The sequence below is a fragment of the Equus quagga genome, chromosome 2 (assembly GCF_021613505.1).
Source record: "Equus quagga isolate Etosha38 chromosome 2, UCLA_HA_Equagga_1.0, whole genome shotgun sequence".
NCBI lineage: Eukaryota > Metazoa > Chordata > Mammalia > Perissodactyla > Equidae > Equus > Equus quagga.
In genome coordinates this window covers 46,515,803-46,643,053 of record NC_060268.1, presented here as the reverse complement: position 1 = coordinate 46,643,053, position 127,251 = coordinate 46,515,803, and the positions used below count along the sequence as shown (strand labels likewise).

Sequence of the window (127,251 nt, the reverse complement as noted above, 5' to 3'; positions counted from 1 at the left end):
TCAGGGAAAGAAGAGAGAATCACAGATCATACCCTGGGCATATTTTTTAAGAAAATTGGAGTGAGCAATAATTGTCAACCTATTTCCATAATTGCTCCCTTAATTAACACCTTCATGGAGTCAGGCCCAAACTGTTCATTTTCACCTGAATGACTTTTGGTGACAAGAGATGGGAACAAACTCCATTTCAGAATTAATTTTCTTTTATGGCACACTTCCAGACATGTCATTGAGCATTGAGTGTTATAAAATAACATTTTTTGTTACTCTTAAAGTGTCAGTATAAATTTATTTGTACATAAATGTGCTGGGTCTAGTATTTTAGGACACCACCAAATCATTTACAAAGATGGACATCATTAACTAGAGGAAAAAAAGAGGTTCTAAAGATGCTGCTCCTTGCATTCCCTATTTTTAGGCATCCTTTGTTTTTCCACTGGTGACAATACACATAATATCTCCTCCTCCACCAAAAAAAGTTTACTTTAGCCACCCATAAAACAATTTCATAGTCTATCCTAATATTTGTGGATTAAATGTGATACTTGACCTCATTTTGTTCTGTCTCATTTTTTTCTTACCATTATACTCATATATTTACATGGAAACTTCTAAAATTGGCCAGAACTCTCTTGGAGCAGATAAATTATGAGAACTCATGAAATAACATACTCATAGATATTTATGATGTTGTAACTTTCTAAAGCACTATGAAGTCAACTCTTCATATGAAGATAATATTGCTAGTGCTGGTATTTATGCCGAGTCATAAATGAACAGGTTCAATGCCTATTTTGGGTAATGGCTGCTTTTAGGACTTTGGAAGAATCCCTCACTATAGTTACTTTGTTTGACATTACTCCTTCCTCTGGGGAATTTCTGGATGGCTGTTTAAGAGGAGGCTGATCCTGGAGGGAGACAGCCAGGGCTACATATAAGGGAGTTCGATCATTGTCACCTGCCTTGGTAAAGAATGGTTTATGTTAATCTCAGGTTATACTGTGTCCTATTTGGGGCTGCCTTCAACTTCTGTACACTGCTCGTGGGAATGTAAAATGGTGCAGCCACTGGGGGAGAAACAGTGCGGCAGTTCCTCAAAAAATGCATCATAGAGTTACCATATGACCCAGAAATTCCACTCCTAGATATATACGCAGGAGAATTGAAAACATATATTCATGTAAAAACTTGAACACAAATTTTCATGGTAGCATTATTCATAATAGCCGAAAAGTGGAAACAATCCAAATGTCCATCAACTTGAGTGGAAAAACAACATGTGGTATATGCATACAATGGAATACTACCTGGTCATAAAAAGGAATGAAATATTGTTAAATGCTACAACATGGATGAACCTTGAATACAGTAAGCTAAGTGAAAGATGCCAGACACCAAAGGCCACATATGGTATGATTCCATTTTTACAAAATGTCCAGAATAGGCAAATCCATAGAGACAGAAAGAATATTAGTGGTTGCCAGAGGCTGGGGAGATGGAGAAATTGGGACTAACTGCCAATAGGCACAGGGTTTCTTTTTGGGTTGATGGAAATTAGATAGTGGTGATGCTAGGACAACACAGTTAATATACTAACAACCACTGAATTATACACTTTAAAATGATGGATTTTATGTTATGCAAATTATCTCAATTAAAAAATGCTAAAATTTAAAAAATGTATTATGGTCTTCAGAGAATAATAACAATTTCAAACTTACTAACTACAAAATGCAACTTTCAAGAAGATTGTAGGCAATTTTAAGAAAAAAATAAGATATATCTTTTAATACATTCTTCAGAAAAACACCTGTGATATGTTTTGGGGACAGAAACAACTAAGAAATGTGAATATGGGGCCAGCCCCGTAGCCAAGTGGTTAAGTTAGCGTGCTCTGGCTTTGGCGGCCCAGGGTTTCACTGGTTTGGATCCTGGGTGCAGACGTGGCACCACTCATCAGGCCACACTGAGGTGGCATCCCACATGCCACAACTAGAAGCAGCCACAACTAAAATATAGAACTATGTACTGGGGGGACTTGGGGAGAAAAAAAGCAGAAAAAAAAAAAAAAAAACGATTGGCAACAGTTGTTAGCTCAGGTGCCAATCTTTTAAAAAAAAATGTTAATATGTTCCAAGAAAAATAATTCTGCTTATGTTATTTTTTAAACAATCAGATGGTCAATATAAAGACGTTAACTTTTGCTTTCATGTACACAGATTCGTGTTACTTTTTTCCAAAAATTTGTTGGAAATAGCTTTCTATTTTATTAATCCACCACTATAATAAACCAATTTATTGATCAAAAAATATTTCAAAAATTATATAACTTAAATTGTATTTAAAGCCCTCATTCATTTTCAAAAGTGTGTTACTTTCCACCATAAATTACATTGTCACCCTACTTAGAAAGAAACAGTCCAGAGCACCAGGTAATAGCTCCTTTGTACCCTCAGGAACCAAGACACTACACACCCTGAGGAGAAGGTCCCCTTCGAACACCTCATGGGGCTCCTGCCGTTACCTTCTCCCCACCCCCACCACACTCTGCCATCCAGATATTTTCCCCCACACTAGGAACTCCCCACTGGCAAGGACCCTGTCTCATTCCCCAGGACCTAGCACTGTGACTGACCTATAAAAGGTGCTCAAATGCTGAAAGGAAGGAAATAAGGGAAGGAGGAGGGAAGATTACCCCTACTTGTCACTCTGTGCTCTATTCCTGCAGCCCCAGTCCTTGGGGGGTCGTGTCCCCTCTGTTCTCTAGTGTGGGATCCAGAGAGAACGATGGAAAGCCTGGCGAGACAACTGGCGCTTGCCCCCTCTCCTCTCTGGACTTCTGGGACTGGCAGCCGCACCCCCCCTAGACCAGACAGTGAAGCCTCACATCCAGCCGCACACAGCCGGCCCTGAACTCCAGTCCTGCCACCCTGGGCTTGCTCCCAGCACTATGGACAGGAGCCGCTGCTCTGATGACTCTACACTGGGCCCTGTTGGGAGCAGTCAGGCCACAGTGGCTGAAAAACTTTATATTCGGAGGTCTCAAGTTGATGTGGCTGAAATAATTCATTAATTTTAAAAAGATATTTAACATACATAAATAAAACAGTTAACAATTTCAAACATGTTTATTTCATTAAATAATTATATATGTACATGTGTATCTGTGTATGAATGCTGGATTGATCTGCTTATCACTCTTTTTTGGTGATGATTGTTCTGAAAACAAAACAAAACACTAGTGAATAATCAATCTTCAATGATTAACTTGTTGAAAATAGTTCTCCTCTGACTTCACAATTACCTGCTTCAATTAAATAAAATCATCACAGCATTATTTAATTTCCTGACCCAACTGCAAAATTAATCTAAAATAAAAACAAATTACTGTAATTTCTCAATCTTCTTTTTTTTGAGGAAGGTTAGCCCTGAGCTAACTGCCACCAATCCTCCTCTTTTTGCTGAGGAAGACTGGCCCTGAGCTAACATTTGTGCCCATCTTCTTCTGCTTTATATGTGGGACACCTACCACAGCATGGCTTGCCGAGCGGTGCCGTGTCCACACCGGGATCCGAACTAGTGAACCCCGGGCTGCCAAAGCGGAACATGCACGCTTAACCGCTGTGCCACCAGGCCGGCCCCTCAATCTTCTTTAGACTAGCTGGCCTTTCGGCATTCAGAATGGCTTCAAATCTGGAAGTAACCAAGAAAAGAAAAAGCAAAATGTCTCTCTCTCCAGCAGAAAAAGAAGCACCCTCCTGGTGACAGGCTTGTCAATGTGCTTGCAGAAGTTACGGCACCCTCTAATTGGCAGAACTCCCAAAGGGCCAGCTGCTCCTCACCAAAGCCAAGAGGTGTGGAAGGAAAAAAAACGGAAAAAGGAAAGAAGAAAACAGGCAGAGGATAGTCAAGGTCGATCATAAAATCCCGGTCTAAGTCCTAACTCTACTGCTAGATATCTGTGTGACTTTAGGCAAGCCACTTAAGTTCTCTGAGCCTCAGTTTCCTCATCAAGAAAACAGGAAAAAAAAGTCTGTGTTTTGGGGTTTGGGGAGATTAAGCACATGATAGTGTTTCAAAGAGCTTCTGACCTAGTAGCACTCAATGAATGTTTCCTTTTTGTTGTGACAACAAATTACTTTTCCTTGGAGGCCTTTTGGATTCAATTAGGGATAGAGAGTTATTACAGATAGTAGATAAACTAAATGGAGAGGTACAGCTGAGAGGCACTTGCAGTCTACTCGTTGGGAATCCCCTAACGTGAAGGAGGTTGATATTTTAAACCAACTATGTACTCCTTAAGGCAGAGAAGACAAGGTTTCACTTTGAGTGCCAGCTCACACTAACTAGTAGCGGATGCCTGAAGCACTATGGTGAGAAGGATTCTGCAGCTGAGTCTTGACTCCAGAAGCAGGAGGGATACGACAGATTGCAACGTCTGCCCTGATCTCAGAAGAGGAAGTGATGGCACGGGCCATTCCTGATCTTCCATGCACAAAGGACACACCTGTGATGACTTTGGTAGCCAACTTCATAAGAGAAACTCAGACAAATAATAGTACTTCTTAAACCAAGAAATAATTCCGTTCAGAATCACTTCATTAAAAAAAAAATTATCTAACCAAAAATGCCAATACTGATAAGATCCATGGCATTCCAGGGACAACTCTTCAGGGATATCCTACTTTACTGACTTAGGCTCTTGAAACTAGAGGAAGAGACTGGGAAGGGAGACTCTGTTGGACAGCCCAGGAGCTGACACCATTGTCAGCATTCCTAAGTTTCCTGTCCATGGAAAGAAACAACAACCCTCTCCCATGCTCCCCTGCCCAAAACTTTACTATAATGCACAGACAAATCAGTAGTTCACAGTATTGTCCCACAATGAACACTGCCAAATACCACTCCCAATGCTGGGGAGAGCTCAGCTTGGACTGGCCTACCACAGAGTTCTCAGGCTGGGGCTGCTCCAGCAAAGGCCTCTGCTTGTGCCCTCCAGGCTTGTCGGCAGGGTCTGTTGATCAGAGTTTTCAGAGGCTTCATTCTGATGGGAAGATTTAGTAAGTCCTCATCTACTCCACTCTGCTTTCTTAATCAACACTTTGCTGCCACAATAAGGGACTCTTCCTTTTGATGCCAGTTGCATTCGCTAATTGTAGGCACATCATCTTTAATACCCTGGCCAAACCTAACACATACAGAGGAGGGTTCTGTGTCTATGCAGAGTGACACATGCCTCCTCCTTCCAAATTCGATACTGAATTTGATCAAGTGCCTCAGGAATTCCTAGAATAGGGTAGGAAGGTGTCCTTCATGAAATTAAAACCTGGTTAGGACACTAGTTTCCAGGGCACAAGATAAGGAGGAAAAATTCTAAGAGTTCAGGGAGGCCAAGGTGGCTAGAATTTGGGATGGAAATAGTTTATGTTTCTACCAGCCAGTGTGCCCTCATGATACAGAGGTAGAATCCTCAGAAGGGTGTTGCCTTAGTGGGGATAAATTAACTCTAGACCCGACACTGCTCTGGACTCAGCCTAATAAAGCTTAAAGGCAGGTCTTGAAAGGATCAAACTGATTCCAAGCAACTTAACTGGGCACCAGAACAAAGTCCAACACTATGTAAAAAAATACAGTAAAATCCAGCACCCAACAAGGTAAAATTCACAATGTCTGGCATCTAGTAAAAAATTATCAAGCATGAAAAAAGGCAGGAAAATAGGACCATTAACCAGGAGAAAGTGCAATCAATAGAAATAGACACACAGGGCCAACCCACCCCATGGCCGAGTGGTTAAGTTCACGTGCTCCACTTTGGCGGCCCAGGGTTTCGCCAGTTCGGATCCTGGGCAAGGACGCGGCACCGCTTGTCAGGCCAGGCTGAGGTAGCGTCCCACATAGCACAACAAGAAGGACCTACAACTAGGTACTGCGGGGCTTTGGGGAGAAGAAAATGAAGGAAAAAAAAAAGATTTGTAACAGATGTTATCTCAGGTGCCAATCTTTGGGCGGGGGGTGGGGGGAGAAAGAAATAGACACAGGCCCCATAGTGTAATGGTTAGCACTCTGAACCGACACAGAAATGACAGAGGTGCCACAATTATCCAACAAAGACATTACAACAGCTATGAAAAATACACTCCATATGTTTAAGAAAGTAGAAGAAAACATGAGAATGATGAAGAGAGAAACTTAAGGTATAAAAAGGACCCAAATGGAACTTCTAGGGATGAAAAGTATTATATCTGAACTAAGAAACACATTACTAGCAGTTTAGACAAAGATAAGTTAGATACAGAAAGGAAACAAAAAACAAGAACAGATATCAGATTCTTTCAGAAGTGGAAGGAAATTCTTCCTTATAAGAAGATATAATTCTCTCTGAATTGCCATTAAACTTTAAGGATAAGGGACTTAGTGTTAGGATTAGCAGCCAAGAAGGGATAGAATAATCACTGATTGTTTTTTCTAGATGTGATCTTTATAGGACTATAAATTGAGATCTTGGTTGAATGTTAGATTCAAAACAGCACTGTCCAATAGAAATATAATGCAGTCACATATGTAAGTTTAAATTTTCTAGCAGCCATATTAAAAATAAAAACTAGTGAAATTAGTTTTATTAATATATTTTATTTCATCTCATATATCCAAAATAATCATTAATATAAAAATATTAATATTTGACACTTTTTGTACTAAATCTTTGAAATCCAATGTTTACTTTATACTTAGAACACATCTCAATTCTGACTAGCCACAATGCAAGTGCTCACTTACCACATGTGGCTAGTGGCTAACATAGTGGGTCTGAGCAGGTGCATCAGTCAGGGTAATGCTAGGTGTTGTAATAAACCCAAAAATCTCAGTGGCTTAACACAATCCAAGACATTTTTAATTCAGGTCACAATCCAGGGACTCTGATAGGGAAAAGAACGCTGCTTCATTCAGGGACTCGAGCCTTCTTCCAGTCAGTAGCTCCACTGTCTCCTTTCTGGAGACTTTTCACTGGAGTCTCTTCAGCCAGCCACCTGATGAGCAAGGAGCAAGGGCGTGCCCCCGAAGGAGCAGCAGCTACTGGTGCATTCTCTCCACGTGACAAATCATAATTAAACAAGAGTCAAGCCAAACCACACACACATTTAAGACCTCTGCTCATATTACATTTGCTAACATTCCATTGGCCATACCAACAAGAACAGAAGGAGAAAGGAAAAGGGGAATGAATGTGCTGAACAAAGAAGTATCAGATCTTGTGGATGGTTCAATTTGAAAACTCTTTGGAAAAAGGAGAAATTACAGCTGAGTAACTGATGTGTTTCTTTCTGCACAGGTAGTGGTAGTTTTGCTGACCCCATATTCTCCAAGGAAGATAAAATATAGATTAATAATAAGCAATAACATGGGCTGAAAACAATCATCATTATAGGAAATGGCTCAAATTTCATCACTAGGTGCCTCTCAATGATTAGAAAAGCCTTTTTTTCCCAACTGTAAAATAAAACATAGATACAGAAAACCAACTATAGCAATGGATGACAATAAATTATTAATAAGAGGGAAACTGTTGTAATAGCACTCAGGTCAGGAAATACTTTGCCTGCCAGCCACCCAAAAAGGCCCTCAGTATGCCCAATTCTAATCACAATCTCCTCCCTGGCCCAAAAAGTAACACTATCCTGGCATTTATTACAATCATTTCCTTGCATTTCTTTTAGTTTTAGTTTTAATACCCACTGTGCATCCCTAGACAACATAGTTTAGTCTTGCCCATTTTTTTCCCAGTTATTTTATTGAGGTCATAATGGTTCGTAACATTGCGTAATTTCAGGAGCACTTTATTATTTATCAGTTTCTGTATAGATTGCTTCGCGCTCACCATCAATAGTCTAATTTTTATCCGTCACCATACATATGTGCCCCTTTACCCCTTTCGACCACTCCCTCAACCTCCTTCCCCTCTGGTAAACACTGATCTGTTCTCTTTATCCATGTGTTTGTTTCTCTTCCACATATGAGTGAAATCATATGGTGTTTGTCTTTCTCTGCCTGGCTTACTTTGCTTAACATCATACCCTTGAGGTCCATCCATGTTGTTGCAAATGGGACTATTTTGTTTTTTTTTATGGCTGAGTAGTATTCCATTGTGTATGTGTGTATATATATATATATATATATATACACACACACACACACCACATCTTCTTTATCCATTCACCAGTTGAAGGGCACTTGGGTTGCTTCCATATCTTGGCTATTGTGAACAATGCTCCAAAAAACATAGGGGTGCATAAATCTCTTCAAATTGTTGATTTCAAGTTCTTGGGATAGACAGCCAGTGAGATAGCTGGATCGTATGGTATTTCTATTTAATTTTTTGAGAAATCTCCATACCGTTTTCCATAATGACTGCACCAGTTTGTATTCCCACCAGCAGTAAATGAGGGTTCCCTTTTCTCCACAATGTCTCCAACGTTTGTTATTTTTTTGTCTTGGTAATTATAGCCATTCTGACAGGTGTAAGGTGATATCTCATTGTAGTTTTCATTTCCATTTCCCTAATAATTAGTGATGTTGAACATCTTTTAATGTGCCTGTTGGCCATCTGCATATCTTCTTTGGAAAAATGCTCATATCCTCAGCCCATTTTTTGATCCAGTTGTTTGTTTTGTTTCTGTTGAGTTGTATGAGTTCTTTATATATTTTGGAAATTAACCCCTTGTCGGATATATGATTGCAAATATTTTCTTCCAGTTGGTGGGTTGTCTTTTCATGTTGTTAGTCTTGCCCCTTTTTAAGAAACCTCATATGTCCTTTTTAATCTGAAGATTTCCCTTTATCCTTTTCTTTTTCTTATCTGTTGAAGAACCCAGGACATTCGGCCTCTAGGCTTTTCCACAGTATGAATTTTGCTGATTCCAACTTGTAGTGCAGTTTAACTTTTTTCTCTGACCTTTGTATTTTGAGTTGCAAGTTGGCAACTCAATCCAGAGACTTGAACAAACTCAAGATTATTTTATCACTTTGGTTAAAACCATAGGTGATTTGTATTCTTTCATAAAGAGGCAAAAACATCTGGTTGCCTTTGTGATATTAGTAGTACATGGTATTCAATGCCTAGATCCATTAATTCATTGAAGATTGCAAAGTATAGATATTCTATCATGTGTTTTTTCACTTATTAGCAGGAATACTCTAGTAAGAGATGCCTCTCTTCATCTATTCTTTTGCTCTCTAGTGGTTTAATCCCTTTATTTGCTAGTTTTCAAGAAAATGAATTTACTCCCTATAATCCTCCAAAGGTAAACATTAAGAACTGAAGGATTTAATCATATTTGGATTTCAATGCATACCTATACTGAAGCTCAAATTATCTTATTTTTGGCCAGTGGGAGCCTCTTCAAGTTAGCCACTGTGTTCTTTGTTAGGACTAATTGTCTTTAAAGATTCTTTGCTACCTGGTATAAAAGACATTCCAGGTTCATCTTGTATAATTTCTGCACCAGACCCAGAATCAACTATTTCTCCAAGAAGGCTTAGTTTCTTTCAGTGGGAAATTGTGTTATAGTATTTCAGGACCATAATCTGAGCAGAGGGGGTATGTGTCTGTGTGTATGTCCTTAATACAAAATGAGAACTACAAGTTTACTCACCCGCTTCTATTTTATATCTGTATTTGCTTTCTTCCACTCTGAGAATCCTGGTCTCAAGGATACAGATTATTATAAAACTGAAATATCCCATAATTACTCATTTTTTTATCCCACATTACATACAGTCTCAGATACCACTAATGATATCATTACTAAAAATATTTTTAAATTTTGCATATGCATTATCCATTTCCCTTTTTTTCAGTTGTACTATATCCACACTGTCAGTGCATACGGCCATTACATACTTTACTTCCTCTGTTGTAATCCTTATTTATTCCTAGCTCTACAAATAACCATACATTTAATGCTTATAACCAGTCCTTATGAATCTCATTCTCTAGGAAATTCCTCAGAAGGGCCCATAGCAACAATATTCCCTGACTACTCATATGTTGATAGCAGTTTGTGCTCTTCATACTTGAAGATCACTTTTACTGAGCATAAAATCTTTGGTCCACACCTTCTTTCCTTGAGTATCTCAAATATATTATTCTATTTTCTTCTGGCATAAAGCATATGTCAAAAAGTCTGATAATAATCTAAATTCTTTTCCTTGTAAGTCACTTGGTCTTTTTTCTTAGATGGCCACGGGATTTTTTCTGTTTTTAGAATGGTTTAGTAATCTACTAGAATGTTTTGTCTTGGTGTTTGTCAACTCATATCCCCAGGTACACAGTGTACTCCTAGTTTCAAATCATTTTTAAAAATTGCACTTTCAGGAATGTTTCCTTGAATTGTCATGTTTGGTATTTGTTTTGGTCCTGTGCTTTACTTTCTTCTTTAGGAACTCTTACAACCCGTATGTTGGACCTTCTTTCCCTATCTTCAATATATGGCACTTTCTCTTCAATATTTACCACCATTTCCTTTCTTTATTCTTAAAATATCCTCATTTTCACCCTCTGTTTAAGGCATTATTTTTGTGTTTATTCACACTTGTGTCTTCTGTTTAGTCTTCAGTTCTGAAACTTTTTAAAAATTTGTTTCTTCCCTAAGTTTTGTCACTTCATTTCTGAGTTTATATAGCTCTAATTTATGTTGTTCTTTTGCATCCTGAATTATTTCTTTAATTTCATTTAGCCTGTTTTGAAACAGCAGGTTAATAGTTTTGATCTATTTTGTAAGCATGTTATACTAGTGTGCTTTTATTTTCTGTACTATTCCACTCCTTAATCTCTCTCCCACTCTGTCTCCCTCATAATCAGTTTATATGGGATTTGATCATGGTATTTTTCTGTTGCTTATATTTCTATAAAATTAGTTCTCCTAAGTATTTAGGAAGCATGGTTCAGAATAGCTTTTCTAACTTCACAAAGTTCTCTTTTTTCTGTTTTTTTATAACTTAAAAAATGTCAGTTTGCTTTCTGATGTTTTCTGACTTTGCTAAACTTCCCCACTTTTATCTGCACCCTCTCTTTCCTTTGTCTTTATTGTCCCCTCTTGGTTTTCTTTTTTTCTTCTCATAATGATGTTAAGAAAATGATAGATCATGATCACATGAATCACCATGTGCATTACCTCATTTCACAATAATCCCATAAAGTAGATATTATTATTATCCCCATTATACAGATGAGAAACTGGGGCACAGAGCAGTTAAGAAATTTGTCCAAAGGCACAAATTAGTCATTAGTGGAGTCAGGAATCAAAATTTGACAGTCTTGACATCAGAGCCTTTGTATCCTGCTCAATTTTGATACATCTCCAAGCAGTGTGTTGTTGCCCTATTTTGGAAGGGAGCTATGACCAGTCAGTTTCAAGAGTTCATAGGGGTTAGACTGCTTCAGATCTGAATGTGCCTTGCACTCACTCCCTGTGAATTGTGCAAAACCCCTTCCAGTTTCACATGCTAATCTCCAACTGATCTTCTGTGCTTTCCAGAGATCTGCTGGCTATTTTGGAGTTGTCCTGTTCTCAGGTCTATTAAGACAACTTTTGCCTCCCTTTGCCTCCTCCTGTAGAGATGCAAATATTCACACATTTTGGCTGCAGTACCTTGTCCCCACCTGCTTGTATTTTGGGGCTCGTGGGTTACCTTGTCACTTAGTTTTGCTGGAAAAATTGTATGTGGGTTTTTCGTTTTGCTATCTAGTTTTCCTGCTCATTTTTGTGTGGCGATTCATGGAAATTCAAACACTAAGTTGCTACTGCCACCATCTCCCTAGGACCTACAACATTTTAGTCACACAAGATTCTTCCCCTGTACCTACCCAATCTTCCCAAATAACACCATTATTTACTTCCCAAACACTCAATACCTAATTCCTTTTAATCAACCTCAATTGCAGGAAGGAGTATGGGGAAAAAACAATCACAAGCAATCTCACTGAGGAAGAGTAGGGTGATACATCATCTAAAACAGTGGTTCTCAAACTTGGCTGCACATTGTAATTACCTGTGCTGTTACTGAAGCCTGGGCCCCCCTCTCAGAGATTCTGATTTAACAGTCTAGGATTTTAAAAAGGTCCCCAATCTAATGGACAGTGTGGTGATTATTGCTAGTAATACTGTATTATATACTTGAAATTTGCTAAAATTTTAAGTGTTCTCACTATACACATAAAAACTATGTGATGATCATCTCAATAGATGCAGAGAAAGCATTTGACGACATCCAACAGCCATTTATGATAAAAACTCTGAACAAAATGGGGATAGAAGGAAATTACCTCAACATAATAAAGGCCATATATGACAAACCCACAGCCAACATCATATTCAATGGGCAAAAATTGAGCACCATCTCCCTGAGAACAGGAATGAGACAAGGATGCCCCCTATCACCACTCTTATTCAACATAGTACTGGAGGTTTTAGCCAGAGCAATTAAGCAAGAGAAAGGAATAAAAGGAATCCAAGTAGGGAGTGAAGAAGTGAAACTCTTGCTGTGTGCAGACGACATGATCTTATACATAGAAAATCTCAAAAAAACCATCGGAAAAGTAACTATGTGAGGTGATGGATGTGTTAACTAACGTGATTGTGATAATCGTTTCACAATGTATATTAAATCATGTTGCACACCTTTAAAAAACCACATTGTACAACCTAAACATATGCAAATTTTGTCAATTCATGCAATTTTTTCCACACCACCAAGCAATTCTGCAATTCTCAGCAGAGACACACTGCGTATCCTACAAATTAACTCAATTCTGACACTATCTACCTGAAGATAGCATCAGATAATACAAGTCAAAGGCTCAGTCCCTCAAGACTGCTCCCACTTCAGATGCCAATTGCAAGTCTAGGCTGTCTCAACAAGTGGCTATAAACTGGAGGTCCCCACGACCCCCTTTCTCAGGCTCCATTAATTTGCTGGAGTATCTCACAGAACTCATAGAAACATTTACTTACATTTACCAGTTTATTATAAAGGACACAGATGAACAACCAGGTGAAGAGGTACATAAGGTGAGAAATGGAAGGGTCTTGAGCACAGGATCTTCTATCCCCATGGAACAGGGATGCTTTACCCTCCCAGTATGCGGATGCATTCACCAACACAGAAGTTCATCAAATCTTGTTGTTCAAGAGTTTTTATAGAGCTTAATTTCCAGCTCCCAAACCTTCCCCTTCCCTGAGGTTGGTCGGTGGGGCTGAAGGTTCCAACTCTCTGATTACTTGGTCTTTCTGGTGACCAGTCCCATTCTGAGGCTAGGCATAAGGAGCCCTACTCTAAGTCACCTCATTAGCATAAACTCAAGTGTGCTCAAAAAGGCTCCTTATGAGTTACAAAAGAAACTCCTATTACTTCTGTAGATGAAGAATAGTGCAATATCTGGGTTCAAATCATTTCTTCTTTCCCATAGCTCACAATAACTCTTCTACTTCATCATCTAATACTCAGTCAAGTAAGATGAAGAAATAAATTCTTATACCTTGATATCTATCATCAATGGGCACCAGCTTGTTCCAGCCACTAGTTTTGCCCTTACCATCATTAAATGATGTAATAGCAATTCAGAGCAAATGCCTCTGCCTACGAATACATATGCGTTGCCCTTGTTTCTACTTGTCACATAATATAAGGGGTGGAGGAGCTCTGCAATTAAACAGATGTCTAATTACTTTTCTCTCACTGAAATATAAACAATCTCTGGGCTCTAATCTTTATCCAGTTGGCATATGTCCTGCCAGATCCCATTAGGGAAAAACTTCCTGAGGTCAGCCATTTAGTCACACTGGCAATTTAATGTTTTGGGGAAGGAAAAGTACTCATCCACTTAGGAAAACAGTTTAAAATAACTAAAGGAAATTGATTCCTTCCCTTGGAAAGAAGCCCACAACCTAGCTGCAACCACTCACAAGGACTCTCTATTTTTTCAGCATTATAGGTGCTCCAGGAAACTCACAGTGTTTGACATCGTCTGTACTTTCCACACACCCAGCCCATCTTCTCTGTATCCAGGCCACAATCTCTGAGCTCTCACGGTTCTCTGAGACTCATTTTTGGGGATCCTCCTATCTTGGATCCATGCACCTACCATAAAGTTTCCCATGTGATGCAAATGAAACACATTTCCTTTTAAGCAACTCCTTTTCCTGCTGCTTCATCCCAGAAGGCCTGCTCTTTCCCAACTTTCCTGATGCTATTGACCTTATTAACGTTAATATAGTTGTCTCTCCCATGAGCATAGCGCTCACTTTCTAAAGAAATAGCTGAAGCTAATTTAACTGGTAAATCTGCCTTATCATATTCATTAGCACCCTGTCTCTAACCTTACTGATCAAATGTCTACTGCTTGCTGTCCTAGAACAAGTCCTTCTAGACCAGTGAAACTTTACGGACATCTGCCATAAAACAGAAAAGTCCCCGTCCCTCAAATCATAATTTCTATCTGTAATCACACTGCATTTGCAGAGAAATCTCTTAAATAGCAATGGCAAGTCCTCAGAGGACTTAGCCTCCAGGCTGGTCAGGGTCTCATCAAGTAGTCATATTTCCTATCTTCCACCTGGTACAAACTGGCACAAGCTATTTTCACCAAAACCCTTTTCCACTGACTTCTATTTATAAACTAGATAAGATCACTTTTCTTTACTTCTGAGAGAGCCACAGGATTACCAAAATCAATCCCTAGATATTACTTGATCTCAGATTACTTATTTTGAGGGGACAAGTCTCTTTAGTCATTCATTCAATAAACTGAGTGCCTATTATGCACCAGGCAAAAGGGACATAAAAATATGCACATGGTTCCTTACTATAAAAAAGCCTCTCAGTATGCACACACATAAACAAGTAACTTTCATACAGTCATTAACCCTGGCCAGTCATTAATCTGGCTGCAGGGCACCTCTCTCTTCAAGTGCCACCTTCTTTTCAATTACTGCAGTGAGTGTGGTGCATTTAAACCTCCTTTACATTCAGCGCCCCAAAGATGGGGCTTCAAGTCTCAGTACTTTTTTCCTGCTATACATTATAGCCAACAAGAAAAAATCAGTGAAATTTAAATGCCATTTCTGATCTAGCTTTGTGTTTAGGATGCACAATGCAGAGAGAGCCAGGAGACTCAGTCTTCGGTCACTAAGTCTCCATCTGACTTACTGTGTCTCTTGCATCTTGAGGCAGCAGTAAGGAAAGGGCATTACAGAAACAGAACACTCTGCTTTGAATGCTCTGGTCAGGCTAAGATGAAAGGGGGGGATATGGACAGGCACTTAGCAATCCATGCTCTAAAGTCCACACATTTCTCTCTGAACATCATATGGAACCAGAGTATCTTTACTTTTAACCAATTAGACCAGTTCTTTAGGGCTACAATAAGTAAATTACTCTTTTCATCCCATTCCAATTGCTTCTGTTCTTTTTAGCTATTGCCTATCAAATTACTGAATAGTATTACTTATTATTCAACTATTTAGATAATAAAGAATATATAGACCAAAGAACAGTATAGGTCACTTTGCATTTATTATATGTTTAACTGAGTTTTTTCAAATTACAGAATTCAACTCCAAAATAAGGTAATTAATGGCTAAGTTATTATTCGCTTGCATTTTTTCCTCCTAAAATTTTAACACAGCAAAACACCTTAAAGATATGTGAATAGGTTGAGTGCACTTTCAGTGGCTCACAATCATGAGACAAAGACCACATTTATCCATGAAAAATAGGACAAATAGCTCAATATTTTAAAATATTACTGACATGAAATAAAACAAAGGAAAAAATAAAATACTGCATTTTCACCACCAGTGTTTTGGTAGATGGTAGTAGAATATTGTTTAAAACAATGTTCCTCTGCAGAGCATATGCCGTGCTTGGCATGCTTTGCACATAAGCACCCGATAACTGCTCTGCTTCCATCTGCGGTTTTTCAGAAGGACCCTTCCTCAGAGCCCACCTTCCCCTGAGCCTGATCTGCCTGGCTCCACCGGCACTATCTGGTGGGAGCCTGATCCTTCTTCCTCCACCTGCGCTGCAGGCTTTTCCTGTCTGCCCTTACTTTCCCCTAGATTCACACTTGCTGCCACCTGCATTCCCAGCAAAGATGCCTGACGCGGAACTCATGTAGCTGAGTATCCCCCCACATAGCTCTTACTCCAGATGTTGTCCCTTCACTTGACTAAATTATGACTGTAAAGTAAAGAGACGATCTACCCACCAAAATCATTCTCTCTACTTTATAGTCACATCTCCTACAATGCAAAAAAGGTTGATGATGCCCGATTTAGAACTTAAAACATTGAAATTAGTTTAGGCAGAATAGATAATGCTCTGAAGTACTTTAAAATCTACTCTTTCTTATTATTGTTTGTTTTTAAAACCAGAAAAATATAAAAATTGTAAACATTCTACTAAACATTTCAGTAGAAACCCTGTTACCCTAGTTTTTATTTAAAGGGTTCAGAAAGAACAAAAGTGACACCATGTCCCCTTTGGCAGACCCAAAATCATGCTTCCAGCCCTAATCTACCATTGCATGTCTCCGGCATCGACAGCTCTGTAGGCCAAGCATGTCTCTCGTGACAACTGCTGCTATCACTCATGAACCCCACTCATGAACACCCTTGTAGCAACACAGCACAGCAGCTCATTGTAATCTCTTCCAGACAGCTGTCCATGTACTTGTTGAGCACCTTACATCTACTGCTCCACACCAGACCCAGCCTCGGTGACCATGCAAACATGTGGAAGTAAGAACACAAAAAATTGGAGCACCTCCTTTGTTACATGCTGCATTCCTCTGCAAAGTGAGAGGGCACTTCCTAGCTCTTTGTCAGAGTAACAGCAGAATCAGGTGGAGTGGGGGGGTGCTGCTGACAGAGGTAAGAACAAAGAGGATGCTGATGAGTTTAGCCACTAGTGTCCACCACACGCCCAGAGACAGTACATTCCCTTCACCACGACACTGCTGGGAGCCTAAGGATGAATCTGATCTTCTATTCAAAAGGAGAAACTACACAGGAAATTCCAGTCACTTTTCATTGCTCTTGTAGCAAGGTTATACTGTATTTTTAAAAGCATAAAATTACCAAGGTCCAACATTTTTTGAAATGAATAACTTAAAAAATAATTTTAAAAAATACTCCTTTTGTTTTCAGGGAGGAATATGCTAGACATAAATGCCTAATGAAATCTATCAGCTCCCGGGAATCCCCTTAAGCATCTTTATCAGCTATGATGCATGAGATAACTTAAAACCAAAATTCCACACCTTGGTGATAAACAGTACCAATTAATCAGAGTATTAACTGCAATGACTTAAAACTATATTACCTGAATAGTCTCCATGGTGAAGACCAGAAAAAGTGAAATAATAAATATTTTCCACAGCACCACAACGTTTTATAAAATACTATTTCAGTTTTTAACATTAATGTACAATCTCAAGATTCTGGTCCATTATTCATATTAGGCTTCACCTCTTCTTCTACTGATAACAGTTCTGACAGAGGCCATACAGGCACAACTATAACATGAAAATGATATATTTTACTGAAGAACCTGTACAGTATACTTATGTTTCAGCTGTATCCATTGACTACAAGTGGATTCAAAGGCCAGGAAAGACAGTTTTGCCATTTATACTCTAATCACAAATTTTAATTTGGCAAAAGGACTTCAGTGGTAACTAAGATATTTGCCATAACTAAAAAGTCCTTATATTTGTTTGCTTTAGTATTGTGTGCTCTTGTGGGTTTTGTTTCTGTATGATAATATTTTGTAATTGGCTGTGAGTTTTTAAAATAAGTTTTTAAAATAAAATAAGTGATTCACTTTGAATTTTAAAAATAAATGCAAGTGGAAAACATACAAATTTTGTAGCCAGATTATCTGCAATTATGTGCAACGAGTTATCTATAATAAGAGCTGTGTCGCAGACTGGATCTCCCCAGTATCCAGCATGCTCCTGGATCTCCTGAACTGTTAGAGAGTGCTGTGCCGACTTAGTTCAACACTGATATAAAAAACATAATTGAAAGTAATGACTTCCCTACCAAAAAGCATACACTGCATTCCCAAGCCAGATATGAATTAGGTTTGGGATTATCAATTCCATGTCTCCCCTCCATTAACGCAGATTTGGCTTTACTACAAATCAGCTAGCACTAGAGTAAATTTGCTATAAAATTATTTATAACAAAATAAATATTTTCAGTCCCTCACGCTAAGTGATATATAAATCATTAGCAGTTTATAATATGAGCTTAGGTCACTTTTTGGAGACCCAAACAAACTGTACAATCCTGAGTAAAAGGTTAGGGATACAGTTTCTTGGGGATCCTTCTTGATCAAGAATCATGAAGAAAACACATAAAACCACAACTTGCAATAATCCCCATTTTCATTAGAAGTACCATGAGTTCTTTTTACTTTGGTAAATAAGTTTACCTATGTAAACCATTTATTTTGATGGAGTAAAACATAAACAGAACTTCTGCTAGGATCCCTCCATCACCTTTTGACACTGATACAGTAAAGAGTCAGGAAGAGAAGGGCAGGAGGATCTGAACCACAGGGCTAATACGTCACTGTGAACTCGGAAATGCAGCAAGCAGGGGATGGATGGGAGCAGCCGACAGGCCAATAGCCCTTCATTGCCTACAACAGAATAAAAATTAAAAATTCTTTAATACAAAAGGACTTCAATAGACATTTCTCCAAAGAAGATATACAAATGGCCAATAAGCACATGAAAAGACATTCAACATTACAGATCAGTAAGAAAATGCAAATCAAAACCACAATGAGATACTACTCCACACTCATTAGAATGGCAATTATCAAAATAAATAAATAAATGTGTTGGAGAGGATGTGGAGAAACTGGAAGCCTTGTGCATTTCTAGTAGGAATATAAATGGTGCACTTGCTGTGGAAAACGATACAATTTCTCCAAAAACTCAATACCATATGATCCAGCAATTCTGAGTATATAACCAAAAGAAGTGAAAGCAGGGTCTCCAACACAGCTATCTGTGTACCCATATTCAGAGCAGCATTATTCACAATAGCCAAAAGGTGGAAGCAAACCAAGTGTCCATCGACTGATGAATGGATAAACAAAATGTCGTATATTCATACAATAGAATAGTATTCTGGCTTAAAAATGAAGGAAATTTTGACACATGCTACAATATGGACGAACCTTGAAGACATTATGTTAAGTGAAATAAGCCAGTCAGAAAAGGATAAATATTATGATTCCTCTCACATGAGGTACCCAGAGTAGTCAAATCGGAGACAAAAAGTGGAATGGTGGTTGTCAGCGGCTGGAGAGGGAAAAGGAATGAGGAATTAGTGTTTAATGGGTGCAGTTTTAATTAGGGAAGAGAAAAAGTTCTGGAGATGATGATGGCGATGGTTGTACAACAACATGAACGTACTTAATGCCACTAACCTGTAAACTCAAAAATGGTTAAAATGGTAAATTTTGTTATATATATTTTACCACACACAAAAAAAATTCTTTAATAAAGTCTGAAAAACACACTCATCTGAAAGATACTCATAACAGGAAATGTAGCTCTAAGAAATCTGACACTTATAAGAGGTGATTTGTGTTCTGATTATGAGAAAGCCCCTATAAACACAGGATTGCCTTTTCACGATTCTACAAACCTATAATGTCAACGACATGAAGTCTTAGTTTCCGTTGCAGGGTCTTTAGGACAGAAGGCAAACTGGCTTGAGATTCTGACATCTTTACATTTTGCTTCACATCATTTGCAAAGGATAACCAGAGTTTGCCAAAGTCTTCAGTCGAGATTTTTAATGGTCTGAAAAATAATATTTAAAATTAGATTTATGTCCAAGAGAATGAAATGATTCTAAACCAACAAATCCATTTCAAATAACTCATGGGAATAAAACAATCATTGTATACCTGGGTGCCATAAAATTTATATTTTTAAACCAAATATGATTAGAAGGCTTACCATCATCCTCCAACCTGATGAAAATACTGAATAAGGAGATGTTATTAAAGTGCAAATGTCATTTCGATAAATCACTCAGTTCTGAGTATGAGTCATTTCACTAAAATTTTACCAAGTAACTTCAAGAATCATTCAAATATAATATAAAACTTTTCTTCCATGTATACTTTGGATTTGGGATAATGAGACATTCTATTAAAGTCATAAACAAGGATGAATACAAAGACCAGCACTTTAAGTAAATTAGAGCAAGAGAATGGACTTTAACAGATGTATTTTTTTTCTTTTTTGTACTGCCTTTATCATGTATAGAGATCAATAATTTGGGGGGTTTTTTTTGTTTTTTTTTTTTTTGCTGAGGAAGATTAGCCTTGAGCTAATATCTGGTGCCAATCTTCCTCTTCTTTTACTTGAGGAAGATTAGCCTTGAGCTAACATCTGTGCCAATCTTCCTCTATTGTGTGTGTGGGTCACCACCATAGCATGGCTGACAAGTGGTGTAGGTCCAAGATCTGAATCTGCAAACCTGGGCCACTGAAGCAGAGCATGCTTAACCTAACAACTAGGCCAGGGGCTGGCCCCTCAATATTGTTTTAAACTATTTTATTGAGGTCATACTGGCTTATAACATTGTGTAAATTTCAGGTGTACATTATTATATATCAGTTTCTGTATAGACCTCATTGTGCTCACCATCAGTAGTCTAGTTTTTTATCCATCAAACAAATGTACTTTAAAAGTGATTCATGAGACAAGATCAAATAGTTAACAATGGGTATCTCAGGGTGGGATTACAGAGAACTTTTATATTCTACTTATATTTTTCTATAGTTGAATTTTTATAAGTATGTATTAATTTTATAATTAGGAAAAAAGATTTTTTTAAAGATACAGAAGATTTTATTAATATGCACAGAACTCGTTTTGCTATATATATTGTACTTCTTCAGGTAACTAATGCTCACCATGGAATATACCTTCACAGTCACAGAATGCAAGTTTTCTGAAGGCTGGATTCTACCTAATACAGTACCATGGTCATTAATATTCTTTGACAGATTGATAGACAAGTTGTTACTAAAAGACTTGAAAGAGGAGCAAAAATTATAGCACTATAACACAACTGGATGTGTGGAGGTTAAAAAAATTTTACAGATATTCAGTGGTATTCTGCATTCTTGGTTCAGGTAGCCTTCATTTTAAAAAATGTTTGAATACAGTACAAAATATTCATAAAACTAAAGGAGAGCAGAAGAGTTAGGTTGTTCTCAATTATTCTGGTAATACTGCACAGGGCCTAGTATACTGCTAAATACGTACTATAAAAGTTTAATAACTGTTGAATAATTTTCTTACAGCTCTCTAAAGCTTAATAAACAGATTTTATGAAAGAATTAATCAAATAAGTGAAATACAAACTTGAAAAGCTTTAAAAAAAAATCATGCAGAATCTTCTAAGTTATTTCAGTTTAAATATTACTTTAATATTACTTTCTCTCAGACGTTTTCCAAGATCACTAACCAACCCCAACCTAAATTGGATGCCATATCGTAATTGCTCATTGTCCCATTTACTTTCTCTGCATGACACAATTACATATGCACTTATATGAGTGTTCAATGTCTCCTCCCTTGACTGGACACTCCCTAAAGGTAGGGACTGTGTCTAGTTTTGAACTGTTAAACTCTCTAGCACCTAGCATAGTGCTTCTGCCCAGAGAAAAGGCCTAATAAATATTTGCTGAATGAATGAATAACCTGAATTAACATTCCAGAAAATACTTACCTAATGAAATCTAACAATGATAAGTTCACTGAAAATTCGAGCTGAAGAGAATGAGCATCCATCATTTGATAATTTATGAAACCAGAAAGACTTCCTTCTGTGAAAGGTTTTTCCATCTGCACACTATATTGAAAGTTTTTGGTGGTGTTTTCTGCCTCTGTTACAGGCAAGCAGCATCCAGGGTGCTCAGTAATCTGTAAATAAAAGTAATAAAAGTACTGAAGAAGAGATCAATACACACTATAATATGAATACCAATTTTCTATTTAATTGAAGTGGTACAAAAGCATACTATTGTGAGATGTGGTTAGTAACGAAGCACATTATGAAGATGAAAACTACTTCACCTGAGAAAAATTCACTAGCACAGATAACTAAGAAATAAGTACACAAGTCAAAATTATGTAACAAATGGCATTACAATGAAAACTTCTGTATAATTTAACAACAATGACAAAAAAGATTATTAAACTCTAGTCTGTGGCTCTCAATCCTGGCCAGCACCAGATTTTGAAAGCTAGGAGAGTTAAAAATAAATAAACACAGGTGTCTTCCCTTCTCATTCTCCTCCCTTACTCAAGCTCTGGTGGGAGAGCTCAACAACTGGACTGGTTTGGTTTTGCTTTGTTTTGTTAAGTTCCACAGGTGATTCTACTGCACATCTAGAGTCAGGAACTTCAGTCCTGGCTAAGCCCTGGTAACATCCCATTCAAGACATTCCAGCTCACAGAGGAAATTGGGTCAGTTTTGTGGACTACTGATCTACTACTCAAATCTCATTATAACCTCACCAAGGACATCCACACAATATCGCAGTTAGCATATTTCCTGAAATCATAATGGCAGTCTCTTGAAGCTAGAGAAGAAACAGAATTGATGCCTGGGCACTCAGTATAGTGCAGAGGCACACACTATTAATATCCTCATTTTAAATGTGAGGAAACTGAGGCACAAGGCAGTTACATAACTCGACCCTGTAACACAGGTCAAAAGCAGCAGAAGCAAGATTCAAAGGCAAGCAGTCCAAGTGAAGAGCCTGCATTCCTAACTACTGTGCTCTGTCAACACTCACTTTACATTTATGGGCTTCCCCACCACAATCTTTACTATGTTTCCTCATCTCTTGAATAATTCGTCCCTACTCAAAATAACGAAAAATCTGTCACACCTCTTACTTTTTTTGCTAAAGAGGAAAGAAGGAAATGGAAGAAATTTATAAACACTCAGAAGAGCCAACGGTAGAAACACTAAGTATGCACTGACCATTTAAGGCAAAAATAATGAAGCACTTATTGTCTTACCTTGAAATTTTCTGCAGGAACAATTTCTAAGTTAGCACTTTTCAATTCCGAACCACTCTTATTAAAAACTGACCAGACCATCAATAAACAGTCATCTTTCCAAACTTTGTAAGAAGACACTGATAAGGTTTCATTACTACAGACCTCCATAAGATCTGAATGCATGTATTCAGGAGTTCCTTCCAACAAAGAAGAAACTAAAGAGGTTTCGTTGGCAGCCGAGGCTGCAGTGGATGGAGGGGGGTGAAAAACTTCCATGCTGTTATCAGCAAACAAAGACAGTGTACGTGGTCTGCAATCTGAGAGCTTCTCAACCAAGGGCAGTTCTGTGAGTGACTCAGAATCCAAAAGTTCCGAACTGAGAGAAAATTTCTTTAATTCTTTGTCTCCTCTATCCTGCAAATTATCCAAATAATCTTCATAAGTCACATTTGGCGAGGAACTAAAGGAAGAACAGGTCATATTAGGAGCACTGGTTGTTTCTCCACTTTTGATTTCCTTGACTTTCGATTTTCTTCTGAACTTGTGAGAAGCAGTATCTGCTTTTCCTAGCTGCAAAAATAAAACATAATAATATAAAAAGAAACCATTCTATTAGTCATGAGTTTTAAACATTTTTCTATAATTTCAAATGAGCAATTTACTAACTTGCTAAGCTTCTATCTATAAAGCATAGATTAACAAAGAATCAGAGATGAATAAAATGTTAAGCCCTAAAATTTCTGACAGCTACATAACTTTGAACTATTAGCTAAATCTTATTTCTCATTAAAAAGACATAAAATCAGAAAAAGAAATAAGGTCAAAAAGTCAACTGTGAACAATTCTAAAAACTTGTTAGATTTCAGAACACTAGAGTACAAATTAAAAACAGTGAGGAACCTAGCCATTTTTTTGAGTTTCCAGAGTCGTCTTGTAGAAGCTAAGATACCCTCAAATGCAGGGATGGCTCAAATTCTGGTTCAGTAGTTTATAAAATGATTTCATGGCCTGTGAGTCAATAAACAGGGAAGAAAACTGATTTTACCTCAAGAATCAACTGGCAGAGGCTGACTGGAACACACAGCAGGAAAGAATTCTGTGACTAGTGATGTCTGCTACAGCCTCAGGAGGGTGAACGGCAAACTTGCCATCCTTGAGCTCCCCTTCTGAGGAAGGGTCTACGAATCTCTGTAAGAAGAGCGATGGGTCTAGTGTCCCCTCGCCTCACAAAGTTCTGTCTAGATCAGGACAGCACACTGGCATTATTACTCTAAACCCATGTCTCCGTCCTCCTGGGGGCTTCAACACTGTGTGGCCACACATTGCATGATTCTAGTTATCCAGAATTCTAGTTCTCTCTTCAAACCTTGTCGTTCTCTCAAGTTCCAACATCTCTTCCAACTCTCAGCAGACATTTGCCTCCTACCTTTCACTTCAGAAGTCATCAAACAAGAACCAAAATTCTATTAACACAAAAATGGAAACAAGCGAAGGAGGTGGGAAAAGTGGGTGAAAGACTTCCATTTCCAGTACCATTTGGACTCAAATTAGATGTATATTAGACGGCTTGATATTGTTCCTCAGGTCACTGATGCTCTGGGTTTTTTCATTTGCTTGTTTTTTTGTTTTGTCTTTTCTTTCTTTCTGTGTTTCATTTTGGATAGTTTCTATTATTTTGTCTTCAAGTTTAATGATCTTTTCCCCTGTACTGTCTAATCTGCTGTTAATCAGAAGCTACACAAGCCAGAAAACACAGGACTGACATCTTTGTTAAATTACTTAAGGAAAAGAAACAGTTAACCTAGAATTCACTACCCAGAGAAAATGTCTTTTAAAACTGAAGGTGAAATAAAAGACAAAGGCGGGGGAAAAAAAATTTGACCCTTACAGTGAACTATGTAAACAAATTAACTCATAATGGACCACAGACCTAAAAATAAAAGCTAGTTAAAATGAAATACATCAATATAGCCTTGATCTATGTAACTGAGAACCTTAAACATTAGAAAAATCTGAAGGGAAAAGGATTGCTAGAGAAAGACATGGAGCATATCCAGTCAGTGCCCACGCTGTGTGCTCTGCCCTAGGGACAGACAAAAAATCAAGGTTGAGGGGTGAGACGATACTTGCCAATTTTATGTAAGCATTTGCTTCCCCTCCTTTCTGCATGATGCCATCTGAGTTACAACACAGTTCCTCACAGAATTCAGGGTCCCATAAAACAGGGAAATACACTCCTTTTTTTTTTTTTAAACTATTCTAATGATAGCTGAGGGGAAAAGAAAAGCATAAGGGCTAACTCAAAAGGATTCAGCATAACTTAAATAGAAAAACACCTTAATTACATTTCTGATTTCAAGCCCACCACAAAAGAGTCTGATGATTCATGTGTCACCCTGTGTTCTCCTGAGAAAGACTCTAACTGAAAGCTATGCACTTTGTTGAGAAGGCAGGAATCTTCCACACCAGCAATGAGGTTCACAATCAGGGCTTCATTAGCCTGGGTGCGCTCTGACTGCTGAGAACTTGCACCAGCAGTGCCAGAGCACCCACTGGTACCTTCACCACAGCCGGCTGGTAACAACTCAAAGACCCAAGATCAGTCACTTTGCTGCTGAAGTGCAAATGCTGACGAGACAGCATTGAGATACGTTACTTATAATACTTTTAGGCTGAATTTGTTTTTTCTTAGGAGGGAATATCAAGTCTGACAGAAATGGGGTCTGGAAAACAGAGAGATACAGGCAGAGTATAGCCTAGAGTCTGGCCTAGTGTTGACAGGGATGGAGGGAAAATTCCACCAGTGGGGAGAAAAAGGATGCAAGAACTGGGATGAAGTAAAACTGAAGAAAATGTAGTTCTAATCACAATTTTGCACTAGTTAAGTTCATCAGCCCACCAAACGGCAAATTACATGGAATTCTCAGATGCTCAAAAACAGCACCTGCCCTTCACTCCAACTTTTCATTCTTTTACTATGAGAACATTATATCAGAGTAAAAAGTTTTGAAAATCATCATAATCATAATGCCTGAATCTAATTTTCATTTTTGTATAATTCCTTTCAGCTTCAACATACTTTTATCTTCTTAACAGTAATACAAAGGTATAAATAAAACTTTATATTCTGGTTTTTTTGCTTAATATATCATAAGTATTTTTTTAATTTACAATGCAGCATTTATCATTTTTAAAGGCTGAGTAATATTCTGAGCTAATATAACATGTACCCATTCCCCTACTGTTAAACATCTAAACTGATTCCTATTTTTCACTTTTAGAAATGCCATTTCGAGTGGCTGGCTCCATGGCCTAGTGGTTAAGTTCAGTATGTTCTGCTTCAATGGCCCAGGTCTGCGGGTTTGGATCCCAGGTGTGGACCTACACCACTTGTCAGCCATACTGTGGCAGAGACCCACAAACCAAGTAGAGGAAAACTGGCACAGATGTTAGCTCAGGGCTAATCTTCAACAACAACAACAAAGCCATTCTGAGAAGAACTTTTCCCATAGACATATCAATACTGTTGAACTATTATTATTGGCACCATTTCCATCAAGCCCCCATCCCACTGAGAACTGTCCTATCCACCCACAGGGGTGAGCATACCCATGGTCATATTTGGAACTTTATTTGGACCCTGACTCTGGCCCTAGCTGACTGCACTAAAGAGAACACCTGACTCGAGCTGCCATTAGATTTTCTCTTTCAGGAACATAAAAAATGTGTCGCTAGTGATTCTGGAGCTGGGGAAGCCATTTCCCACCATGTGTATAAATGACAGCCAAGAGCTTTTGTAGAGCCAATTTTTTTGTACAAAACAGGGGACATAGATTCTCAGAGGAATATAACTGACTACTTACCAAATTGATTGTACTTTCTGATCCTAACCCAACAAATAATGATGACGCCAGCAGCTGCTTTTCTTTCTCCTCTTTGGATTGGGTAAGGACTTGAGAATGATCCTTTTTTGTTATAGTCTGATCTACATTCTCCATTGTTATACTCTCTTGAGGTACAGGCGCAGCTTCAGTTTCATCACCAGTTTTGCTTTCCTTCTTGGGAAGGTAGCCCTCTTTCCCCCACAATTTCTTAATACCTTCCAGTTTCAAGCTATTTGTCCTAAGGAGATCAAAAATGAAATCTGGTCAATTTAAATAATTGCTAAATAGTTACTTTCTTGAGGCATTTTTAAAAACACATCTCTGCCATGGTTTTTCAGAAACAGCTTTCATATTACATCCCATATTCCAGAAGTAAAACCTAGGTCTCTAGATTTTATTTTAATTATAGCCAACCTCCCTCCACCCTCCAGCCAAAGGATTTAAAGCAACAAAACTCTAGACTTAGTTAAAAATTTCAGATCATTTAACTTTCACTTAGTTGCTTGAATAAGTTGTCCAAAAATAGAACTACTGTAAATCGGTTCCTTTCCCCCATTGATTTTTCAAAAATATCTTACCTTTAATTCTGAATGCGTTACAGATCAGAAATGACTCAAGTTTCTTAGCTATAATCACTCAACAAAGGAATTAACCCTACATATTCACTAAACCCTAAAAATTCACTAAATAAAATCCTGTTGAAAGCAAAAAACATCATTCAAATCCACTACTATGTGTAAACTTACCTTTAATCCACAAGATTTTCTTAATATCAACACTAGCTACATTTTCAACTATTATAAATGTAATTTTATAAAAATGAAATAAGGTTTGATCTATAAAAGAAAACAGTAAGATTTCTGGAAAAAGCATCAAGGTTAGGAGTTTTCTATACCTGAGTTGAAGAAGAGTTAAAGTAGTGATTAGAATTTGGACTCACCTACAATTATCCCAAAAGTTACAGCTGTGAATCTAGAGTGAATAATATAATCATAAGCGCTGGCTGAAACAGCCAAAGACTGCCTCTGTTGTTTACATATAAAAACTATGTGTCCTTGGCACTTGGCTCATTTAAGCATCTCTGTCATGGTCCAAAATAGCATTTTGAAAATTTATATTACAAGATAGGCAGATCATGAGATGAATCTAAAACAAAGACTCAGAAATATCTGTACTAATTATTATTCCCTTCTAATTTGCTGGAATCATGAACAATCTGATTTTCTGTACTCTGCCAGAAACAAAAACAGGTAGTTATACTTCATATTGAGTGAAGAACTGATACTATTAAGCACAAATGGGCTGAAAGAAAATCTGAATATTAATAAAGCACACCCTACAGGAAATTAGTCCATTCCTCCTCAATCTATTTTACTGAAGAATGTTTCTTTACAAATATCTTCCTTTCTCCCTGTCTTTCAGGTACCAAAAGAGTTTTCTAAAAGTTGTTAAAAAATAAAAACCATTAGTTATCTATCAAACCTCTTAGAAGAAAACTGATTGTCCTTGCATGAGCAGATGCGAAAGTAGTCATGGGAACCACTAAACTGAACACCAACATCTCTAGGCTGCTCAACAGCAGCAACTCAAAGGGATTCATGAATGCCCACAACAGGATTACAGTGCTTCTGTAACCCTGTTTACCAAAACAAATCCTTTAATTATTAAGGAAAAAAAAGAGCAGCTCCCCAAGTTCCACTAATAAATGATCCAACTATTAGTTTAACCAAAAAAAGGCAGGTACACTGGACACTAGAATGCTCCATCTAGATCCCCCTTCAATGAAGCACTTGTTGCCCAGCTGTTGGGAGTGCAGGCCCCTCTGGAATCGCCTCAGCCGCAGAGGGCCACCTCACCCGAGATCACACCCCTTCCCAGGGCAGCCCACATCCAGTGACTGATCCTGGCCACCCATTTTGGCCTAACTAAGGACAAATCTGAAGGGCCATTCTAGCTTCAGACCTCCCCGTAGGGTCGGGAGAAGCTGTCATTGGCACTGAATCACATCTCATCTTCTTCCTCTGCCCAAACCTGCTCCTTTCCCCTTCCTTCCACAGATGTTGATCCCAAGGGCACTCCTTTATATTCTGCATGCTAAATTCCACCACAGAATGAGCTTCCGAGGGAACCCAACCCACAACAACGGGCAAAATGAGAAAGGGGAGGAAAAATAAGCCTAAAAGGAGTCTTGACTTATTTTAAAGATTTTTCTGGCTCATTTCATCTTCATACATGCCTATTATCAACACAAATTTTCTCTGTCATGCATTACATATAGACAGTTTAAAAAGCAGGAAAATAAGAGAACAGCAAAAGGCCATTTCATACACAAAATACACTTCTTTATGATACAAAACATATTGTAAAAGAATTTTTTTAAACATGAGTCATCTTTGCCTGGATTTTGACAACAATAATAATATAATTCGTGGTTTTATATGGTATATTGTATTGTTTTTAATCAGACCATTCAAAGAAAGATGTAAATTCTGGCCAAGCAACCTTCAAAAGATTAGGGATAGACTTTAATTCAGCTCTAGGAATTCCCATTTGAGGAAGGGTACTGCCCCATAACAGGTCTTAAGGTAAGAAATTCTAAATTGGGCTTGCAACTACTTTATTCCCAGTTTGCCAGAGACTGCAGAAGAGCGACTGTCTCCTCTCTAAAGCTGATTACCTTGCTAACTACCACACGGGTTCCTAATCTGAAATAATGTATGAGCTGTGGTCCTCTTTGGAAAGAAATTTTAAATTCATCCTTCATGTTCCATTTCACCATAATACAGCATACGTATAATTCCTTAGCAGCTTTGCCAAATGTCATTTCTCTGAGGGTAAGACATGCATATGTACAGGATTTACAAGGCCCTGTCAAGTCCCCTAGATCCTAGCTCAATACCAAAAATGCAGATGCTGTCACCTATTGTGCAGGTAAAAGGGACTGTCTAAGCTTCCTTCCCGGGTTTGAAGGGTTCCTGTCTCTCCTTCCCTTGCCCCTCTGGTTCCATTTGGGGCACTTAATTGCAATCACATGCCCACATGCTCCCCATGCTTGGAATACCAAAATTAAATGTCTGGGAAAGAAAAGGGTGAAAGGGTATCAACAGAGCAGGAAAACAAAGGCTAAGAAAGAGAAGTTGAATTTATGCCATCTCATGCGACATATCTTACATTCCTCATAATCTATGTGTCATTCTTCTAATAAATGCTTCTTATAACTATCTCATCGGAAGACTGACAAATGCAAAGATGAACATAAAATAAGGAGACTGACTCCTTAATGAACACATGAGAACTCAAAATTCAAATGGCATCTTTCAAAGTTGTCACCTTTGAGATTTTATCACATTTATTCCAACCATGCTGCCACTTCTCAAAACATTTTTTAACTCTTTTAGAAAAAGCTCCTTCACAGACAAGAAAGCCATTTTCATTTTCTATGTCACATCAGTATACTATTGACCAAAGTTATCCAGACTGATCACTAATTTTATTTGGTAAACTCAGCTTTTGCATAATGATGATCATGATGGCAATGACAATTATTATTAACAATAGCAGCTACCATTTATCAATCACTTACTATGTACTGGGTTAGATGAGGCACTTTACATTCATCTCATTTTATTAACTTAATCATGCTTCTAAAAATTATTTATTTATATTTCCAAAATCAAAATCTAAAAAGGAAGAAGATTTGGCTCTATGTGAGACATTTAGACAAACATGTCACGAATTTTTAAGGTGGCTGGAAAGAGGCTCTGAAAGCATTTTGAGCAAATCACAGAGCCTCCCGAAGTGAAGTCAGTTTCCTTATTTTATGTTCATCTCTATATTTGTTAATCTTCCAATCAGATGGTTATAGTAAGTAGATTATGAAGAATGTAGAAAGATATGCTGAATACTCACCTGGTTATATAAGTTTTGATACAGTTTTGATTTCAAAAAATATATATATGTATATATGTGTATATGTGTATATATATTTATACACATATACATACAATATGTAGTAATAACACACATATCATTACCTTGTGTACATCCTATGCTGTCTTGGAAGTAAGCAAGCTCTCTTGAAGTATAAGGACAGACTATACAGTATCAACATCTTAAGAGCAATAAATAGAAACAACTGAAACAACAGCCCATGCAGAATTTAGCTTTCAGAAACCCTTCTATATTAAAAGACAGTTAAACACTCCCATGTTCTCAATTTTAATAGGAAAGGAACTTACTCTTTCAGCCCTGTCTCCGCACTATTCCCAGATATATCTGAACCAAGAGAAATGCCAGCCGGAGATTGTCGTCCAGTGAAGCCAGATGAAGAAAAGGAAAGTCCATATGGTTCAAAATTGAGAACTAGAATTTTAAAACAGTAACAGAGGTTCATATTTAAAACAAAGCAAAAATTATGGGGAAAAAAAGCAAAAATTATCAGTTACCATTCACTACTGAAATAAAATAATTGAAGACTAGAATGCAGTGACAACTTTTAAACTAGAAGGAACTCTGGAGATAATCTAATCAAATATTTATAATAATAATAATAATAATAATAATAAAGTAGCCATCATTTATTGAATGTCTACTACAGTCTTCATACTATTTGTTGATCAAAGACAAACAGTCCTTCATTTTTATCTTTTTACCTCCCTTAGAGAGAAAAAAGGATTCAATTACGAAAGACAGCTGATAAACCAGGTGTACTGAAAAGTCGCTGCTCTCATGCAAAATGTTTAATGAACTATGAATGAAGAGATGACTATGTTTTGTTTAATGAAAGGCTCTTCAGCACATTCCTATACCAAATGGATTGATGGAAGTCCTCAGTGTGAAATCTCCCTTACTGACAAAGAACAAGGTTTACTCAGGTTCAGATCCCTTTGAGTCTGTATACCCCAATGACCTCAACCAGAGCCATAAAAATTCATATCGTTACTGTGACAGAGCAGATGCCAATATACATTCTCCTCTTGTTTCTAGTAATAAAACCCTCCATTCATAGCTGGGTACATGCCACCAAGAAAAGAGATGACATTTCCAGACTCCTTTGCCCTGTGACTGAGGTCTGCCCAATGAAATTGTGCACACATTTTGTGCACAACCTCTGGGAGGAATCTTCCTGAAAGAAAAAACATCTTTCTTCTTTCCCTTCCTCTTTTATATTCATGAGGCCATCAGATCGTAGGCTGCCTACATCTGGATTTCTTTAATGGGACAGAGCAATAACCTTCTGCCTTGTATAAGGCCCCACTTTGTTTTCTAATACGCCATTTAACTAAACCTAATCTAACTGGCACATTTATCTTTTTGGACGGTCTGGATTATAATACAAAGGACCTTCTTAAATCATAAAAAGTATCTTCGAGGGGCCAGCCCCATGGCTGAGTGGTTAAAGTCCTGCACAGTCCACTTCAGTGGCCCGGGTTCACCAGTTCAGATCTCAGGCACAAACATACTCCACTCATCAGCCATGCTGTGGCAACATCCCACGTACAAAATAGAGGAAGACTGGCACAGATGTTAGCTCACGGTTAATCATCCTTAAGCAAAAAAAAAGAGGAAGACTGCTAACACATGTTAGCTCAGGGCAAATCTTTCTCACCAAAAAAATACGCTAGAAAATGTAAATGTGAACTTCTGTAATTATTGTCCTCATTTTACAAATGAGGAAACTGTGGCAGAGAGTTTGTCACGAACATACCCAAGATTACAAAGGTAGAAAATGATAGAGCCAGATAAAAAATTAGATACTCTGGTTCCAGAGCTGCACTCTCAACTATTATATTATACTATCTCCTCCCAAGGAAACAGCATCTAATCCTAAGAGTACTAAATAAATACTTGTTTGTTAGCTAAATGATTGATACAGAAGAGGAATCAATGTGAAGAAGAAATAACAATGGGCTAGTTAATAATCAGAAGAATTGAGTTCTTGATGCAGGCTGGAAGTCAACTAAGTGTATGAACTAGACCTTAATTTCTTTGTAAAGTGAAGAGTTCGGACTAGATCAGCAGTTTCCAAACGCTGATTTAAGAACCAGCATCAAGCTGACTTCATAGAATCTCCCATGGACCTTTTTATACATACAGCCAAACCTCCAGAGGTTCAGATACAGAATGTATACAAGTAGGGCTCAAAAATCTGTATCATTTTTAAAAACTCTCTTTGTGACTCTCATAATCATTTTTGGACCACTTGTCTAAATCTTTCTAAAGTCCTTTTCAGCCACAATATCCACTCATTTTAAGCTTTTCAATCATCTAGTTTAACCTTCTGTCCCACATTGGCCTCTTTCTAATAGCACCTGACAGTCAGTCATCCAGACTCTGCATTAACACTTCCAATAACAGTAAAATGTTTCCTATGCACAAGTAAAGACAGAAAGTTTAAACCAAAGAGTAACTAAAGATAAAGAGTTTAAGCAAACAGCAGAAAGAATTCAAAATTAGAGGTAGAGAGTTTGAAAGTAGAAAGAAAAAGACTAGACATGGAAGAGGACATATCTGGAGAATAGTCAGATAAAATCCAATCCTGAGACAAAAAAATTAAAAATTGTCATCAAAGGAAGGCCTGGAAAGGTTTGAGAATGAAGTTCAAACGACCTTATTTTCATTCTTTAGTGAAAATTTCCCAAGATCCTTACAGAGGTGAATGACTGGAAGGGCCAAAGATTTTTAGGAGGTAACTAGATGTGCAGGAGCTCGTGTGCACTTGGGGAGCTAGAGGAGAACAACGGTGCGCAGGAGTCAGGAGAAGGAAGAAGAGGGCTGAACGGCAACTTAAGGAACACAGGGAAGTTCACCAGAGGAAGAGTGAGGGCACAGGGCAATTCCTGCAGAAAAGCAAGCACGAGCTGGAGGCAGAGAAAGTCCTCGGGAGTCGCGAGTTACTGCAAGTAATCCAGGTGAGAGATAAGATATAAACCATCCTGCGCATCAGTGAGTAACTCAATATTTAACCTCCGTGACTTTATACGCACACTTCTTCTTTATCTTACCTTGTACCACAGTGCTTTTATACCTTCATCATTTGGCTATACTTCTCTGACCATCCCCAACTGTTATTTTTTTTTATTTTATTTTTTAAGAGACTAACAATCTCAACTTGACGTGGTTTTCTAAGAGCCATGGTTTTGTAAACAGGAGATTACACTGCTATTTCCCTTTACTATTTCCACTTTTATGTAACATTGGGGTTACAACATATTCAAATAATGTTTTAACAGAATAATCCAAACTCATGCCTAAATGCTTTTCTTGAATGGTAACTGGTAATAAAAGTTTGTTTCCCACTATCCTATTTTTGCCAATTTCTTTAAGTACCATTCATAAAAGTGACATTTAACTTGAATGATTTATAAAAAACTTAAATAAGATCAGTATCAGAATTGCTGATATTTGAAGGATTCCAGAATTAATAACTTTTTAGGCAGTAAATACCTATTTTTCCCCTACTCTTTATTTTCTAATAGCCACTCCAATTCTAAGATATATAATTTTATAACTTATTCCTCAAGTATTTATTAAGTACTTGCTATATCCTGTCTTGTAACTGATTTTCTTTTCCATGATATAACAGACAGTCTAAATTCATAAAATTTCAATTTACTTTAGAGAACTTTTGAAAAACAGATTTGGGAGGAGAGAGGAAGAGCCTAATTTGAGCGCTTAAGCTCATTTATAATGATGGTTCTATGGAAAAAAATGTACTTGGCAAAGGAATGGATTAGCTTGGGGAATTCCAGGGCTATCTATTATATTTGTGTCAGCCACTTAACTTATTTTAAGAAAGAAGACAAGCAGTGCCAGGAATTAGGTCTTGTCCTATTTCCCCTTCCCTACCCTACTCTTGAATAGCAACAATAGCATCTGATGGCCCCTAGACATTCGAAAATAAGGAAATATGGCAATTAGACCACATCTCCCACTCTGGAACTCCAGATTTTCACTCCACGCCGTGGATGTCATAAGGCCTCTATATGCACTATAGTCAGAGGTCAGGCAATCGTAATTCATAACTTTATTTTTTCCTCCACATATGCTATCAATATATGAGGCATTAATAGGAAGGAAATTGATTACCCTTCGAAAGAAAATTGAATTTTCTAGGCCATTAGGTATCACTATGCTAAATACTATGTCAAAAATCTTAAAAGAACAAATACTGCAAAAAAGATAACATCAAGCCTATTATTAGTGTTCATACCTTTAGGTCTCATTTTAGGATCAACCATTTAGTTGTATTCGTAGGCCTAGCACAGAGGCTGAAAAATAATACGTACTCAACAAAATCATTAAATGATGAATAGGGAAAAAAAGACCTTTCAACATTGAACTTTTCAGTATAAAATTCTGAAATCCTATATATATAACATTCAGTGGTCTCCCTTTATTCATACACATACTTTCCAGCCACCAGCCAAATATCTCAATGATTTTCTCTTTATCAAAATCATGACAGAAGTCTTTCACTGACAGGCTACATTTCTTAAATGTAAAGTTATTCTTTCCTTTCTTAGCTTTCCTAATTTCAGTGATCAGATATTTTGCTGGAGGAAGAAGTCTAAGATACTTAAGATATACAGGACTGCTCAGAATGAAAACGAAACCCACCAGTCCACAGTAACCACAGTTTCTTTCTGAAACTTATCCACTGATATGCTCACACTAGTATCTGTCAGCCTTCTAGCACAGTGACCAACATGATAATTCCACCTTCGAGTTCTTTCAAAATTCCAAGATGGCTGTCATATCTTAGGCACTTATGTATATGGAGCCTATGACTTTGGGAATACCTCTAGGCTAACTTTTTTTTTCTGGGTAGCCAAAGACCTAGTCAGGGTAAATAAGTTACAAGCACATTTAAAGAGGGATAATAAAAGTAAACATCCTCAGTTATTTACTTACATGATGATAATATCTATTGCATTAAAAAAAATGATGTCCCTACGATCTAGTTTATTATAAACCCATGAAACATTACCTTTTCCCTGAGAAAGCTTCTCCTCCTGCCGTTGGTGGTGAGGTTTGTAAGGTGCTGCGCCCTGACTGAGTTCTTCAGCCACAAAACCATCCAAAAAAGATAAAGAAGCATCTACCTGTATTAAAATGAAGCAAAAATTAGGAATTAAAAAAATTTACCTCAGGGGCTGGCCCGGTGGTGCAGCGGTTAAGTTCACACGTTCTGCTTCAGCGGCCCGGGGTTCGCCAGTTCAGATCCCGGGTGCGGACCTATGCATCACCTGTCAAGCCATGCTGTGGCAGTCATCCCACATATAAAGCAAAGGAAGATGGGCACGGATGTTAGCTCAGGACCAGTCTTCCTCAGCAAAAAGAGGAGGACTGGCAGCAGATGTTAGCTCAGGGCTAATCTTCCTCAAAAAAAAAAAAAAAATTTACCCTCAACAGTAGATGGTACCTTCACATAAGTAATTTAGGCCCATATATCCTAAAAATAATTTTTAACTGAAAAACAGAACTTCAATTCTAAAAAGCACTATCCAACTCTCTAGCTTTCTGAAACATCTATTATCAAATGAATCAGCTAAGAATCTAACAGTGTAAGTCATTTGCAGTTATTACTAATTTCATTGCATTCAGAACACGTTTTTGAGCATCCAATATGTTAGGACATCATGTTAGGTGCTTTGATTGAGTCTTCACACATTTGCACTCTCATAAAACTTGTAATCTACTAGAGGAGAAGACATACACTATAACTACAGTGTCTGTATTTGTTTCCTGCTGCTAGGGGCTAAAAACAAAGTGTTGACAAGGCTAGATCCTTCTGGAGGCTCCAGGGGAGACTAAGTTCCTCGTCTCTTCCAGCTTCTAGAGGCTGCCAGCATTCCTTGGCTTGTGGCCACATCACTCCAATCTCTGCTTCTCTTGTTACTCTGCCTTCTCTCTGACCTCTTGCCTCACTTTTATAAGGACACTTGTGATTATATCCTGCCTACTCAGATAATCCAGGATAATCTCCCCATCACAAAATCTTTAACTTAATCAAATCTACAAAGACCCTTTTACCAGGTAAGGTGACATACCTACAGGTTCCAGGGATTAAGATGTGGACGTCTTGAGGGGGCCATTATTCAGCTTCCCACAGTGCCTTTGATTTAACTATCCTATTCCCTTCCACCTGAAAATGCTTTTTCACAAATCTATGGAAAATTACTTAATTTCAGCAGGAATAGAAAGGTACAAGAGAAGGATTAAATGAAAAGAACTAAGAAATGAAGAGAGATTAAGAGAAAAGGAGAAAAGAAAAAAGGCACAGAGAGAGAAAAATAAGATATACACAAGAGGATACAGCAGTGATGACCTCAGAAACCACAGATTTGCTTCTCCTGATTTAGCCAAGTGTATGCAAACAGCTCAGATAATTTAGAACAGCAAGTAACTCAAATATTTAAGTCACATGTCACACTCTGAATTTGGAAAGGTTTAGTTTATTTTTTCTTTTTTTAATATTTACTGTCCAGTCCTTTTTTTATTTTTTAATTTTATTTATTTTAGTGAGGAAGATTGGCCCTGAGCTAACATCTGTGCCAACCTTCCTCTATTCTGTATGGGACACCGCCACAACATGACTTGATGAGTGGTGGGAAGGTCTGCACCTGGGATCTGAACCTGTGAGCCCCAGGCTGCCAAAGTGGAGCACGTGAACTTAAGCACTACGCCACCAGGCTGGCCCCTGGGAAGGCTGAGTTTCAACAAGATTCTTAAGGGATGAAGCTATGTCATCACTGTTATCTTTTATTGGAGGAAAGGGGAAGTGCAATTACTTCCTAATTTAATACTATATATAGCATATTTATTCATCATTTCAATGAATGTCTCTGAAATGCATACCAGATGTTAAAGCAAGACCTCTGCCCTTGAGGAGCTATTGAAAGAAGTAATGAACAAGGTTCAAAATGAATGCAAGCCACGAAAATCTCAATCAGAATTAGTGAGAACACTGCCTATCCTCTCCTCTTTCTCAACTATATGACATCTAATACATAAAAATTTGAACAAATCTGGTCTCCTTTTGGAAGTTTTCTGATTTACACCAATCTGAGGAAGAGACCGGTACAAAGTCAGAGGGTGTGTAGTAACTGAGCACTTCGGGTCAAAGGAGGTGGTGGCTGACAGCAGGTGGGAGAAGGAAAGCTGGGTGATCAGGTTCCAAATGGTAAAGAATTCAGATAGTAGACTGACAAAATAAAATGGAGAACTATTTTTTTACATTCTCACAGAAAACAGAGTAATAATAAAATGACATATTAGAGAAGTCCAAAGGAGATAAAACTAAAAAATTCTTGAATTATGATATATTAAAAGAGATTGTCACTGAATATAAATCCCTTCACTGCAGTTCTCCAGAAGAGAGACTCTTCTATTCCCGACTATCAGGAATTTAGGATCACTACTGAACGGAAGCTCTCAAATTCTGTCTCATGCTAATGTGAGGAAAACTCCAACCTTCATTTTAAGTGCTACAGAAGCTATATTTTGATATATTCCAGATACATCACAAAAATGCAAGAATTACTCTGTTTAAAAACAATGCACTTTTTAAAAAGATGGAATGCAGATGCCTTACCACCATGTCTTCACAACTCTTGTCAACTGGAAGCAAGCTCTTCATAAGTTCCACATTCTCATGCAAATGTTTTAATTCAAATGCATGTTGTCTCATACAAGTATCCAAAGATCCGGTAAATTCTTGGATTAACTTCTCAACTACGTTAGAAGAGTGTGCTTGCGCCGTCAACTTGGTCACAGCAGCAATTAACCAGGCCTTTGTTTCCGAAGAGACAGAGTCATTCATGAGTAACTTGTAGAGCTTGGTTATAACTTGCTCTGGTGTTTCCTTATCTAAGAGGTAGGAATACTCCCCTAACACCTATGAGCAAAATAAAGAGATGTTTACATACAAATATCAAGTTATATAGCAAACTACACTCAAAAACCTAAATAAAGTGCCTACTGCCAGACTGAATTTAATCCAGACTAAACATATTCTCACGGTGAAGAAATTTTTGGATAAAGACACAATTACACATTTCAGGCTCAAAATTATATCAAGAATTGGAAGTCAATACAAAAAGGTTTCCACATCTTTATCATTAACAATATATAAAGCAGCATACCCTTACAAGTTAGGTTTCTTCTCAACTTCCAGGTTTGGTTGTTGGTTTTTACAAGCACTTTCACATTGTTACTGTTTTCCAATAAGCATGTAAAAGAGTAGTTCTCACATGCTAATATGCATAAGAATCACCTGAGGTGTTTCATAAAAATACAGATTTCTAGGCTGTACCCCAGATATTCTGATTCAGTATGTCTGTGGTGGGGATCTAAGATACACGTTTTGAACAAGTGTCTGCTGATTCTGATCTAGATGATCCATAGAAGAGACAATGAGGAGCAGTGATCTGTTACATATCTTTTTTTTACATCTAACTTATCCAGGTGATATATAATCCTATTGGTCTAAGAATCATTAATAAACTGATAATTCATGGAGTGTGAGATCTTTCCTAAGTGGTATTTATGAAGCACTTTCATGTCTTTGGTGTAATGTTGGCACCAGCAAGAAAAAACAGAGGGAGGTGAGGTGATAGGCAAGGGTAGATTTATAGCTGGTAACAAGAGGAGGAAAAAGAAACAGGACTAAATAAGCTCAATCCTTAAATAGTAAGATAACGTTCTGAGTGGTTTAATAAAAGATAGAAGGTAGCTCTAGAAGAGCAGATAACCTAAATCCCAGTTCAAAATCAATGCACTTATGCTTCTAGGAAAATGGAGTAGATGTACTTTTCCCCTCCTCTTCCCGCTAAGTACAACTAAAAACCCTTGATGTTATGTACAAAACACACATAAAAAGACTGGACAAAATAAGGCAGATCGCTAAGGACTATGGGACCTAAGGAACAATACAGCGGGTTGGTTGTGTGTTGCCTCATATTCCCCAAACTGGGTACCGGAGAGCCAGAAAGCTGAAAACACCCTGAAACATGGGCACAGGCAAAAAGCCCTAAGAAAAGCCTGCCCTCTAATCAAAGAGCCAGGAAGACAGAAAACTTTTGGATAATAACCTTTTTACTCCAGCCAAGCACCACACAGAAAAAACTGCAGCCCCACCCACACCAGCAAAGGCGGAGTGGAGAGCCAAGCCTTTCACCCCTAGGAGGTGTCCCAACTCCCCCACAAGGGTGGTGGCAGAGAAGACTGAGTGGGGAGCCAAGACTTTCATTGCCACCAAGGTGTAGAGAGGCCCACTCCTCTGCAGCGTCCATGAAGATCACATAGGAAGGCTGCACTTCACCTCCACCCACGTATGAAGACGTACGCCTCCCACCTCTGCTGGGGTGATGTCAGGGGAAGCCCAGTGGAGAGTTAGGATTTTCACCACTGCTCAGCAATAATGAGGCCACATAGAGACCTCATCACCCTTGTCTCAACACCATCGCCAAAGTAATTTAACTCACTTTTATAAAACACATCACCCAAGAATTGCAGAATACCCACTCTTTTCAAGCACCCACAGAACATATAACGAGAAAGATCATATCTTAGGCAATAAAACAAACCTCAATAAATTTAAAAGAACTGAAATCATAGAGTATTTTCTCTGATGACAATGGAATCAAACTAGAAGTTGGTAACAGAGAAGAAAACAGGAAATTTTCAAACATTTAAACTTAACAACACTCTTCCACACAATCTTTCCAGAAAATAGAAGAGGAAAGAACACTCTCAACTCATTTTATGAAGCCAGTATTACCTTGATATCAAAACCAAACAGAGCAGAAAAAAATGAAAACTACAGACCAATATTCCTCATGAAGAGAGATGCAGGAATTCTTTTCTTGAGTGTGTGAGGAAGATTGGCACTCAGCTAATGTTGTATTTCTTAGGTGTAATAATAGTCTTATGGTCATCTAGAACAATGCCACTCTTAGGAGATCTACACTGAATTTTTTATGGGTGAAGTGTCATGATGTCTGCAATTGAACTTGAAATGGCCTAGCAAAACAAACTGTACATAGCTAGACCTAGATATAAACGTAGATGTGGTGAAGCAAAGGTGATCAAAAATACGAACTGGGAGTCTAGATGAAAAGTAGAGGCTTATCTATTACACTAGTCTTTCAACTTTTCTGTCGATGAGAAAAGAAAAATTCTTAAATAAAAGTCTAGGTAAAATTTAAGTTAACATGCTAACATTTGGCAAAACTAAACTATTAAAATGTGCATATCCTATGACTCAGCAGGTGCACTTCTCCAAACCGCCCCCTAAAGAAACACTCATCCAGGGGCCGGCCTGGTGGTGTGGTGGTTAAGTTCACGTGCTCCACTTCAGTGGCCCAGGATTTGGAGGTTCAGATCCCAGGCATGGACTTACACACCGCTCACCAAGCCATGCTGTGGCAGCATCCCACATACAAAATAGAGGAAGACTGGCACAGATGTTAGCTCAGGGCCAATCTTCCTGAACAACAAAAAAATTAATTAATTAAAAAAAGAAACACTCAGCCATAGGCACAAGAAAGAATACATAAAGGTAAGGTGACAGGATATATGCAATTATGTACGATTATATTACATAAAATTGTGAACTTCATCTTGCAAAGGGATAATCTCCCTTGCTGGCTTTGATGAGGCTAGCAGCCATGCTGGGAGACCCACAAGACAAGAAACTGAGGGCAGCTCCAGGAATTAAAGGCAGCCTATACTCGACAGTCTGAACCTCAAACCCTCAGTCCTATAGGTGCAAGAAACTCATTTTTTCAACAAGCACATGTGAGCTTGCAAGCAGATCCTCCACCAAACCTCAGATGACACCAAAGCCCCAACCGACACCTTGACTACAACCCAGAGAAACCCTAAGCAGAGAACCCAGTTAAGCTATGCCTGGACTCCTGACCCACAAAAACTGTGAGATAATAAATTTATGTTGTTTTATGCACTAAGTCTGTGGTAACATTATTATGCAGCAACAAAAAACTAATATAACACAGATACATGAGTATTCACATATTCAAATAAAGATTTACAGAGAAAACACAACAAATACATTGTAGACACAGACAGGTATCTACACAAATACCCACATTTAAAAGACTAGACAAGTGAGATGGCAGGGAGAATGAACAGACAAGTAGTTAAGTGACAGAAGGTGGCCACTGGGAAAGAAAATTGATGACTGAAGGAGTTAGCTGAGTAGAACCGAATGATTTCTGAAGGAAATATATTGTTAGTATTTGGTTTATAAAAAATAACATTATAAACATTTATAATTTAATGTACTTTGCTCACCCAACTCATAACCTGAAGAAATCTCTGTGGATAGAACACATTTTCCACATCTAGTAAAGTGAGATAAGACTGAACTGCATAAAGCCTTAATTGTTGATCTTCTGTTTCATCATCAAAACCTATAAAAAAAATTGGTATATCATTTTAATTTCCACTAGATTCTCTAAGGCCTCTGTAATAAAAACATCTAATTTTAAAATCTTTACAGAATGCAGCAGTTCACTAACCTTCAGCGAGCAGTCTCAGAAAGTTATTTGGAATATCAGGATGCATTACATCTCCTCCCACTGAAAACACAGCATTCATTGTCTGAATAAACCACGCATTATCAGGAGCATATGTGTCCACAGTGTTAAGAACAAGTACACTTCTAAATGTCACTTACTAAAATTATCCTCTCTGTATCAACCTTTTAAAATATAAACCCCAATTCATCCTAGTTTGGCATTTTTACCTTTAACTTCTGCCAATAAACTTGTATACTCCAGTTTTATATAAAATAGGTGCTCAGTATAAGCTTATTTAATAAACTTAATAAACCGAGTTCATGTTGCTTTATCTAGCACTGTGCCTTGCAAATAATAGACATCCAATAAATAAATGTGAAAGAATTGAAAGAAATGTTCCAGTTAACTACAGACAAATAAATACAGTCATGCACCACATGACAATGTTTCAGTCAACGACAGACCACATATATGATGGTGGTTCCGTAAAATTAGTACCATATAGCCTAGATATGTCTTAGGTTATACCATCTACGTTTGTGTAAGTATACTCTATGATGTTCACACAACAACAAAAGCACCTAATCACACGTTTCTCAGAACGTATCACCATCATTAAGCAACACATGACTGTAATGGAAAATGATACACACTTCAGAGAGGCCAACTGTTGTGGTATGTCTACTTGAACAAGATGTTTAACCTCGTTTCTAATCTGTTCCTCTTCAGTTCTAAAATTCTATCATTTTGCTGGCCAGAGCTATAGCACTAGCTAGGACAAAACTATACTTGAGCAATTTCCAAGAAAATTTGATTAACATTAGTCATTCATTCTTTCTTAGATTTAAACAGACATCTTAAAAAGAATGGAATATCCTTGTGACCTGTAAAGTTCCTCTGATTTTTAAAAAACAAATGTGAAGAAAAGTAACATGTGAATCGAGGTCCCAACTACTTTATTGTGACAATTTCCAGTAAAACAATAGTGTAAAAGACAAATTTTGGCATCCTAAATCTCCACCAACACTCTACAAAACAACCAGAACTTTTACTCAGAAAAGACACTGAGTAGGGAGTAAAGTCAAAAACAAGGAGGGACTGAAAGAGGAATTAGGCAGAGGTTCCTGTATCTTCATGCTCATAATACTGACCAACCAAATGAACAGAATCAGGAAAAAGCCATCTCCTACAAAATCTAGACAAATTTCTTTTCTTGATAACAAGAGGCTTGAATATCAGAAATGGAAGTTATTGCCAGGTTTCTGAACTCAACTTGCAAGTGACCATGTCAATACCAATTATTTTAAAGTTGCTCTGTATATTTACAAATCATATATCCGACAAGGGGGTAATTTCCAAAATATACAAAGAACTCAAAATTCAACAACAAAAAACCAAACAACCCAATCAAAAAATGGACAGAGGATATGAACAGACATTTTTCCAAAGAAGAGATGCAGATGGCCAACAGATACATGAAAAGAGGTTCAACATCACTAATTATTAGGGAAATGTAAATCAAAACTACAATGATATATCACCTCACTCCTGTCAGAATGGCTATAATTAACAAGACAGGAAACAACAAGTGTTAGAGAGGATGTTGAGAGAAGGGAACCCTTGTACGCTGCTGTGGGAGTGCAAAGTGGTGCAGCCACTATGGGAAACAGTATGGAGTATACTCAGAAAATTAAGAATAGATCTACCATATGATCCAGCTATCCCACTGCTGGGTATTTATCCAAAGAACTTGAAAAAACAAAGGCATAAAGATACTTGCACCCCTATGTTCATTGCGGCATTACACACAATAGCCAAGACTTGGAAGCAACCTAGGTGCCCATCAAGGGACGAATGGATAAAGAAGATGTGGTATTTATACACGATGGACTACTACTCAGCCATAAGAAATGACGAAATCCAGCCATTTGTGACAACATGGATGGACTTTGAGGGTATTATGCTAAGTGAAATAAGTCAGAGGGAGACAGTCAAATATCGTAGGATCTCACTCATAAGTAGAAGATTAAAACAACAACAAATAAACACATAGCAATGGAGACTGGATTGGTGGTTACCATATGGGAAAGGGGGAGAGGGAGGGCAAAAGGGGTGATTAGGCTCGCATGTGAGGTGATGGACTACAATTAGTTTTTGGGTGGTGAGCATGATGTAACCTACAAAGAATTTGAAATATATTACAACGTACATCTGAAAGCTATATAATGTTATAATCCAATGCTACCGCAACAAAATAAAAAAAAAAGAAAAAGAAAAAAACCCATTATGATCTCAATAAAATAACTGAAAAATAAAATAAAATAAATAAAGTCACTATATAACTAAAGGTATTTTATGACTTATGGTCCAAAGGATATTTCTCAGCCAGCTCAGCTATTTTACCAACCAAATTGACAATAATATACTCTTCTTTGCTCTGATGTAAATATTCAAGCATTTTCTGGACAATCACTGTTATATTCTGTGCATTAGTAATTCTGTAAAGAAGTTCCAGAGTCTATTTAAGAAAGAGAAATAAAATTAGTATTATCAAACTATGCATGATAACACCAATAAATACAGTAACATATAGGTTTATAACAGTTGATTCTTCCACTTTTACCTAGATCTCCTGGGCAGTCAGTTAACAGGTGCTCAAGAAATGCACATTTTAACTGAAATAGAACTTAAGAAAGGTAAAACTATGGTCAAAAAATGAATTATGATAAATTCCACAGTCTAAAAGCCTTCTGTTCATACAGATAATTATGATCGGACATTTACACATGACAAGCTGTGTAAAGACTAAAAAGTTAAAAGGTTTATAATCTATTTTCTAAAAATATAACAGTTTCTTAAATCTACATTATTTATGCCTGTGTGCGTGTGCACGTGTGTGTATACACACATACAAACACGTATAAAAATCTAGTGTTGCGAACTGTATTTTCCACACTACCCAACAACAGAAAATAGCCCTTGAGTGGGTTTGTCAGCTAAGGGCCAATGGCCTCTAACGGATGGACAAACGTTAGTGGCTCAAATGCTTCAAAGCCTGGCAAGGCCTACGTTCAGAACCTCGGGTATCAAAGAAGAACCGTTTTACAGCTACTTTCTCAGTGCTGAGGAATATACAACTTGCTGCTTCGAGCAAGATGAAGGAAGACCAGTAGCAGAGTAAGCTCTCTTTTGGCTGGCTTTCTAAGGCCCCATATTAAGGTTCTAAAAATATCATAGTTCCCAGAAGTCAATATGAGACCAAGGACCCTACTAAGAAAGTATCATTTACTAGTGTTTTAGGATCAACAATACTAGCCATTAGTATTTCCATGTATCTTACTTGTCAAATTTGTTCAAAATACTTTTAGGGCTCTTTCTAATTTTTCAATCCTTACAGCCAGGACTATCCAAGTATAATGATAACAGATGTTGAAAGCTTTTTTTAAAAAACTGTGTCAGTTAATCCTTAACTCCATTTAAAATCTATAAATACTTAGGTCCCACCATCAACAGCTTTCAATTTATTTCAGCTTTCAATTTCAATTTCAGACATGCTCCCTGTAGACTAAACTATATGTTATATATTTTTAGATAATCTACATCAAACTTATTTCCTACTCTAAGACCATGAAATTCAGCGCTTCCAGGACTGAGTGGTGTCATAAATTACATCTTAAAATGGTACTAATGAGAAGACCTAGAAAGAGAATTCAGGTCTCCTAGTGATATAATTTTTGGACCAAAAAGATATAAATCAATCCACACAGGTAATTGGACCTAACTCCTCCAACTCACAATTTAAAAACATTCCTCTGAATACCAACACAAGTACTTTTTAGAAAAGTTCCTTAAACTTTTAGTGGAAAGAATAAAGAATAAAATGCACTCAAAAGTTAAAATACATACGTGTGTGCACATACACACACACACTGCCCACCACTTTAATCTCTCTCCATAACACCAATAGAAAGTTTAAAAATTGTAACACTTCACATACACTATTCAAAATATCAGTTTACCTCTCTTTTAATAATGGGATCAGGATGGTCTAAGCATTCAATTATCGTCATCTGGTGTTGAAGGGCCAGAGTGGGATCCTGTTGGATAACATAGGTAAGAGCCTTCAGTCCTAGAAACAAAAATTACATCACACAAAGTGACTTGAAGCAAACACCCATCAAACTTCAAAAGCACTCTTTGTAATTTCAGTCAAAAGAACCAAACATCTTACCTAAATATTTGAGATTTATTTTAGGTGATAGAACAAATTTTCCAATGCACTTGGCAGCCTTCTCAAGTAATTCTGATTTAGGATAAATAGAATAGACTGTATGCACACACTCAAACAGAATAGCTAGAGAGAGAAAACACAAAAATGTCAGGGATCACGTTAAGGCACAATGGAAGAACATATTTGTGTAGAACTCATAACAAAACAAACTAATTGGAAGGTCAGTTTTAGTCAAAAATCTTATTGATGTAAAATTTTCAAAGATAGGAACTTTACTATTTTCAGGCTTATACAGTTATTAAGATTACGTTACTACAGTATGTATTTCAATTTAAAGAGAATTATATATATTAATAGATAAGAATTCATTCTTGCAACAAGTATTTACTAAGCACCTCCTATGTGCCAGGCATAGTCCTACTAGGGTGGATACAGCAGTGACCAAAACAGACAAAAAGCCCTGCCCTCAAGGAGCTCAAATTCTAACGGACACGTAAGTAATATATTCACTGTTCCTATATAAACAGCTATTTCCAACACTCCTTGAATGCTTTAAAATAATTGATTCCCAGGCAGTTTCTACCACTTATCCACAGAAACTGAATATGTAGTTTATTTTGATGTGTTTAATTTCAATATAATCATTTTAGGATTCTTCAGCACTTATTTCATAGTAGGGCCACACTCAAAAATCTTCAAGTCACTTCTTTAAAATTAACCTCAAAGAATACAGAACCTATCGAACATCTTGATAGTGTTCAAATTTGATTTTCAAATATAGTCAAAGCTACGACAGATATCTATAATAGATGATCAAAGTGGATGATAAAATTTTTTCCAAACTCTTTTAAAGAGCATGAGTCAAGGAGGTGGAGTTTTGCCTTGGCAAAGAAGAATCCCTGAGGCACCATTCCGTCCCGTGTGTCCTGCAGAACCACAGTGTGAGAAGTGAGGTAGAGAATCAGCCGACCTAAAAACAGTTCTGCTACAAGCTGAAGCACATCACGCATCCACAGGAGAATCACTCCTCCTCTGTTTCCAAAAGCTTAAAACATAACAATCGGTCAATTTGTGTACAAGATAGATCCTGAACATTCAACTAGTTTTACACTGAGTAGTTGCCCATCAACTGATGCACACATAAATTTTGCGTAAAAAGCTTTATATAAATGCTTTCTATAGAAGGAGAGAGTGAGAGAAAAGAAATGAGAAATATAAATTTATCTTAAGAAGGGAACTGACTTCAATTAAAGGAAAACTTACAAAGTAAATTAATTGAACCTAAAAAGACAGTTTGTATATTCAAATATTGTGCTGCAAAATGCCTTTACTCTGTGCTACGAAAAAAGTTGACTTTATGACTTCATGAACTAAACAAAGAGAGCCTTGGTCAACTGACTATCAACTAAGGTAGGAGTGGGCAAACTAACCACTAAACCCAGCCCTCAGACTATTTTTGCATGCCCGTGAACTAAGAATGATTTTCACCTTTTTTTTGAGATATAATTGACATATTATATTAGTTTCAGGTATACAATTATATTTTTTAAGGGTTGTAAAAAAACAAAACAAAAATCAAAGGAGAATATATGACCGAAACCTATACGACCTACAACGCCTAAAGTATTTACTCTGGCCCCTTTTTCAGAAAAAGTCTGCTGTGGGGCCAGCCCCATGGCCGAGTGGTTAACTTCGCACGCTCTGCTTTGGCGGCCCAGGGTTTCACCGGTTCAGATCCTGGGCGCGGACATGGCACCGCTTGTCAGGCCCTGCTGCAGCGGCATCCCACATGCCACAACTAGAAGGACCCACAACTGAAAATACACAACTATGTACCAGGGGACTTTGGGAAAAAAGGGAAAAATAAAATCTTTAAAAAAAAAAAAAAGAAAGAAAAAGTCTGCCAAACCCTGACCTAACATGACAGTCCTAAGTAAGATTTAAAACGATGATGCTCCATTTTCTATCGTAACTGACATTTTCCTTCATGGATTCCTGCCAATCAGAACTCTCTTGCTATCAAATTGTTTTACTAGAAAAGCTTCTCATGACCCATCTAAAATCTAAACTTGTATATTTAGATGCTCATAAGATTTCTGGAAAACTAACATAGATAAAATTAATCGTTCAAAAATTGCACTTATTAGCTACTTATGTGTTGAAAATGAGTTTAATAGATTTTTAAACTATTTTCCTACCTAAAGCTAGGTCTCTTTATTTTCAAACTCAATAAAAATCTGAGTGTAAGTCCATAAATGAAAAAGCAGCCACTCCGCTGTGTCCTCTCTGCAGTGGTTAAAAGAAACATGCTTCTGAGGATTTCTAAATCTAAAAACACGACGTGGAGCTTTGTTTACTCCTCAGAGGAACCCAGGTCCTAACCAAAACACTATCAAATAAAAATTAACAAATTAAAAATTAACAACATTCTAACATTTGTGACATTGTAGTTTTATCATTTTGGGGGTTGAATTATGCACAAAATTTGAAGAAATTCTACTAATACCTTATCCTTCAGACTACACTTTACTTTCATTTTAAATAAGTTCTGTCTCCATCTACTGACACCACTCTGGCAAGGAGACAAGGGTACTGCCCAATGCGGGTGGAAGTCCAGGTTCTCCACTCTGCCTCCTTTGACACTTGGAGAGAAAGGGGATCCTGGTTCCTTCTGGGTGGGGGACTGGAGTATCTGTTGATACTACCCTGCCCAGAGAAGGAGGGGTACCTCATTACTGCTCCCTGTGTGGCCTCCACTGACACTGAGGGGGTGGCCTCAGTATCCCTGACCAGCGGTGAAAGCCCTGACTCTCCACTAGGTTTCCTCTACCACCACCCGAGCAAAGAGGGGAGGGGTACCTCATTACTCTCTGCTCCTGGCTAACGTGAAAGCCAGGCTTCCCACATCATCTCCACCAACAATGCAAGAACGGGGGCCCGCTCTAAGACCTGGAAGGGATGACATCTGCTTCCCTGCTGGGGTTTTCCACCACTAGCCCAGTGGAAGGATTGGTACCTCGTTACACCTGGTGAAGGTGAAAATGTTGGCTCCCCACTCAGCCTTTGCTACCGTGGGTGGGTCCCCAGTTTTTTGTGTGGTGCTTGGTTAGAATGGAATGGCTACTGTCTAAAAGTTTTCTACCTCACTAGTTTGGCCTTTTCTTCTTGGTCCTTTGGCTAGAGAGCAGACTTTTCTTGGCATTTTTATCCGCGCCTATTGATGTTTCCAGGTTGCTGGCTCTCCAGTACCCAGTCTGGGGTATATGAGGCAAAAAGAAAACCTAGAGTCCTCATCATGGTTTCCCTCCTTGAGTTCCAAGGTCCCTAACCAGTCTATCTCCATTTCTCCCCCTTTCAGAGTCTTACTTTGTTTTACATATAACCTCCAGGGTTTTTAGTTGTACTTACTGGGAAAACAGGAAAAAGTACTTCTATCTACTTTTGATGGTTCTGTCCTTTTTATATAACTCTCCCAGTTTACTAAGCAGTTTACTAAAAATGTCATTCTCATCTCATCAGTACCCTGTCCAAAAATCTTCCATACCTCCAGAATGATATATTATAAAGTCCAAACTCATTTGGCTGCCATGAGAGGACCTCCACAATATGACCTTTCCACCGCTCTCACTATGAATTGTCCATTCAGACTGGTGAGTCATTGTCCTCTGAAGTTGTTTTAAACACCCCCGCTTCTGCACCTTCTCTCATGTTCTCTCTGCCTAGAACCCCCTTCAACCTTCTTTCTGGCTATCTAAATCCTACTTACCTTTCAGGGTCCTATTATATCAATAAATCTTTGTGTGCACCCTCAGGCCCACAGTGATCTCTACACCACCTCTGGACTCCTGTAATATTTATTCCCTGTACTACCCCTCTGCATTCTGCCTTATACCGGTATGATGCTTTCATAAAGGAGTCATCTCTTCCATTACAAATTCCTTGAAGGTAAAGATCACATTTTATACTTCATATCCTCTACATCCCCTTATACAATGACTGGCACATAGCAGATACTCAATAAATGTCTCTGATGTGATTTATTTCTTGATTTGACACTAAGGTAAGTTATAATAATGGAACTTTCATAAAAATATGGTTTAGAAAGTATTAAGACTGAAACTCAATCAGATTAACTGATAAAAGTAAAATAACTTTCTCTTCCTTTAATTCAATTAAAACATATTACTCATTGATTAACCCAGTGCCAGATACTTGGATATTCTGACTAGTAAGACAGACACAGTCCCTGCCCTTATGAAGTTTATAATTTAAAATTCACATTCTTCAGCAATAAAATATTTATATTAGGATTACTAGAAAATACTCTACCATTGATAAAATCAATGTAAGCTATAAACTGTATCAATACAAATACGAGGAAAAAAGCAGAACAATAGAAAGATGAATAAAGGAAATAAAACAACAGAAACTATAAGGTTTCCGTGGCAAGGTGAAACACTAGACTGACAGCCTACAAAGAAACAAATTGTTGGTGTTCGTTCCAGCAATCTTAATAAAAGGGTATCCTAGCGGAGAACATTAAAAAATATTTCCTTGGGTATACAGTATTCTCCAAATCAAAAGGAATAGGTAACAGTGGTTATCTCCAGGAAGGGGAACTGGGAGGTTGGGTGATAAGGGTCAAAGGGACACTTACTGTTCACTGTATACCCTTTTGTACCTTTTGAATTTTGAACCATGTGCATATATTACCTATTCAAAAAAATAAAAAAAATTAAAGCTGAAATGTCAATCACAAAAAAAAATACTTTCTGCAAGGAAAAGAAAAGCAGATTCTTAACTGATTTTAAACAGAATTCCTTGAGAGCCTTTCAAACCCTTATCTGAGACACTGATTATACCTGAGGCAAAACTTTTTAACTTATAAAGATTCTGACACTTGTCTGGATCTTCTGACCCTCCTAGCAAGGCCATCTGCCTTAGTAAGGGTTCTCCTTATCTCTGGCCCCTTATTTTTCCCATTACATAGCAGGATCCCAGATAATATCCACTGTTCATTATACTACACACTCATAAGGGCAGGGCCTGTGTCTACCTTATTCTTCTGTCCATCTCCCACACTTAGCAGGGAGGAGTACACAAGTCAATCAACTCTTTCCTCAATCTGTACCTAGTTTACAAATCAAGTATCGTTTTGCAGGCATTCAGTAAATACTGGCTGAACAAATGCATAAACCACTCTTATTCCTTTAATTACCATTTATACATGCAAACATAAATCTATCCTTCAAAATTTACTATCTCAATTCACTACCATACACACGGTTTTTCCTGGACTAGTCTTAGGCATGCAATCTTTTCTCCTCATTCCTACTGCACCTTTGTCAAGCACTTTTATTACAGTTAAACTAGTGCAATTTCTGCCCTCTCATCTACCCCACACTTCTACAACTATTGTTCTTAAAGATCCACAGTTCAGCACTGTCGGAAAGAACAAGCAATGTTCTTCATCCCCTGCTTTATGGTATTTTACCAGATTAAGTAATGACTTCTTGTTTGAGTTCTATCACTCAATGCCTCTTCTTCTGCTCTTCTGCAATGCAAAATTCAAACTGTTTGCTTCTATCTTTTAAATGTCTCTAAATATCCCTATTTCTTCACTGAGCTTTCTCAGACTGATCACTAAAGAACTAACAGCTCCTCCCTCTGGCTATTCAGACTGAAGTTTTTTGGTTACTTTTCTCAGTTCTCCACCCTCTGCCTGCAACTTACTCTTATCTACCATCACAAAATTACTTTTTATATTACATAAATAGCTACTGTCTTTTCACAAATAGTATGTTATTATTCCACACCTATATATCCTTATCTATATCCTACTCATCCTTCCATTGTCTTCTTACATATCACTTTTTCAGAAGAACTTTCCTTGTTCTCCCCCACACCTAAGACTAGCTGCTATATTCTCCCACGGCACGCTGTACTCTTCCTCTATAACACTTACAGCACCTGTCCTTTTCCATCTATATAGACAGTGAGCTCAGTGATAATACTGTTTCATTCACTGCTGCATTCCAAGCATCTTGCACAGGGCCTGACAAAAACGAGAAATTTCAGAAATATCTCACGACTAGTTGACCAGATTGATTTATTTAAGAACTGTCTCTTAAATATGGAACAGATCTACCAGGTTACCTTCACAGTCAATTAGATGCTTGATGAACGTTTTCAATAAAGAAACAATTTCTCTTAAAAAATAAAGTCTTTAAAAAAAAGAGAGAGATTATAATAATGAACTTAGGTCAACATTCAAAACAATGCCATAATTTCAAATTATTTCTATTAGTTATTCAATGCTTCCACTGAAAAATAACCCAAAGAACCACCTTAAAAATTAACATATAAAGTCTTATTGAACTTTATAGTATTCTAACACAGATTTAGCTATAATACTGAAAAACATTGTTACTCATTAGAGTATTACCTACCATATGTGATATTGTGATTTAATTCAGCTCTTCGTAAGGATTCATCAAGAACATCATACATTAATTCACTTGTCCTGTTTAAAAGATATTTTATTTGCAGTAGAATTACAGTATTATAACCCAATAAAACATAGTTTTTCAAACTTCTCTCTCTTTAAACTGAGGATCTACAGAAAAGAAGTGAAAGAAATTCATTTTATAAAGTTATGGGAATTTCACTTCTTAAAGATTCCATTTACTCTTTTTTCCTGAGGTTAACTTCCTGCTTTATCAAAGTCGACTAGTCAATGAAGAGATATACACAAGTCAATCAACTCTTTCCTCAACCTGTACCTAGTTTACAAATCAGGTTTTTGTTTGGTTGAATACATTATCTTTTATAATAAAACATTCTATCTATTTTAAGTTACTATAGTAATACCTCACATATCCAGATTATTCCAGACAGTATATTATCTGTATTTTAATCACATAGTTTTAAAATATATTCAAATACTAGTCTTTGAGTAGCACTAGGTTCTTCAGAAAGAAAACTTTAACTTTCATCTATGTTAAAGACAAAGAAATTATATTTTGTGGAATTAACAGATTTGTACCGTTCCTATGTCTTTATGGTCACTGCTTAGTTACCGTAACCGGGTTGAGGCAGATACTGTAAGAAAATGCAGTGCTTTATAGAGCCCTAGGACTTTGCCTCCAAACCTAGAAAAGTCCTCTCCAAGAGGCCAATATGGAAACTAGGGCTTCTCGGCTGATATTTTTATATATTTTCAAAAAGCACTAATAGAAAAACTACCATCAACACCGAATACACAGTTGTTTTGTAGAGAAACCACACTATAAAACAAACAAAAGATCAAAACAATCTGGAGCTATACAAATTACATATCATATATGTTATATCTTTTTCAGAAAATTTCTTTATTCCAAACATAGAGCTATAAAATCCAATTTGAACTGCATGTACTTTTACTTTATCTTCACTGAAGTATAAATATCCAGTGAGAATCCAGAGCCATAGTCTAAAATCCCTCTTTACTGTGTAAGCATTTCTTACACAAACAATAACGAACACAAACATTACGAATCCTCCCACAAAAAATTTTGTGACACTACACCTGGATTACAGTCTGGCTTCTCAACTTTAAAAGCCAATGTCTGGCATAACAGTCATAATTAACCACATGAAATGTGTAAACATTTGCAGACGTGATCGAGTTAAATGTTAATAACCTAAAAAACAAAATGCTATAAAACACAAGAAAATATTCAAACAATAGTTATAAAAGACATAAATATAAGACTTTTCCAGTCCATTAATTCTTTCAATTAAATACATTAGAATCCTGTTACAAAATAACAAGATTTTTACTTGGCCACATTGAGCTAAATGTCTTAAGAAATATAAAATTTATGTTAACACCAAATCTCACTACAGTTGGGACAACAAAGGAGAAAACTTTCTAATATTCTACAACGTTATAAAAGAGTTCCACTCTTTATTCATTTAATTGAGCCTAATTTCTATTTGGCTGAGCTCTTTGAAGGTTAGCAAAGCACTCTCTTATTCATCTTTGCATGTATTCTCCAAATTCATCCATGAAGGAAAGAAGAAAGGAAGGTAATGGGTTAATGAATTTAGTAAACTCATTAAATTCCTCTGAAGTTACTTCCTGACAGTATATAATGGCATTAAATCTTTTTAGACCACTGAGGTTTGGATGCATTACCATAAAATTCATGGTTTTAAAATAGAATTCCAGTGAAGTCCAACTAGAGCTCCACACTGGGATAGGTTGGGTTATATAAAATAATTAGGACAAACATTTCTAATGGGTGTGTCTGCTCCATCACCTCCAGATTCTCATCCTAGGTTTCAATCAGGGTTTAGATTCATAAACACAGAAAAAGCAACAACAAGAATGATACAGCCCAGTTAGTGCTCACCAGGAGCTCAAAGGCAGATGGATGCTGACATAACACAAAAGGCATTACTAGGAACAACAGCCTAGAGGACACTCCCTTCATAAAGCTAGGCTAAAGAATCTGCATAAAAATGTACCCTGCTGCATAAAAGAGAACCATATCTCATAAAATAAGAACACTGATTAGCAAATATTTTCTTAAAACAGAAACACATCAGGGACTCAAGCATGGTCCTTGTCTCAAGGGAACTAAAATCTAGTTAGACTTGCTCTGAAATAGTTCAGAAAAAAATTTAAAAATAAAAATAATATGTGTGCACCCATGCACATACAGAGAGAGAAAGAACGATAAAGTAAATGCAAATAATTGAGGAATCTAGATAGAGGGTAGAAGAGAGCTCCTTGTACTATTCTTGGAACTTTTCTGTAAGTTTGAAAAACTATGGCAAAATAAAAAGTTACAAAAAATATATATAATTGGAAAGATGTCCATAAAAAGTTTAATATAAATTACTGGCTAAAAGAGTAATTTAGACAAAAGAATTAAGAAGGTGAAATGCTCATACCCAACTAGAGCAAGGGTCAGCAAACTCTAGTCCACAGGCCTAATCTGGCCAGATGTCTGTTTTTGCATGGCTGGAGGCTAAGAATGGTTTTTACATTTTTAAATAATTGGAAAAACAATCAAAATAATAATATTTCAGGTCACATAAAGATTATACGACATTTAAGTTTTAATGTCCATAAAAGGTTTTTTGGGAACACAAGGGTGCTCATTCATTTACATATTGTCTATGGCTGCTTTTCAGCTATACAAGAGCAGAGCTCAATGGCTGAAAAGGACAACCCATACCCCACAAAGCCTAAAATTTTATTATCTGGTCCTTTACAGAAAAAGTTTCCCAACTCCTAAACTCGAATGATTAAGAAAGCTTCAGGAAGACATGGAACTTCAGCCGTACCTTTCACTCTGAGTAGGATTTAAATAAAGAGCAAGCCAGGATTATCCCAGCAACCTGAACTTATATACTTCTTACAGCAGTTTGTTTATCACTGTTACGCCAATTAAGCACTGGGAGAATCTGGCTTATCATAAACCCTCTAAGTGACTAAAGCCTAAGGCTGTCAAACTTACTTACAATAGTTTACCTTTGATCGTCTTTTCCTAGAAGTCCTAGGATTCTCAAGAGCTGAATTTGTAACCACGGCGCTGGCACACTGTGGTAATTGAAATCTACTGGGAGCTTTCCGCCAACTACTTGCTTCAAAATTGTTACAAAACTCCCAGTCAAGTCTTTATAACCAGATGAATTCTCCTACATCCAAAAAAATGAAACAAAATAAAACAAAACAAAAAACTTTCTGTTAATAAAAGTCTTAACAAATGTAAAATTGAGCTGATTGAAATGCCATATAGACTCTAATTTGATACATGCTCACTTAGAAGTAAGAACTCCTCCGGCTACCAGATCCAAAGCTGAATCATCCTTCAAAAAGCTTCCAACGCTGCCTACTTGTCCCCACACACAGTTTAACCACATTGCAAAAGTTCTTATAATTGCATCTTAGATAGAACCTTTAATAGCTAACATCAGCAATTAAAGCAAAAAGTGAAAAGAACTAGCATGCTGAAAAAAGGGCAGTAACAATCTCTCCTTTTGATGAAACTCAAGGCCTGTTTGCAACCTCTGTACTTTGTCTGCAAGACTTCTCGTGTAAATGAGCTAAATGTGTTCTGGGTGGAAGAGCACAGCCAAGACTACTCAAACATTCAAACCCCCCAAAATCAGTGAGCCTGCTTATTAAAAATTAATCAACCCTACAGTATTTAAACATATTTTATGATTCTGAATGAGTGTGTCTTGATTATCTATCTAACTAATCTCTTAGATTGGGGAAATTAAATACACATTCCTCAAAACGAACATTAGATTCTTCATTGTAATTTTTATTACGTATCAAGGACAAATTTTTTGGAAGGGAACTAATAGCTCTTTCAAAGTTTAGTAAATGTTAGAGGAAAAGATTTAACATCAAATATCTATTTATAACATACCATTTTGGAACACAATGTGTAAAAGTGAAGACAACCTTCAGTTCTGTAATTTTAAATTGACTTCAATAGCATGTTCCATTTCATTACAAGGTACTCAGGAAAGCTCTCACAAATACATACTTTCAGAGACAAAGGCTTTCAGGCAATACACTGGGGCTGAATTCACATAAACCCATATCATCATTTAGAAAAATTTTTTTACCATACCATTCAACTCTCCTTCCTCATCTGACACAGTATCAATGTATGGAGTCAACACTGTAGTCTATACTTTGCACAACCTCCCCTGGCTCTCCTCATTTCTATAAGCTATTATATGCATCCCATGAAGTTGTATAAAAGAGAGTCATTGCTTAAAAAACCTCAACTCTGCAAATTTCAATTGCCTTCCATAACTACCATTTTCCATGCTTCTTTAGCAACATGAAAAAATTCTAGGCATTAAAAAAAAAGACTAGGGCCAGCCCCCGCGGCCTAGTGGTTAAGTTCAGGGCCCTCTGCTTTAGGGGCCCGGGTTCGGTTCCCGGATGCAGACCTACACCACTCGTCCGTCTGTCAGTGGCCGTGCTGTGGCAGTAGCTCACATACAAAAAAAAAGAGGAAGATTGGCAGCCGACATTAGCTCAGAGCGAATCTTCCTCAGCAAAAAAAAGAAAAAAAAAGAAATTCTGTAATGTGCCTATAACTCATGCTATCAAAACTTGCAAAAATTACTATTAAAAAGTCCATGATAGGGGCTGGCCCCATTGGCCGAGTGGTTAAGTTCCTGCGCTCTGCTTTGGGAGCCCAGGGTTTGGATCCTGGGTGCACACGTGGCACCGCTAGTTAGGCCATGTTGAGGCAGTGTCCCACATGCCACAACTAGAAGGACCCACAACTAAAATATACAACTATTTACTGGGGAGATTTGGGGAGAAAAAAAAGAAAAAAAAAGAAGACTGGTAACAGTTGTTAGCTCAGGTGCCAATCTTTAAAAATAAAATAAATTTTTTTAAAAAGTCAATGATAAAAATTTAAAATGTTAAGCATTTTACTGAAAAATCTAAATATTCTTTTAATTCCATAATTATATTTTTCTAATGGTAACTACTCAGTACCCGTGAAATTTCCAACTTACCTTAATCATCCTAAGGTATATGTGCAAGGAAGCAGCCATGACCCCAACATCTCTGTCACAAAGCGCTTTTCGAAACTTAATATGAATATGCTGCACTTGATTAGGAGCAATGAGATGGAATTTATATAATGCCAGAACAGCTTTTCTTCGTATAATCTCCCTAAGGATAAAAAATGATATCTAAACAAACCATCTGAATCATCGGGCATTTAGCTTGAAAAGATTATGGACTAGATGATTTCACAATATCAGCTATTACCTTAAACTAAAGAGCAAGAGGGAATTATACATTTATTATTATTAATTTCTTTATTCTAATCCACCAAACTATAAAAAGTGGTTATCTCTAAGACGCAAGACTTCAGGAGACTTTAGCTGCCCAGGTAGTTAAGAATTTTTTGGTAACAAGTATACATTACTTTTAAAACCAAAACAAACAAGAAAGATAAATAAATTCCTTAATTCCCTAATTCCATTTTTGAAGACCATTTCTCCAGAAATTGGTAAAAGAATCAACAGCAAGTTTAAACTAGTAAGAGGTAATTTCGGCTGATTAATATTAAACAGTCTCTTCATTAATATTAAAAGTCTCTCTAACATTCCAGCTTTTCATATATCTTTTCTTATATCATGGGTAATCATACTCCAAATACCTTAGGGGGGCAGGAAAGCATGGGAAGACTCACATTAAAAGATGTTACTCCTCTCTTTGCCCAGTTCATGTTTCAAAAACCTCATTACAACAAAGAGGAAAGTGTACCTAAGTCCTGCACTCCATTTGTAACAGATAATGTCTAGCACGCAAGATGCAAAAATAAAGAGTTGCTATCCTATGTTCGTAATGTAGTTTCCCAGGAAGTGTACTCCTTGTTATTCTCTCTCAAGCCTATTTCTTCACATCTCATATTTGCAGACTATGCTGGCAGCACTTACAACAGCAACAAATGTCACAAAATTGAAGTATTTGATTTTAGGATTCCTTAATATATACTTCTTTTACCTAAAATCACAGAATCTCAAAATTAAGATTATGCAATCAGTCCTTTGTGTTCCACTCAAGAATATCTTTTATAAGATTCCTAACAAATGGTCATTCAGCTTCTGCTAAATTCCATTAACGAGCAATTCACTATCTTCCTAAGCAAACTATGCCATGCTGGACAATTCACATAGAAAGAAAAGTAGATTAACCACAGATTTATTGTTAGTATTAATACTATGATGACTATAAACGAAATCCCAATGCACTTCTACTGAGTGTTAGCCAATATTAGCTCTAGGAGAGAGCACGTAAATGAGATGAGGAAAGAATAAAAACTCTGAACAGGCTCAGGAATCCCAAGACCTGGCCTGAAGTGGTAGTACTAACACAAGACATCAAGAGACCAGGATTGGGGCTCTAGATCTGGCACGATGAAATTCACCGAGGGATTCAAAAGTAAAGTCCAAGTCCTGTCTCACCCCTTCTTTGGGACATTGACTGGCCTACCTGCAGCTCAGTCCCATGTTCTTGAGCTCTTTACTCTACAGCATGGAATTAGATATGACCATAACTGCAGAAGTAGAGTTTCAAAAAGTCTAAACTAACAAGTAGAAGACAGGAGAGGCCAGGATTTTAAATTAGAGTAGATGGGAAGCAAGAAAGAAAAAACCAAAAGGGCAAATGGGAAGCACAGGGAAAAAATTCAGTTCTCAGAAGGATTTCATACAAACGGTCAGTAAGTATGATTACCACAAAATAGTGGTGCTGATGGAAAAGTTATATAGAAATATGCTCTGCTATGATCAGATTAACCTATAATTATCTAAGAAAAGTTAATATTTTATTTCCAGTAATTAACTGTCCATAGTCATCATTTGTTTTAAACAGATGTGATAGAAAACATTATAACAAGTCAGAAAAAACCTATGAAGTTATTCTATAATTCTTAGTAAAAGTTATCATTTTAGCTGGAAGATTAATAGTCCAAGATTTCTTAAAGAATAGAAACCATAAAACATTTTATAATCTTAGAACACTAAAAATACTGACTTAGAGAAGCATATGAAATAAGGAAATACTATATGAGTAACAAAAAAACTTCATCAAGAACGTATGTATAATTAAATACTGTAATCACAAAAGAAAATGGAAAATGATTGCAAACTTTTTCCTAGCTTTAAAGATTATAAAGTTAAGTGGCTTGGTCAAAAACAAAAGAATTCCAAGTGTGATGAAAAAGTAAGTCAAGCTGATAAGGAGTGTGTTAAATCTCACAAATAAGATTAGCAGAAAACTACAAGTTAAGGCTTATTTAGATAGATTCTGTTATAAAATAGAATTTGAGCACTGCAGTTTTGACCTAAAAGCATCCCCAGCACACTGAAGCTCTGCCTTCACAGCACTTGAACCATTTCCAAATGTTTTCCATTATTTCACTTTATCCTCAAAACAACCCTGTGAGAACTAAGGAGCTTCAACCAACCCCATATAGCCAAGGGAAAAACACAACCACTGCTGATTAGTGGCACCAGTGGGAGGAGAGCCAAGGATTCCTGACACCAAGCCTCTGTCTCAGTTTAACTTGAGAAAGCTGCGTAACATTTTTCTAAACCCACGTAAAAATAAAGGACAATGCTATCGGGGATTATGGCACTATATCTGGCAATCAAAGAATATCTTCTACCCTGGTTGCATTAAGTTAAAGTTACAACAGATTTTTGAGTATAAATGTTTTGTTTTGAAACATATAGTACAGACACCTATTCAAAAAGAATTTACTTACTTAGAATGTTGAAGCTTATCTTCTATTAATGGAAGAACAGCTGGAATCATTTCTCGAGGAAATATCTGGCTGACGATAGTAAGTGCCATACATACTTCTACCAGGTTAGTGCTCTGCAAGTCCTGACATAAGAAAAGAAAACCTTCAGTGCAAATTTTGAAACTTGGGATAGTGAGCTCAACATCCTTAAGTCATACATACTTACCAGTTTTTTACTAACTTTATAATTAATTCGTATAGTCAGGCTTACCTCTTATTTTATACGAATATGCCTGTTTCATTTGCCTTAATAGAGTCATTAGACAAATATAGCCAAAAAAGCAACTGATCCAAAAGGAGATTGTTTTTCTGTTCTAACACTGGTCAAAGTAGTCTCCTTTATTACAGCCTTTAAAACTTCTCTAAACTAATAAAACAATTTTATGAATTTTTTCTTGTTAATGATACAAGTGGAAGTTTAAAAGGAAGTAATTCTCGAATATATACAATAAAATGCATGCATTCATAGCGGCTCACATAAACACAAAGTTTATAAAGCATTCTAATAGAAGCTGAAAATATGTTTCTGAAAGTTTGGAAAAATTTAAGCTACTTGTAACTTTAATAAGGTATATGACTTAAAATTCAGTAAGTACTACACACACACACAGACTCACATATCAAAAGACTGACATAAGATAAACACGAAAAAGCTGAGCAATTCAACTATACTTCATTACCAATTTTGATTAAAAGTTTTACAGGAAAAAATACTGTGAGTGTGGACTAAATTGTATTTTTATTACCTGTACATTTCAGTAACTCAATTATACTCCACTCTCCTTTAAAATGACTTTTAGAATTTAAAAGACTTCAATTATTCAATTTATGTCTATACCCCTTTAGAATAGACCCCAAAGAAAAAGACAACAGCCTGGAAAGTGTACCTGACTAGGAGTCTGGAGATCTCAGTTATAATTCCAACTCTGCTTTTTTAAATCAAACAGTGATAACAGCAGCAGCAACAACTACTACTTTACACAGTGTTTCATTTAAACCTCACAACTTGGTTAAGTTCTCTTCTTATCCTCACTTTACAGATGGAGAAACTGATCTAAAAGACCATTCTAAGCCCATTCTGTAAGCCTACCTTCTTCCAAAAATGTCTAATTCAATAGGATTAAGGAGAAATGTCAGATGCTTGCAGGAATAATTTAAGACTTCATATTAACCAACACACAATACAGTACCTTTACAACTGTATTCACCAGGAGAAGCAACAGCTCATGATTTTCATGGAGAAATAAAGAAACAGCCAAATAACCTATAAAATTGGAGGGAAAAACTCTTATTATTACCTGCCAAAAATTAACTTTTCCTGAGAAGTTAAACAAAGCAATAACATATTCCAAAATTCAAGGGTCAAAAATACCAGTTACAGGTAAATATAAAAACAAATTGCAAAACAGGAGGTTCAAAAACTTCAGTAAGTAAGATTCCAGGTCATCTTCCTCCTGAAATCTTTCAGAATTATGTATTTCCCAGGACATACCTGAAATGGAAAAGAAGCTATGTGTACCAGCTTAAAAGTTCTGTAAATGACATTAGGAATATATGCCTTCTATCTCCTGTGCAAATCTCTACACAATCAATCAAAACATTTTCTATCTTGTAGCTAAACATATAATTACTCAAAAACTAATAGCTACTACAGTTAACAGTGAGTTACTGGCTATTTGTATTACTGAATGCACTACCTAATACCAACCCATATAATGTAAATCATATATTCAGCCATAAATAATACCTTATTTTCTCTATTTGAAGACGTACTATTGAATGAATAGTTACTGAAGAAAGAAACACTGTCTACCATATCAAATGTACTCACTGACCTTAAGCATTTTTATTTCAGTAATATTAAAACACAAAAAAGTACATCTTAGAAGTGAGAAAATACCTTAATACTGTGACAAATGCCATGTGCAAGGAATTTAGAAGCTCCATTTCATTTTCCTGTCACCCTTCATATTGATAACATTTGTTAGACAGTTAGGATGGGTCAAGTACGTTACAAGCCTCACCTTGTTTAATCCTCACAACCCTATGAGGTAGGTATTATTATCATTCCCAATATAATAATGAGGCTCCCAAAAGGGTAACTGCCCAAAGTCTATAGCTATTACATGGTGGAGCCAGGACTCAAACCCAGTCAGCAGTTAGCTTGTTCCTAACCCCCATGCTGTAACGTCTCTCCACACAGTCTACTTTGAGGCTCTATTCCCTGACTCCCATGCTCATTGTTCTTCATTCTCCTCAATTCTTTCAGCCTTTTTATTAGGGATTCTAATGTTCACTATCCCCATCATTACCCAGCATCCATACTGTCTGTGTCTTTTGGGAAACAGGGGAAAACTGTTAGAAACTTCCTATTCTCACAACCAAGAAGTAGCAGCGTGACCCACTGCAACATCTTCACTGAAGGTCAGAGGAGCAGAGCTATTACTCCCACAATTGTGAGAGAGAAAAAAGAACTAACCGGAGCCAAGAAACAGATGAGAAAAACTCTAGAGAGCATTTAAAGCAGAGATTAGGTCTTCTCAGAATGCTGAAAACTCATTTGCTCAGCTAAGGTATCACCCACAACCAAGTCACAAATATCAAGGTACAAGATCAACAAACTAATCCAAGACCATCTCAATGAAACCTTAATCTATCTGTTACAGAGACTATGCTGTTTTGACAATCAGGAAACAGAAAAAGATATTCTGTGACTCAAAAGATGAAAAAGGTTTCAGGAAAACAAAGAATAACAACTATGATTATCGAGTATATTTGATATGACTAAGAGTGAAGTATAGAATGAGAACACAGGCTTTGACTCATAGAAACTTGGCTTCATATTCTGGCTCCACCACTTATTAGCTCTGTGACCCTGGACAAGTTACTTGACCTTTCTAAACCTCAGCTTTCTCCTCTGTAAAATGAAATACTATCTCACAAGATAAAGCACCTAACATAATGCCTGAATTAATGGGTACTGAAATTTATTTATTCAACAATATTCACATAAAAAATAAGAAGATATTCTCCATCAGAGAAAGCACCAAAGCTAGCCTTAGAAATCTCAGGAGAGTGGATGAAGCAATAGTATCAGAGTAGAGACACATAAAAGGCTTAAATGCTGTCTCAAAAAACAACTTCCGCTCATTAGCACATATAAAGAATATCTGATAGCTGCAGATCTCTCTCTCTCTAGTTGGCAATACAGTATTTTCCTAAGGAAGATGATAAATTTCAATAAAAATGACTTTGAGGTCTTCTTTAAGATAAGCCACCCTACCTACTAATAATACATGTACAAGGTTATTCATTGCAACATTATTTATAAGAGCAAAAAATGAAAAACAACCCAAATGCCATGGGGCCAGCTCCATGACGTAGTGATTAAGTTCAGCATGCTCCACTTCAGCAGCCTGGGTTCAGATCCCGGGCACGGACCTACACCACTCGTACGGAACCATACAGAAGCAGCGACCCACATACAAAATGGAGGAAGACTGGCACAGATGTTAGCTCAGGGTGAATCTTCCTCAGAAAGAGGAACCTGAGGGCCTCTAAGCCTGGTTTGACCTGGTTGAAAAGACTGGTACATCCATCCACCCAACAAAAACTTTGCAACTGGATAAAAGTATGAAGATGTCAAAACAAGGTGTAGAATAATCTATATAGCATGCTATTTTTTGTATAAGTGGGAATGTGTGAGTGTGTATCCATGCATTTGCTTGTGTTTTCAACAAGAAACAATGGAAAGAGTAACCAAAAACTAAGGAAAATAGTTCCTATGGGCGTAACAGACAAACTGGGTAGAGGGGCTAGGGACGAAAGTGAGACTACTCTGATTTCATCTTTGCTTAAGGCCCTAACTTTTGAACCAATAACACTTTACATATTTTAAAAATAAAACTACATTGAAAATGAAAAAAATTACAAGAAAGTCTAAGAAGCAGAATGTAGCAATAGTTGTACAAAATAACTACCCCACTAACCATCTAATATTTATTGAGTACCTATTGTTTCCAAAATTTCCAGCCTTTAGTGATCTTAGAATTGGTTCAGGAGCTAAGACATTAGCATATGCAAAGACAACACCATAAGATAACAGATGGGAGGAGCCACCCGAGTGATCACAGAAGAGTTAAAAGTTGATTTGGAATACGGAAAGGGAGAGACAGGATACCAGAGGATATTCTTCTTGGAGGAAAAAATACAACAAATCTACAAGATAGAAGAGTATTTTGGGTGGAGTGAGGTTTAACAAGTGGAATACTGTGTGCATACAGTCTCCGAATCTTTACCAAAGACATCCCCCACCCCACCACATCATCTGAAAGCACAGGTCAATATAACTTGTGACGAATGCTGGTCCTTGACAACATGACACTATCAACCCCTCTGAATAAAGAATATGTTCTACTCTATTATTCTAAAGAGCTTCCTCCTTGGAACTCTGATATAAAGCTGAACCTATATGAATAGAAATATTTAGGTCCTTGAAAGGATTCTTCCTAATAGCCCTAAAGCTTGATTACAGAGATAACATTTTTAAAAAGAAACCTCTAATCCTCATAGCTAACATTTGTGAAACTGACAACAGGAAATTTAAAATTATTTAAGTCAATTTCAGTTTTATTCTACTAAGAAACGTTTCCGATCATTAAACTGATGAGGTCAGACAGACTTATTAAAATCAGCTTTACTGAGGTATAATTTATATACAAGAAGATTCAACCATTTTAAGTGTATAGTTTAACAAGTTTTGACAACTATATACAGGCATCAAACCACCATCAAAAGATCAGGCGGTGATTTTTAATCTTCTTTATAACTCCAAGATGGTACGGATTAGGAAAATTGATTTCATTTACAGGCTTTGAGTTTTTGAAGTGTTATTTTTTAAAGCTTTGGAAATTACAAGGCAATATTCTAAAAACATACTAATTACCTGGCATCATTCATTCTAGATAGTAGCTGAAACTTTAAGAACAACTTTAAGTATAAAAGTCTTAAATACATACATACCTACTCTTTTTTCTAAAAGATTTCCTTGTTGTGCCAACTTGATTGCATGTATATAGCCAAAGGAAGCATCATATCCAAGCATTTCACAATATATAAGTCTCACCATACATTCCTTCATCATTTTCTGAAAAGCAAAATATCCAGTAACTGTATAGACAAACAGAATGTTCTGATTTTTTTTATTATGTTGTAATCATGTAACAGGGGAATCCTTTAATCCTGGCACTGAAGAGATAACATATATATTATAAATTAATCATCCAAAGTCAGACTTTATAAATAAAAGTTGCTCCCAAACTTAACTACCAACAATACTCATTTTAGTAAAATTATTTCAATATTTTTTTAGTGACAACACTATAAAATAAATCAACTGTAGCGGGTTTTTTTTTTTTTTTTTTTTTTTTTTGCTGAGGAAGATTCGCCCTGAGCTAACATCTTTGACAATCTTCCTCTATTTTGTAAGTGGGTCGCTGCCACAGCATGGCCACCAACAAGTGGTATAGGTTATAGGTCCGCAACTGGAACTGAACCCAAACCCAGGCCACTGAAGTGAAGCATGCTGAACTTAACCACCAGGCCACGGGGCCAGCCCCCAACTGTAGCTATTTCTAATTCTAGGTGCCCCTGTGTAAAATTTGGTTATAACATGAGACACATGCTCCTTATAAAAAATTTCACCTATAGTAATCTGATTGGCTTCTAGAATGCAGCACATCATTGTAATATACATTTGTCAAATGAAAACATCCATAAAATTCCCCACAGGTCCGTAGTAATTTCTATAACAAAAATATTTTTCACATTTAAAAACTAAATTGCACCTGGACTTTCTTCAGAATTATTATGTTCTATATAATATGCAAAAGTTTGCTTTATAGGAATTCTTTTCAACAATCCTCACAATTACATGAACTGAAGGGCACGACTTCATTAATGGTATAGCCATTTCAATATTTAACTTTTTAACTGGGTCTTTTAATATTTACAACACAAGCTAGTAAGTTGTTTTAGGAGATTCTATAAATTTGTTTTATTAGTATGATAATATTTGCATTCTCAATATTTACAGCAAATTTTCATCTGAAATTAAAAATATAAATAAAATGTGTTTCAAAATAAGAAAAGCTCACAGACTATATTAACATCTAAAAATTGGTTAGGGTTAGTACATTACAGGATTACTAAATCACAAAATGCTTAGAAAACAGCAAAATAAAATGTTTTAAAGTAAGGATAATAATGTTCAACATTTTATTCATATATATATTCCATTTATGTATATACACACATATATACGTGTGTGTGTGTGTGTGTGTGTGTAAACATGAAGAGTTTAAAAAGAAACCGTAAGATCGGGGCCGGCCCCGTGGCTGAGTGGTTAAGTTCTCGTGCTCTGCTTCAGCCGCCCAGGTTTTCGCCGGTTCCAGTCCTGGGCGCAGACATGGCACCGCTCATCAGGCCACGCTGAAGCGGCGTCCCACATGCCACAACTAGGAGGACCTACAACTAGAATATACAACTATGTACTGGGGGGCTTTGGGGAGAAAAAAGAAAAATAAAATCTTAAAAAAAAAAAAAAGAAACCATAAGAAAATCTTAGGGGAATAAAATTTAATTCAGGTCACTTGTGATTACAGTAACCATAGTTAATTCATTAGCACATTAATTAAGACTACTAAATACTGAGAAAACAAGCTTAAAAGATACTGGAAGTCCCTCTTCAAAGGTTTCTGCATCAATTAAAACAAAAGACTTCATTTAAGCCATTAATTATCAATTCTGGTTTTATAACATTTTATCTCAGCGTTTTTCAAAAGTCATTATGAACTTTAAGTAAAATTATATTGCATACACTATTATTCTCTTATTTTTGGAGAAGAAAGTGCCTTTCCCAAGCAGGAATTTGCTTTACAATATCTCTAACGAATGTCACCCAACCTCTCCATGACCACCTCGGGGACGGACTACTCTGTAAAGTATGCCCAGAGCTGGGTAGCCATAACTATTAGAAAATCTTCCTTCCCAACTCTGGCTCCCTAACTTCTACCTATTTATCTTAGCTCTGTCCACACCAGGTTTATGCCTGGTAGCAAGAAAAATTATATTTACTGATGCCAATTATAGAAAATGGAAAGTACAAAGACAGAAACCATTTCTGTTTAACATTTCTATCAAGTATAATGACGGACAGTGATTTTATAAATACACACACATACATATCTATACACACACACATATGTACATATATACACATGGATATATCAGGTTAACCATGTTTTGAGTTTCACTTGCCCACATATTACTAATGTCATAAAAGGAAATATACACATTTTCTCAGACTTTACAAGTTTATTCACATACATGATCATGTGCTCATGCAAAATCATCACCCCAATATTTTTATTAGAAATACATTCCCACAGTGACTTACACACAGAAGGCACTCACTAAATATTTGCTGAATAAATGTGGCTTGGGAAAACCTCATTATATGAAACCACAAGAAAATTAAAAAACAAAACAAAACAAAAGGAGGTCTTTAACTAGGCAGGGATGGTCTCAGAGCGGCCTGCATGTAGTGGCCGCTCATTAAATAGTTGCTGAATGAATGCAGTTTGAAAAATCAAATGATATGGAACCAAATTTTTTTAACACTGGATCTTGATTTAACTGTTGTGCAATATACTCCGTTTTACAGCAAGAAAATCATTTTCAAACCTGTCAGCCAACCTATAATAGTAAAACAAGAGATCTACAATATGTCAATTCTGGTCCAAAAACATTATTTTAAATGATATATTCTAACCTTTTCTCAGTGCACAACATTAAAACAAAAATATCAGCAGTGAAGTCCCGGGAGGATTGCCACATTTATGTAATTATCGTCACGTTGGCAGTGACATCAGTCGAGCAACTCTTACTCTGGTGCAGCCAGTCAATAACTAAAGGCTAAAGTTAATGTCTGACTTGCTACCATCCATAACGGATTTGACTACGATAAATCAGATTTTAGCAACTGATCAATTAGATGCCACTATCAAGTCCACAGTGGATCAGATTTCAAATTCAAACGTGCTGACACTGACTATGCAAGCTTACCAGTGTCGTAGTAGGAGCGGAAACAGTTGCTTTCAGATTACTCAATTCTTGCTGGATTAATTTCTCTTCCTCCTGAAAAAGTGAAAATATTTAAATGCATGAATAGCTATCTTTTTAAACTGTAGAATCATTTTCTAAAGGAAAAATATAATTTATAATACTTTCAATAAAAAAAGAAACCATATTCTAAAGGAGAGTTATAAAAATTATGTGCTTAAGATTTGCCTAAAGGCATTTCTCCAACCCTCAGAATCATTCCTGGAAAGAATAAATATTTCCAGGCTAACCCACCATTCCTCTTTTGTTCACTGTTACTGTCCCCTAAAGGACAGTTTAGCAGAAAATTTTTTTAAAAATTAATGGTAATGAGAAAGCAGAAAAGAAATTCTTCATGTACTAGCCCAGGATAATGTTCTCACACTTTCCCCTTAACAGTAAAACGTCTTCCAGGGCTGGCCCAGTGGTGCAGCAGTTAAGTTCACACGTTCCACTTCTCGGCAGCCCGGGGTTCACCGGTTCAGATCCCGGGTGCGGACATGGCACTGCTTGGCAAAAGCCATGCTATGGTAGGTGTCCCACGTATAAAGTAGAGGAAGATGGGTACGGATGTTAGCTCAGGGCCAGTCTTCCTCAGCAAAAAGAGGAGGACTGGCAGTAGTTAGCTCAGGACTAATCTTCCTCAAAAAAAAAAAAAAAAGTAAAATGTCTTCATGGAATAGAGAAAGCAGGCAGAGGTAAGAAGGCAGAAACAGAAATCCATCTTTTTCCCTTAAACCATATTCTTCCCTATCCTTTTCTTCTTTTTCCTCAAATCCTTTCCCTCACTTCCCATCTCTCTCTCACACACACAACAAATACACCAATCTGGTGTCTGCATTGTATTTCACCTCCTTAAGCACTTGAGAAATTGGCCCCATTTTTGGCTAATATAACGCTATCTTTAAATCATACACTGAATTAGCAGACGTCCATCAGGTGGCTAATCAAGAACTATTAGTGAAGTACTGCCACATTTAGACGCCTTATGTACAGTTTGAAACTGCAATTTAAGACCAAAAATAATTTTTTTAATTTCATTCAGTCACTCATAAAAATTAGCAAACGACAAAACATTAAGACAAACAATATTTAGGGGCAGCCCCATGGCTGAGTGGTTAAGTTCGCATGATTCACTTCGGCAGCCCAGGGTTTCACCGGTTCGGATCCTGGGCGCAGACATGACACTGCTCATCAGGTCACACTGAGGCGGCGTCCCACATGCCACAAGTAGAAGGACCCACAACTAAAAAATACACAACTGTGTACTGGGGGGCTTTGGGGAAAAGAAGGAGAAAGAAAAAAAATGATTGGCAACAGATGTTCACTCAGGTGCCAATCTTTAAAAAAAAGAAAAGACAAACAATATTTAGTCCACAAATAATGATTTCTGAACGTGAAGCAGACCCTCTGCAGTACAGCATCCTATTTCAGTTTTAAAAGCACATTTTAAACCCTCAGAGCACGCTGAAGAAAAACCCACTCCATCTTTTCTTCTCTCCTGGCAGTTAGATTTCATTGCATACTGCTTAGACTTGTTTTAAGCCCAACACGAATGATCAATTCCTTGGGAAAAGAAAATGTTTCATTCTATTTCCTCAGGGTGTAACACATAACCTCTTCCATAAATATCTTTTGAACAAATTATGACAAAACACACCATCTTTTTCTAAAATAGAAACTCCTTGAAGCTTTGAATCAGGTTCTTACACAACTCATGCAACTACCAAAAGTCTGTGGGAACTTAATAACTTCTATTTCAACTGCTCATTTTCGAAGCCCCTCTGAGACAGCGACTTACTCAGCAAATTTTACATTTTGGAAAAATTAATGCTTTTTCTTTGCCCAGCCCGTTGGTCTAACCTAAGAACCTCAAGCTCCCCAAACATATTGGTATGGCAGAGTCTGTTCCGGTGTGTGACCTCTAGAAGTTGAAAGAACTGGGGGAGAGAAAGAACTTGAGCAGGGAAAGAAACTTCGTAGAAGATGAAAAATGCTGACACGTTCACTTGGTGTTTTCACACGCTGGAAGTCTCATCTAATCGTCAAAACAACCTATGAAATATGTATTGGTACTCTTGCACTTCAACATTCAGGAAACACCTGGAGACTCAAAGATTAGAGATTTGCCCCTAGATGATAATGAGTCAGGTCAGGGTCAACTGTGGAAACCCGGCCTCCCAGTTGTCAGTCCGGGCAGGAAAGTGAAGCTTGCAAACAGACTCAAGGACAGACAGACACACACGCTGTCCCTGACCCCGCCGGAGGGCCCACCCCGGAGGCTGGCCGCCCGACCAGGGCCTCCCAGCGCGGGGGCCTCCCCCGGGCGCCCCCGACCTCCCAGCGCGGCGGGCACCTACGTGCTTGGAGGTGAGCGCGGTGATGCCGCGGACGAGGCTGCCCAGCCGCGAGGAGAAGGACGCCTTGGCGGCCGCCGGGGCGCCACCCGACTGGTTCTGCAGGAAGAGGCCCGGCAGCGCCGTCAGCGTCTTCTCCACTATGTCGCTCATCGCCGCCGCCGCCCGTTCTCCGGTCGCCGCCCGGCTTCATGCCCGGCCCCTGCCCAGCCGCCCGCCCGGCCTCCGTAGGCACTTCCTGTTTGTTTGAAGAAGAAATCTTTATTCGCGTCCCGCTGGACAAACACAGCGTCGTTCTCGAGAGAGGCCGCCGGAGGGCGCGAGAGTCCGCGGCAGAAAGGCAGCGCGCCAGGCCTGCTCGCAGAGGTTGGCCTCCTGTGGACCAATAGAAGGACCGACGCTCCCGTTTCGATGGCAACCCTGGGATCTCGGGCGTCTCGTGGTCCTCCTAAGGTAGCCGCTCGGGCCCGTCCTTCTTAGACTTCGTCCCCGAAGGTCTCCATTTCCCTGTAGCCGAGCAATCCGCCCGCCTCCTTCCACCGCACCCCGAGGGGTGGGGTCGACGCGGGGCCCTCGCCCTGGCGGTGCTGGGGACTCTGGTGGTGTTGATTCTGTCCTGCGGAGTCATCCAACCAGGTTCAGAGCCCGCCGCGTACGGGGGACTCGTGGCCACTGTCGCTTCCCATCCACTCCTGTCATCTTGGGATTTGGGGAGGCAGCCGGGAAAGAGAAGCGGTCGGGCGGGCAACCCCCTGCCCCCGGCCGACTCCTACTCAGCAGGTCGCAGTTTAAAGGTCACCTTCCTGGAGCGGACGTCCCTGGCCCGGCAGATAAGGATAGGTCTCCCTGGCCTACCCTCTCACTAGGCTCGCTTCTTTTCCATTTTAGAACTGATCGCAGTTGCTGCTACATAAATATTTATCTCCCTATGGAGACCCTTATTAACATTGCTATTACCCCAACTTCGACCTAGAACAGAATCTAGTACATACGGTGGTTCTCAAAATGTGGTCTGGTGACTTCCGAGGGTCCCGGACCCTTCCAGGGGATCCACAAAGTCAAAACTATATTCGTAACATTACTAACGTTGTTTGCTGTTTTTGCGCTCATCCTCTCGGGAGTGCACAGAGAAGTTTTCAACAGAATAGATGATTTACAATCGCCCTATTGGTTAGTGAAATGTATGCTTGGGTGCTGTTGTGTTTTCTAGAACTTTCTAAGGTTTAGAGTATAAATATACACGTTGTCAGAGATTCTCAGCTTGTCTTCCGTACTTCTAGTGTGTTCTTACAAGCTATCTTCACTTGTGCCTATTCTCTGTAACCTCATTAATTATACAATACACGTTTTTTTGAAATCCCTAAATTGTCCTTGGACCTATGCAGAAACATAAGAAAAAAGCTCACTTTGTTGACTTGTTTTGCAAGAATTTTTTAATTTATTGAAAACTGTTGTAAGTATTTAAATTTTATCTATAACTTTTATTCTTTTAAAATGTAATATTTTATTCTAAAAGAAAATTTTGTTGATATATTTTTTTTTTAATTTTTAGGATCTTTCATTGGCTCACAAAAGGAAGATTAGAAGACTTGCTTTCCTAACCCTCTCGTATCTAAAGATGCTGAAAAAGATGTTGAGGTCAATATCAGAGGCTTCTCTGACTCAGGTAAAGAGAAGAGTCTGGGTGAAACTGTAAACAAGAAAGGAAAGTATGGGCCTGACCCGGTGGCATAGTGGTTAAGTTCTTGAGCTCCAATTCATTGGCCTGGGTTGGTGGTTTCAGATCTGGGCTGGACCTACACACAGCTTATCAAGCTGTGCTGTGCCAGTGTCTCACATACAAAATAGAAGAAGATTGGCATGGATGTTAGCTCAGGGCCAATCTTCCTCACCAAAAAAAAAATGGAAATTATGCCCAAAACTTCATTTTTTCTTTGGGTTTAGAGATGTTAATAATTTAGCTTATTTTGTCTTAGTCAACAGAACATTTTCAGATACTATTTTGGTGCCAGTTAAGTTGAGGCATCATTTTGAGACCAATCATTCAGAGTTTAAAGGAAAGGAAATTAAATATTTTAAACATGATAAACGCTTTAAAAGCCAAAGCTTTTTTCTTACCACTTTTCAAACTAGAAATGAAAAACCCACTGAAGCATCTTACAGGTTAAGTTATTGTGTTGCACTGGCTGAAGAGAGCATATGATAGCTGAGAGACTAATAAAGCCTGTGCATTACTGTGCCTGCTAGATGAAAAATCAGTCAAAGAAATCATGGCAGTGCTGCTCTCCAAAGATGTAGTCACTCACCAAAATAGAAATTTAGCTGCAAACATAAGACTGAGTTGACGTCTCATCTGCAGAATTATACTGGCTTTAAGATGGACAAAAATTATGTAATTACAGATGTAGCTAGACTTGTTGCTTTGCTTGTATTGATCCAGTGTCAGTACCGACAAATACTTGAAGATCTTTTCTACAAATGCTTGGCAGTAAACACAAGTGGTGCTGAAATCAAGTGTTGAACAGTTTTTTTCATCTCGTAGTTTATCCTGGAACAACTGTGCTGATACCTGCGCTATGATATAAAAGCACTGCTGGCCAAAGCTGCTGGCATCTTGGTATAAATCAAGGCCGAGACTCCAGACTGTACTCTTCACCAACACACGCTCACATTTTAAAAAAGAGAAAAAAAGCCAGTTTCACCTAAGGATATCTTTAATGAAGCAGTAAGGATTCTTAATTTGATTAAATCACAACGCTTGTGAACATTTCCTGTAAATACTGTGTGTGGCTAAGCGGGAAGTACACATAAAGCAGGTCTGATGCGCAACCCAGGTTTCTCGTTTGTGCAATTGTTTGACTTGAAAGCTGAACCAGCCGCTTTTCTTCACGGAACACAATTTTCTATTGAAATAATGATTAACAAGCTGTGGTTTTCTTGAAAATGAACAATGAGTTTGTCACATCCAGGAAAATAACTGACAGTATTTGTTGCCAAGCTTTCAAAATTAAAATTTTGAAAAATGTGTATCTGCCACCAGGAATTTGATAATTTCCCAATATATAAGGACTGTTCTGATAAGATTGGTGGTGACATTAATGAATCTCCTATTTTTGTATTGTATAATTAAAGGTGTCAACATTTGGAAGATATATATAACTCAGAGAACCAATATTTTCCAAATGATCAATGCATGACGTTATAAAATTATGTACAGACTAAAGATCCATTTAAAGTGCATATAAACCAATGATTTTCTTTTTTCTTAAAGCCTGGCACCTGAGCTAACGAATGTTGCCCATCTCTTTTTTTGCTTTTTCTCCCCAAATCTCCCCCATACATAGTCGTATATTTTAGTTGTGGGTCCCACCAGTTGTGGCATGTGGGATGCCGCCTCAGCATGGCCTGATGAGCCATGCCATGTCCATGCCCAGGATCCGAACTGGCGAAACCCTGGTCCGCCGAAGTGGAGCGGGCGAACTTAACCACTTGGCCACGGGCCCGGCCCCTAGACCAATGATTTTAATGTAACCCGATAGAAAAAGTTCACTGTTTTCAAATTCCACCTTGCAACAAACCTTTAAGAAACTACTTCTTGTTGAGTTTTGATGTTGTATCAAAGAAGAATATCCAGTTATTTGAAAAGGCTATTAAAATACTCTCTTTTTTCCCCTGAATTATATATCTGTGTGAGACCAGGTTTTCTTCATAAACTTCAAACAAAATAACAACTCTGTGATAGGCTGATAATGGCTGCCGAGGATGTGTCCACATCCTAGTCCTTGGAATTTGTGAATGTTGCCTTGTGCGGTAAAACTTGTGCAGATGTGATTAAGTTAAGTATCTTGAGATAAAGAGATTATCCCAGATTATCCTGGTGGGCCCCAGATGCCATCACAAATGTCCTTCTAAGAGAGAGGCAGAAGGAGATTAACCACCGCAAAACAAAAGAAGAGAGGTTGAGGCAGAGATTGGAATGATGCACTCACAAAATTAAGGAATGCCAGGAGCCACCAGAAGCTGGAAGAGGCCGGAAATGAATTTTCCTCCGGAGCCTCCAGAGGGAGCACTTCCCTGCCCACACCTTGATTTCCACCCAGTGAAACTGTTGTTGAAGTTCTGGCCTCCACAACCCTACGGGAATACATTTCCGTTGTTTTAAGCCAAGTTTGTGGCAATTTTTTACAGCAGCCCCGGGAAACTAACACAAACCCCAAAGCAACAGATTAAATGCAGATCCAGACATGAGAATCCAGCTGTCTTATATTAAGCCTGACAGTGAAGAGATTTGCAAAACGGTAAAACAATGCCACTCCTCTCACTGATTTTTTTTGTTTTGAATATATAGCTGTTTTTCATTTTTCTTAATGTTGTTAACATATAATGGGTTTATTATTGCTATTTTAAAATGAATTAATAGCTTAAAATTTTCTCAGTTTTACTTTCTACTCAAGTAGATATTATAGATATAACCCATATAAACAAAAGCTTTTGGGGATCCTCAATTTTTAAGCATGTAAAGGAGTCCTGAGACCAAAACGTTTGAAAACTGCTTATCTGGTATGTAGTAGGTGCTCAATTATTTATTGAAGTAATTGTTATATTTATCATTCAGTCACATCAATCGATGTATGAGTATAAGCCAGTGAATAGCAAAAGAGTTTAGGGATAAGGTGAGAGGTTGCAAGGGAAGACAGAGAGTTCTTAGAAAAGAGAAACATTTGGAAAAAAGAATTATCTCCAACTGACCAGATGATGAAGAAGTTGCTGGAACAACTTCCAGAGCTTCCTACCCTGTGACCCAGGCACAAAGATCGTTGAATCCCCACCAATTCCTGCCATTCCTCCTCTGACTTCCACCTCAAAAAGCTAAAAATTGAGGGGCCATCCCCGTGGCCCAGTGGTTAAGTTCATGCTCTCCACCCCGGCGGCCCAGGGTTTCGCTGGTTTGGATCCTGGGCGCGGACATGGCACCGCTCATCAGGCCATGTTGAGGCAGCATCCCACATGCCACAACTAGAGGGACCCACAACTAAAATATACAACTATGTACTGGAGGGATTTGGGGAGAAAAAGCAGGGAAAAAAAAACAAAAACAAAAGCTAAAAATTGAAAACACAGCTAAGAAACTGATGTCAAAAGCCCAGAAGTGAAGGGTCTGGTAGGAAAAGCTACAGAATTCTTAGCTTCTTGTTAAGATTTCAAATTATAGGATGTGAGAACTGAAAGAAAATTTGGAGGTCATCCACACATCCAATCACCTAATTTTGTAGAAAAGGATACTGAAACTTAGACTGTGGAAGCCACTTGACCAAGGTCACACAACCTCAGGAGCAGAGGTGAAACTGGAGCCCTGAGTCTAGACTTCGAGCCTGGAATGTCTCCCCATGCCTTCATGGTGTTGCCAAGGAAGTGGTGCCTGTGGCTTCCCCGTTCTGAGACTCTGCTCCAAGTCCTGCCCTGCAATGAAGGAGATGTGGATGTTCTCCTTTAGGCCTATAATTTTAGACTGTCCATTTTTTCCATAAATATGGGCTCTTCTTTCTCCTTTTCTCATCTTCACCTCTGTCCCAGGTAATTTCACTCAGAATGACATACTGTCACAGGGATTGAAGCTATTAAATTAAACCCTCTGGAGCTGGATTTCCTCTGACTCTTCTTCTGGTCGGAGAGGAAGGTGGCTCTCATTGAGCTGAAAATAGGGCAGAGAAGTGACTCAGTACATTTTAAGAAGGTGCAGTGGTCCTAGGACAGCAGGGGGGCAAACTAGTTTATTCCCCACAGAATAGCAGCAGCCCCACCACAAACTTTCTAAGCAGAGCTGTCTCGCTAGGAAATGTATGTAGATGTGCGAAAGAGTAATAAATGTTTTTCTTCAGTGCATTTCTTCAGCTTTCTTTAAAAAAACTTTTATTTTGAATAGATGTTAAATTCGCTTTATTCAAAATTCAAAATGTACAAAAAGTTATACTGAGAAAGTCTTCCTCCCTTCCCCTCCCCCAGCCCCCCACTTCCCCTCCCTAGAAGCAACTGCTATGATGCGTTTCTTCAGAAATATTTTATACATAAACATTGGCTTTCACTTTGACAGCCTTAGATTCCACCCCCACTTCACAGAGAATTCAGCCCACTTCTTTTCAGGATATCTCTCTAGGGAATCATGTTTTCATGTAACATTTTTCTGAAAATTTCTGCCCTCAGTTGATGGGGCCAGGACGCACCACAGTGGTTTATGCTCACTGACTCCAAGGTTGCTGTGCTGTCCCAGGAATGTGCCTGGGAACCACCTGAAAGGGGATTTCCAGGACACACACATACACGTGGCCCCAGTTCTCACCCTCTATCCTCAGCCATATTCTCCCCTAGGCTCCGAGTCATCCATCCTGTTCCCAACCCCCTCAACTTCTAAGCTCCATTTAACTTTCTCCAGCCCCTTGCTCTTTGGGTCTAACATTTGGCAGTATTTTCCCTGCTTTTACCCCTAATAACGTGCTTAATCCACCCCCATTGCTCCATTTCCCCCTGCCGCCACCTTGCTTTAGTACCTCATCTCTGTCCTTATTACAAAAATTTTCTAATTAGTCACCCACCATCACCAATTTCTTCTCTTTTTGGCCAGCCATTCAGAGAGAGCTTTCTCTGTCAGAAGTCTGACCTTGTCATTCTCAGATCAAAATATCCCAATGGATAAAATGCAAACTCCTGTGGCCGAGTGGTCAAGTTCACACTGTCCACTTCGGCAGCCCAGGGTTCACTAGTTTGGATCCTGGGCGCGGACCTACACGCTGCTCATCAAGCCATGCTGTGGCAGCATCCCACATAGAAGAACTAGAAGGACTTACAACTAGGATATACAACTATGTGCTGGGGCTTTGCGGAGAGGAAAAAAAAAAGATGAAGGTTGGCAACAGATGTTGGCTCAGGGCCAATCTTCCTTACCCTCCCCCCCCCAAAAAAGCACATACTCCTTACCAGGGGATCGAGCCCTTAATAACTTTCGTATTGCCCACCTCTTTTCCTCTTTTCCTACTAGACTTGGGCTCACATTTTTTTTGTTTTAGCAATATTGAGCTACCAGTAGTCCCCTAAACTTGCCACACTTTTAACTCCTTGTGTTTTTGCACATGCTGATTGCCTGGAATATTCTCCCACTCTTACTTAACTGGAAAATTCCTATTCATCCTTTAAAACAGATCTCAGGCGTCACTTCCTCTGTGGAGCCTTCCCTGCCCCATGTTTGTACCTTATACCACCTCTACTAAAATTGAATTGAAATGATCTATTTGTATGTCTCTCTCCCATTAGAACTGAACGCTCAGGAGTAGAAGCATGTTTTTCCTATTCTCACTTCTAGCACAGAATCTCTAGTTGTTGTCATGGAAAGATATTCATGATACATTGATGTAAGTGAAGGAAACAATTATAAAGCATATGTATGTGTGGTCTGAGTCCATCTTTGACAAAGTGCCTATCAATTTCACATCTATCACAATTTATAAATATAAAATTATTTGCCTGATTTATTTAATGTCTTTTTCCCTCACTAGGCTGAGTGCTCCTTGAGGGCAAGATCAGGTGTTTCCCACCATTTGCCCAGTGCCTGGACATTTGCACAATGCCTGGCACTTAATAAGCTCTCATTTTACATTTCTTATATGAAGAGTGTGGTGGGAAGGAGGGGTGTGCATGGAAAAATATCCAGAAGCATAAATACCCAAATACTAAAGGTAGTTGCCTAGGATGGTGGAATTATGGCTACTTTGTATGTTTTTCTTTATACTTTTTGGTATTTACTGAATTTTTGGAAATGGTAATATGTTTTATAATCATAAGGAAAATTAAAACTATTTTAGGAAAGAAACCAGGAACTCAGAGGCCCATCCAGGCCCCAATTCTACCTTCTTTGTCAGAATAGATTTGCCTCAGGGGGCTGGTCTGGTGGTGCAGCGATTAAGTGCACACCTTCCACTTCTGTGGCCCAGGGTTCACCGGTTCGGATCCTGAGTGCAGACATGGCACCGCTTGGCAAGCCATGCTGTGGCAGGTGTCCCACACATAAAATAGAGGAGGATGGGCACCGATGTTAGCTCAGGGCCAGTCTTCCTCAGCAAAAAGAGGAGGATTGGCAGTAGTTAGCTCAGGGCTAATCTTCCTCAAAAAAAAATAAAAGAAGAATAGATTTGCCTCAGACATGGGACTTGTGGGACCTGAGAGTGTCAGGGATTAAAACACAACCAGTAGAAGAGTTACGAGAAGAAAGAGGTGCTAGGAGGGCACTCTTTATTTGTTCTCCAGTACTGGCAATAACCTGTAGGAATATAAAGAAGTACCCATTGATGACCATATCCACTATAACTGATCCCTATATTTGACCCAAAGTCTAAGCAGTTCATTTGTCCCAGCATTTAGCAAACTATGTTTCTTAAGTGTTAATAGATATTCACTGTAAAAGATATTCTATGCCTAAATTAATTGGAAAATGCTGCATATTTGTATTCTACTAACAACCTTGTTCTTAGGGATGTTCAGTGCATCTTGGCATATTCATGACCCTGTGAAGTTCTGTAATAAAGAACCGTATTTAATTTTAACTCAGCATTTCCCAAACATTCATAAAATATGAAACAAATTTTTTACCAAACAACAATCTAGTTTGTTTTCTATTGATAAACTACTTGTTTTCTATGGATAAAACATAATTTTATCTAATAAAAAAATTGGATTTCAGGACAGGACTTCTCACATAATGGAGAAAGGAGATCAGCAAATCCTGTCTATTGAAAACAGGTATAAAGCAAAATTATCAAAAACATTCATTTCAGTGCTCTAGAAATCAATCAAATGCACACAACAAGTTGAGAAGTGTCACTTCATGAAAAAGTAATACGCATCAGATAAGAATAGAGGAAGTCATGGCATTCCTCCCTGGGGCTGCTTGCCCATGCCCACCCCACTCCAAGTTTGGCTGGTGCTGTAATCTACTGGGGTAGAGCAAGTCATGATAACCAACAGCTTCACTGCTAGAGGGGACTCACTTGATTTGGAAACAAGTGTAAAAATCTAGTGTCATCTGCTAACCTGAGGTTGCAGTCCTGATTGAGATAAGCAGTGGATCAAGGACTAGCTAGCAAAGTAACAGAGAGGTCAGGAAATAGACAGCTGTAGATAGTGGCTCTCCATCCATCCCGGGCTGACCAGAGGCTACATGCACACAAAAGGGACACAACAGGGTCCATTGGAAAGTAAAAGGCAGACTTGAAAACTGCCTAAAATGTGAAAGTTCTCCCCAAACCACGTATATAGATAGCAGAAGATGGAAGTCTTACTGGTTCTGGGTATGTGAGCAGAACCTCTGAATAATCATTGGCTGACCACTAAGCTATCCAGACATGAGGGTGACCCCAGAAAGCCAGAGACATCAGTGAGCACACAATGTGAGAGAGACATATCCATGGATTTAGTCCAGGTGTTACTAAACAAACAAAAACCAGCAACAACAACTATCACTGGGGGCAAAAATCAGAAACCAGATTTGCTACAGAATTTTATCTAAAATATCCAGCTTTCAGCAACAAAATTATGAGAGTGTCAAAGAAGCAGGAAAGTATACTGACTTATACTCAGGAAAAAAAGCAGTTAAAAGAAACTCTTTTTTTTTTTTTTTTCCCCGCTTTATCCCCCCAAACCCCCCCCCCCCCCCCGCCCCCCGTACACAGTTGTATATCTTAGTTGCAGGTCCTTCTAGTTGTGGGATGTGGGATGCCACCTCAATGTGGCCTGACGAGCGGTGCCATGTCTGCGCCCAGGATCTGAACCCTGGGCCGCTGCAGTGGAGTGCGTGAACTTAACCACTCAGCCACGGAGCCGGCCCCAAAAAAAAAGAAACTCTTTCTGAGTGACGGCCCACATGTTGGATTTAGCAGACAAAGATTTCAAAGCAGTTATTATAAATATTTTCAAAATACTAAAGGAAATCATGTTTAAAGAATTAAAAGAATAAATGACAACAATGACTTAACAGGTAAATAATCTCAATAAAGATATACAATCTATAAAAAAAGAACCAAATGGAAATTCTCAAGTTGAAAAGTATAATAGTTGAAAATTCACTAGAGAAGTTCGACAGCAAATTTGAGATGGCAGAAGAAATAATCAGTGAACTTGAAGGTAGAGCAATAGAAATTATATAATCTTACAAGCAAAAAAGAATGAAGAAAAATAAACAGAGCCTCAGAGATCTGTGGGGTACCATCAATGGTATCTGTGGAATACCATTACATTACAACGTACATGTAATGGGAGTCCTAGAAAGAGAGGACAAAGAAAATGGAGTAGTAAGAATAATTAAAGAAATAATGGCTGAAAACTTCTCACATTTGATAAAACACACAAAGAGAAAAATATTCAAAACAGCAAGAGAAAAACAATTTATCAAGTAAAGGGGAAAACCAGTTTGATTAATAGTTGACTCTTACTAGAAACAATGGCAGCCAGAGGCAGTGGGGTAATATATTCAAAGAACTGAAAAATCAAGAATTGTATATCCAGCAAAACTGACCTGTGAAAATGAAAGTGAGGGACTTCATTTCCTTGTGAAGGCTCCTTTGTCAGATAAAACCTATACTAAGTAAATTTGTATTCTTTTCTATTAAAAAATGAAAGTGAAATAAAGACATTTCAAGATAATTAAATAATTTGTTGCTGGCAGACTTGCCTTAGAAGAAATGGTAAAGAAATTTCTTCATGCTAATAGGAAATGACACCAGATGGTAACTCAAACTTTATACAGAAATGAAGAGCACACAAAATGGCATTATATGGGTAAATATAAAAGACTAGAAATATGTATTTTCTCTTTCCTTCTAAGAACTCCTTTAAAAGACAAAAGATTGTGAGAGATAAGTCATAACACTGTATTGCTGAGTTTATAACACATATAGATGTAATATGTATGACAATAACACAAAGGAAGGAACAGTAAATGGAACTATATTGAGGCAAAATTTACATATTTTATTGGTATATTATTATTTCAGTTATTATTAATCTGAAATAGACTGCGATAAATTAAGGTGCATGTTGTAATTCCTAGAGTAACCGCTTAAGTATACAAAAAAATGTTTTTTAAACATGACAAAAAGCAGTAAAATAGGAACAGAGAAGCAGAAAAAACACGTGGCATATAGAGAACAAATAGCAAAATGACAGTCATGACTCCACCCATATTCATAATTATATTAAATCCAAATGAGCTATTTCACTTCATTCTGTTAGTGTGGTCTATTACATTGATTGATTTTTGTATCTTGAATCATCATTACATTCTAGAAATAAATCCCACTTGGTCATTGTGTATAATCCTTTTAATGTGCTGTTGAATTCTGTTTGCTAGTATTTTATTGAAGATTTTTGCATCAATGTTCATAAGGGATATTGGTCTGTAGTTTTCTTTTCTTGTCATATCCTTGACCTAGCTTCATAGAATGAGTTCAGAAGTGTTCCTTACTCTTCAGTTTTTTGGAAGAGTTTGAAGAGGATTGCTGTTCATTCTTCTTTAAATGTTTGGTAGATTCACCAGTGAAGCCGTCTGGACCTGGGCTTTTCTTTGTTGGGAGGTTTGTGATTACTGATTCAGTCTTCTTACTAATTATAAGTCTGTTCAGATTTACAATTTCTTCATGATTCGGTCTTGGTAGATTGTATGTTACTAGGAATTTATCTGTTTCTTCTGGGTTATCCAATTTGTTGGCATACAGTTGTTCATAGTATCCTCTTATAATCCTTGTTTCTGTGGCATCAGTAGTAATATCGTTTCTATCATTTCTGATTTTAGTTTTTTGGGTCTTCTCTCTTTTTTTCTTAGTCAGTCTAGCTAAGGGTTTGTTAATTTTGTTGATCATCTTGAAGAATAAAGTTTGGTTTGAATGATTTTTGTGTTGTTTTTCTATTCTCCATTGCATTTATCTCTGCTCAAATCTTTATCATTTCCTTGCTTCTGTTAGCTTTGGATTTAGTTTTCTCTTATTTTTCTAGTCCCTTGATCTGTACAGTTAGGTTATTTATTTGAAATCCTTTTTCTTTTTTAATGTATGTGTTTACAATTATAAATTTCCCTCTTGGCACTGTTTTGCTGCATCCAGTAAGTTTTGGTCTGTTGTGTTTTCATTTTCATTCATCTCAAGGTATTTTCAAATCTCCCTTGTGATTTCTCTTTGACCTCTTGGTTGTTTAAGAGTACGTTCTTTAATTCCAACACACTTCCAATTTTCTTCCTGTTATTGATTTCTTGTTTCATTCCATTGTGGTCAGAAAAGATACTTTGCATGTATGTATGATTTCAACCTTTTTAAATGTATTAAGATTTGTGTTGTGGCCTAACATATACTCTATCCCAGAGAATATTCTATCTGCACTTGAGAAAAATGTGTGTTCTGATGTTGTTGGATAGAGTGTTCCGTATCTGTCTTTTAGGTCTAATTGGTATATAGTGTTGTTCAAGGCCTCTATTTCATTATTAATCTTCTGTCTTATTTCCTATCCATTGTTGAAAGTGAATATTGAAGTCTCCAACCACTATTGTAGCCCTGTAATTCTCCCTTCAATTTTGTCAATTTTTGTCTGTTGATAGGTGGAAGATCTAAGTGAATGGATGGATATTCCATGTTCATGGATTGGAAAGAATCAATATTGTTAAGATTGCAATTCTCCCCAAATTGATCTGTAGATTCTGTGCAAAACTGCAGCAGCCTTTTTGGCACTAACAACCAATCTGATCCTAAATTTTATATAGAATATCCGAAATAATTTTGACAAAGAAGAACGAAGCTAGATGACTCATAATAGCCAATTTCAAAATTTACTATAAACCTACAGTAATCAGGATAGTGTGGTACTGGGGCCAGCCCCATGGCCAAGTGGTTAAGTTCATATGCTCCACTTCGACAGCCCAGGGTTCGGATCCTGGGCACAGACATGTCACTGCTCATTAGGCCATGTTGAGGCGGCATCCCCCATGCCACAACTAAAAGGACCCACAACTAAAATATACAACTATATACTGGGGGGATTTGGGGAGAAAAAAGCAAGGAAAAAAGAAGATTGGCAACAGTTGTTAGGTGCCAATCTTTAAAAAAAAAAGATAGTGTGGTATTGGTGTAAAGATAGGCATATGTAAAATCTTACATTTATGGTCAATTGATTTTCCATGAAGTAGCCAAGACAGTTCAATGGAGAAAGGACAGTCTTTTCAACAAATGATGCTGGCATAATTTGATATCGATATGCAAAAAAAGTTAACTGAGACCTTCACCTCACACCATACACAAAAATTAATTCAAAATGAATCTTGGGGGGCTGGCTCTGTGGCTGAATGGTTAAATTCCCACGCTCTACTTTGGCGGCCCAGAGTTTTGCTGGTTTGGATCCTGGGCACGGACGTGGCACCACTCATCAGACCATGCTGAGGCAGTGTCCCACATGCCACAACTAGAAGGACCCACAACTAAAACATACAACTATGTACTGGGGGGATTTGGGGAGAAAATGCACAGAAAAAAAAAAAAAAAGATGATTGGCAACAGTTGTTAGCTCAGGTGCCAATCTTTAAAAAAAATAAATGAATCTTGACTTAAATGTAAAACTATAGAAGTTTTATTTTGTATTTTAAAGTATATATTTACAAATTGTATATCTAATAAAGAACTTGTATCCAAAATATACAAAAAGTTCTTAGTAATAAGAAGACTAACAATCCAATTAAAAAATGAGGAAAGTATTTGAATGCACATTTCACCAAAGAGGATATATGAATGGCTAAAAAGCAGCTGAAAAGATGTTTGACATTATTAGTCATTAGGGAAATGCAAATTAAAACCACAATAAGGTAGCCTTACATACCCAACAGGGCTATAATCAAAAGGACAGACAATACCAAGTGTCAGAGAAGAGGTGGGAAAATCTTCATATATTGCTGGTAGGAGTGTAAAATGGAACAGCCACATGGTAAAACAACTTGCTAGTTTTTCTAAAAGCTAAAGAAATTTGCCATATGACCCAGAAATTCCATTACTAGGTTTTTACCCAAGGGAAATGAAAATATATGTTTACACAAAGACTTGTACAGAAATGTTCATAGCAGCATTATTCATAATAGTGAAAAGCTGGAAACAGCCCAGAAGTTCATCAACTGATGAATGGATAAACAAAATGTAGTATATCTATAAATGGACTATTTTTCAGCCATAAAAAGGAACGAAGCACTGATACGTGCTACCACATGGATAAACCTCAAAAACATTATGCTAAGTGAAAGAAGCCAGGTACAAAACACTATGTGTTGCGTGATTCCACGTACATGGTATCACCAGAAAAGGCAAATCTGTAGAGACAGAAATCAGATCAGTACTGCAGTTGCCTGAAACTGGAGGTAAAATTGAGGATTGACTGCAAATACACATGAGGGAACTTTATGGGGTTTTAGAAATGTTCTAAATCTAGATTATGACAATAATTATAAATTTACTCAAAATCGTTGACTGTACACTTACAATGGGTGAGTTTTGTGGTATGTAAATTATATTTCAATAAAACTATAAAAATTTTTTTTAAAGATTGGCACCTGAGCTAACATCTGTTGCCAATCTTCTTTCTTCTTCTTCTTGTCCCCCAAACCCCCAGTACATAGTTGTATATTCTAGCTATAGGTCCTCTGGTTGTGCTATAAAATTTTTTAATGAATTTCAGAAATGATTGATTCACAGTTTGCAACAGGATCTTTCTGGGCTTAGTGATCAGAGATGCATGCAGAAATGGAAAGAGAGAAATTGTTTAGAAAAATTAATACATTGAGGAGGATCTATAGGGGGTGACCAGAGAAAAACTTCAAGAGAGAGACCTTGAGAATGGCCAGAAGTTGGTCAGGAAGTTCTCCAGGCTGAGACAAGGCCTAGAAAAGGAGACATCCTTGGGAGAGTTCTGGGGACTGCTATGGTGGGGATTTAGGCAACTTTAAAGAACACAGTTCCGCTCTCATGCCCAAGGGGGCGCCAGAGGAGCAAGCCGCAGTTGTGACTAGACTTTCCAGTCCCTGATGGCAGGGCACTGTCCTGGGTTCATTCAAAACCCAACCCAGGTTCCTCAGAGACCAGGACTCTCAATTTCCTTTTATTTTCTTTCTTGGGAGGAAGAGGGAACTTGCCTAAAGGTGGTTTCCTTTTAAGTCTGAAAACGCAGCAGGGAGAGCCAAGTGCGGCCCTGTGACGGTCTCCAGGGGAAAGGCAGCAGTACAGCCAAAAGAAACTGCCCTAAGAGGAGCTTTTTCAGAATGACACATGCTATTTTCTTCCTCTCCCTCCGTGACTCAGATCCACAGTTCACACAGACTTTAGCCTGTGTTTTCTTTCCTCTGCCTTGACCACTAGCCAGCAGACTGTGTCCGCAGTGTTTTCCCACTCCTGCCCCCCAGTCTGAATCAGCCTGATGAAAACATTACCTGGAAGAGATCTGTGTTTACCAGGTAAATTCCTCTACAAGAAATACCTGTGCAATGAAAATCTTACCAAGAGCCCTCCACAGCCCTGCTTATGTCCAAACTAGTTCAAGCCATAGTCAATGAAGCAAAATTCTAACCCACACCACGTATTTGGACAGTTCAGCCGGGCTTACATGTAACAGGATTTGACCTGTAATACTCTCTTTTCCCCAAGGAGCTTGAGAAATAAGTATAGGCAGAAACAGAGCCCCCTTCACAGCTGGAGAGTATTTTCCCACAGACACTTGTTTTAGAAATCCAGTTCCCAGGAAATCTCTGTGAGGACTTTCCCAATAGTCTTTCCAATCCTGGACAAGAAAGAGAGAGAAGCTCTAGATTTGATAAGCCGAGCTCTTCTCAGAAGGAAACCATGGGAATGTTCTCAATACTCAAGCAGGCCCTGATCCAGAGCATTGTAGAAAGTGATCAGAAATTACCCAAGTTAAAGGGAACAGAAGTGGCATTCCAAAGAGGTGATAGTACTGTTGAGGCCTGAGGCTATCCTAATGTGCTAATGAGAGTCGAGTCTTTAAAAATACAGTGCTTAGATCATGTGACAGAATTAATTACATCAATCCTTCTTACACACTGCTAAGAGCAAGTTGTTCCTCAAAGGGCATTATTGCTGGGGGAAGCCATTTTCTCCCTCTCCCAGCTCCATAAAACAGAAACTTCCACTTTTTCTTCAAAATTGTGAAGCGCATTTGCCTTCCTGCTTTACCCCTCTCAATTCTCCCCAACGGAGTGATTCATCTGACTGGGGCACTGGGGAAGGCACTGAGCATGCTCGGCACCTTCTGCACCTTCTCCTGGGACTTAGCCTGCCCACCAGACAGTGCATACCAGCCTCCAGCCTCCCACACACACGTGCAGCCACCCCTGCCTCCCCAGAAGGTGCAGGGGATGAGTATTAAAGTCTGGTTGTAAGCCCTGACCTGTGGCTCCTCCACTTTGGCCTCACCCCATCAAAGCTGACACTTTTATCTCCATGTGTCTGACTCGTTTGTCTGTTTCTGAAAAGGTTCTGAACACAGGGTAAGAGCTGCAGTTTTATTGGCCTCTTCAAAGCCCCCAAATTAAGACTTTAAGTAGCTGGGCCACTGAAAAGTTTGAAAACCAGTGAATAACCCAAAGAAATGACTCTAGCAGGAGACTGAATTTTTACAGCATGTGCCCTTGAGCAAGGGCTGAGCTCCTCAGGAGGGGAGCTGCCTCTTCCAGAAGAGAATGCAGCTTGAGGGGCTTGCACAGTGGGTAGTGAGGGGTGAAGAGACAGCTTCCCAGGATCCCAGAGTGGGGAGACCAGCGTCACTGCCAGATTCCTTCTTGTCTGAAGTGTGAAGTGGTGGCGGAAGCCCTGAACTGGGACCCAGAAAACTTGTGTTGAAGTCCCAGATGTGCAGCCTTTACCCTTTTGAACCTTGGTTTCCTTATTCATAATTTAGCATAAATATTATTCCCGCTCACCCTGTAGGGTTACTGTAAGAATCACATTACATCGTGTATATGAATGTTCACATCATGGGAAAGCACAATAGAAATATAAGATTGTATGAAAAAAAAAATGATGGGGCCAGCTGGTGGTGCAGCAGTTAAGTGTGTACCCTCTGCTTCAGTGGCTCAGGGTTCACTGGTTCGGATCCCGGGTACAGACATGGCACCGCTTGGCAAGCCATGCTGTGGTAGGCGTCCCACATATAAAGTAGAGGAAGATGGGCACGGATGTTAGCTCAGGGCTAGTCTTCCTCAGCAAAAAGAGGAGGATTGGTGGCAGATGTTAGCACAGGGCTAATCTTCCTCAAAAAAAAAAAAAACGGTGAGGAGAAGGTACTTGAAGATATTTTTGGGTGGAAGTCCTGGATATTTTCTATTTGCTCCTCCAGATCCCCTCTCCCCTCTGATCTGTGTGCTGGAGGCTGAACTTTCTGAACTGCCTCAATGGGCCCGCTAGCCTTTTGGCTGCTGGTTGAATTTAATCAGGGAGGAGCAAAGAGGGGATTGGAGAGGGGGGCTGTTCGGCTGATTGGATTAGATTTCCTCAGTATCCTTCATGCCGGGTCTCCTCAGGTTGGCTGCACCTCTCCAAGAGGGCACAGCTTGAGTCAAACTGCCTTCTCCATACAGTTTTCTCCCCAGACCCAGCAGCGTTGCCATCCCCAGGGAATTTGTGAAAAATATAAGTTTTCTAGTCCTACCCTAAACTTCCTGAAGCAGAAATCCGGGGTGAGGCCCAGCAATCTCTGTTTTAACAAGCGCACCAGGTGATTCTGATGCATACAAAGTGTGAGAACCACTGCTGTTACTAATACTCCCTTTCCTTTGCTCACAGCTACTAACCCTGGGATGCTGTCTCTTGTTGCTTCTCCCAGAACCCTGTTTACCTTTGTAAATAGTCCTTTTATTAGTATTATTTCCTCAAATTACTCATTTTGAGTGTCCATCATTTCCTGCAGGACCTTAACATCGTCTACTAGCAGCTTCTTGGAATCTGAAAAATAAGACAACTAATTGTTTTGTATTCCTGTGAAAAGGACAAGCCCACTGACCAAGGTGAAAGAAAAAAACCTGCCAATGGGCTTGCCAGATAAGGAGATCAAGTTACTGATCATCCCAAAATCCTGAAGGCAAAAGCTTGCAGTGGGTCGCTGTGTTTCAGGAAATGTCTCCATTTGGTAAACTAAGAAATGATGTAACATCCTTGTGAGACATATGACTAAAATCTGAGGTTTTGTGTGGGCTTCAGCTGTAACGTTGGTTTCTACCAAGGACTTTAGTCTGAAGTGGGAAAATGCTAAAATAAGTTGCTACTTGCAAAAGGAAGCTGCTAGTATTTCTTTCCTTTGGCTAAAGCCAAAACTATAGACAGCTAAATTCATACCATTTGTTTCTCAACCAATATGAAAGTTTTTAGGGCCAAGATACAACATTTGAGCAGCTGTAGAGAATAAACAAGTTCACAGGGTCAGTCTGACTACAGTGTATAATACCTAAGACAAAGAGAGACTGTTTCTAGGTGTTTGTTTCCTCAGGTCTCTTGTCACAGGGACTCTCCTTGTTTCCAGGGCATAAAGCTGAGGCAGAAATATCCAACAGAGGTCAGGAAGGGAGCCTAGAATAAGCCGAGAAGCTCCACTCCAGCAGCGCATTTCCTTTGTAAACGTGAAGCTTAGGAAGCCTGGAGTCAGGGTAAGAAAGAGGCGTCAGGAAACCTTAGCCCAAAGTGCTAAACTAACCCACGATTTTCTTGCCTTCATGGACTGAATTTATTGCTTTTGCTACAAATGAAGAAACTTTTCAAAGTTTCAAAGTAGCATCTCTTATTTGTGTATTACGATTTGTTAATTTAACCAGTAAGAGCTAGACCCTGAAAAATGGTGAGGCAGGCCAAGCTTTTCTTCAAATTTTTCTTTAATTCACTTTTTTAAAGCAATTCTCCCATCTGCCCCCACACACAAACGTACACACAGATCCATGGTATCCTCAAGCTGTAACCTATCTGTTCATGACCCACCACTTGAACAACCTTCCCAGGTTTTCCACTCTTTGAACTTTTCTAGAGCACACTCAGAATTCCTCAGGGCTGATTGCTGATGTGATTATCTAACTAACCCTGGTGGGCAGTGGCTTCTGCTAGCAACCCTCTTGCCTAAGGCAGCCCACTAGAGTGGACCCGTCTCAGGGACAGAAGGCCTTGCCACTTAGTAGCTGTGTTATTTGGGGAAAGTTACAAAGAAAGATACAAAGAATCATAGAATGTTGGGGTTGAAAGGGACTGATGCTTAATATTCTAACACCTTACCAAGGTGTTCTCCACTTTTTATTTAATCTTCTACTGAAAATAATTTCAACCACTTGTTGAGCACCTCCTATGGGCCAAGGCCTCTGCTAAGCACGTTGTGTACATTATCACAAATCCTGAAAGTAACCTCGCAAGGTAGTTAGCACTAGCCCCATTTTACAAATGTGGAACTGAGACTCGATATGGTGACATAGTTAGTCCAAGTAAGTGGCAGAGCCAGGGCTCATACCCAATTACAGTTGGCTCAGAAGTCGGTGCTCATTCTACTTGACTGTGATCTCCTGAAAGATCCCATTCTAACCCTACAACTGAAGCATCCTTTATGGTAAGCTGGATTCTGGCCTCCTCTACCTCCCACCCACCACCACCTCCAAGTTCTACCCCTCTGAGTATGACAAGCAAAGTTGGCTTCCTCTGGCTTCCTCTTCCACATGCCACTTCTTGAGATATTTGAAGACTACATACTACTTTGACCAAACTGAAAATATTCAACCCTTCCTCCTATGAAGGTTTAAAGTCCCTTCACTGTCCTACTGATTCCTCTTCAGTTTGTCTATGTCCCATAAATCAACAAAAACAAAAACCTGAAGCTTAACATATATACAGAAAACTGCACAAATTCTAAATATACAGTACAGTTAATTTTTATGAAGTGAACACTACTTGACCAAGAAACAGAAGCATTACCAGAACCCTAGAAGCCCGTGCTATCCCATCTCTGCCTCCGCCAGAGGTAGCCACTATCCTGACTTTTCTTTTTTTTTGAGGCAGATTGGCCCTGAGCTAACATCTGTGCCCATCTTCCTCTACTTTATATGTGGGATGCCTACCACAGCATGGCTTGACAAGCGGTGCATAGGTCCACACCTGGGATCCGAACCAATGAACCCCGGGCCGCCAAAGCAGAATGTGTGAATTTAACCGCTGTACCACCAGGCTGGTCCTACCCTGATTTTTAACACATGGATTATATAGAGGGAAGCACACAGTCTACATCCTTTTGTGTCTGGCTTCCTTTGCTCAACATTGTGAGAGTTCCATGTCATATTGTGTGGAGCTGTAGTTTGTTCATTCTCATTGCTTTCTGTGTACTTTTTAGAAAAATTGTCATAAAATATCCATAACATAAAATTGCCATCTTAACCATTTTTAAGCATACAGTTCAGTGGTATTAAGTCCATTCACAATGTTGTGCAACCATCACCACCATCCATCTCCAGAACTTCTTCATCTTCCTAAACTGAAACTCTGTACCCATTAAACAATAACTCCCCAACTGCCCTTCCCCCAGCCTCTGGCAAACACCATTTTACTTTCTGTCTCAATGCATTTGACCACTTTAGATACCTCATGTAAGTGGAATCGTATAATATTTGCCATTTTGTGACCAGCTTATTTCACTTAGCATAATGTCCTCAAGGTTCATTCATATCATAACTTGTATCAGAATTTCCTTCCTTTATAAAGCTAAATAATATTCCATTGTATGGATATACCACATTTGTTTATTCTGTGTGCTTTTTAAAATGTGTTGCCTTAAATGGGACCTAGTGTCCCCAGAGGGTCTAGTGTGAGCCAGTCCTTTGCACTGCTCTACCAGCTGCACTCCCACATTCTTCTTCACTTGCTTCTGTGTCTGGCTTCCCTCTATACAGAGTGTTCCTTGTGCCTTATCCATCTTTGCTTCCCCAGTACCTAGCTCTGAGTAGAAATTCAGTGAACAATACTGTTAATATACAAATGAATAAAAGTATAACTGCCCTGTGAGTTCCTCTCTCTTTACCTCTCTGAATGTCAGTTTCCTCATTCTTGAAATTGAACTTGAAATGAAGCTTTTGTTTCTCAAGTTTTTGTCGAAACATCGATTTCTCAAGTCTTGCCTACCTTAGCATCTCTGATTTTTTGACACACTTGCACTTAACAAGGCTATTCAGTGACCTATTCCAAGGGTTTAACTAACAAAAACAATAATAGTAATTTTTAAAACTACACTTGTGTGTCCCACTTTATGTAATTTCAGCTTATCCCCTTGTAACTCTGTAAAGTAATGTGAGAATTTAAAGCTCTGTCAGAGATGCTTCTGGACAAGGAGACAGACTTGCAAAGTGGGGCATTGAGGTGGTCTCCATGAGGAAGAAGTTGGCCAACCTAATTTCTCCGAATTGACAAACTTCCCCACCCCCAGGGGGTGGGGCTGGAAGGAAGCTGCAATTCCCAACCCAGTCACTAGTTGGCCACTTAACTGCACCCAGAGGGGACAGATGGGAAAACAACTCCAGCCCCACAGCCAGGATGGTCCCAGAATGGCAGTAAATCAAATTAGGCTTTTTCTAGGAACCTTTCCAGACATAAAATGGTTAGGAGGCACTGGGTGTTCTGAAATACACTATGACTGGCATTAGGCTTAAACTGCTGCTTGCTGTGTTCCTGGATAAATTAAAATGTGACCATAATATTTTATCCTCCATCTTGTGACTTCTGGAACTTATTCTCTCCTCTTTTCCTTCTCCCTCATCCATTAGAATTTACGAGAGAAACACAAAGCCAAATTTTGATGGGCCCAAGATTGAAACACACTGACTCAAAATGTCTCAAGGGACAGTAAGTTTACGAGCACATCAGTAGCTCTCCAGCTGGAATTTTTAAAGGAGACAGAGCTGACTGTCTTATGAAAGAGAACACTCACACATATTTCAAGAACGTTTGGAAACTTTTGTTTCAGATCAGATCAAGATCCATACAAATAAATGTTCTCTCCTTTACAATTGCTGCTACTAAAGTGACATATATGCCTCCAGGTATTTTTTCCTAAGTACATACCAGCATATGTTTCTTCTTTATAAAAAGAAAAACTAACAGTTTCAAATAATCTTCAAAATTTTATTATAAAAAGAACTGTTGATTAAACTATGACACCTAACTGTTAACCTCACTGCACATTCTATTCTCTTACTTTGAATATTCATGGGTTTTGGTAAAGTTGTGTTCAATTATTTCTTATTTTATCTTTTTTTTTTCTTTTTTGTACCCAGAGCCGATTTTTTTTTTATTAAGATTATGATAGATTACAACCGTGTGAGATTTCAGTTGTACATTATTGTTAGTAATGTTGTGGGTACACCACTTCACCCTTTGTGCCCTCCCCCCACCCCCCCTTTTCCCTGGTAACCACCCATCGGTTCTCCGTATCTGTATGTTAACTTCCACCTATAAGTGGGGTCATATAGAGTTCGTCTTTCTCTGTCTGGCTTATTTCGCTTAACGTAATACCCTCAAGGTCCATCCATGTTGATGCGAATGGAACAATTTGGTCCTTTTTTATGGCTGAGTAGTATTCCATTGTGTATATATACCATATCTTCTTTATCCAGTCGTCAGTTTCTGGGCATTTAGGTTGGTTCCACATCTTGGCTATTGTAAATAATGCTGCGATGAACATAGGGGTGTATGGGATTCTTGGGATTGTTGATTTCAGGTTCTTAGGATAGATACCCAGTAGTGGGATAGCTGGGTCATAGGGTATTTCTATTTTTAACTTTTTGAGAAATCTCCATACTGTTTTCCATAGTGGCTGCACTAGTTTACATTCCCACCAACAGTGTATGAGGGTTCCTTTTTCTCCACAACCTCTCCAACATTTGTCACTTTTGGTTTTGGATATTTTTGCCAATCTAACAGGTGTAAGGTGATATCTTAGTGTAGTTTTGATTTGCATTTCCCTGATGATTAGCGATGATGAACATCTTTTCATGTGTCTATTGGCCATACTTATATCTTCTTTGGAGAAATGTCTGTTCATGTCCTCTGCCCATTTTTTGATCAGGTTGTTTGTTTTTTTGTTGTTAAGCTGTGTGAGTTCTTTATATATTATGGATATCAATCCTGTGTCGGATAAGTAGCTTGTAAATATTTTTTCCCAATTAGTGGGCTGTTTTTTGTTTCAATCCTGTCTTCCCTTGCTTTGAAGAAACTCTTTAGTCTGATGAAGTCCCATTTGTTTATTCTTTCTATTGTTTCCCTCATCTGAGGAGTTATAGTGTCCGAAAAGATTCTTTTGAAACTGATGTCAAAGAGTGTACTGCCTATATTCTCTTCTAGAAGACTTATTGTTTCAGGCCTAATCTTTAAGTCTTTGATCCATTTTGAGTTTATTTTTGTGAATGGTGGAAAAGAATGGTTGATTTTCATTCTTTTACATGTGGCTGTCCAGTTTTCCCAGCACCATTTATTTTGAAGAGACTTTCTTTCCTCCATTGTAGGCCCTCAGCTCCTTTGTCGAAGATTAGCTGTCCATAGATGTGTGGTTTTATCTCTGGGCTTTCAATTCTGTTCCATTGATCTGTGCACCTGTTTTTGTACCAGTACCATGCTGTTTTGATCACTGTAGCTTTGTAGTATGTTTTGAAATCGGGGATTGTGATGACTCCAGCTTTGTTTTTCTTACTCAGGATTGCTTTAGCAATTCGTGGTCTTTTGCTGCCCCATATGAATTTTAGGATTCTTTGTTCAATTTCTGTAAAGAATGTCCTTGGGACTTATTTTATCTTTTAAAAATAATCTGTATTAATTTATTTTGGCCTGCTTCTGAATCCATAAGTATTACTGGCATTTCTTCTATAAAAGTATTTTAGCCAGTTCCTACCAACTTTCTCTATTCTTTTGAATTGCAAATTTGATTACTGAACCTAGGTTATATTTTTTAGACTGATTTATAACTTTTGAAACATATGTTGCTCCATTTTATTATTGTTGCTTCCTTGGTTTCAAGCACTGTGAACTTGGTCAAGTAGTGTTCACTTGGTAAAAATTAATGGCACTGTATACTGAGAATTTGTGTAGTTTTCTGTATGTATATTAATCTTCAGATTGATTTATAACTTTTATATGGCAGGCCCTGGCTCTGCCACTTACTTGGACAAACTATGTCACTGTATCGAGTCTCATCCCACATTTGTAAAATGGGGCTAGTGCTAACTACCTTGCAAGGTTACTTTCAGGATTTGTGATAACGTACTGAACATGCTTAGCACAGGCCTTGGCCCATAGGAGGTGCTCAACAAGTGGTTGAAATTATTTTCAGTAGATTAGGTAGGATTAGTACACTTTACTGTTCTTCATTCTATTATGTTCATGGAAGTTCTGTGACTTCCCTTTTTTATTCGTTCTTTACCATTTGTAATGCCCCATGGGTTAAAAGGAGACAGAAAATCAGAGATGAAATAATAAATAAATAAATAGCTGCTTGGGAGACCACAGAGAACAACTTCAGCCTACACTTAGCATTATATAAGGATAAAATGAAATAATGAATGTGAAAGCCCTTTGAAAAATATAAAAGAATGCCATGCAGATGTAATATTTGGCTTGACTTCAAGTAGAAACCAAGAACTGCTGAAATAATGGCTCCTTAGGATTTACCAAATGCCTGGGGTCAAATATCTGAGGAAAGAGCTTGAGACACATAACTACTCTACATTGTTTACTTACAAGTGTTCTGACTACTATTGTGACTTAACATATTTTAGTAGCAGAGCGATGGGAGAATGCATTATTTTACAGTAACCTAGAGATTCCAACAAATATCAGGGACATAAATCAGCACGAAGTCTTAAAAGTGGCTAGTCTGACAAGAAGGAGCCAGTGTAATGTGGCTTTTCTATTAGCTTGGCTATAAAGTTGGCTATTAACTTAGCACTTAATTGGATCCTCCTACAGTGGAATGATAAAAGCATTCAGTCCTGCAGGCTAGAGAACATGTTGTACCTGTTGAATAGTGTTTAAGGTACTTTAAAAGTCTGGTTATAATTGAGGAATGACTAAACACGACTTTCTTATATCGGACTTTTAGAGGTGGTAGGCATGGTGTCTGCTTACACAGAATTGTGTCTGCAGTACTGTGTCTGAATCCTAGCACCACCATTTACAAGCTGCAAGACTTTGGTCATATATTTTAGCCTTTATGACCCTCAGTTTCTTCATCTGTATAATGAGGGTAACATTATCTATCCTCTTACTTCATAGAATTATAAAAATTGTTAGATCGTGCACAGAAAAGAGCTTTGGAGACTTAAGCACTATACATACATTGGTTACAATTACCAAATGTAACCGTCATATTTAGCAATGAGGAAACCAAGGCCCAGAGACTCTAAATGATGTGGCTGAGGACCTATGGTGGCAGAGTTCGATCCAGAGCACAGAACGCCAAGGCCTCTTTTCTTTGCGGTATATCAATCAGTACTGTTTTTTGACATTTTATATAAACTAAGGTCTCCATCCATGACTCATTTAAATACAATTTATTACCCAGCTATAAAAGTTCATTAAAATTTAACTTCAAGTTTGTTAGCAGCTCGATTGAATCATCATGTCTATGTAGATGCAGTGCTGAACTTCCAGCTAAAAGTACAACTAGGCTAGTCCCTAAAGGAAAAAGGTTTTTGTTTTCACTTTGCATGTCAGTGCTTGACTTAAAACTTCTGTTTTTATAAGAGAGTCACATGAGATAATCTAAACTCTAAATCTAGTTATGAGGAAGAATCTACAAAACAAATTCAAACCTTGTATGAAAGCCAAAACTTTCATTATACTTTCATAGACTTCGTAAAATAACTCTTTTCACCTTCATCCTAACGTGTATTTCAAACCTGTAGTTTTGCCATTAACCTAAAAAGGACCAGTTGTGGCCTCAAAGATATCTTATTCTAATATTATTTTTGTCTCAATAGATTCATTTATCAATAATATGTCTGTGAAAATAGCATTATATCTAAAGGCACTTTTTTGTTTTAAATAAGGCTATTCTGAGTTTTCCCTCATACTTAAAATTTATGATGGATTTAGACTAAATAATGTCTAAAATTTGCTTACAACTCTAAGTTCTTATGATCTAGAATTCAGAATTATAAGAAGAAACTAGATCAATATTTATTTTTCCAGCTATAGTCACATGGCCATTTGAGGCTAGTTTCTTTTCCATAGAAAAAAAATACATAGGGGCATATTCAACCTTGGGACCTTATTAAAGAATGTTTCTCAAAGTCCTTGTGAGTTTACAGTAGTTTAATTTTACAGTGTTGTACAATGGAGAATGTGTGGAATTTAAATCTAAAGATTTGGGCTCATGTCCAGGCTGATCTTGAGCAAGATATTAAGCCTCTCTAAATCTCAGTTTTTTAATCTTTTAAATGAGGTTGTTTCAACAGGATGCCCAGAACTTGTAAGATTTTTTAAGGGCTGGGAGCGAGGGTTGGCAGGAGACTGAAGAATCTAGAAAAGCTATTTTTTTCAAAGCTAGAGAGTTTTTCAGTCTAGAAAGAGGTGAAAACTTGACTATTCCTTGTTGTCCCCCTTTGCTCTGGTGAAATGCCCCACTGAGCCCTTTACAAAAAGTGAAACTCGTAGCCCCCCTGGGTCGTGGAAAGCACTTTTGGGAAACCTAAATGCAGAGAGAACTTGGCTAGATATTCTCATTGCTCACACAGTTGTTAGCTTCTGAGCCTGTGCTTTATCTCTGCCCACTTTGTCACTTTTGAGGTGGGAGCAACGTCTCTTTTCTCTCCATACGAATCTAAATGGATTAGGGCAGCCCTGTTGCTTGTACAGGTACAGGTCCTAGGTACAACTAGGTAATGTGTATTCTTGCCAGATAAGGTGCTATCCAGAAATCCAAAGCTGAGGCCCTGAAGACAGCAGGTGTTCGTATCTAGAAAGTGGGGACAATGAAACTTACCTTGGAATGTGGTTGTGGGAATTAAGTGAGCTAGTGTATGGAAGGCTCCTGGCACATAACAGATACTCAATAAATGGTAGCTATCCTGAATAAGCTGTAGGGGAGTAGAATTTGCCACCCCGAAATGTGTCTCTTTGGCTTCAGGATTATTTTGGGCTGATTATTTTTAAGAAACAAAAGGCTCAGGAAGAAACTTTGACCTTCTTCATAAGTGCCTGAAAGAATTGAAGAAAGAAGGCCTATTCCAGGAAGAAGCTATCACCATAGATAACTATAGTATAATATGAACTAGGTGTGGTAGACAGGGAGGAGCCTAGCAAGGCCCATTTGATCAAAGTCCTCTCTGTGTCCTACTGTCTCTAGTTGGCTCAACAAATATTTGTTTACCAAACATTAACTCTTTTCATCTTCCTGTGAATTGCCTCCTTTTTTGAAGGCCCAGACCCCTGCCCTCTTCTCCTTAGTCCAGAATGACATACAGTCATTTGTCGCTTAGTGACAGAGAAACATTCTGAGAAATATGTCGTTAGGTGATTTCATCATTATGTGAACATCATAGAGTGCGTTTACACAAACCTAGATAGCGTAGCCTACTACAAACCTAGGCTGTAAGGTATAGCTGTTGCTCCTAGGCTACAAACCTGTTCAACATGTTACTGTACTGAATACTGCAGGCAGTTGTAATACAATGTTAAGTATTTGTCTATCTAAACATATCTAAACATAGAAAAGGTACAGTAAAAATAAGATATAAAAGAAAAAATGGTACCCTTATGTTGGGTACTTACCATGAGTGGAGCTCGCAGGACTGGAAGTTGCTCTGGGTGAGTCAGTGAGTGAGTGGTGAGTGAATATGAAGGCCTAGGACATTACTGCACACTACTGTACACTTTATCAACACTGTAGACGGCTACACTAAATTTATTTAAAATATTTTTATTTCTTCAATAATAAATTAACCTTAGCTTATTGTGACTTTTTTACTTTGTAAACATTTAAGTTTTTTAACTATTTGATGCTTTTGTAATAACACTGTAAAACACAAACACATTGTACAGCTGTACAAAAATATTTTTCCTTTATATCTCTACTCTATAAGCTTTTTTCTATTTTTAAAATTTTTAATTTTTTTTTTTACTTTTTAGACTTTTTTGTTCAAAACCAAGGCACAAACACACACATTAGTCTAGGCCTACACAGGGTCAGGATCATCTATATCACTGTCTTCCCCCTCCACATCTTGTCCCACCAAAAGGTCTTCAGGAGCAATAACACGGATGGAGGTGTCGTCTCCTATGATAGCAACGCCTTCTGGAATACCTCCTGAAGGACCTGCCTGAGGCTCTTCTTGAGGAGGTATCACTCTTTTCAGAAATATGCCCATGGTGGTTTGCTTGGCTTGTTTCTTTTTTTCATCATAGATTTATTTGTAAGCAGATAATGTACTATGAGTGTTCCTCTCTATTCATGAAAACCTTTCAGTGTTGGGGTCCATGTTTTCAAACTCTTTGAGGAGCTCCTTGAGATCTGCAAAAGCTTCTGCTAAACCCTTCACTGTGAATTTTCTTGGGGGTTCTTCTTTTTCTTCTGCTGAAGTTTCCTTTTCTCTTGCCTCTTCTTCAGCTATATGTTCCTGTTCCAGTCCTCCAACAGCTCCTCATTAGTCAATTCCTCAGGAACCACCTCTAGGAACTCCTTAATGTCATCCTCATCCATACCCAGGTTAAAATTGTTTGCCATCTCAACCACATCCTTGTTGATTTTTGCAACCTCTTCGTTCTTGGCAAATTCTTTGAAGTCATGGACAAACCTCTTGAGTGTCTTCTTCCAGATGCCGTTCATACACTCCTTGGTGACATTACCCCAAGCTCAATCAAGGTTCTTGATTCAGTCATAGATGTTGTCATCCTTTCATGATTGCATCACTGTCTTAGTGTCTTCCTCAGTTGCAAGAATAGCCTGGGCAAAGATCCTCCTCAGGTAGTAGGCCTTAAAAGCTGCTGTAGAGTGACGTGGCATGCAGCAGGCAATGAGGACATGTGTGCCCTCATTCCGTCCTCTTTCTCAACTCCATCTTCAAGGTAGCAGCAGCAGTGGCCATGGTTCAGTCACCGACATGCAGCTCCTTGTCCGCGCCCAGGAGCTCCACACCATTGAGGTGACCAGCCAGGAGATGGTTGCATAAGGCTCATGTAGCCTCGCTGCAGGGCATCACTCCAGAAGATCAAGTCAGGCTCCTGGCAGGCATGCCCCTAGAGGATGAGGCTGTCAGTGTGGGGTGGAGGCAGCTCTGACCACTCTGGAAGTAGCCACCTGCATGCTTGAAGGTGAAGTCCATGGTTCCCTGGCCAGTGCTGGGAAAGTAAGAGGTCAGACTCCAAAGGTGGCCAAACAGGAGGAAAAAAAGAAGACAGGTCAAGCCAAGCAGTGGATGCAGTACAACCGACACTTTGTCAACATTGTGCCCACCTTTGGCAAAAAGAAGGGCCCCAATGCCAACTCTTAAGTCCTTTGTAATCCTGGCTTTCTCTAATAAAGCCACTTAACCCAGTCAAAAAAAAGCTGCTGTAACTCCTTCATCATACCAAAGAGGTGGTATTTGGAGGGATAAATACCACTGTGATATTGAGATGAAGATCAGCAATAAAAGGAGAATGTCCAGGAGCATTATCAATAATAAGCAAAATCTTGAAAGGTATGTTACTCTCCAAAGAGTATTTCTCCATTTCGGTGGCATAACAATTCAGGAGGGCACCTTGGAAGAGGAGCTGGGTCATCCATGACTTCTTATTGCTCCTGTAGTACACTGGTAGTGTGCTTACTGATATGCTTGAGGGCCCTGGAGTTCTCACTGTGCCAGATCACAAAAGGTTTCAATTTGTAGCCTGCAACATTGCTCCCAAGCAAGGCTGTTATCCTGTTCTTAAAAGCCTTGAAAGCTAGCATTGACTTGGCCTCCTTATAGATAAAAGTCCTTTCAGGCATCCATTTCCAGAATAGGAAGGTTTCATCCATATTAAATATTTGCTCTGGCTAGTAATTTTCCTCCACAATCAGCTTAACTAGAGTTCCCAAAAATTTCTCAGCTGCCTTCACATCAGCACTCACAGATTCACCACTCATTTCACATTACGTAATGAATAATGATTCTAGAACATTTAAACTAGCCAGAGCTAGCAGCAAGTTCAACATTGTAGTCAGGTCCAGCCTTTTCTTTCAACATTGCAAACAAACTTTTTGCTTTGGCAGTGATCAACACGGTGCTAAGAGGGATACACTTCTCTGTCTGGTCTTCAAGCCAGGTCATTAAAAGTTTCTCCTGATATAGTTTCTGTCTGATATAGGCCTTTTTCCAATTTTTATTAGTCTTGTTGCCTTCAATGAAGCAGATGCTTTAACAGCTTCTGTCACTTTGTTCTTGTTCTCAAGATCATAGCTGGATCTTGGTGGAATGGTGGAACGAGACATGCCTGACTGGCAAGCAATAACCATCACCGATTTTCCACCTTCATAGTCCTTAATCACTTTTAATTTTATTTGCAGGTTATTCACTCAATGTGGCCTCTTACTGGTAACGTTAGCAGTGGATTTTGTACATTTAGGGGCCATGATGAACAAAACAACACAAGATTAAATCTAGTATAAGAGAAAACAATGCAATCAAGAGATGTGGTAAACATGAGACGTGTGAGGCTGCTGCTGGCATAACACGGCATACAGTTTTACAGTAAATTTTTTTTAATATAAGTAGAAAATGTACCCTCTAAAATAACCATAAAAAGTATAGTATAGTAATACATAAACCAGTAACATAGTTGTTTGTTATCATTATCAAGTATTATGTACTGCACATAATTGTATGTGCTATACTTTTATACAATTGGCAGTGTAGTAGGTTTGTTTACACCAACATCACCACAAACACGTGTAATGCATTGTGCTATGACGTTAAGGTGACTATACTGTCACTAGGTGATAGGAATTTCTCAGCTTCATTATAATCTTATGGGACACCATCATGTATGTGGTCTGTCATTGACCAAAATGTCGTATGCGGCACATGACTGTATATACCTCATTTTCCCTGACTGCCTTTGGAATTTTTAACACTTATGTGAATTCCCCATTCGTACACATTAAATTTGATTTTCTCCTGTTCACCTGCCTTATGTCATTTTAATTGTTCAACCAGCCATAAGAACCAAGAGGGGAAGGGGGGAAATTTTCCCCTCCTCATAATGCCCAATATTGTTTTCCCAAGTTCTACCATGGTCTCTTCCTCTGGCAGACATCAGAAGAGGTGGCAAAAATCAGGACAGCACTCAGTGGGCAGCCCTACACAAGTGCTGACCTGTATGGCCCCACCCTACCCCTGGGACACGCACCTACAAACCTTGGGCAGGGCTCTGAGTGGCAGATGGATGGGGTTAATAGCAGTGAGAACCAAAAGCAATCTGTACACCTAGCATCCTCCTGAGGCTGGCCCAGGGAGACATGTGACCTGCAGTTCAGCAGAAACGTAGGCAGGGAAAATGCTCAGTCCCTAGTTTAGATAGGCTTGCATTTACTTACTGAAGCTTTGAACAGAAAAGATGCAGCAACGTAAGACAAAGGGACACTGCTGTCAGGAAGTATGCCCAGGACAGTGCTATCTTGATGCTCTCTGATTGTTTTACCTCCAGTAAATATTCTGCCCTTTAACTAAATGACAACTAGAGTAGGAACATGAAGACAATGCTGAGAGCCATCTTCCAAGGGTTTAATAGATGTGAGTCATGAGAGAATTGGGGTAATGGGAGTACATGGAAGTTTCCTCTGATTATTCATATAAGGAAAGAGTAAGTAAGTTGACTTGCAGAGTAAAAAGGGGCAGCAGGTGTGAACTAGCAATCTAGGGGAGGGGGTAATGTGATGGACTAGCCAGGCAGCATGGAGGGCCATAGGATGTCCATGATCTCCAATTTAAATTGAGTCCAGTTGGCACGGTTGTATGTTTTCCTCAATGCTTTTAAGTGTGAAGTAGGTAGAGCTGGTTTTAATTAGAGTCAGGATTTTGCCAGGCAAGTACTATGACAGGAGAGAGGGGAAGGAAATTGGGAGTGTATGCAAGGACCATGAATAGAAGTTGGGTAAGGAGGAAAGTAAGGACACAGTGGGCATGAGGGGTGATGAAATGTGTCAGGGTTGATGCAATGGATTCTAGGTCCTAGCAGGGTAGAGGAAATTCTTTAAGAAACTCTTGACATTACAAATCTTTTTTTTTTATTTTTTTAGGTGTTTAAGAGTGGGACATTTCCTTGCTATCTTCCCACTTTACCTTCTTTATTCCCACTTTTTTTCTGCTCCTTTCCATGTTTAAATAGTAAGTTCATGAGGTGTTGCTACTTGCTTTGCGGAGAAAGAGAGAGAGAAAGAGAAAGAAACATCCCTCCCAGGGCAGATTCTTGTACTTCTGGCAAAGAAGGAGTTAAATGGTGTTATTTGGAAGTTCTTTAACATTATCCAGATTTGGCTTAGAGATAGGATTATGCTTATGTCCTTTATTTCTCTCCTTAATTTACAAAGAACTCTCTTATCTCAGACATTCTGGTGCTTTGTTGGAATTTTCTGAGTAATGCAGCCGATTACAGAGCAATTTTTTGGGAGAGCTGAAATCTGACCCTTAAATTGGGGCAGGATTCCAGCAAAATAGAGGCCTCCTGGCCAGAGCTTCTGCTCAGGTTCCTAACTGTAACACACTTCTCATCAGATTGGCTGCAAGAAATCAGATAACACAGGCCATTCTATCAGTTTGTTGTGCTGGTCTTTCACCTACCTGAAAACTGTCTTAAAATGATTGTTTTCCAAATGCAATGACACAGCAGTCTGTTTTCTAGAGACCTTATGTTCAATAATGCTCCTTGCTCAGAATGTTTACCCTAGTGATTCCGGAGGTGATTTAAGGTAGAATGAGCAATTCTCAAAGGCACAGAAAGGATGGAGAATAATAGAATGCACGAGATTTTGAAATCACGAGAAGTGAAAATGACCCCCTAATATGTCCACCATCTTTGCCTTGCTGGAAGGGGCCTTGAATGGTTGGTCTCCCTGTCCATCTTTCTGCCCCTACACGGGACTGCAATGAAGCTGTTCTAGAAAGAGAGCTTTCTGACCACTTAGAAATCAGGTCTAATGCTCTGTCAATGTCTAAGGAATTTTTATAAGTTGATCTTATATTTATCTTCAAGCAGATTTTACTCTGCCACACTTTAACTCATTCTTCTATTAACTGTTAAGGGATAGTCCCAATTTGGAAAGTAATTCACTGCTTGTTGCTATAATAAACAATGCCTAATTTTTAAGTTATGCTATTACCACAAGAAAAAAATAATTGCAATAATCTATAGCATGAATCTTGACTTCTTGGTTTTTTGAATTTGTGAAAAGCACAGCCTTTTGTGGGTGACTTGAATTCTCCCCGAGTTGAGCCGCCTTGCTTCTCCAGGTGCTGTGGAATGGTGCACATGGAAAGAGAGCTGAAGGTAGAGCCTCAGAGTCCAATCCTGCTGTGACAAGCTGCGTTGTCACAGTTTATATTATTCTTAATTTTTTATACCCCAGTGTCCTCATCTGCAAAATGTGAAGAAGTAGGCCTATGCCCCAGATAAATCAGGTATCAAACGTAAAAAACACTTTATAAATATTGGAAACATCTGTCTATTTTTAGAGTTTACTCCTAAATGCCCCATGGTAGCTTATTTGCGGTCCTCCTGGGGCCCCTCTCCTTCCCTCTTCTTTTTCTTTGCCCAGCTTCCTCTCTCCTTTCCCTAGTGTCCAGCTGTCCTCCATGGAATGTTGCTGTAGCAGGAATCTCAGGGACCACACAAAAGCTAAAAATATAGCCAAAGAAGAAATTAATACCAGTGAACAGAGACTTCCTGCTAAACGCATTTCTTAGGGGACGCTCTAAGACTGGACAAAAGAGGAGAGGAGAAGAAAAGCAGACTGGAGATGCCAGTGACAAGAGAGTAGGAGAGGGGAGAAGGAAGAGCAAAGGAGGCAGAGAGAATCCACTAGAAAGGGAGGAGCGCAGAACCTCACCCCCAAACCTCAGAACCCAGCTGGAAAAGGAGGGGAGAAGGACAGCATAATGTCAACAACACGTGAAAGTACATAAGTGGGAGTTTGTACAGAAAAGGGTAAAGTAAGCACAAGAGAATAAAATTCTTTTTAGGGAGGGGAGCATCAGGTAGTATTGCAGGTAGGCACTGTGATAAACTGAAGTTAAGATACGGTGTGAACTGCTGAGAATAGTTTAATAAGAGTAGGTGATTCCTATAGCCAGGGACTGTGAGGAAAGTGTAAATCGCTGTTAGATTTGCATTGCAGGTAAAATTATCCTGTGGCCAATAGAATATAGAAGAGATTTGCTTAAAATTTGGTTGGGACTCCCACTCTTACACTCTATCCACATGATAAAGACAACGTGGGAAATGAACGCGGAGCAACACACATTCCCATCTGCCTGCTTCCCACCCCCAAGAAAGCAAGCGGCACTCTGCAATAACTTGGAAGTAGGAAGACAGGTTTTCAGTGGACACCAGGTGTGGGAATTGAAGACTGAAGGAATTGGAGGTAGAATCACCGCTAAGGCATGGGCTGGGGCTCACAGAGCAAGTAGAGTAGCCTAGATGGAACAGCAATCCTGTTAGAGACTAGACTCTTCCTAGTGGAATTTCTTGAGCAGGAAACTGCTAATACATAATCTACCTTGTAATTAAAGGGAGCTCCACAAGCCCATTTGCAGACTTGGGCTTCTGTGGAAACATCACCACCCCGTCCTCAGTCTCTTCTGCCATGTACATCAGATGTCTTTCTCTGACCCTGGATGAAGACGTTAGCAGACCATATTATGTCCCAGTCTCCCACCTGCACAAGACTATTTAGGAAACTAACGTTAAGGGTAGCAACCAGAGTAATTAGCTAAGGTTGGGAGAATTATATTCCGTATCTTCAAACTCCCCGGGGAACAAAACCAGAGAGGTAAACTGTTTCTGTTTCACATTCCAAAAGTATCTCAGGACTCACCCAATTCTTTTTTCTTGATTGTTACTTCTCTTTCTGATAGCATCCATCTCATCTTAGGCAGGTCTAACCTTTGTTACCCTACTGTGAGCACAAGGATGTGTTTCTCACATGATGTTTTGAGATTCACCAAGTTAATTTCACTCCTGCTATGGCTACTCTGAAATCAGCCCTTTATGCAAAATTGAATGCAGGTGCCTTATCTAAAGGTTGAGCAAGGTGTCAGTGAAAAGAGAAGCCCTCTTTTGTTGGCTGGAGAGACTGGACTTTCTTTGTCATGCAATTCAGGTAAATACCCCTGCTGCCAGGCCTCTAGGCAGCTTTCATGGCCATACGTTCTCTGCTTATACTCTGTGGCCAAGAGAAAGAGAAAACAAAAAAATTCTAGGCGACCCCATTGGCCTCAAAACTAGGACTTGGTGACTTCTGTGGTCTGCCCTCACTTTCAGGTTCGGAATCCTAAGGCTGTGGCTTCTACCCTCATATCCATTCAAACAAGTTAAGCAACATTCATGGCTCCATTTTTCTAGGTCGTTGTGTAAGGGAAAGCACAGAGGAAGAACTAAAACCTTTTGCCTTGAGGGCAAAACACTTCTGCTTCCACTTTGAATAGAGGCAGTGAGACCGAGCAGAAAAATTTTCCATAGTTACCTGCCAGGTGTTAGTTATAACAGAGGAAGGCAGGGACAGATCCTTTGTATAAATCAGGAATGTTCTGGTTCTTGAGATGGAAAAGCAAACTTAGGAGAGCCAGTCTTGCACTTATAAACTCAAGTTCAGAATCTCTAGTCCACAGTGCCTCTCTATGTTGTGGGGCTAAGAAGGGTTTATCTTTTTGTTGGTATGGGAAAATTAAAGAATACCAAATTATGGTTTTTTTGGTTTTATTTTGAGGAAGATTAGCCCTGAGCTAACTACTGCCAATCCTCCTCTTTTTGCTGAGGAAGACTGGCCCTGAGCTAACATCCATGCCCATCTTCCTCTACTTTATACGTGGGATGCCTACCACAGCATGGCTTTTGCCAAGCCGTGCTGTGTCCACACCCAGGATCCGAACCGGTGAACCCCAGGCTGCCAAGAAGTGGAATGTGTGAACTCAACCACTGCACCACTGGGCCAACCCCACCAAATTATGTTTTACATACATATCAGGTACCAAATAATAAGCCTTAAATACATACATTGTAGTTACCTTGATTTTCAAAATGGGCAATTAGGCTTCATTTTCAGTATCTCCTCTTTCTTTCTTCCTTTCTTCCTTTCTTTTTTTTTTTTTTTTTCTTGCTAAGGAATATTCACCCAGAGCTAACATCTGTGCCAATCTTCCTCTATTTCAGATGTAGGTTGCCACCTCAGCATGGCCACCAACAAGTAGTATAGGTCCATGCCTGGGAACAAAACCTGACCCACTGAAGCAAAGTGCACCAAACTTAACTAGTAGGCCACAGGGCTGGCCCCTCAGTAGCTCCTCTTAGCACAAATATGTTTCTAGCAATACATCCACACTTTATTATTTGATTTTTGTCTTTTTGCTCTTAATTAATAGGTTTATAATTTAACTTTTCCTGTTTCTTTTATTATAAGCCCCTCCAGTCTAAATTTGGAAGAATAAAAGGTACGCAGAAGAAATGCATCATTTTAAAATAACAATAAAGATCATAACTTCCAGTCAACAAAAAGGCCTTTCCTCCTATTCCAAACATTTAGAAATAAAACATATATAACAACAAAAAAAATTAAATACTTAGATAAATTAAAAAGGAAGAGAGGAAAATCCCTAGATGCCAAAACTGAAGCAGAAACTAAAAGCCGTGACATGAGTCAAGTAAGCAGCAAGGCAGCTAACCCAATAGGTGCCTTTGCATAAATCAGAAAATGGACCACCCTCTGAGTGGACTCACTCTCATGGGCGCAGGACTTGGTGAGTGGAGCTCAAGCTTGATTTCACCCCCGGGCACCACCTCACCCAGGTGCTCTTGTGTAGGACATAACCTGCATAACTGTACCCAGTGCCCCTGTTACCGGCCACAAACACAGGTTCTTTACCTCCCACACAAGAGGGGCCAAACAAAAACTGGAACACCAGGCTTATGGCAAGGAAAGAGTTTTTATTATTGAAAGGCAGCCAGACGAAGAGATGGGAGTTAGTTAGAACTCAGATCCGCCTCCTTGAAGGGAAAAAGGTAGCGGTTTTTATTTGGGATTTTACATAGAGGAGGGGGAGCATGTGCTGGGGTTTTAGGTAGGGAAGGAGGAGCATGTGGCCTTGCCGGTTGGTGCCTTCCCACCAGCCTGCACGTGGCCTCGAAGACTGAATTTCTTTTCCCTTCCCTATCTGGACTTTCCTTGTTAGTTTTCATCTTCAGCTTGTATTTGGCCTTGTCAGGCTGCTTGTAGGGAAGGGGATGGCAAGATAAGGGAGTCCATAGGTAGGCATCCTTGGTTGTCTGTCTCTGTGATGGATGGTGGATTCTGGTGCCAGGAAACCAAGGGGTTGGGGTCTGGGAAGCTTCAACTTCTTGATATTCTCTGGATATCAGTTTCCCTGTAACAAACCTCAACAACCCATAATTAGCCAAAACTTCAGTGTGAGCCCAGTCTGAGGTCATCTGGGATTTTAACAATTTGTAACTTCTATTTGCCTTGTGAAGTTCAGGGATACAAAGGTTTAAAAGAACCAATATTTACATATGAATGTAGCTTAGAGAAGCAGGGAAAGGGGATGAGTGCTTTTGGTTTTAACCCCACATGTCCTGGGTTTAATGTAGTGGAGCTGATATCAGGGCCAGTATCAGCCCTAACAATGAGAGAAGAAGCTACATCACTCAGGGGTTTTGAAATTGGAAACAGGCCTTTGGGGTTGAAGGACAGAGTTTAAATGCATATATGAGGAAAGAACACTAAATCCTAAGTCCGCAAAAGACAGGGAGCTGATTGTACACCGTGCTCATAGCAGCACTATTCTCAATGGTCAAAAGGTGAAGCAACCCAAGTGTCCTTCGAGGGATTTATGGGTAAATAAAATGTGACATATACATAGAGTAGAATGTCATTCAGCCTTAAAAAGGAAGGAAATTCTAACACATGCTACAACATGGATGAACTTTGAGGACATTCTGCTAAGTGAAATAAGCCAGTTACAAAAAGACAATACTGTATGATTCCACTTATATGAGGTACTTAAAATAGTCAAATTTGGGGCCGGGCCCCGTGGCCAAGTGGTTAAGTTCGTGCGCTCCACTTCGGCAGCCCAGGGTTTCACTGGTTCAGATCTTGGGCGCAGACATGGCACCGCTCATTAGGCCACGCTGAGGTGGCGTCCCACTTACCACAACTGGAAGGACCCACAACTAACATGTACAACTATGTACCAGGGGGATTGGGGGAGAAAAAGCAGGAAAAAAAATTAAATCTGTTAAAAAAACGTAGTCAAATTTGCAGAGACAGAAAGTATAATAGTAGTTTCCAGGAGTTAGAGGGAGGGAGGAATGGGGAGTTGTTGAACAGAGATGGAATTGCACTTTGAGAAGATAAAAGCTTTGGAGATGGATGTAGCAGCACAGCAATATGAACATACTTAATGCCACTGCACTGTACACTGAAAAATAGTTAAGGTAGTAACATTTTATATTATGTGTATTTTACCACAATTTTTTTAAAATAAAAATTACTTATGGGGCTGGCCCCCTGGCTGAGTGGTTAAGTTCGCACACTCTGCTTCGGCGGCTCAGGGTTTCGCTGGTTCAGATCCTGGGTGAGGACATGGCACCGCTCATTAGGCCATGCTGAGGTGGCATCCCACATGCCACAATTAGAAGGATCCACAACTAAAATATACAACTATGGGGGGATTTGGGGAGAAAAAGCAGGAAAAAAAAAAGACTGGCAACAGTTGTTAGCTCAGGTGCCAATCTTAAAAAAAAAGACTGAAAAAAAAATATTAAAAAATTAAAAATAATGAAAGTTACTTAAATACATACAAACTTTAAAAACAAGATCAAAATATGAAAAAAAGAAAGATAGGAAGCTGAAACAAAATCCATAACACCAGGACCCACAAAGGACTGCCCTTGAAGTAAAGCAGTAAGTACTGTGTGTGGACTTCAGTAGAAGTAGCAAGGAGTTCTGCTGTCATCCTGGGCCATGAATCCAAAGAAATAAGAAACCCAGACCTGTGCCATTCGTGGATATAAGGTCTGAATTCACACTACCTTCAAGTTTTAGGAACCTTAAGTAGAAAAACACACATAAACAGTGATCAGGTCGGGGAGGGATGAATAGGCAGAGCAGTATGGCAACACCTTTTCAGATGCAACACCGAAGGCGTGATCCAGGGAAGAAACAGTTGATAAGCTGGGCTTCATTACAGTTAAAATCTTCTGCTGTGAGAAAGGCAATGTCACTATCTTGAGAAATATCTACATGCCAATGTTTATTGCAGCGTTATTCACAATAGCCAAGACGTGGAAACAACCCAAGTGCCCATCAACAGCTGAATGGGTAAAGAAAATGTGGTAATGTTATGGAATATTATTCAGCCATAAAAAAGATGAAATCCTGCCATTCGTGATAACATGGATGGACCTTGAGGACTTTATGCTAAGTGAAGTAAGTCAGAAAGGGAAAGACAAATACTGTATGCTCTCACTTATATGTGGAATCCGAAAAAGATTTTAAAAAGCCAAACTCATAGAAACAGAGTGGAATGGTGATTACTAGGGGGCTGGGGAAGGGGATAATGGGGAGATATTGATTAAAGAGTACAAACTTCCAGTTAGGAGATGAATAAGTTCTGAAGATGTAATATTCAGCATGGTAACTATAATTAACAATACTATATTATATACTCGAAAGTTACTAAGAGAATAGTAGATCTTAAATGTTCTCACCACACACACACAAAAAAATGTAATTATGTGAGGTAATGGATGTGTTAACTAACCTTATTGTGGTAATTATTGTGCAATATATACATGTATTGAATCATCACATTGTGGACCTTAAACTTACACAATATTATATGTCAATTATGGCTCAATAAAGCTTGAAAAAAATAAATGCTATGAAGAGCAGCTTTTCAGTTTAAAAAAGAAAAGACAGTGTCAGGAGTATGAGAAAACAAGCCACAGACTGGGAGAAAATATTTGCAAAAGATACATCTGATAAAGGACTGTTATCCAAAATATACAAAGAACACTTTAAACTCAACAATAAGAAAATCAACAATCCAAATAAAAAATGGGCAAAAGCCTTAAACAGTTAACTCACCAAAGAAGAAATACAGATGGCAAGTAACCATATGAAAACATGCTGAACATGATACGTCATTAGAGAATTGCAAATTAAAACAACAATGAGATAGCACTATACACCTATTTGAATGGGAAAAATCCAAAATACTGACACCAAATGCTGATGAGGTTGTGAAGCAACAAGAACTCTTAGTCACTGCTGATGGGAATGCAACATGGTCCAGCCACTTTAGAAGACAGTTGGGCAGTTTCTTACAAAACTAAACATACTCTTGCTATACAGTCCAGCAAACATACTCCTTGGTATCTACCCAAAGGATTTGAAGACATGTCCACACCAAAACCTACATGCAGATGTTTATAGCAGCTTTATTCATAACTCCCAAAACTTGGAAGCAGCCAAGATGTCCTTCAGTAGGTGAATGGATGAGTAAACTGTGATATATCCACACAATGGAATATTATTCAGTGCTAAAAAGAAATGAGCTATCAAGCCATGAGAAGACATGGGGAACCTTAAATGCCTATTACAAAGTGAAAGAAGCCAATCTGAAAAGGCTACATACTGCATGATTCCAACTATATGACATTCTGGAAAAGGCAAAACTGTGGAGACCATAAAAGGATCAGTGGTACAAGGGGTTAGGGAGAAGAAAGATGAATAGGCAAAGCCCAGAGGATTTTTAGGACGGTGAACTATTCTGTATGATATTACAAAGATAGATACATATTGGTATACATTTGCCAAAAGCTACAGAATGTACAACACCAGGAGTGAACCCTAATGTAAACTATAGTCTTTGGATGATAGTGATGTGGTTCATAGATTGTAAGAAATGTACCTCATGGTGTGGATGTCAATAGTAGAGGAGGTTGCGGGTGTGTGAGGACAGGGGATATATGGGAACTCTCTGTACTTTGCACTGTAAATCTAAATTGCTCTAAAAAAATAAAGTTAATTTTTTTTTTAATTAACAGAGAGAAGAGAGAAAATTCCTGAAAGAGAATGACATCTGAAAGACGATAGACACCTCATCAAAACAGTAGATTTCAGAAGACAATGGATTAATATCCTCAAAGTGCTGAGGAAAAATAATAGTATAGTTATAAAATCTATATGTACCCTTAATTAATAAGGAAGTCAAAATAAAGATTTCTTCAGACATTTGAAGACTAAGGCAATTTCTGTCCAGACCCTCATGAAAGAACTACTAAATTTTCTTATTTGGAAAAAATAGAATAAAAGAAGTTCCCATTGGCCAAATACAGGAGAAAAAGTGAACGTCAAATAGAATAATGACTGTATTAGGTTAAAATAGGTTGACTATATAAAAATTCATGAGTTCATAATATTACAAAATCAAAAAGCAAACAAGAGAAAGCAAGCACACACTATTTACACACATTGGTCACTATTGAAACCTAGGGTACAAGTGCTTATTTTGAAAATTGGCAATTAAAAATAATTAAGAATTTATCCTGTCTTTCCAGAATGAGCTATACAAAAGAACTTCAGTTAATAAATATAAAGCAAAGATAGAATTAGAAAATCTTCCGTTTTCAACCAAATGAAATAGTTGATAGAGACAAGGCTCATCAGTGGATGAAACCACTAGAGAAAAAGTTGCTGTAGAACTTTACAAGGGAGGGATCAGACTGTCAACACATGAACCTACTGATCAATCTTAGCATCACTCAAAACGCAACAGTGAGACAGGCTGGCTTCCTGATTTGATACAATATGAAGTACAATATATGGCGCCAACTTTGAAATATTTTTTGTCAGAAATATTGAGCCTAACCAAGACTCTCTTCAGCTAGTTTCCTCTCTTCACCTACTTTCCAATGAGAGGAAAAAGGGATAGAGGAATAAGTTAGATGATCCCATGAGGGAGCAGACAAATTCAGAATGTGGGACATTCTACAAGACAACACGTCTAATTTATTCTGTAAGTCAACACCATACAAAAAAAGAAAGAGGACTGTACTAGATCAGTGTTCTCAACCAGAGATGATTTTGTCCTCAGGGGGACATTTAACAGTGTCTGGAGACATTTTTGATTGTCACAATGTGAGAAGTGCTACTGGAATCTAGGAAGGAGAGGCCAAGGATGCTGCGAAACATTCTACAATCAGAAGACAACCCCCCACAAGAATTAACTGCTCCAAAATGTTAATAATGCCACTGCTGGAAACTCTGTACTAAAGGAGATTGAAAAGACACAACAATCCAATTTAGTATGTGGGTCTTATTTGGATCCTGATTTAAACAAACCAAAACCATGAAAAGACATTTTTGAGCTAATCAAGGAAATTTGAATATAGACTGGGTGTTAGATGATACTGAAAAATTATTGTTGGGTATGATATTGGTATTGTGTATGGTATGTAAGAAAACGTCTATAATTTTTAGAGATTCATTCCAGAGTATGTAGAAATAAAATGGCATGATGTCTAGGATTTTCTTTAAAATATTTCAGCAAAAAAAAAATAGATTACGTAAGTATGGCAAAATATTGATAGTTCTAAAATCTTGATGATGGCTGTTGTGACGATGGCCTATATATTTGTGTATATTTGATAAAGTTTTTCGTTTAAACACAAAGGCTATTCCTCACAAAGAAGGGATTTAACCCAGCAGAAAAAAGGAATAGACAAGAAACAATTATTATTCATGGAGGAATCCTATTGGACTGTGTGGACCCTCTTCAGACTGGAATGAGCATGGTAAGCAGCTGGTGCCCATACAGATCCTCAGCACGATGAACTGCATGGTGCCCAGACACTGCATCACAATTCAGTGAAGAGAAACAAGGCCTTCATGCTCACCAGAAGATGCTATATTTGAAAAAATGTATATTTTGGTGGGTTCATTCAGTTCAGAAGCTATGGTTATAGGTATTTGCTGAAGAACAAGGTTTTTCTCACTTCACTTTTGTAATAGATGCTTTTGAGAAATTTGACTAGTCTAAAAAATTTCAATATCAGGAAAAACCATTGAGCTAACAAGGAAGGAATCTCCTCTTGTGCCTGTTGTTTCTCTGTATTTTCAAAGAGACTGTCATTTTTTGCATCTCCGTTTATTTGATGACTGTGCCTCTCAGAATATTCTACTTGTAATTTTCCTTCGCTTATTATCATGCAAAGTCTAGACACCTCATATGACCTCATTACTGTCGGTGCGGTGATGGGTGTGTTCCTCATGATTGATGGTGGCATTGGTGGAAAGTCAAAGCCACACTTGCACTGCCCAAATAGAATCCTACTGTCTGCTGGAAAGCAAAAGTAGATGTGGAAAAAGTCATTCACTTGTATTGCAGGACACAAGTATGGACCACAGTATGAGTGATTTTCACTGGTATAGTGGGTTGGATGATAGACCCCAAAATGATATATCCAAGTTCTAATCCCTGGTACCTGTAACTGTGATCTTATTTGGCAATAGGGTCGTTGCAGATATAATTAAATTAAAAATAAAGAATCTTGGGGTAAGATCATCCTAGACTTAGGATGGGCCCTAAATCTAATGGCTGTGTCCTTATAAGAGAAAAGAGAAGGAGATTTGAGATAGAAGAGAGACACAGGGAAAAGCCATGCGAAGATGGAAGCAGAGATTGGAGTTATGCAGCTTCAAGTCAAGGAATGCCAAGGATCACTAGCCGCCACCAGAAGATAGGAGTGAGGCATGGAACAGATTCTTTCTCAGAGCCTCCGGGAGGAACCAACCATGCCAACAACTTGATTTTGGACTCCTAGCCCCAAGAACTGTGAGAGAATAAATTTCTGTTGTGTTAAGCCACCCGGTTTGTGGTAATTTGTTATGGCAGCCCTGGGAAACTAATATAACTTATATGGGGCAGATTTTCCCAGAAATACCCTGATGAATTAAAACAAATGACTCCCAGATTCTCAGATGGCCTCCATTGGTCATTCATTCACTCATTTTCTCATTCATTCATCGTTGAAATGTCTATTTATTATGTACTTGGGTCTAAAACATAACTGGGACTTTTTGGATTCTCTGACACATTCTTATCCAGGGTAAATTTGGTTATTGCTAACTCTGTAGTTGGGGAAAGTTTACTGTAGATATTTTGTACTTCACTTCAAAAGAGTTGTTATCGTCTGGATTCTTCATAAGTTAACTTTGAGTTCTGTCTAACCATCGGCTAACAAATGGCAATAACAAGAAGTAAATGGGATTTTTCTCTTTTCTCAGAATTTCATCCAAGGCCACAAAGTGGAAGACAGAGAGCAATCGATACTCCCATGTTGGGAGGAAAGGTGCTAGATACATCTTTGCAGGATTTATAGAAAGATAGAACTCTCGTCCATGCACAATCTGCATATGAGAAAAGAGGTTGTTTAAAAAGGAATCATTGAAAGGAATTCATAGAAGCAAGGAGTGTTGAGATTTTCTTCTTGGGAACATTCCTTACAACTGTGCCAAGTGTATGTTGCACAACTACAGGGGGCACCATTCACCCCACAGTCACTGGAGATTTATATAGTGCTATAGCAATTTTCCAGCAGATGGCAGTAAAGTATCTTGAGGAGTAAAGGTCCTTTTCCTAATTCACACTGGGTCATATGGGCTAATACAGACGCTGCTCCTTTTCATTTTTCTCCTCTCCATGCTCCCCCAAGCCAAGTATGTCGAGTTCCAAAAGAATCTTCACAGATGTGGGGATTGCCTACAACAGGAGAGACTAACGTCCCATTCCCTGAAGGAATGGTGGCTGAGTTACAGAAACTCTTAGGCCTGCCCCAGGCTACTTACTATCAGGGCAGAGCCTGAGAGTCCTGGGAGAGCCTGATAAGTGTCCCGGGAGTCTTAGGCCTAATGCCTGCTCTTTCTCTAGAGAAGTCTGAATGGGGGAGACTGGCTAGAGCTACCATGACAGCAAGAAAGGGAGACAGAGCTGGTCAAACTGCACTTCCACCACTTGGCATGGTATGAGTACATGAATTCCCTGGGCCAAATGGACACCCTTGCAAGGGGCAGCCAGGCATGAGCTGTCTGAAAGAACTTTGTCTGAGGGAACTGACCACTAAGTGACACCCCCACCACCATCTCCCCCGCCACCACCACCACCAAAAAGAAGGGATGTACAGCAAGAAGAGAGAAAAGGTGAGGGGAGATCACCAAAGGTCAGGCAGAGAAAAGATCACCTCTGGCACAGAAAGGTGTGTGGAGGTCCACCACAGGTTTGCCAAAGAACTCATAAAAGTGCCCCAGAAGGGAGAAACCTTTGGTCACCTGCTATTACAGAAGGCATTCCACAGCCAAGAGAAAAGTATGAATAGCACCAGCCTTTACCCATTTACCTGTTACTCATTCCCCCTCCCTACCCTGGAGGAGTCAGAAATTGCAAAAGAGCAGAAGGAGCAAGAAAAGTAAAAAATAAACGATATCTCACCTTCCCTTCCTCAGTGTGGGTTCCCAAGGCACCAGTCAAGCCTAAGAAATTTCTTCTCACTGTATACTCTTTTGGTCTGTCTGAAGAGAACCTAGAGTTTCATGTGGTAGTCTTTTCTCCCCCATGCAACTTATGTACGTTCAGGGAAGCTAAAATTCTACTAACAGCAACAACCCACTCTTCATCACCCCAGCACTAGTTTTTATTCTCTGAAAACTATACAACATTTTTAAAAATCTAAATAAATGAAAAGACATCTCATGTTCATGGATCAGAAGACTTAACATTATTAATAGTAACAATTCTCCTCAAACCGATCTGCATATTCGACACAATCCCTATAAAAATCCAAGCTGGCTTTTTAGCAGAAATTAACAAGCTGATCCTAAATTTTATATAGAAATGTAAGGGATCCAGAATCACCAACACAATATTAAAGAATAACAAAGTTGGAGGACTGACACTCTGATTTCAAAACTTACTGTAAAGTTACAGCAATCAAGACAGTGTTGTACTAGTATAAGAATAGACATACAGACCAATGGAATAGAATCGAAAGACCAGAAATAAACCCTCACATTTATAGTCAGTTGATTTTCTACAGGATACCAGGACAATTCAATGGGGAAAGAATAGTCTCTTCAATAACTGGTGCTGAAACAACTGGATATCCACATGAAAAGAATTAAATTGGACCCCTTCCTCACACCATACACAAAAATTAACTGATCATAGACGCAATTACAAGAGCTAAAATTATAAAACTCTTAGGAGGAAACATAGGGGTAAATCTTCATGACCTCAGATTTGGCAGTGGTTTCTTAAAAATGACACCAAAGAACACATGACAAAAAATAATAGACAAATTGGACTTCATCGAGATTAAAAACCTTTGTGCCTCAAAGAATATCATCAACAAAGTGAAAGACAATCCACAAAATGGAGGAAAATGTTTGCAAATCATGTATCTAATAAGGGACTTATATCTAAAATATATTTTATATATATTATATTAATATGTATATATGTTAAATATATCTAAAATATATTTTACAACTCAATACAGAGAACAACCCGATTTTAAAATGGGCAAAAGATATAAATAGACATTTTTCCAGAGAAGACATACAAGTGGTCAATAAACGTGAAAAGATGCTCAACATCATTAGCCATCAGGGAAATGCAAATAAAAACCACAATAAAATACCACTTCACAGCCACTAGGATGAGTATAGTTAAAAAGACAGATGATAGTTACTGATGAGGATGTAGAGAAACTAGAACCCTCATATATTGCTGGTGGGAATATAAAATGGTGCAGACACTTTGGAAAACAGTCTGGCAGTTCTTCAAAAGTTTAAACGTAGAGTTATTATATGACGCAGCAATTCTACTCCTACGTATATACCCAAGAGAAATGAAAGATATTTCCACACAAACACTTGTACACAACTGTTCATGGCAGCATTATACATAATGACCAAAAAGCAGAAACAACCCAAATGTCCATTAACTGATGAATAGATAAATAAAATATGGCATATTTACACATTGGAATATTATTCAATCATAAAAGGTAATGAAGTACTGATTATGCTACAACATGGATGAACCTTGAAAATGTTATGCTACATGAAGGAAGCCAGTCACAAAAGCCCACATACTGTATGATTCCATTTATATGAAATGTCCAATATTGGCAAATCCATAGAGTTAAGAAGTAGATTAGTGGTTGCCTGGGACTGGGGGCTTCAAGAGAATGGAGGGTGACTGCTAATGAGTACAGGCTTTTCCAGGGGTGATGAAAATGCTCTAAAACTGACTATGATAATGGTTACACAACTCTGTGAATATACTACTAAGAACCACTCAATTGTCCACTTTAAATAGGTGAATTATATGTTAATTATAGGTCCATAAAGCTGTTATATATATATTTTTAATTATTGGGTCTATCCCCAGAGATTGCATTTTAATTGGATTGGGACATCAGGAGTTTAAAAACTTCTCAGGTGATCCAAATATGCAGCAAAGCTTGAGAGCCACTGAGCTGAGCTATTCGCGGTTAGTTTGCCAGAGAATGGTTTAGGCCTGGGTATGTGCCTCTGGCCAATGAGATGTAGGAAATTTGCCTAGGGTTTCTGGGACAGCTTTCTTCAAGGGTGGCAGGAAAAGAAACCTCCTCTTCTTTTGAATATTATGTCTGGAATTGCAGCAGCTGTCTTGCAACCATAAAAGGAGTTAGTCCAAGGACGAAACTGACACACTAAGGATGACAGAGAAGAAATGTGTAAAAGAACCTGAGACCTCCATGACTTAATTGAGCTGCTGAATGGAGCAACACTTGAGTCACCTGAATCCTGGACTTCTTATAACGTGAGATAAATTCCCTTATTGTTCAAAGCTCTTCGAGTTGGGTTTTCTGTTACTTGCAGACCAAAGCATCCCCACATACTGAGGAACGTTTAAAGGGCAAGGGAAGAAGACCAGCCTACACAAGAGAATGAGGAGGAAAGGACAGAGAAGTAGGGAGACAACCAGAGGAAGAGAGTATCATAACAGCCAAACACAAAGAACAGACTAAGAAAGAAGGAATAGTCAACAGTGCCAAATGTTTCAAAGCAGTTAAGATGAAGTCAAAAGCACTGTGAAATCCAGTTCATCTTGGCTTCTACCCAGCTGCAACAGTACCTTGGCATAGACGATCTGTGCATGCAGACCCACACCGTCTAATACAGTATCTAGAAGCCATGACTGTTTAAGTTTAAATTAATTAGAACGAAATAAAATTTAAAATTCACATTCTCAGTACCATTAGCCAGATTCTAATTGTTCCACAGCCACAGTATCGAGCAGATATAAGACATGAGCATCATCACAAAAAGTTTTATTGGACAGCATTGATCTAAACAACATGGAGCCTCTGGTTCTTAGGCATTCTGAATCCTAAGGTCAAGTCTGTTATTCCTTCTATTCACCTTTCTCTCCCTGAAGCCTAATCTTTGGGGAACAAGTAATGTTCTATCCACCTTATTTTTCAGAGATAAATAGGGGCCGGCTCCGTGGCCGAGTGGTTAAGTTCGCGCGCTGCGCTGCAGCGGCCCAGGGTTCGGATCCTGGGCGCGGATGTGGCACCGCTTGTCAGGCCACGTTGAGGCGGCATCCCACATCCCACAACTAGAAGGACCTGCAACTAAGATATACAACTATGTACGGGGGGTTGGGGAAGATAAAGCAGAAAAAAAAAAAAAAAAAAGATTGGCAACAGTTGTTAGCTCAGGTCCCAATCTTTAAAAAAAAAAAAAAAAAAAGAGATAAATATAGTTGTAGTCGCTCATTCTTTCTTTCCGGGCCAGATAGTTTCCATGTGTCCTTCAGATCCACCCTCCACTTTTTTTCCACCCTGCTCTGTAACCCAGGAGGCAGATTGACAGCTTTCTTCCCTCTCATTTTTGGTTTGGTTTGGCCAATGGGCAGCACCAGCAGGAGGTCAGAGGGAGGGAGGAGAGAGACATCAGGATATTTATGCCCTGGCCCGCTCCCTGAAGTGTTGTGCATCAGATGTGTGCCTGCATCAGAGACCTCAGCCCCAGTCAGGTTGCCCTCTTCGTGTATCCCTCTATCTCCAGGATCTATCTGTCTCCACATCCTCCACTCACCACTGTAAGCCTTGGAAGTGGTACAGGGAGCCCTGCTATTATCAGTTTTAGGATACTACACTTTCCCTTGTGATTTTCCTGCGACATGCCCACAACTTTTAAAATAGTCCCTTTGTTAAATTCTCCTCAAATTGTTATAATTTGAGAGTATGATGAGCCCTAACTGATAGACTTTCTGATATTCATTAATTCTCCAAGAAGAGAGGCCTATGAGTAGGGCGACCAACACTCTCAATTTGTCCAGGGTTGAGTGCTTCCCCAATACAAGGGGGTTTCAGTGCTAAAATCGGGACAGTCCTAAGAAAACTAAGATGGTCGATTACCCTACCTATAAGTATCTTCTAATGTGATATTTATCCACATGGAAGTCTTTAAAAATTCCTGGATACAAATATTATCTCTCCTTTATTAAACTACCTGTTTAATTTTTGCTCCTCTCTACCTATCTTGAGTTTATCTTGGAAGTTATTGGTTTCTGTCAGATTTTTCCCATCTTCTGGTATTCGATGCCTTTATTCCTTCCTGTTTTGTGCCTTGATACCCCAGTGGTATCTTCTTTCCAGTGTGGGAAGAAGTCATACACAGTACCTGTCTGGAGATCTAAACAGTGTAATATTTTAAGATGTTTCCTGGGGCCAGCCCCGTGGCCGAGTGGTTAAGTTCATGTGCTCTGCTTCAGCAGCCCAGGGTTTTGCCAGTTCGGATCCTGGGTGTGGAGCTAGCAATGCTCATCAAGCCATGCTGAGGCCACATCCCTCATGCCACAACCAGAAGGACCCAGACCTAATATATACAACCATGTACTGGGGGGCTTTGGGGAGAAGAAGGAAAAATAAAAAAGAAGAAAAAGAAAATACAGATGATAATAAACTTATTTTTTAAAATGTTTCCTTAAGCCTATAATGTTTATGGAAGTAAAATCTAGCTTATTTTCTTGCTACTACCCTTCTTGGGATCTGTGAGTGACCGTTCATTCAGGGTGATCAGAGTCTGAAAGTTTCTTGGTTATTTCTGGTATAAAGAGAATAGCAAACTTGCTTTAAGGGTTACTATAAGTATAAAGTGACTTCAGCCCACTTAACCTGTACCCTCCAGGGTGTTGGCTCCTAGTTAAGAGATAAATATCCTCTAAATGGATGCCATGTTTGTTAAGGGCTATTCTGAGGTTCAGAGTATAAATTTGGGCCCAGGGTCTAAGATCCCAGAACTACAAGCAGGAGCTGAACAGCGATGAGCTACTGCTTTAGGCCTGAAAGTGACCGTGGGGTTAAAGAGGATTTGTGAAGGCCCTGGGAATGACAAGTGCCTCTTTCCCTGGAAAGACCATCCAACAACCTCCCTGACTCTTCCCGACACTCATGGCTATTGTCTACTCAAAAGATTGAGTCACACTACTTTATGGAATTTCCCTTAGGATGAAAATCTTGATTTTCCACTCTGTGATACTTCCTTTTTATATTTTTTCCCTATTCCCAAAATAGAGGCTTTTTGTTTCCCGTCTCTTCTCTGTTTGCTGACTGCTGAACCTTCTACTACCTATCAGGCCAGTTGATTAATAAACATCTATGTATGTGGTCCTATGCTGGGAGGATGGCTAGCCATTCAAGGAGTTGAGAACCCTTCTGATGGGACAAACTTACAGGGAAGGGGGGAAATGTTTCTTCCCAGACACTTAGTAAAGCTTAACTTCATTCACAATTCTGGTTGCCCTCCCAATCCATGGTCCTTAACCTGGATTGCCCATTAGAATTACCTGAGAAGCTTCCCACTTCCTGACAGTTGAGTCAGACTATCTGGGGTTTGAGGCCCCCAGGGTGATTATTTTTTAAAGCTCTCCAAGTGATTCCAGTGTGCTGAGAGGGTTAAGAATCCCAGCCTTACATTTAAGATTATAAGTGCGTAGGCATACAATGACTGTCTCTACTGTGTAAGCAGAAATCATTGATCAGCCTAAGAAACATGTAGAGAGAATTTCATTCTCTTTGCTTCTCACCATATAAAAGAACTACCCAAACCAACACTGCTCAACATGACACCAACTTGCTGACACAGCACATTCCTGACAACCATTATCCCGAGATCCCTGTGAATCACTACACAGGCTTTTTCAGTTAGTCCTATTCTCCTCCCACATGCCGGCACGGGAGCAACTGTCTACTTTGTAATAAGCAGTGGACTAGGAGACAGACGACGTGGATTCTAACCTCATTCTGCCCCTAACTAGGTGTGAGGCATGAGGCAGGTTATTTAATAACTCTGAGACTGTAAAGTGGGATGATTTAACTGTCTGGCCTAGCTGTTTCACAGACTTGATGAAGATGAAATGAAATGTGAAAGCAATCATAAACCATAAATTGCCATGTCAAGACAACAACATGGCTATGTACCTCAGAGCCCCTGGGACACAGCAGAGCCCTTCCTCCCCTTATTTTCTCTAGGTAGCTCCCTGTGCAGTTTCCCCTTTAGTCTCAAGGGAGGGCATATAGAAAAAAAGATGGAGAAAGACAGGCATACGTACAAGGGTGCATTTTTGCAGTATTTACAAAGGAATACCATGTACCCATTGAAAAAATGAGATCGTTCTATATGACACATACAGAACGATGTTAATGATATATTATCATTAGGTGAAAAAACTAAGTTACAGCACAGCATGTGGAGTATGGTCTCATTTAAAAATTAGATAAGAATATATGTTCATTAGTGCATGAAAAATGTCTAGACAGATACATCCCAACCTGTTAACACCATTCCAATCTGTTAACACCGTGATGGATTAGGAGGGAGACTTTTATTTCTCCTTTGTATATTTCTGTAATATTTGAATAGTTTTATGATGAGCATATATCATTTCCATAATTTTTAAATACATGCTAAAATACAAATCGAAGGAGAAGAGACATAGTGAGGCTATTATGGCCTAAGGTTAGTAAAGAAAGAAAATATAATTGCCTTAAAGTTGTTCTAATGCCTGGAACCAGACAAAGCTTGCTCCAAGGTGAAGAACAGTCAAAAAATGTGCAGTTCTCAAGTCTGTTATCAACAACTTTAAGAATTACAGAGAAAATAAGAGGTGGTAGAAGCCTGAAAATGATCTGGGTTCTGATTTTCAAAAAGGAGGAAAGTATAGCTTCTGGAAATTGCAAACTACAAAGCTTGAGACTGATCAGGAAAAGTCTAGAATGGATTATTAAACGGTTTGTCTGTGGACCTTTAAAAAGGCGTGTAGCGATCAGCAGCAGCTGACGTGGATTCACTAAGAACAAATTATGACAAAATAACCTATTTTCTTTTTGGTGGGGTAATTAGATTAGTAGCTCAGGGGGATATCACAGACTTAGTGTATCTTGATTTCAGCAAAGCTTACACAAAATCTCTCACAACATCATTTTAGAAAATGGATGAAATGTAAATTATTAAGTGATTCATAGCTGGTTAAATATCATATCCATGTATCTAGATATATGTATCCAGTAGACTGCTGGTCTTTGGCCCTGTTCTCTTTCATATTTTTATCAACAACCTAGAAAGAGACATTGAAGACAGACTTACCAGGTTCTCAGATGACACTTAGATGAAAGGACTATCCACTAGCTAAAGCACGGAATCTACATTCAAGATATTCTTAGTTTACCTGAATGTGAAGCTGAAACCAGTAAAGGAACTAACAGGTTATAGGACAAGAAATTTCAGTTCCCCATAAGAGAGACTTCCTAACTACAATTGTCCAACAATGAAGGAGGCAATAGGTTGTCAGTCAAAAAAATTTGGAGGGGGTAGGAGATTGGTCCATCAAATGTTCCTGCAAATGCAAAATGATTTGACTCCAACTATGAAATTAATAACAGGTACTAAGTACTAATGGATTTCAAAGACAGCAGAAGACAAAACAGAGCATATTATTTGTTTTCATAGAGAAAACAAATCCTGAGTGGAACGTTAAAGAATCAGTAAATGGGTAGAGATGCATGAAAGAGTGTAGGTCATTCCAGGATGTCATAAAGTATAGAAGCAAGACTAACACGGCATTTTCCAAAGTCAGGAAGTGACTGACCTGGCTGTGGCTTTGGTAAGTAAGAGAAAATAAGGCTGGGATCAGATCATGGAAGATTTGAAACCAGGAAAGAAGTTTATACTTTGTACGACAGAGAGGATCAGTCAGGCTCTGCTTGCAAGCATCAGAAACCAGCTCTGGCAAACTTTAAGAGATGAGTTTATTGAAAAGATATCAGAATCTCCCAGAATCAACGGGAAGGCTGGAGAACAAGTTTGGAAACATTAGAAAGCAAGGCAGCCTCCAAGGGCGAAAAAGCAGGAACCAAAAGAGTGGTCCTGAAGCATACTAGTGCACTGTGCTCTGGTGAATGAATCCCCAACCATGAGTGATCTCTTCATCACATTGCTAAGGATGCAGATGGAGGGATCGAGTATTCTAAAGCCCTAGCTTGGGTCACACGCCCTTCTCATAGTTGAAGAAGATTAAGTACTGGATTAACAGTTTTCCCAGACTATGTCCAAAGGGAAGAGAGAATTCCCTAAAAGGGAATTTAGGTGTGAAGGAGAAACAAATGCTGAGCAGCCAAAAGACAATGAGAGCTCACTATTGGCACCATTGGCGGTTTTGAGCAAGGTAGCAATGTGATGAAAATAGTGCTATAGGGAGATTTGACAATTTGCAAATGGATGAGAGGAATGAAAATCTAAAGGCGGGGGGTGGGAGTGAATAGGTGGAGCACAGAGGATTTGTAAGGCAGTGAAAATACTCTGCATGATATTGTAATGATGGACACATATCATTATACATTCATTCAGACCTGTAGAATGTATACCACCAAGAGTGAACCCTCATGTAAACTATGGACTTTGGGTGGTTATGATGTGTCCATGTAGGTTGATCAATTACAACAAACGTACCACCCAGGTAGTGGCTGTTGATCAGGGAGGAGGCTATGTATGGTGGAGGCAGGGGGTGTATGGGAAATCTCTGTACCTTCTTTTCAATTTTAGTGTGAACCAAAAATGGTTCTTAAAAAATGTCTTCTAAAAGAATATCTAAAGGCAGATGGTGAGTTGTCTAGGTTTAGAGGGTGGCAATGAGAATAAGATAGCAATGATGTTCACAGTAAAAACGGTAAGTCTTGATAACTGCTTATATATTAAGGAAAAGGAGAGGAAAGAGTCAAACATGGCTATAAATGCTCCTCTTAGAGACTGAAGGAATGATGGTGGTAGAAGTAAGAAGGCTTGGAAAGAGAGCGGTATTTAGCTTGCAGGTGAAGATAATGCTCAGTGTTGAGTGTAACTGATGGTGAAAATGTGCAGTAGGAAATAAGAAGATTAGGTAATCCAAGAGGATTTGGTTGGATATATAGACGTAGTAGGATTTGGCACAGAGAAGACAATCGAAGTCAGATCAGGCTCTCTTAGAGAACAGGTAAAATAGTGAGCAGAAATGGTGAAAAGTTCCCTCCAAATTGTGAGAAAAAAAGAGAATCTCCCAAAAAAAGAGTCAGTACTAGCCAGCGCTGATGGCCTAGTTGTTAAATTCAGTACTCTTACCACTTCAGCGGCCCAGGTTCATTTCCTGGTTGTGGAACCACACCACCTGTCTGTCAGTTGCTGTGCTGTGGCAGTGGCCCACATAGAAGAACTAGAAGGACTTACACCTGGGATATATAACCATGCCCTGGGGTTTGGGGAGGGACAAAAGAAAAGGAATCAGTAAAAGAGGTTTGGGGAATTTAGAATGAGAATTTTTGCATTGTGAACCTTTTACCATAAGCAGTATTACATTTTTCCATTTTTATTCCTGATCCCATTTTCTCCCTCTACCACAGACACCCACTCTAATTATATATACTTATATATTCCTATAAAATATCTGGGGTTTGGTGAAGTTTGTGTGTTAGAATGTAAATAAATGGCATTATGCTGTAGAACTCGTGTTATTTTTTTCATTTACCACATCAGGCTGCTGTGAAACATGAAAGCCAAATTGCTCTTTAGAAATGGCTACAACAGCTCACACTTCCACCAGCAGATGTGAGAGTTCCCATTTCTACCAATAGTTGGTAATATCTAATTTTTGCCAATTTGATGGATATAAGGTTGTTTCTCTTTGATTGAAGTTAATTTTTTTTCCTAATGAGTTTGAATAT

General features: G+C 38.6%; 1 protein-coding gene, 1 long non-coding RNA gene and 1 pseudogene across 2 annotated transcripts; 2 read left to right on the top strand and 1 right to left on the bottom strand.

Moving 5' to 3' along the window:
* Window positions 1-15,553: 15,553 nt before the first annotated feature.
* AP4E1 (adaptor related protein complex 4 subunit epsilon 1) lies at window positions 15,554-71,870 on the bottom strand. Its single transcript, XM_046653521.1, has 21 exons — window positions 71,642-71,870; window positions 69,246-69,317; window positions 66,144-66,267; window positions 62,312-62,385; window positions 61,083-61,204; window positions 58,318-58,477; window positions 56,294-56,460; window positions 53,220-53,293; window positions 46,771-46,893; window positions 46,559-46,668; window positions 44,918-45,057; window positions 42,540-42,652; window positions 42,313-42,431; window positions 38,591-38,893; window positions 35,984-36,098; window positions 31,233-31,356; window positions 26,974-27,232; window positions 23,129-23,680; window positions 21,828-22,021; window positions 19,725-19,882; window positions 15,554-18,705 (listed from the first exon to the last, which is right to left on the bottom strand). The coding sequence occupies exons 1-21, from the start codon at window positions 71,789-71,791 to the stop codon at window positions 18,545-18,547; spliced, it is 3,414 nt and encodes a 1,137-aa protein (XP_046509477.1). The 5' UTR covers window positions 71,792-71,870; the 3' UTR covers window positions 15,554-18,544.
* A 76-nt stretch (window positions 71,871-71,946) lies between these two features.
* Window positions 71,947-113,179, top strand: LOC124235470 (uncharacterized). The gene is made up of 3 exons (XR_006887492.1): window positions 71,947-72,091; window positions 73,191-73,304; window positions 112,993-113,179. It is a non-coding gene; the product is annotated as an uncharacterized LOC124235470 (long non-coding RNA).
* On the top strand, window positions 100,809-101,204 carry LOC124235469 (ubiquitin-like protein FUBI; annotated as a pseudogene).
* Window positions 113,180-127,251: the final 14,072 nt, after the last annotated feature.

Excerpts from the sequence above, each read along its gene's own strand:
- AP4E1 (XM_046653521.1), bottom strand. The coding sequence starts at position 71,791 with ATGAGCGACATAGTGGAGAAGACGCTGACGGCGCTGCCGGGCCTCTTC. Across the intron at positions 56,461-58,317 it reads TATACCTTAGGATGATTAAG|GAGAATTCATCTGGTTATAA; the intron begins GTAAGTTGGAAA and ends TTTTGGATGTAG. Across the intron at positions 46,894-53,219 it reads AAATCACAATATCACATATG|CTATTCTGTTTGAGTGTGTG; the intron begins GTAGGTAATACT and ends TTCTCTCTCTAG.